The 144179-nt window shown below is 42.7% G+C and overlaps 2 protein-coding genes and 1 pseudogene across 3 annotated transcripts; 2 read left to right on the top strand and 1 right to left on the bottom strand.

Moving 5' to 3' along the window:
- Positions 1–9170: 9170 nt before the first annotated feature.
- Positions 9171–10665, bottom strand: LOC307095210 (RNA-binding protein FUS-like; annotated as a pseudogene). The gene has a single exon. The product of its transcript is annotated as an RNA-binding protein FUS-like (transcript).
- A 69847-nt stretch (positions 10666–80512) lies between these two features.
- LOC307096233 (CCAAT/enhancer-binding protein gamma-like) lies at positions 80513–80962 on the top strand (the record flags this gene model as incomplete). The annotated part of the gene is made up of 1 exon (XM_079765796.1): positions 80513–80962. The coding sequence occupies one exon, from the start codon at positions 80513–80515 to the stop codon at positions 80960–80962; it is 450 nt and encodes a 149-aa protein (XP_079621922.1).
- A 2045-nt stretch (positions 80963–83007) lies between these two features.
- Positions 83008–140792, top strand: KIAA1210 (the record flags this gene model as incomplete). Its single annotated transcript, XM_079764572.1, has 10 exons — positions 83008–83042; positions 113211–113281; positions 116494–116562; positions 120293–120351; positions 127417–127614; positions 130008–130104; positions 133005–133879; positions 133988–134717; positions 135342–136841; positions 140626–140792. The coding sequence occupies 10 exons, from the start codon at positions 83008–83010 to the stop codon at positions 140790–140792; spliced, it is 3801 nt and encodes a 1266-aa protein (XP_079620698.1).
- Positions 140793–144179: the final 3387 nt, after the last annotated feature.

Here is a 144179-nt window from a genome sequence, read left to right as displayed (position 1 = left end):
ATTGAAAATAAAAATTCCCAGTCTAGAGAAAGATGACTGGAAGAGTGTGGTCTGACAGAAACAACATGAGGAGAGAGTTTCCAGGAGGGAGAGGTTCACACTGTTGAGTGCTACAGAGGAATCTAGAAAGGTGAAAACTGAAGACTAAATAGGACTAGACTACTTGGAAGTCCTGGGTTACCTATGCCAGAGTCCTTTTGGTGTGGCAGAAGGGCTGAAGCCTTGTTCCAGTGGCCTAGGGAGTGAGTGGGATGTGAGAGCTGAGGAATGTAGCTCTCATAATAAGCTTGAGAACCTCAACTAAAGGGAAAGTGTGTGGAAGACAGAGGGAGATTGGATTTCTTAGTTTGATTTGTTTTTTTTTTGTTTTGTTTTGTTTTGTTTTTTAAAGCTGTAATAGACTCAGGCTATGGTACATAGCCAGGAGATGCTTAGAGGCTGAAAATACAGATTTGGATTTCATCATCTTCTATCTCACTTCCTGCCACAGGGGTAGGCAGAGGGATCGTACCTGTCCCTTAATAGGAGAGAGAGAGAGAGAGAGAGGGAGAGAGAGAGAGAGAGAGAGAGAGAGAGAGCGCTCAAGGTTGAGGGAATTCAAATCTGACAGCATCAGTGTTTTCCATGAAGTAGGAGGCAAGGTCAACTGCTAGGGGAGAAGAGTGGGGATGGGGAGGGGTAGAGCAGAGACTTGAATGCTGGCCAAGGTTAATATTTTCACCATTCCTTCCATAGGGGCTTTTAGAAACAGGAAGAAGCAGGAGAAGTCAAGGTATTTTGTTGCCTAGGAAACTCAGTGGTTTGCTAAAGCAATAGTAGGTTTTTTTAAATCTTATTAACCCATTCATATCTATTGACACCTAAAAGAGAAGTGGTGAGTAGAGGTGGAAATAGAGAGAATTCTGCTTCATAGGGCACACAGCAGGCATCCTCTGTAGTCTAAGGAAAATATGGGGGCATGTGTAGCCTTGGAATAAGAGAATAAAATAAAATGGGAAAATCACCAACTAAGTGGCAGGCAGTAAGGTGTCAAAAACAAATTTTCCATATCTCCTTGTGTTTGTGTGTATTCGCAGGCTCACAGATACACAGACACACAGACAGGCAGGCAGACACACACAGAGTCTATACTTCTGCATGTGTATAGGTGTAATTCCACTATCCCACCAACCAGAAATATCTAAGGTTAAAATGCTGGAATTATTCCTTCTTTGATTTTTTTTCTATGTGGCAGGACAATCTATTATCACCTGTTTTCTCTGCTTTAAGTTTATCACTAAATAAAATTTATTTTGCCCTAGCTGGTTTGGCTCAGTGGATAGAGCATCAGCCTATGGAATAAAGGGCCCATGGTTCGATTCCAGTCAAGGGCACATGCCCGGGTTGCCAGCTCTATCCCCAGTAGGGGGCATGCAAGAGGCAGCTGATCAACGATTCTCTCATCATTGATGTTTCTATCTCTCTCTCCCTCTCCCTTCCTCTCTAAAATCAATAAAATATATTAAAAAAAATAAAATTTATTTTTTTCTCCTTAACTCGATTTTACCACAAAAGAAGGCCAGGGCTTGTGACATGGAGCTCTGAATTATACTTGCCCCAGGAGGAAAGTAAAGAGGCTTATGTTTCAAAAAAGTCTAGGTTATTGAGAGCTTTGAGCTGGATTGTCTGAGGGTGGAGGCCTCTCAGGCAGGAGGAGTGGAGTCTGGGCCAGCCCCAGTGAGTGCTGGTTCACCTGAGCATGGGCACATACCGGGGAGGGAGGAAGAGTTCCAGAGTGTCTTGGATCTATGTCCTAAACCCCTTGAATTCCCAGAAGCCCGGAGCAGGTATATAAATTCTACTAAGGGAGTATTTTCCTCCAGACTCAATTGTCCTCCCCAAGCTAATGCTGGTTCATCTTTCCTGGCAACTTTAGCATCTACAAGGATGATACACCACCCACCCCAGCTGTCTACTTCCTTGATGTTCTTCACTTCCAACCACCTTTTTCTCTACCCTACATTGGCTGCCCTCTCTCTTGGTCATACACTAGACATTTTCAATAGTCCAACCCTGGTTAAACCCAACTGTCCCTCATTCCCTAACTAAATATAAACAACTGAACATGTAACAGAAAGCACAGTACTCTATTGGATGCTTTCACTTGAAAAAGTAAAACTTTTTATTCATAGATGACATGATCACTTATATAGAAAATCCAATGGATTTTACAAATAAGCTACAGAACTAATGAGAGAGTTTAGCAAAATTTAAGGATACAAGATTGACATATACACTGAGTGGCCAGATTATTATGATCTCTGAACGCATAATAATCTGGCCACTCTGTGTGTGTGTGTGTGTGTGTGTGTGTGTGTGTGTGTGTGTGTATTAGAGGCCCAGTGCATGAATTCGTGCATGGGTCGGGTCCAGCCAGCCTGGCCAAGGGGAGGGGACATGGGCAGTTGGCTGGCCTGCCTGCTGGTCGAACTCCTGGTTGAGGGGACAATTTGCACATTAGCCTTTTATTATATAGGATATACACTGAGTGGCTAGATTATTATGCGTTCAGAGATCATAATAATCTGGCCACTCAGTGTATATCAATTTATTATATTTAATAATAATGAACAATCAAAAATTGAAATGAGAAAAATACCATTTACAATAGCATTGAAAATATGAACTACTTAGTGAAAAAAAAGATATACATGTTATAATTCCAATTATATAAATCTCCAGGAAATGCAATCTAATCTATAATAGCAGAAAACAGATCAGTGACTATCTGGGATAGGAGATGGGGAGGTGTTTGCTTTAAAGTTTTTGACCATAATTCACAAATGGACAGTGATGTTCAAGAATTATATGACAGTTACAGTACATTCTCTCTTCCACTCTCCTTCTCTGAGAGCATACCATCTTGATTCTTTTCAAATATCTAATGTCTCCTTTTTATTATCACCCTTAATTGGTCACCATGTATTTTGTTTCATTAAGAAAATAGAAGCAGCCTGGCCGGTGTGGCTCCATGGTTGAGTGTCAACCTATGAACCCGGAGGACACATGCCTGGGTTGTGTGCTTGATCCCCAGTAGGGTGCGTGCAGGACGCAGCTGATCAATGATTCTCTCTCATCATTGATGTTTCTGTCTCTCTCTCCCTCTCCCTTACTCTCTGAAATCAATTAAAAATATGTATTTTTAAAAAACCTCCAAAAAAACAAAAGTCTAGGATCAGATGGCTTCACCAGTGAATTCTACCAAAGGTTCAAAGAAGAATTAAAATGTATCCTTCTCAAACTCTTGCAAAAAATTAAAGAAGATGCAATGCTTCCTAACACTCTACAAGGCCAATATAACCCTGATACCAAAATCTGGCAAAGTTGACACAAAAAAAGAAAACTGCAGACCAATATCTCTGATGAATACAGATGCAAATATCCTAAACAAAATACTAGTAAGTTGAATACAACAATACTTAAAAAATAATACATCACAATCAAGTGGGGTTCATTCCAGGGACACAGGGATGGTTCAACATACACAAATCAATCAACATAATACACCACATTAACAAAAGAAAGGATAAAAATCATATGATCTTATCAATAGATGCAGGGAAAGAATTTAATAAGATACAACATCTATTTATGATTAAAACACACAGCCGAGACCGGTTTGGCTCAGTGGATAGAGCGTCGGCCTGCAGACTCAAGGGTCCCGGGTTCGATTCTGGTCAAGGGCATGTACCTTGGTTGCGGGCACATCCCCAGTGGGGGGTGTGCAAGAGGCAGCTGATCGATGTTTCTCTCTCATCGATGTTTCTAACTCTCTATCCCTCTCTCTTCCTCTCTGTAAAAAATCAATAAAATATATTTAAAAAAAAACACACACACACAATAAAATAGGAATAGAAGGAAATTATTTCAACATAATAAAGGTCATATATGATAAACTCCCAGCTAATATCATACTTAGTGGTGAAAAATTGAATGCTTTTCCTCAAAGATTAGGAACAAGACAAGGATGTCCACTCTCACCACTCTTATTCAACACTAGAGGCCTGGTGCACGAAATTCATGCACGGGGGGGCGTTGTCCCTCAGCCCAACCTGCACCCTCTCCAATCTGGGACCCCTCGAGGAATGTTTGACTGCCTGTTTAGACCCGATCCCAGTGGGATCAAGCCTAAACAGGCAGTCGGACATCCCTCTCACAATCCAGGACTGCTGGCTCCCAACTGCTCACCTGCCTTCCTGATTGCCCCTAACCACTTCTGCCTGCCAGCCTGATCACCCCCTATCCACTCTCCTGCCAGCCTGATTGATGTCTAACTGCTCCCCTGCCAGCCAGTTTGCCCCCAACTTCCCTCCTCTGCTGGCCTGGTCACCCCTAACTGCCCTCCCCTCAAGGCTTGATCGCCCCCAACTGCCCTCCCTTGCAGGCCTGGTCCCTCCCAACTGCCCTCCCCTGCTGGCCTGATCACCCACAACTTCCCTCCCTTGCAGGCCTGGTCCCTCCCAACTGCCCTCTCCTGCTGGCCATCTTGTGGTGGCCATCTTGTGTCCACATGGGGGCAGGATCTTTGATCACATGGGGGCAGCCATCTTGTGTGTTGGAGTGATGGTCAATCTGCATATTACTTTTTTAATATAGGATAGAGGCCTGGTGCATGGGTGGGGGCCAGCTGGTTTGCCCTGAAGGGTGTCCAGGATCAGGGTGGGGGTTCCCTTGGGGCATGGGGAGGCCTGGGTGAGGGGCCTGTGGTGGTTTGCAGGCCGGCCATGCCCCCCCCAGTGACCCAAGCGGAGGCCCTGATAGCTGGGATTTACTTATCTTCTATAATTGAAACTTTGTAGCCTGGAGTGGAGCCAAGCCTTCTGCTCGCTCCGTGGCTGCCGCCATTTCTGTTGGGATTTGTTTATCTTCTATAATTGAAACTTTGTAGCCTTAAATGGAGGCCTGGGCTGGCCAGGGTGTGTGGAAAGCTTGGCTTCCTCCATTGCCGGGGAAACCCAAGTTTCCCTCCTGCTCTCTCTGTGGCCGCAGCCATCTTGGTTGGGTTAATTTGCATACTCACTCCTGATTGGCTTGTGGGCATGGCTTATAGGTATATCATAGTGATCATTAATTTGCATATTACTCTTTTATTAGATAGGATAGTTCTGGAAGTCTTAGCTAGAGCAACAAGGCAAGAGAAAGAAATAAAAGGCATCCAAATAGGAAAGAAAGAAGTCAAACTGTCACTTTTTGCAGACAACATGATTTTCTATATAGAAAACCCTAAAGACTACCAAAAAACTATTAGAAACAATAAACAAATACAGTAAGTTGCAGGATACAAAATCAATGTGCAAAAATTCATCACCTTCCTGTATACTAACAGCAAAACTTCAAAAAAAGAAATGAAAATATTCCTTTTGCAATTGTAACTAAAAGACTAAAATACCTAAGAATAAACTTAACAAACAATGTGAAATACCTATATACTGAATCTTACAAAGCATTATTAAAAGAGATTGAAAAAGACACAACAAAATGGAAAAATATCCTGTGTTCATGGACTGAATGAATCAACATAATTATGGCCATATTACCCAAAGCAATATACAGATTTAATGCCATCCCCATCAAAATCCCAGTATCAATTTTTTAAAGAAATAGAAGAAGAAATCATCAGATATGTATGGAACCATAAAAGACCCTGAATAGCCAAAGCAATCCTGAGAAAAAAAGAATGAAGCTGGAGGCATCACACTACATGACTTCAAATTATACTACATGGTATTGGCAGAGAAACAGACACAGATCAATGGAACAGACCTAGAGCCCAGCTATAAAACCACATGTATACGGACAGATAATTTTTGACAAAGGAGCAAAAAATGCACATTGGAGTAAAGATAGCCTGTTCAATAAATGGTGCTGGGAAAACTGGAAAGCCACATGCAAACAAATGAGACTGGATTATAGTTTTTCCCCATGTGACAAAAATTAACTCAAAATGGATCGAAGACCTAAATATAAGATCTGAAACAATAAGTTACATAGAAGAAAATACAGGTGTCAAACTTATGGACCTGTGCCGTAGAAACGTTTTATGAACTTGAACCCAAAGGCAAGGGAAGCAAAGTAAAAAATGTATGACTTGGATGAACAGTAAGTTGCATAGAAGAAAATATAGGTTGAAAATGAAAGAAAGAAAGAAAGAAAGAAAGAAAGAAAGAAAGAAAGAAAGAAAGAAAGAAAGAAAGAGAAAGAAAGAAAGAAAAAGAGAGAGAGAGAGAGAGAGAGAGAGAGAGAGAGAGAGAGAGAGAAAGCAAGGAAGGGAGAAAGAAAGAAAGGAGGAAAGGGAGAAAGAAAGAAAACATAGGTGATAAATTTATGGACAGGGTCATATAGAACAGTTTATGAACTTGACCCCAAAAGCAAGGTAAGTAAAGTAAAAAATAAATGAATGGGATTATATCAAACTAAAAGGCTTCTGCATAGCAAAAGAAATTGACAACAAAACAAACAGGCAGCCAACCAGACGGGAGATGATATTTGCAAACAGTAACTCTGACAAAGGTTTAATTTCCAAAATATATAAAGAATTTGTAAAACTCAACACCAGACAAAGAAACAATCCAGTGGGCAGAAGGCCTGAAAATACACCTCTCCCAAGAAGACATACGAACAGCCAATAGATATATGAAAAGGTGTCCAACATCACTGGCAATCAGGGAAATGCAAATCAAAACTACAATGAGATACTACCTTACACCTGTTAGAGCGGTCATTATCAACAAGACAAATGTTGGAGAGGTTGTGGAAAAGGGGAGACCTTATTTTCTGATGGTAGGAATGTTCACTGGTACAACCAGTATGGAAAGCAGTCTGGTAATTCCTCAAAAAATTAGGATACAAAATTAGGACCCAGCAATCCCTCTCCTGGGTATATAACTGAAAAACTCAAAATCATGTATTCACAAAGATATATACACCCCTATGTTCATTGCAGTATTATTCACAGTGGCCAAGACATGGAAACAGCCAAAGTGCCCTGCCATAGAGGACTGGATAAAGATGTTGTACCTATACACAATGGAATACTACTCAAAAAAAGATGAAATAGCACCATTTGCAACAACATGGATAGACTTGAGAACATTATGCTAAGTGAAATAAGTCAGCCAGGAAAAGCTAAGAACCATATGATTTCACTCATATATGGGATATAAAACTGAAACTTGTGAACACAAACAGCAGTGTGGTGGTTGCCAGAGGAAAGGGGGTTGGTGGAGAAGGGGGTCCTAATATAAGGTGACAGGAAAAGATTTGACTTTGGGTGGTGGGCACACGGTGCAATATACAGATCTTGTAACATAGAAACCTACACCTGAAACCTATATGATCATGTTAACCAATGTTATCCCCAATCAATTTAATAAATAAAGATAAAATTTTTAAAATAAAATAAAATTTTGATAAAAAGAATTATTGGGTCAGAGGTTGTGAATATTTTTCATGTACTTGATGTGATGGTTGATTTTATGTGTCAACCTGACTGGGCCACAGGGTGCCCAATTTAAACATTATTTCTGGGTGTGTCTGTGAGGGTGTTGTCAGATGAGATTAGCTTTTAAATTGGTGGACTCAGTAAAATAGATTACACTCCCCAATCTGGGTGGGCATCATCCAATCCATTGAGGACCTAAATAGAATACGAAGCAGAGGAAAGGAGGATTTGCCGACCTGCTTCTTGTCCACCTGCTGAGCTGGAACATTAGTCTTCTCTTGCTTTTGGACTGGGACTTATACCATTAGCTCCCCTGGTTCTCAAGCCTTCTCCAGACTCAGACTGAACTATACCATTGGCTCTCTTGAGTCTCCAGCTTGCATATGGTTGATTATGAGACCTCTCAGACTACATGATCACGTGAGCCAATTCCTCATAATAAATCCTATTGGTCCTATTTCTCTGGAGAACCCTGACTGATAACTTGAGTATACTAATGGATAAACCAACTGGCAATATTTGAGAGTATTAATTTCACTGTGCCCTTCTCACCTAAACTAGGCATGATTATCTTTTTAAGTTTTTTTTTTGCTATAAGTATGTTCCATCCAATGTTTGCATACTTATAAAAAAGCACTCATTGCTTTTCTGAAATTCAAATTTCACTGTGTCTTGTATTTTATCTGGCAACCCTACCTGAGGTGGATATCCAGACATTTTCTTTTTGGAGGTAATCCATTGTGAATCTTGCAGGCAAGGACTCACCTCCCACCATGGAAACTAAGGGAAGCACATGTATCTTCACATGCCCTAGCTGGTTAGGGAACAAAGAGCAGACCCAGGCTCCCATCAAAGACTTTGAATTTTGAGATATTTATACAAAAAGAAGCAGTTTTGAATTCATTCATAGAAACTACATCTAGCAGAGGCCCCAGAAGCCAATGTTGGATCAGTGTAGTTCAGAGGCATCAGTGTTTTCTTGTGATGATAACTAGAGGTGGTGGAGGTAGCTGTTGGCCAGTGGTGACATATTAATCAAAGTGGCCCTATGACATGACCTTAACTAGAGTCCTCACTGACAAGCCTCCCTTGTTTTTTTCTCATTTCCCTGGGCTGATTAATCCGCCATCCTGTTGATTTTGTGAAATGCTAAAAAGTTTGCTTAATTCATCCAGAGTTGGTTTCTGTTGTTTACAACCAAGAACACTTATTGCTATAAATATAAGGCCAGACAGTCTACAGGAAAATTGAAATCATGATATTTACCGCCATTTAAAAAAAGTTTTAATTGCTTTTAGGGGAAGAGAGAGAGAGAGAGAGAGAGAGAGAGAGAGAGAGAGAGAGATTGAACGGCTACCTCCCATAAGTGCCCCGATCAGGGACCAAACCCACAACCAGGGTATTTGCCCTGACCAGGAATCAAACCTGCCACCTTTTGGTGTATGAGACAATGCTCCAACCAACTGAGCCACACCAGCCAGGGCTCCCCAATTTTTGTATTCCTAAAAATGAATCTTATCATTATTTTTTTAAAACTAAAATGATGGTTTTTAATAGGAATAGTTATATAGTTACAATTACATAGTCTGACACAAAAAACCATGGGTGGGTCAGGAGTTGGAAAGTTACAAAGTAACGAGTGTCACACTGGGTATAGAAGTAATGCTGTTCCAGAACTTCAGGAGGCAGGCTAATATGGCCTCTCCCTGCGATCCTGTCTCTGGTCACCCCTGGAGTCCATCTTGCCAGGGCCTAAGCCACCTCTGTCCCCACCACCCCAGCCCCCTTGGAAGCCCCCACAGTCCCCGCCTTGGCCTCCATAGCTACCCTGATCATAGCTTCCTCTGCCTCCACAACGATCATCTCCATAGCTACCCCCATATGAGAGCCTCCTGGCCCCCCTCCTGGGCCATGTGATTTAGGGGCCTTATACTGGTTGCATTCATTCCTCCAAGAGAAGTTCCTGTTCTCATATGTAGGATCAGGACACTTCCAATCCCCAGCTCGCTGCTGTCCTCCACTGCCACCACCTACATAGCCTCCACAGCCCATGGTCCTCCTTGCCCTTGGCCTCCATGACCATTGCCACCACCTCGATTGAAATCTGCACTCCCAGTAGCAAATGAAACCTTGATAGGATTCCCAGAGAATTCTTTACCACTAAACTAGTCAATAGTTGCTTTAGCAGAAGGTGGGTCATCAAATGATTCCATTGCCTCTCCCTTCAGCTTTCCCGTTTCTCTGTCTGTGTACAGATTAATCATGGGCTGTCCTGTTTTCTTATTTGTCTTAATAATATCATTCTGCTTGAAGTAATCAGCCACAGACTCAATTGTAACATTCTTATCCAGGCCTTGCATGAAGATGGTGTTGTTGTCTGAATTATCCTGTTCAGAGTCATGACGAGATCCTTGGTCCCCAGGGCCACCAAATTTATTGAAACCACCATGGTCACTTCCGCCCATGCCACTCTGCCTTCATGGCCACTTCCAAGACCCCTGGGTTCATAGCCACCACTGGTTCAGTTGTAACCACTGTGGCATTGTCCCCCAGGGTCTTGCTGGTGGCCTCCCCCATAGCCACTGCCACCACCACCACTTTGGTCCTGATTGCCATAAATGCCGCCACTGCCGCCACCACTCATGGAGGACTGATCTTGGCCATAGTTGTTACCTCCACTACCCCCTCCGCCACTGCTACTGTTGTACTGGTTCTGCTGTCCATAGCCTTGAGGAGGATTCTAGGAGCTTTGCTGCTGTCCATTGCTAGGCTACTGCCCACCATAGCTAGACTGCTGACCATAGCCTTCACTCGGGGGCTGCCCAAAGTTGCTGCTCTGAGAACTGCTACTGTAACTTCCCAAGGTGCTGCTAGGAGCCGGCTGCTGGCCATAGCCAGGGTAGGACTGCTGCCTATAAGATGACTGAGAACTCTGGCCACCGCCATAGCCACCATTTGAGCCATATCCCTGGGGAGCTGACTGAGTGCCATAGCCTGTGTCCTGGGTCTGTCCATAAGAACCATATGTGCTCTGGACATAGCCTGAAGTGTCCCCAGACTGGCTGTAGCTACCATAACTCTGTTGTCCATAGGGCTGATTGTTCTCCTGGGAATAACCCTGCCAAGGCTAGGTGGGGTAGGCCCCATAGCTTTGGGTGGCTTGCTGGGTAGTCGTTTGAGGCCATGTCGGCGCATACACACACAGGCCGACACGCCACAAAATTCCCACACCATAGAGCATTGACGCCTCAAGGACTGATATTATTTTTTAAGATATTCTTCCAACCAAATGACTGTTGCTTGAAAGATAGATTTGGAATTTCTGAAAATAAGCAATAGTTGGTGGTATTAGGTAATACATTCTTGATTGTGTGCTTAAATAACTAAGTTTAACACTATCAGTAACACCACCACTAAGGGCACCACTAGTCAATAGGAATGGCTAACATTAATTGAGTGACTAATATGTGCCAGAAACTGTTCTAAGTGTTTTATATGATGAACTTGTTCCTTTCACCCAATGAAGCAGATACTTCCATTACCTATATTTTGCAGAAGAGGCAACCAAAGCATGTTCAGGTTAAGTAACTTGTTCAAGATCGGAAAATTAATTAGTGGTGAAGATAAGATTTGAACCCAAGAAGTCTGTCCCCAAAGCCTGTAGTCTTAATCCATATGCTCTACTACCTCTCACAATTATGCTACAGTGGTCATTTATTGATTGCTACTCTGAGCCAGATTCTGAGCCAGGCAAGTTGCATGATGAGGTTACTATCGCCATTTTATAGATGAGGTAACTACAACTCAGAGAGGCTAAGTAAAAAGTTTATATTCCACAGAGAGAGAGACAAACCCAAGAACATTTATAGATGTAATTTTATAATGTTAATAATAAAATTAAAGTACATTAAATTTTAAAAAATTGTCACTTGAGAGAGTAATTCCACCTTGGAGAGAGGGAAAAACAGACTTTGAAAGTGGTTGGCATTAAAAAGTATTCCTTTTTATTTCAGCTCTTCAGATAAGTGTGGACAAAATATTCTCCTTCTTTACTTTCCTCCCTCAAGAGCTAAAGAAGGTATGTAAGCTAAAGGCATTATTGGAGCCTGGCTCATTGTTCATTCTGAGGATGCTGTCTAATGAGCCAGAGAGGTGATTTAGGCAACCTCCACATTGGATAACTTAGGTAGGCTCTGGAGGGAAGCAGTCCTCCTAACAAAATGATTATAATATTTATGTGGGACAGTAAAGTTACATAAATAGCTAAGAAAAGTTTGAGTCAGAGGAGTAATGCTATCAAAATCTATATAATAAAAGCCTAGGTGGTATTGCGTGATGTCATCACGAGATGGCCGCTGTGACGTCATCACGAGATGGTGCCATAAGATGGCTGCCACAAGATGGCCACCACAAGATGGCAGGCAGGGGAGGGCAGTTGTGGGCAATCAGGCCAGCAGGGGAGGGCAGTTGGGGGCAATTGGGCCTGCAGGGGAGGGCAGTTGGGGGCCATCGGGCCAGCAGGGGAGGGCAGTTGGGGGCAATCAGTACTGCAAGGGAGGGCAGTTGCGGGCCATCAGGATGGCAGGGGAGGGCAGTTGGGGGCAATTGGGCTGGCAGGGGAGGGCAATTTGGAGCCATCGGGCCAGCAGGGGAGGGAAGTTGGGGGTGACCGGGCCTTCAGGGCAGGGCAGTTGGGTGCGAATGGACCAGCAGGGGAGGGCAGTTGGGGGTGATCAGGCCAGCAAGGGAGGGCAGTTGGGAGTGATCAGGCCAGCAGGGGAGGGCAGTTGGGAGTGATCAGGCCGACAGGGGAGCAGTTAGGTGTCAATCAGGCCAGCAGGGGAGCAGTTAGGGAGCAATCAGTATGGCAAGCAGAAGCAGTTAGGGGCAATCAGGCAGGCAGGCAGACAGGCGAGCGGTTAGGAGCCAGCAGTCCTGGATTGTGAGAGGGATGCCCGACTGCCAGTTTAGGCCTGATCCCACAGGGGTCCCAGATTGGAGAGGGTGCAAGCCGTGTTGAGGGATACCCCTCCATGCACAAATTTCGTGCATTGGGCCTCTAGTATACTATAAAACCATAGCATTTAAAACATTGTGATAGGGGATTGGGAAGGTGGCTGCCGACAGGAAGGCAGACTGCAAGATAGTGCGTGAGTGAGAGAATGAAAGAGTATTCGGTCTCATGGGGAGTATTTATTTGTGAGTTGAGGGACAGCTATACTCCAAGGGACTGTTTGGGATTGCCAGACAGGGTCCCCCTGACTGGGCAGCCTCCACTGTTGCTGAAATCCCTCCCGGAGCAACTGGCTCTGACACGGAGACCGCGCCATCTTGGAGGGGAGAGTGGCTGTTATCGGAAGTCTAAAAATCCTGGAAATCTACAACAACAACACCCAGGGAACAGCTGCGAACCCAGGAACACTGGACCCCAAGCAACATGAATACACGGACTCGGAGGAGCTCTGAATCTTCTCATGGAAAGGTCAGATTTCGCCTAGGAAAGGGTGAGGTCTGTGATACAAGCAGGAGAGAGAAACACACACAACGGGAGCTAGAAGATCCGGGGAAGTCTGAGCCCCCAAAAAATCCACCGCCATTGCGGCTAGCATGATCCTCGAATGTGGAAGGGGATCTGCAGGGCTGCTAACAGAAGGGAACTCTAAAAAGCAACCCATAGCTGAACTGAGCACAAAAGGGCAGACTGAAAATTTTAACAGTGTGCAGGCTGCTTAGTGCCAGGGGAAAAAAAGATTGCACAGACTTGCGCGCAGCGCCGGAGGGTAAAAGTCACTCACTTACTCTGGCTCTTTTTTCTTTTTTCTTTTTATCTTTAAATCCTTGCTATTGATTACTAAGCTCAGAACATAGGATCACCCAATTTGGGACACTCTAAGAGACTGCAGGGAAAGTTGTTTTTGTGAAACCTGGGGATCAGAGTGGGGAATAACAATCAGAGAACCAGCTCTGGGGCAGCCCATTCCCCCAAACTGGTATTAAGTGTGACAGGGAAAACAATATCTAAATACTAGCTAGAGAGGACTTATACACCCAGAGGTCAACCCAGAAACACTGCCACCCAGGGGTTGAAACACAAATTGACTCTTGTGTAAACACAAATAAAGGAGTATAAGAAACAAAGAAGTACTGCCTGCTTGAAAATCAGGACTGTGGCTTACACTGAGGAGCAGTGGAACACAGGGAACTTCAATACTGTCCTGACTAGGAAACAGGCGTGCCAAACAGAACAGTAGAGGAAATGAATGACCTTCACTACTGCACATTTTTTTCATCTTTTACTTAAGAAACTATTTTTTTTCTTTTTTCCTCACTTGATTTTACCTTTTTAATTATTACATTTTTATTTTTAATCAGTATTATTACTACTACTATTATTTTACCTTTTTTAAAAGTGTAATTTTATTTTCTTTATTTTACTTTGGGATTAGTGTTCTACATTCTATTTTCATCTTCCCTTTAGCATCATTTTACTCTATCTCAACTTTACCTTTATGCCAACACCCACTTCCTCACATTTCCCCTTTTGCTGTCCTGTTTCTCTTACCCTATTCCTGCTTTAGATTTTCCCTATTCCTTCTTTTTACCTCCTGTTAAAAATTCATCCTACTTACATATCTAATTTCCAATCCCCTGCTCTAAATCCATATACACCTCTCTCTCCTCTTTGTTCACTATCCAAATTTTTCTCTCTCTGTCCTTTTGTTGTTGTTTGCTTGATTGTTGATTATATTGTTTTTTTATGCTTGTATGTGAGATTGTTTTTCTTTTTCTTTTTTTGTTTTCTTTTTGTTTGTTTTTTGCTTCTGTTTTTCCTCACCTCACTCGACATTAGTTGTTTGTAGTTTGCATTCATCTCTAGGTATTTGTTGCTTGCATTTGTTGGGATTAGTGGCTGTTCTATTGGCGTTTTCTCCCCATTATAAATAGCTTTCTCTCCTCTTCTTTTTTATTCTCGTTCTTTTCTCTCTTACTTTTTTTTCCTTTTCTAAATTTCATTTTTGCACTCCTTTTTTTTCTTCTTTCTTTCTTACCCCCAAATTCTCTTTTCTCTGGTGGTCACCTTTATTTGGGGTTATTAATATCGTGAATACATTTGTGTTCAGTGCCTTGTGTGTTGTGCCTTGTTGTGTTGTATTTTGTGCCTTTAAACCAACACAGGAGAGAGAGAACTACATAACCAAACACCTGGAGAAGAGAGATAATGGGGAGACAAAGAAACAGTCCGCATATGAAAGAAAAGGAGGTATCACCAAAAAAGGAAGTAAACAAAATAGAGGCAAGAAACCTGTCAGAGAAAGAATTCAGAGAAATGGTCATAAGGTGGCTGAAAAGAATAGAAGACAAATTCAACAATATGTGTAAGAACCAAGAGGAAATGAAGAAGAACCAAGAAGAAATGAAAAATGACATCGCTGCTATACAGAACTCAATAGAAAGCATCAACAGTAGACTAAAAGAAGCAGAGGACCACATCAGTGAGCTAGAAGACGAGGTAGGAAAAAATACCCACACAGAGCAGCATCAAAAAAAAAATTAAAAAACAGGAGGAGAGCCTAAGGGAACTTTGGGACAACATGAAACAAAACAACATCCGCATAATAGGGATGCCAGAAGGAGAGGAAACTGAGCAAGGAATAGAAAACCTGTTTGAAGAAATAATGACAGAAAACTTCCTTGATATAGGGAAGAGAAACCCCACACAAATCCAAGAAGCTCACAGAGTCCTAAACAAAATGAACCCCAAAAGACCGATGCCAAGGCATATTATAATTAAATTGGCAAACACCAACGACAAAGTAAGAATCTTAAAAGCAGCCAGAGAAAGACAGAAAGTTACCTACAAAGGATCCCCCATCAGACTAGCGACTGATTTCTCAACAGAAACACATCAGGCCAGAAGGGAATGGAATAAAATATACAAAGTCATGCAAAGGGAGGGTCGAAATTCACAAATACTGTACCCAGCAAGGCTATCAATCAAAATTGAGGGTGAAATCAGGAGCTTCACAGACAAAAAAGGACTAAGGGAGTTTATTACCACCAAACCAGCAATGCAAGAAATGCTAAAGGGTCTGCTGTAAAAAGAAGAAATAAAAAGGTAAGAAAGAACACAGGGGTAGGATTTATCCTAGGGATGCAAGGATGGTACAATATCCACAAATCAATAAATGTGATACATCACATAAACAAATTGAGAGATAAAAATCACATAGTCATATCAATTGATGTGGAAAAAGCATTAGACAAAATCCAACACCCTTTCTTGATAAAAACTCTCAGCAAGGTGGGAATAGAAGGATCATACCTCAACATAATATAAGCCATATATGAAAAACCCACAGCCAACATCATACTCAATGGACAAAGACTAAAACCATTTCCCCTAAGAACAGGAACAAGACAGGGATGCCCACTCTCACCACTCCTGTTCAACATAGTACTGGAAGTACTAGCTATTGTGATTAGACAAGAAGAAGAAATAAAAGGCATCCAAATTGGAAAAGAAGAAGTAAAACTGTCCTTATTTGCAGATGACATGATACTGTAAATAGAAAACCCTAAGGCTCCATCAAAAAATTATTAGACTTAATAAATGAATTTGGCAATGTAGCAGGATACAAAATTAACACCAACAAATCTATGGCATTTCTATACACCAATAGTGAACTTTCAGAAAGAGAGACTAAAAACACAATCCCATTTACCATCGCACCAAAAAAATCAAGATACCTAGGAATAAACTTAACCAAGGAGGTAAAAAATCTATATGCGGAAAACTACAGGACACTGAGAAAAGATATAGAGGAAGACGTAAACAGATGGAAGAACATACCATGTTCATGGATTGGTAGAATCAACATCATTAAAATGTCCATGCTACCCAAAGCAATCTACAGATTCAATGCATTCCCCATTAAAATACCAACGGCATATTTCACAGACCTAGAACAAACTTTCCAAAAATTCATCTAAAATAAAAAAAAGACCCCGAATAGCCATAGCAATCCTGAGAAAGAAGAACAAAGTAGGTGGGATCTCAATACCAGATTTCAAGCTGTATTAGAAAGCCACTGTTCTCAAAACAGCCTGGTACTGGCACAAGAACAGACATATAGACCAATGGAATAGATTAGAGAACCCAGAAATTGACCTAAACCACTATGCTCAATTAATATTTGACAAAGGAGGCATGAACCTACAATGGAGTCAAGGCAGTCTCTTCAATAAATGGTGTTGGGAAAATTTGACAGATACATGCAAAAAAATGAAACTACACCACCAACTTATACCATACACAAAAATAAACTCAAAAATGGATAAAGGACTTAAACATAAGAAAAGAATCCATAAAAATACTGGAGGAATCCACAGGCAGCGAAATCTCAGACATATGCCGAAGTAATTTCTTCACTGATACCACTCCTAGGGCAATGGAAGCTAAAGAGAAAATAAACAAATGGGACTACATCAAAATAAAAAGCTTTTGTACAGCAAAAGAAACCATCAACAAAACAACAAGAAAGCCCACTGAATGGGAGAACATATTTGCCAATGTTATCACCAATAAGGGTTTAATTTCCAAAATTTACAGGGAACTCATACAACTTAACAAAAGGAAGATAAACAATCCAATCAAAAAATGGGCAACGGACCTAAATACATACTTTTCAAAAGAAGACAGAAGGAAGGCCAAGAGACATATGAAAACATGCTCAAAGTCACTAATCATCTGAGAGATGCAAATCAAAACGACAATGCGGTATCATCTCACACCTGTCAGAATGGCCATCATCAACAAATCAACAAATGGCAAGTGCTGGCAAGGATGCGGAGAAAAAGGAACCCTCATGCACTGCTGGTGGGAATGCAGACTGGTGCAGCCACTGTGGAGAACTAAAAATGGAACTCCCATTTGACCTAGTGATCCCAAAGGATATATGCACCCTTATGTTCATAGCAGCACAATTTACAATAGCTAAGATTTAGAAACAGCCTAAATGTCCATCAGCAGATAAGTGGATTAGAAAACTATGGTACATCTACACAATGGAATACTACGCTGCTATAAAAAAGAAGGAATTCTTACCATTTGCAGCAGCATGAAAGGACCTGGAGAGCATTATTCTAAGTGAAATAAGCCAGGCAATGAAAGAAAAATACCACATGATATCACTCATTTATGGAAAATAAAGAACATTATAATCCAGTGAACAACAAGATAGATACAGAGGCAGTGAAGCATCAAACAGACTGTCAAATTACAGCAGAAAGGCTGGGGAGTGTTGGGGAGGGGGGAAAGAGATCAACCGAAGGACTTGTATGCATGCATATAAGCACAACCAATGGACACAAGACACTGGGGGGGAGGGGGTGTGGGGTGAGGGCATGTGCCAGGGGATAGGGGAGACTTGGGGAAGGTCAATGGGGAAAAAAAGAGATATATGTACTAATATTTGTAATACTTTAAACAATAAAATTTAAAAAAAAATAAAATAAATAAAATAAAGTGTGATTGTGGTGCAAGAAGAGACAGATCAATGGATCATAACAAATAGCCTCAGAAAAACAAAATATATGTACACTTATAAATATACTAGAAGCCTCGTGCATAAAATTTGTCACAGGGCAGGGGGTCCCTCAGCCCTGCCTGCACTCTCTCCAATCAGGGACATGCTTCTCACAATCCGGGACCACTGGCTCCTAACCGTTTGCCTGCCTGCATGCCTGGTCGCCCCCCAACTGCTCCCCTGCTGGCTTGCCTGGTCACCCCCTAACTGTCCAGAAGGAAGTTGGACATCCGGAAGATGTCCAGTCAACCAGTCTAATTAGCATATTACCCTTTCATTAATATAGAAGACTAGAGGCCCAGTGAATGAAAATTCATGCACTGGTGCTTGCTTTGGCAGCACATATACTAAAATTGGAACGATTCAGAGAAGATTAGCATGGCCCCTGTGCAAGAATGACACGGAAATTCATGAAGCGTTCCATATTTTTACAATAGCTGAGATCTAGAAACAGCCTAGGTGCCCATCAGCAGATGACTGGATCAGAAAACTGTGGTACATCTACACAATGGAATATTATGCTGCCATAAAAAAGAAGGAATTCTCATCATTTGCAGCAACCTGGATGGAATTGGAGAACATTATGCTGAGTGAAATAAGCCAGTCAATGAAAGAAAAATACCACATGATCTCACTCATTTATGGATAATAAAGAACATTATAAACTTGAACGAAAAGATAGATACAGAGGCAGTAAAGCATCAAACAGTCTGTCAAATTACAGCAGGAAGGTTAGGGAGAGGTGGGGAAGATAAGAGATCAACCAAAGGACTTGTATGCATGCATATAAACATAACCAATGGACGCAAAACTCTGGGGGGTGAGGGCATATATGGGAGTGGGGGGGGGGCAATGGTAAGATATGTACACATATAATACCTTAATAAAAAAATTGAAAATAAAAAAAAAGAAAATTCATGCACTGGATGGGGGGTCCCTCAGTCCGGCCTGTCCCCTCTCACAGTCCGGGAGCCCTCAGGGGAGGGAGGCAACCCAGTGATCAGGGGAAGATGACGCCCCATCACACCCCTGCTGCTGTCACTGCCAGCAGCGCAAGCCTCGGCCGGCCCTGGTTACCTGAGCCTCAGGTGGCCCTGATCAGCTGGACAGCCACCATCCAAGGCTTGCCTGCACCTCACGCCCGCCCTGGGCGGCTGGACAGCTGACATCCGAGGCTTGTCTGCACCTTGGGCCAGCCCTGGGCAGCTGGGCAGCCGACATCCGAGGCTTGCCTGCACATTGGGACTGACCTGGGTGGCTGGGAAGCTGCCATCTGAGGCTTGCCTGAGCCTCAGACTGGCCCTAGGCAGCTGGGCAACCGCCATCCAAGGCTTGCCTGTGCCTCGGGCCAGACCTGAGTGGCTGGGGGCTGAGGGGACTGGGGACTCTGGAGGCAGGTGCACAGAGTGGCTGGGCCAGCCTGGGGGTGGGCCCGGACTTGCTGAGTGCCTGCCACCCCAGTGGGGCTGAGTGGACTGGGCACCGCCATCTTGTGGCTGTGGGTGCTGCCATCTTGAGGGTGGGGCAGTCAATTAGCATATTCCCTCCTTATTGGCTGTGAGTGCCGCCATCTTTGTGATGGTCAATTAGCATATTCCCTCTTTATTTGATAGGATGAATTTATAAGGTAAAGGAAAGATCACAGAGCAATGGGAAAGGAAAGGGTGATTCCATAAATAGTACTAAGGTGATTTGTGACTTGGGAAAATAATCACATCATACACACTGAAATAAATTCTGCCAGTGTAAAAGATAAATTTTTAAAATGGAGAAAATGAGATTATCCATCCAATTCCTGGATGAGGAAGTTCTTTTTGGCATACATGTGATAGAAGAGATCACAAAGGAAGAAATTGACTGGTATGCCTACATAAAAATTAAATCTTCTGAATATCAAGAAACAGCATAATTAAGATAAAGGGCAAAAAAAATCTCTGAAAATTCTTCCAATAAATATAAATGATTGATAGAGATGTTATAAATCAATAAGAAAGACACTGAAAGAGCAAACAACAAATGGACAAAAAACTAAACAGAGTAATCACATATGAAGAAATACAAATGGGTAATAAAATATTAACAAATTTTGGTTTCACTTGAAATTTTAAAATGACAGCTAAAAATAAGAGAGCATCTCCCACCTACCAAATCAGCAAAGATGTTTAAATGTCATAATCCCCTAATATTATAAAGCACTTCCATGTACTGACAAGGAGGACAAATTGGTCTGGCCTTGCTGAATGGCAATTTGGCAGGATGCATGAAGAGCCTTCAGAAGAGTTCAGTCCTTTTTGTCCTAGAAATTCCATATCTACAAATTTACCTTAAGGAAATAGGTTTGTACAAAGACATTCAGTTCAGCCCTAGGAGAACCATTAGGAAAATGGTTAAATAAACTATGGTGCAGCCAAACAATAGAATATTATGCAGTCATCAAAAATGATTTTTCCAAAGGATTTTTAATATCAGAAAAATGTATGGTAACAAATTAGATAACATAGGTGAAATGGACAGATTCCCAGAAACACACATATTACCAAAATTGATTCAAGAAGAAACAGAAAAGTTGAATAGACCTATAAAAAATAGAGATTTAATTAGTAATCAAAAGCCTCCCTTTGTCACACAGGCACTCCTACTTACTGTCCACACCTCTTATAAAGAAGAGTCATTTTTTTTGATAAAACAAACTATAAATAGTTTGGAGTTCTGGTTCCAGACCAAGGCAATACTGGAGGTCGATAAGGTTTGTCTTAACCCCCCTCTTTATATGCTTTTGGGTCATCTCCAGGGCACTATTTTGTCTATCTAGTGGTCTCCTATTATCATTTTCACTCTAGAAAAATTTTCCCTAAGGCAAATAGCAAGTAAATGAATGCATACCCCGTTGGATTTAGCTGATAATACATATCTTTCTTAGGAATATTTGATAGAGGCCAAAACCTTGGCCAAAAGAATGAGTCCCTAAGTGGCCTGGTGTTCAAGGCCATTCTACCTCACTACCCCACCCCTTCCATACAAGCTGAGCTATGCAAACAGTCTCTTGCTCTTCCAGCTAAATGGATCTACTGGCTGTATTCCCCTGAGTGCCTCATACATGCTCAGGTTTCTCAAGATTTCCTTCCATTTGGAAGCCTTATTAACTACCTAATCAACTCTTACCCATCCTTTGGGGCCACCTAAATCCCATATGTCCCCTGAATTCTTCATTCATTTATTCATTAATTCAATGAATATTTCTTGAGCACTGTTCCAGGTATAGGAGATATAGTGGTGGTGGAAACACATAGGCCCTGGTCTCATGGAGCTTAGTTGATTGAGAGAGGTACCAAACAAGTAAACAAATACATGTATAATGACAATTTGTGATATGTGCAAGGAAAACAACAAGGTGCAGTGAGAGATAATACTGAGGTCAGGATAAACAGCTTCCTTGAGTAGCCCAGTTGTCTCTGACCTCTCCCTAATTTAAGTCTCTAAAGCCTTACTGTGTGAACCATTTAGATATTCACTGAAACATGTATTTGGCATTCGTTATGTGTCAAACTCACGCAATAATAATACTAAATACCATTGATTGAGCAATTACTATATACCAGGCACTGTGCTATGCACTATATATATCCTCACATTTAATCCTTAAAATGACTCTATGAGAGAAGTATTATTATTGTTCTCATTGTATAGATGAGATGACTGAGTCACAGTTAGTTACTTTCCCCAGGTCATTCAGTTAGTGACAAAGAAGGGTCTGAAACTCAGGCTGTGTGGATCCTGAGTTCACCTACTTAACCATAATACTCTACTGTCTTCTGTAATATGCATGCAAGATGGGCTCTGTGTGTGTGTGTGTGTGTGTGTGTGTGTGTGTGTGTGTGTGTGTGTTTGGGGAGGGTATGTAGTTGAAAAGATAGGCCTAGCTGGGGAGTCTGCCATGCACGCACTGGCCACACTATGCTTTACTCCAGTCTTCTCATTGGTGCCCAGGAGAAAGGGAAAGAAATCCAATCTGCTAATAGCAGGGGAATGGGATGCAAGGGCAATGGGGTTCACAAGATGCAGCCACAATATTTGAACTAGATTTTGGCTAAATTTGGAAGTCTGTGGATAAGGGGAATAGAGTGAGAGGCTTTGAGAACAGCCTGTTCAGAGGCACAGAGATGGAAAGAACACAATGCGTTTGAAGAGTGGGTGGGCTGCTCTTGACCCTGCCTGGGGTCAGAGCCAGGGCAGGATAGTGGGGGAGGCCGGGCTGTGCTAAATTTTCTTCCTTCCATTTTTGGAAATACATATCCTCTTCTCCCTGGGAAGGTGTCCATGTCTTCATTCTGGAGGCAAAGCCTGGTATTCAAGCGTCATGGAGACAGGAGGTCACATGCCACCTGTCTGCTTTTCATAGAGTGAAAGATGGTAATTGCAGGAAGCATGATAAAACCGTTAAGGGTACATTCAATCTCCTACATAAATTGCAAGAGACAAGTCATGGTTCTCTTTGTTCTGGAACAGTAGAAAAATTGAAAATTTGTCCACAAGCTAGGAAATGAGAACTTACCACTAGCAAACAATCCATGCTCTCCTTCAGCTCTTGCGAATCCTTTCAGTGACTTTGTGATAGACAATTGACACAATTTTCGTTAACAGAACCAGATATGATTTTAGGGAATGTCCTGTCCCATTCCTTTTCTTTCTTATATCCCCCAGAGTTTCTAGAATAGTGCTGAGCACAAACTAGGTGCCTCAATTTCCTCATCTGCAGGACATGCCCGGTAATAGTCCCTACCTCAGAGAGTTGTTGGGAGGATTAAATGAGATATCGGATGGCAATAAAGTTCTCAACACAGAGCCTGGCAGTAAGCCCCTCCCCCATTAATAGTAATATGATTCCTGAGATTTGTTGATTGTGTGTGGGCTTTTTGTTTGGTTTTGTTTTGGATTTATAATAGTAAGCTAGAAAATGAGGCATTTGATGGGGGGCAGGGCGTGGCAAAGGAGTTATCCTGTTCCTAACACCCCTAAACACAGACAACTTCTGAGATCACCACCCCCTCCCCGGAATTATTTTAACCATTATAAACTTAAGAAAAGTTCCTAAACAGTCACCAAAACAAGCATCATTTCCCTTGGCTTGTTTATTAATCCAGGGCAAGCATAAATACCCTCCAAATCACCAGTTTCTTTTTCCATGGGAATCAGCCTATATGAATTTGAAACTGAACCCACCACACCATTTTGCTTCCTGCCCCTCTTTTCTTTCTTGGCTTCTGGAAGTATCTCACTGATTCTCAATTCTACTCTCAGCATTAACCCCCTCCTGGCTACTCTTCTCAGTTGTTATACCTCATTAGCTCTGGTTCTATAAACCATAAGGTGGCCAAGTTGGAAAGACCCTTAGATAGCAATTAGTCACACTCCTCTCCCTCATTTTACAAAGGACATGTACCAGAATGCGGGGTAGGGTGGGTGGAGGGGGTGTGTGCTCATGGGGCGAGATTTAACCAAGATCACACATTTAGTGGTAAGGCCATGCCTAGGTTCTGGGGGCTTTCCAAATACAAACTGAATTGGTTCTCTAGGTTCTTGGGGGCAGACCCTAATGTTGGTGGCAGTGTCAAACATTTGTTGAACTGAATTTCATATAGCTCTGAGGGGAAATTTCCACTGCAGTATGGATGAGGATGTGTGCTGAGCCATGCATTGAAAACAATCTTGATTGCACATTGAAAATGGGGAGGTGACTCAAATGTTGGCCAGATGTTGAGAAAAAACATGTTCATGCTTAGAATCCCAGGGAAATTGGGTGAGCACACTTTATCCTTATGTCAAGATTCCTCTGCAGTACTGTCAAGGCCAATGAAACCTGAGGTCATGTCAAGTATATGTACTAGTCACTTTCATGGGTTTGCTGGGCTTTTGTTTTGGTAGTTTTCTTAAAATTTTTTTTTTATTGATTTCAGAGATGAAGGGAGAGGGAGAGAGAAATAGAAACATCAATGATTAGAGAGAATCACCAATCAGTTGCGTCCTGCTCGCCCCCTACTGGGGATTGAGCCCTCCACCCTGGCATGTGCCCTGACCAGGAATCAACCATGACCTCCTGGTTCATAGGTCGATACTCAACCACTGAGGCACACTAGTAGGTTTTATTTAAACCTTTTTAAACCCTCATAATCAGAGTAAACAGCCCTCCACCTACCCATCTTTACCCAATCCCTAAGGCTTTTTAGTTTTAGCAAAGGAGAATTTAGAAAACATAAAACAATTGGTAAGGATTAATGTAGTAATACCAACTCTTAAGAGTGATTTGACAGTGAAAATACAACCACCTCTCAGTGTATACATATGTATGGCTCCATATGAGACATGAATGCAGAAATCTACCTGATCATTAAACACACACACACACACACACACACACACACACACACACACACAGCTTGCCTGCCTAGTGTTGCTCAGTGGATTGAATGTCATCCCATGCAAAAAAGGTCACTGGTTCCATTCCCGGTCAGGACACATGTCTAGGTTGCAGGCTCAGTCCCTAGTAGGGGGCATGCAGAAAGCAGCCAATCTGTGTTTCTCTCTCATTGATGTTTCTATTTCTCTCTCCTTTTCTCTCTCTAAAAAATCAAAATCAATAAAAAATATTTTAAAAAATTAACAGCTTTATTACCCTGGTCAGTGTGGCTCAGTTGTTAGAGAGTTGACCTGTGCACTGAAGGGTTGCTGGTTAGATTCCTGGTCAAGGGCACATACCTGGGTTGCAGGTTCTATCCCCACCCAGTCAGGTGAATTTGGTAGGTAACCAATTGATATCTCTCTCTCTCTCTCTCTCTCTCTCTCTCTCTCTCTCTCTCTCTCTCTCATTCTCCCCCTCTCTCCCTCCCTTCCTTCCACTCTAACATTTAATGGAAAAATATCCTCAGGTGAGGATTAAAAATATAATAAATTACAGCTTTATTGAGCTATAAATCACATATAATGCTTATTCCTTTAAAGTTTACAATTCAGTGGTTTTTAGGATATTCACAGAGTTGTTCAACCATCACCACTATCTAATTCTGTAACATTTCAGTACTCCAAAAGGAACACCTGTACCCATTAGCAGTCACTCTCTATTCTCTCCTCCCCCTGCCCCTGGCAACCACTAATCTGCTTTCTGTCTCTATGGATTTGTCTATTCTGGATATTTCAGACAACTGGAATCAGACAACATGTAGCCTCTCAGATCTCTATGTCATGTCCCAGTATTAGCTCTGAGCACTTTTGTCTGCATTATCTTCTAGGCAGCAAGCATAAGAGAAGATGCCACTCAGACCATCAAGACATAGGAGTTAGGAATGCATCCAGAATAGTGAGGACTTGAAAAGTGGGTATCATGACGGCCCCTCTTTCTCCCCCAAGCCAAGGAGAAATGATGCTGAGCCCAGGGCCTGTGCTACCAGGCAGTATGGTATAGCTGAGCCCTCCTAAATCTACTTACACAGGCTGTCAGGTGCAGCCCCAGGTCCATCCCTCACCTGGTTCAGACTTAGGCACACAGAGATGCTCAGAACATTTGTTACCAGGCAACTCAAAGGAACACAACCCTAGGATATGCTTAATGGCAAAAGCATCACGTTCCTCGTCCTCGTCACCATGGCAATCAGACAGTTGCTAATCTCAAGTCAACATCAAAAACCACAGTCTGCTCCCCCCCCTCTCCTTTTAGGCAGATTTCTTCTGTTGAAAATATTGGAGAATCAGGAAACTGGAGATTTGGCCCAATATGATCTGCTCTGTCTCAACATTCCCTAGGGATATGTAACCTTTTCAGCTGCATTCCCTCCATTAACAGGAATCAGTTCCTTCCATTAACAGGAAGCTGCCTACTCCAGTGGAGGGTTTTTCTTCACTTAGATGTCTTGTTGTTCCAAGGACACATCTGGCATGTACCACCTTATTTTCCCCTCCAAACTGAGCCCTGCTCCCTTGTTCTCTTAAAGGCATTATCAGAGCTCTAGTTGCTCTGACTGGCAGTTCTCTGGTCACAGTTAATTCATCACGTTCCTCTATTCCCACCAAGGCACCAGATCTCTGAATCTATCACCTTGATGACAAGCCTTACTGGCCTCTCTGCCTTGAGTTCAGCCTCCAAACTGCTCTTATATGAATCCTGTCAAACATTAATTTTACCATGTCATGATCAAGCTCATGAACTGCCAAAGATCACCTCATTTCTTACCCTAGTGGTCAATGGAGGAAGCTCAACCCCATGGATTCAGCATTAGTTTCCACATGTAGGTAATGCTCCCATCTTGTCCTCTGCCCCCACTCTGCTCACGCTCCTTAGAGCTCCTGAACCTGTCAGTACTCCTTCTAATACACACAACACACACACACACTCCTTGTAGGCCCAAATTTCATGTAGTTCTTCCTACAAACAAGTACAATCAACCCACTTTTTGAGCACCCATTGTATACCGGGTGCTATATCTTCATCATCTCATCTAGTCCTCGAAACAAGCCTGTGGTAGCAAATGATTATCCTTATATTACAGTGGAAGAAACTGGGTCTCAGAGAGGTTATGAAAATTCATCAAGCAACATAGATAGCATTGGAACCTAGATCTACTCTGATTTATAAGACATTTACACCAGGTTACTGAAGAACAACAGTATTGAATTCAAATTTCTCCTTCCAGCATTCAAAGCTTTCCATAAAGTCCCACCAATCTCCAGTGTACCCCGACCAGCCATTTATTTTGGATGGGCCACTCAGTGTCCTCAATTAACAAAGAAGTTCTCTAGGGCAGTGACAAAGGCTTTACTCAACTTGGGGTCCCTCACAGGACCTAGAGCAAGCTGTAAAGATTAGTTCTTACTGATAAGATTCAAATTGCTTAAAATGCAGTCCAAGCAATAGCAACTTTGTAGAGCAGTGCTTTGCAAAAGAAAGACTTATTTTGTAACCTCTGATTATAAGAGAAGAGCAAGCACTTCTGTGTTTGTAGGAACAAGTTAGAATGCTGAGAAAAAAATCCCAATCCAAATTTGGAGAGGACGTACTGTACTAAAGAATGAAACAAAGTGTCAATGAAAGGATCTTAGAAGAACTGGCCTCCAGTAAGGGAACCTGGGTGGGAATAGGCATGAAGGGAGGTTTTTCCCCTGAAGGCCTTTTTGTATCTTTTTAGTTTTGAACCATGAAAATATCCCCAACAATTTTTAAAATAAATGAAACTTTAACATTTTTTTTAAAGAAAAACTGCATAGCTGAGTGAGATATAAAATGGTAGGGATTTAAGCTCTTGTCCTGAAATGATTTCATTTACTATATTCTATAAAATGGAGCCCATTGTGCCTTATCTGGCTCCAGGGTCTGAGGCCAGTACCCTAAGGTGCAAGTTATGTGTCTCAAACATTCCAGAGTATCACAGCATCCAACTGCTTCCCTCAACTTGACTAGTGTTTGTTTATCCTTCAGTGCCAGTAGAGCACAGAAGTCAGTGTGTGGTGGAAATACACGTACATGAGCAGGAATCTGATGCAACAGCCAGTGAATCTATAGAAAGATGGATTCTTCTGTGTCCTTCAGAGATACCGCCTAGCCCCAGGAGCTAGAGCTACTTGGGTATAATAACTACTTGCACTTGTCTGGGCCTGAGCAGGAGCCTCATGTTTGTGACAACAGTTACTGAATGATCTGGACATGGCAAAAGGAAGAGATAAATGCAGATCAGGCCCTCGATCTCAGTCACTGTCCTTGGAATGTTCCTGAGAAAATGCTCAGTGGGCTGACCGGTGAGACAAAGCAGGAGAGCCCAGTCAAATTTTTTCTTCCTTTTGCCCGATAACATAAAGAATGGTCTTGCTTGAGAAAGCCTGAGATATAAAATGATTTAAGATTCATTTTAGGGCCCACTGTATTGCTCCTGTGGGATAAACAGAAGTTTTTTTTCCCCAACAGGGATTCAAAGCCCCCACCAAACCCTCTTTTTCTTTTCTTAACACCCCAAGCCCAATATATTTGTAAGCTTTATGTCCCCTTGGTGCTGCAACCAGGTTCAAGTTTGCAACACCCTTTCACCCTTGTGTCTAACTCCTTATAACTTATTTTGCACAAATCTGAAGTCATAGAAGATATGCTAGTCATCAGGATCTGTTTTAGTAACACCTAGAAAATCAATGGATTTTGCATCCTGGAAATAGCCCAAATGGCAACAGACTGGAAGTACAAATCAATGATATCAAATGTAGGCTGAAGGACATGAAACTAAGAGGGAGAATCATTCTTTGGTGATCTAGTGCTATGGCCTACTGTTTGCCTATTATCCTTTTTTTAAATTGTGGTAAAATACACAACATAAAATTTACCATCTTAATCATTTAAGTGAATAGTTCAGTGGTACTAAATACATTCACATTGATGTGCAACCATCACCATCATCCAATCTCATAACTTTTTATTTTATAAAACTGAAACTATATCCATTAAACAATAAGTCCCTATTTTCCCTTCCTCCCAGCCCCTGGCAACCACCATTCTGCTTTCTGTCTTTATGATTTTGACTACTCTACATCCCTCATAGAAGTGGAATCATATAGTATTTGTCTTTTTATGACTCTCATTTCACTTAACATAATGCTCTTAAGGTTCATCTATGTTGTAGCATATTGTAAAATTTCCTTTCTTTTTAAGTCTGAATAATGTCTCATTGTATGTATATACCACATTTTTTCTTATCCATTTATCCATTAATGGACACTCAGGTTGATTTGATGTTTTAGCTATTGTGAATAATGCTGCTAAGAGCATGGGTGTACAAATGTATCTTTGAGACCCTGCTTTTCATTCTTTTGGGTATATACCCAAAAGTGGAATTGCTGGGTCAGATGGTTGTTCTATTTTTAACTTTTTTGGGGAACCTCCCTACTGTTTTCCACAGTGGCTTTACCTTTTTACATTCCTACCAACAGTGTACAGAGTTTCCAATTTCTCCACATCCTTGCCAAAACTTGTTTTCTGGTGTTTTTATTTTTTATTTTTTTATGGTAGCTATCCTAATGGGTGTGAAGTGGCATCTCATTGTGGCTTTTATTTGCATTTCCCTAATGAATAGTGATTTTAAGCATCTCTTCATGTGCTTGTTGGCCATTTGTATATCTTCTTTGGAGAAATGGCTATTCAAGTCCTTTGCCCATTTTTGGATTGGGTTTGTTGTTTAATTTTAGGAGTTCTCTGTATGGTCTGGAAATTAATACCTTATCAGATACTTGATTTGCAAATATTTTCTTCCATTCTGTGGCTTGCCTTTTACCTTTGTTGATAGTGTCTTTTGGTACATAATTTTTTTTTCTTTTTCATTGAGCCTAATCTGTCTATTTTTTCTTTTCTTAACTGTGCCTTTGGTGTCATATCCAAAAAATCATTGCAAAATCCAAGGTCATGAAGCTTTTGTCTGATGTTTTCTTCTAAGAGTTTTATTATTTAGGTCTTACATTTAGGTCCTTGATCCATTTGAGTTAAAAATTTTATATGGTGTTAGGTAAGGGTCCAAATTCATTCTTTTGCATGTGGCTATCCAGTTTTCCCAGTACCATTTGTTGAAAATACTGTTCTTTCCTTCCATTGAATTGTTTTGGCACTCTTGTCAAAAACTATTTGACTCTAAGAGGACAAGGGCAGGCTGGAAGAGGTCACTGGGGGAACAAAGGGGACATATGTAATATTTTCAACAATAAAGACTTAAAAAATAGCAACAACAAAAAACCTATTTGACCGTAGCCCAACCAGCATAGCTCAATGGTTGAGCATTGACCTATGAACCAGAAGGTCACGGTTTGATCCCCGTTCAGGGCATGTGCCCGGGTTGTGGGCTAGATTTTAGTGTGGGGCATGCAGGAGGCAGCACATCAATGATTCTCTTTCATCATTGATGTTTCTACCTCTCTGAAGTCAATAAAGATATATTTTTTAAAAAACCTATTTGACCTAGTATGTGAGGGTTGTTTTCTGAACTTCCTATTCTATTCCATTGGTGTATATGTCTGTCTTTATGCCAGTGCCACACTGTTTTAATTATTATAGCTTTGTAATAAGTTTCGAAATCAGGAAGTGTGAGTCTTCCAGTCTTTTTTTCCTTTTTAAATATTGTTTTGGTTATTTGGGGTCCCTTAAAAATTCTGCTTATTTTATTTTTCCATTAGATATAACAATAAGACATCATCTTTAAAAAAAAAAAAAAGACATCATCTTGGCCACTCAAGAAGATGAAGGAGATGCCTTGGTGGTCAGAAAGAAAGGAGGCTTTCTGCTACATGAGGGGGAATCAGGACATATAGGTTGCCACTTCTTCTAATGCATAAGTTCTTAGATTGGGGTCCAAGGACTACTCCTCAGGAGTTGCAAACACCCCAAAACCGAAGGCATAACTGTGAGTCTTACCCAAGGTCATTTTTTTTTCCTGAGGAGAAAGTCCAAAACTATTTCATCAAATTTTCAAAAGACTCTGGGACCCATTGATAGTTAAGAACCACTGCCTTTGACCACTTTCTTTTTTGGTCTTCCCCTCCCTTTCCTATACCTGGCCCCCTTGGGAGCCCATACCTGTGTTCCAATCATACTTTGGAAGGAGGAAAGGAAAATGAGGAATGGGAGATCTGGATAAAACTTGGAGTTCTCCATGCACACCTCCCAATTCCTCACACTGTCACTACTACCCCACTGCTCCCGGGGAAAATTGTAGCTGGAACTGTGCGATTGGGGGTTTTTGAGGCCCATGCTCAGACAGGAGGAGAGGGCATTATGCTTTGGGGGCTGGAGTGAAAAAACAGAACATGCTAGGAGGAACTCGTGGCCCTTACTGCTGCTGCTCCAGGGAAGAAGGGAAGGAAAGAGTTGTCTTTGATCCTTTGGCTTTGATCTTCTGGGCAATCTGTACCCTGGAGAACTGTGCCCAGATGAGCGTGGGCATTGGACTGGGGAGGACCATCCTGGGGTGAAGGCCCAGACCAGGCGAGTCGAGGAACATCAAGGTTTCCTTCATTCCCACATGCCCTGGAGCTGCCAGCATTCTGAGGGCCTTCATATCAGGCTCCCACAGGCTTTCAGAGCCAGATGGCTGGCCTTGGGCAAAATTGTAATAGGAACAATTGTAACAGAAACTTCAGTGTAATGCTTCAACTCCTTGTGCTCCCTTTCCCCAATCAAAACTCTCTTGCAGGCCAATTAATCTTAACATCCTGCTCTGTGGGTGGAAATACTTCATCAACTAAATGTATCTAATCCCAGGTGCTTGGTCCCAGGGAACATGGAGATTTATTTAGGTCAGTGAAAACCCTCCCTTTTTGTACCTGTGTGGGAGAGACTCAGGGTCAGGGAGTCCTTTTTCCTGCTGCCCTTTGAACCAACAAGCAAAATAGAGATAGACTAATAGAGAGCAGGCTGACAGCTGTAGGGAGTAGGGAAAGGGTTGGGGGAGCAGAGCAAAAAAGAAAAAAAAGAGAGAGAAAACTCATGGACACTGACAACAGTGTGGTAATTGGGGTGGAGGGAGGTGGAGGAGGGTATAAGGTGATAAACCATGATGGACAGAAACTTGACTTGGAGTAGTGAATACACAATACAGTGTACAGATATTGTGTTGTAGAATTGTGCACCTGAAACCTGTATCATTTTGTTAACCAGTGTCATCCCAATAAAATAAATGAAAAGGAAAAAATAAATAAAAATATAAAATAAAATAATTTTATTTTCACCATCCCTTACTCAGTCCCCAGAGCAGTGGGTCTCAAGTGAAGGCATTATTTTTCCAAATCTGGTTGAAAATATAGATGCCTGAGACAAAATCAGCAAGGGTATAGAATTCAGCATCATCATCCAGCTAGATCTAATTGACATTTCTAAGATGCTCTACCCACTCCAGCAAAATACACATTTTTTCAAGTGTGCATAGAACATTCACCAAGATGGTCCACATCCTGGGTTATAAAACAAATCTTAGTAAATTTAAAAGAATTGACATCATATAGAGTATGTCCTCTGACTACAATGGAATCACACTAGAAATCATTAACAGAAAGATAAGAGGAAAATCTCTAAATACTTGGAACCTAAGCTACAGATTTATAAGTAATCCATAGGTCAATGAAGAAGAGTCAAGAGAAATTTAAGAATACTTTGAACTGAATAATAATGAAAGTAAATTAAAATTTGTGGATGCAGCTTAAGCTGTGTTGAGAGGGAAACACATTAAATACATAAGAATAGAAGAAAGTTCTGAGATCAATAATCCAAACTCCCACCTCAAGAAACTACAGAAAGAAGAACAAAATAAGTCCAAAGAAAGCAGAAACATGGAAATAATGAAGAGCAGGTATCAATGAAATTGAAAACAGAAAAACAATAGAAAAAAATCAATGAAACCTAAAGCAATTTCTTTGAAAAGGTCAATGAACATGACAGACTTCTGGCACTCTGGCAAGGATGACAAAAATAAAATAGACATAAATTACTAATATCAGGGATGAAACAGGGAATATAAATGCAGAGATTGCAGACATCAAAAGAATAATAAGGAAATAATCTCAACAACTTGAGACATAAATTTGACAATTTAGATGAAATGTTTCAGTTCATTGAAAACCATAAACTACTAATACTCACCCAAGAAGAACTATTCATTTAATAGTTATTAAAGAAATTTTATTAGTAATTTAAAATATTCTACAAAGAAAAGCCCAGACCCAGATGGCTTCACTGGTGAATTCTACCAAACATTTAAAGAGAAATCACACCAGTCCTACCTCCCCTCCCCCCCGCCCCAGAAAATAGAGGAGAAAGGAACATTTGTATATCAGTCTGATACCCAAACCAGACACAAACAGTAAAAAAATCAGTCTCTCAGACTATAGACTAACATCCCTCATGACTATAGACTCAAAAATCCTCAACAATATACTAGCAGATGGAATTCAGTAACATATGAAAAGAATAATATGCCCTAACCAAGTGGGGTTATCCAATAATGTAATGTCAGGCAGATTTCATGTTTGAAAATCAATCTGCATAATCCACCCTATTAACAGTATAAAGAAGAAAATGTAAATGCCTGGGCCTCAAGTTCAGGCCAGATGAACCAACATCTTTGGGAACAGGAGCAGGAAACCTGCATTTTAACAATTCCACTATGTGTCTCCGGGGAGTATTTTAAGACCTTTATGGGGGAGGAACAAACTTTCCTCTATCCTCAAGGTTTTTTTGTGTGTTTTTTTTTTTGGCAAGTCTAATAAATCTACATGAGACAAATTAGATTGACAAGAGGAAATAACCAAATTTTATACATACCTATGTATGGGAACCCTGCATAAAGTCAGAGACCCCACATGCAAGAGAGATTCAGAGATAGAAAGGGAACATGGGTATATAAGACATCCTGAGCTAGGGATGACATAAGATGCCTTGGGGGCTTCAAAGGTCATTGCAGCATGATAAGAAGAGTAGACCTTTAGTAAAGAGAAGTTTGTCCTGTCATGTATGTGAGTGGAAAATGTTATTGCATATAATCTCTTATGGGCAAGGCCTCCAATTCAAATTATTCTAGGGTGTTTAGGGTGGAGGTCAGAAGTTTCTCCTGAACCTGCAGCTAAAGATGCCTTTAGTTTAAAACAAACTACATGCCACAGGGCACATCTTGGGGTGACTCATTCTGGACCCCTATACCTACAACCATTCAGGAGCAAGAATGCCCTTCTTAGAGTGGCATACAAGTCCCTTTGTGAGCAGGTTCCTCCCTGACTATCACTCTGCCCTTTCCTTTATCTCTCCTCTCCTAAAGCTGACCCCCAAAACATGTTTTGGGTGGCTCTTTCACCTGTGTGGAGGAAGCAATAGGCTTAGAGTCAAGACTCAGCAACTTGGGGTTACCATTACCCTCCACACACAGGCCATGCTAATCCATCCATATCTTCTAGATTTTTCTCTGGCCTTAACCTAGCCCAGCTTAGCACAACCTAACACAGCCCAGCCTAGCATAGCCTTTGCCTTAGTAATTTCTTATCTTTTTTCATAACTACCTCAAATATCACCTTCTCTGGGGCCCCTTCCTGACCCCCCAAGTTCAGCCAGATACCATTTTTGGGAAACGCACAGTATTCTTTTCTCTCTCAGATTCTTAGTCAGATTGTACTGGGATTGTCTGTTGCTTGTCTGCCTGAGCCAACTCTTTAACCCAGGGCCAAGGCAGAGTAGGTGCCTACTACTGAGCACTTAGGCAGCAAAGAGGCAGGGGGTCACTCCTACACTTGTCATGCAAAGAGAGTTAAGCAAAGGGCACCTCTGGAAATGCCCCCAAGGCCAAGAGGCCAGTGATAGACACCCAGAAACCCTCCTCCATTTCAATAGTTTGATTGGGGGTTTGTTCTGAACTTCATTCCTTCAACTGCTCCTTGGTTTTAGGTGGCTTTTTCACCTGTGTAGAGGCAGCAATAGGCTTAGCTGTCAAGACTCCAGATGACACCCCACCATCTATTTTAAATGGGTGGGGAAGAAAAGCAAAGGGTCTAGAGGGGCAAGTCATTTAGTAAAAATGGTGGTGTTAGAACAGTGATTCTCAACTGGAGATAATTTTGATTGTCACAAGGGGGTGTGGGGAAGGGGTATGCCACTGGTATACTAGTATAGTGGGCAGAGGTAGGGCTGCTAGGAAACCTTCTATAATGTACAAGACAGAATCCCCAACCCCCAAATAATTATGTAACCCCAAAATATCAATAATGCAAAGTGGAGAAACCCTGGGTTAGAGAGGAGATGGGGCTCAAAACAGTCCTAATAGTGAAGAATTATGAAATTATTTGTTTGCCAAAATGGTCTGAATAACTGTATTGACTCCTTATGCCTTTGCTCCATGAATCAGCTGAAGAACCCCAAAAATATGTGATGGGTTTTTGGTCTCACCATTTTTGAATAATTAGTAGCTGAAGACCCACTTGTAAGAAGTACAGTTCATAGACTGTTTAAAAATAACTTATTTTCGCGTAAAACAGTAACTTCAACTAATGCCTAACAGGATATAACTAAGTAGAATTTCCCTCAACCTCTGTTAATGAATAGATAAGGTAATTAGTACATAATTAGCATGCAAATGATGCTGCTTCTAAACTAGTTGAACTGGCTCTAGCCATTTTGATTCAGATGATTAACTTTCATAGCTCTATCTTTTTTTATAGCTGGGGCAAAGTTAAACTTCAGCCACCTGTGCTCCTCACCTATTGTGAACTATGGTTCTTTCCATGAATAAGATTTTGCTGTTTTTTAGAGGTCCAACCAAGGTTCCATTTTAATGTTACCTAGGAAAAAATTGTGTGTGAGACACCCTTATATCTGTTTCTCTCTCTCTCTCTCTCTCTCTCTCTCTCTCTCTCTCTCTCATACACACACACACACACACACACACACACACACACACACACACACTACTTTCCAGCAGCTAGGAAGAAAGGAATAATCAAACTATCAGGAGCCATGGCCATCTCGAGACGAGGGTAGAAAGTACTCATAGGATTTGGGCTCTGGATTGGGTGCTATAAGGAAGCATAGCCAATGCTATGACTGGGTATTTCAATAAATCTCATCTATAATGAGGATAGATTGCAGCCAGGCCAAAGACATAATTGGTCAAGAAGTGGCAGCTCCTCATAATAGCCAGGAGAGGGTGATATTTGGTCATTTCTGTGGTTTGGCCAATGTTCATGTTTTGTCTGAGTTCAGACATGATTAAGGAGTGGTCTTGTTTTTGCCTTGGTCCACTCTGTCACAGAGAGACCTTGTCTGATGTTGATGTTTGTGAAATTGTTTATGTTCAACAGGAGAACACCAAGGCTCAGCTGTGAGTGCAGGGCCAGCTGCTAGCCACACCAAGGCCTAACTGATAGTGCCAGGCCAGCTCCTGGATAGCAAGGGATGCTTTTCTCTTTGTCAATACATTTATTATATCATATTATGTTATTTTATTATTCATATTATATTATTGTACTATATCATACACACACACACACACACACACACACACACACACACACACTAGAGTCCCGATGCATGAAATTCGTGCAGGGGGCAGTCCCTCAGCCCGGCCTGCACCTTCTTGCAATCTGGGACCCCTCGGGGGATGTCCAACTGATGATTTAGATTGGGCCTAAACCTGCAGTTGGACATCCCTCTCGCAATCTGGTACCCCTTGCTCCTTACCACCTGACTGCTCCTCGCTCCTTACCACTTGTCTCACAGCTCCTTAGTGCTGCCCCAGAGGTAGGAGAGGCTCCTGCCACCACCGCTGTGCTCGCCAGCCTGGCTTCTGGTTGAGTGGTGCTCCTGCTGTGGGAGCGCACTGACCACCAGGAGGCAGCTCCTGGGTTGAACATCTGCCCCCTGGTGGTCAGCACATGTCATAGTGACCAGTCGTTCTGGTTGTTCCAACATAAAAGTCGCTGGGCTTTTATTATATAGGATGTGTATACATCCGTATTTCCATAACTCATAGTCAACTACTATTAACTTAGTGTACTTACTTCTACTCATTTCTTCAGTGCCTGGGTTTTCATTTGTTGGTTTTCTTTGCATAAAGACTTAGCCTGCTATTTGACTACTTTCCGCAAACACTGATTTTCCCCTCTGATTCACCCACAAAGTTAATACCTATTAACACACCACCATCATTCAGCCCTGCCTTCATTCCAGCCTGGTCTTTCTCCCTTGTAAATTGTCCACCCCTCTTCATCTCCACATCCATCAAAAGATTTTTCCTATTTGAGATTCATTTGGGATTCACTGTGAAAACACCATAGCATGTCTCCCCTGGGGGAGGGGGTGCATTTGGGCAGCTGTGAGGACCTAGCCCCCACACAGGAAAAAAGGGGGTCCTAAGCTAAAAAATGGATGGAAGTTCAGACTTCGAAAATAAGGGGAAAGATAGACACCCTGAAATTATACTGCTCAGATTTTAGGTTACCTAGGTTTCTAAGTGAGGGCTTGGAGGCAGGGGGTGGGGGGGATTCACAACTTGATAAAGCAAGAGGTTTGAAACAAAACATGTACCAACATGGGATCCTGATCATCCCCTGGTTCTTTATCTGATCTCCATCTTATAGCCTGTCACCAGGGAAAGGGAGCCTAACAGCAACAGGTGAGCAAGTTCCAGCTGGCTCCTAAGCATGGAGAGGGCACCCTGAGAAGAGTCCTTTGAACTCTTCTTCTGGAAAGCCTTTCCTGACCCATCCACTGGCTGAGGTGCTTCCTATTATAGTCTCTTTCAAAGTGGTCCTTTTGGGCTAGAATAGACCTGGGTTCCTAACGTGGCTATACAAAGTTTCTTGGCCTCTCTGAAGCTGTGTCTACATCTTTAAAGAGGTGCTAAAAAAAAAGAGGTGCTAAAAATAGTACATTCTTTGTAAAATTTGTTGTGAAAACTAGAGAAGATGTATGCATAGTTCCTGGCACATAGTAGGTACTTAACACATGGCAGCTCATATCATTATCATTATTATTATTATTATCATCATCATCATCATCATCATCATCACCGACAACATTATCATGGCCTGTTTGCTCTACTCCACTGAAATGAGCTCTCAACAGTGAAAAGTAAGGTTAGGCAATGTGCCTTGAAAAGATGAGTTGTCCAGGAAGGCCATGAAGGGAGGACTTCTCCCCCTTCTTACTCATATCCTCTGTTCCCTTCTTCCCTCAACTGAGAGCTATCATAGTCTCCCCCTATCAAAATATATGCTTAGGTAAGTTTAGGTAGGGTTGTAACAGGGAATCTGGCCTTAAACTGAAGGACTGAAACTCTAAGGGAGGAATACTAAGCAATAATCAATGTATGGGAAAACTGGATTGGAAAGATTCGCCTCTGTGTCCTCCAAATCTCAACCCACTGCACACAAGAAAAATGTGATTTTTGATCAGGAGGAGTTATTAAAGAAGTAACATGGTCCTAGTAGGACAGTCATTCTTACTGACATGCCACCAAGGGACCTTTCTATCCTAAGACTTCCCTGACCATTACTCCTCAAACTTTCGGTAAAAGAGTTAATGATCCATAAACAAAGTCATGAGTGCTGGCTTGTATTTCAAAGATCTTTAAGGGTAATCTTTCTGTAATCCCAACTTCTGATTTGTCCATTTTGTACTTTTAGTTTTAAATAAAATCCCCTGTAGATTCCCTTACCCTCCTTATGTTCCCTCTTCTTAACATAGCCCAAATTTCCCAGACTCGTGAATGTCACCCTAGCCACAGGCCCTTTTAGTTCTCTGCCCACAGGGCTGAGTTAGAGGCTCCCTGAAAACAGAGGGCAACATCTTGTTTTAATAGTAGCATTATTTCATCAAACACTTTCTACATGCCAGGCACCATGCTTGGTCTCATAGTTTTCAAATTAAAAAACAATTTAAGTAAGTATAGATTCACAGGAGTTGTGAATATTATACCAAGAGTTCCTGTGTATTCTTCATCTAGTTTTCCCCACTGGCTAAATCTTATGTTAATATACACTGAGTGGCTATATTATTATGATCTCTGAACGCATAATAATCTGGTCACTCAGTGTATATCCTATATAATAAAAGGCTAATATGCAAATTGTCCCCTCAACCAGGAGTTCGACCAGCAGGCAGGTTGGCCAACCACCCATGTCCCCTCCCCCTGGCCAGGCTGGCCGGACCCCACCCATGCACGAATTCATGCACCGGGCCTCTAATATATAAATACTGAGTGGCCAGATTTTTATGCGTTCAGAGATCATAATAATCTGGCCACTCAGTGTAGTTCACTATCGAAACCTGGTACAATTGACACTAGTACAATGTGTGTATGTAGTTCTATGTCATTTTATCACATGTGTAACCACCAGAATCAAGTACAGAACTATTCCATTACCACAAAAATCTCCCTCAAGCTACCCCTATATAGTCACAGCCACTCACTCCTGCCCCCACTCCCTATCCCTGGAAACTACTAATCTGTTCTCTACCTCTGTAGTTTTGTCACTACAAGAGTGTTATAAACATAGAATCATACAGTATGTAACTTTCAGAGGTTGTTGTTGTGTTTTTTTTTTCACTGAACATAATGCCTTTGATATACATCCAAGTCTTTGTATGTATAAATAGTTTGACTCTTTTTTATTTATTTAAGGGAAGTGCTTTTGGTATGTCTAAGAACTCTATGAAGCCCTTGGTTCTGAAGATTTTCTCTTATGTGTTCTCGCCCCCAACTCTAGAGAATGAGAACAGATCCTCCTTTTTACAGACAATCCACCACCATGTCCTGTTGATTCTACTTCCTAACTGCATCTGGACTCTGTCCACTGCTCTCCATCTTTACCACACACCACTAGTTGAGGCTTCCGTCATCATCTCCTACCTGAACGAGTGTAGCAGCTTTCCAACTGTCTCCCTATTTCCACTCTTGGCTGCCTCTCAAAGCCAATGCAAACCTGATTCTGTCTCTTGCCCAAAGCCCTTCACTGGCTCCCCAAAGTTCTTCAGCTGCAACACAAATCTTTCCCGTGGCCTGTGAGGCCCCACCTGTCTAATCCCTCCTTGCCTTTCTCCTAGAACTCATATTGAGTCTCTCTAGTTTAACTTCACTCAGCCCAAATCCTGGCCTTTTTTTCTGTACTTTGAAAGTACCACATCATCTGGCCTCTGGTCTTTTGCTTGCTTTGTCCTTTGTAATACAATATTTCTCCTTCTCCTGCCTCCATACCTAACTATATCCTGCTCATCCTTCATGTTTCAGCTTTAAATGTCACCTCCTCAGGAAAGCCTTCCCTGGCCCCTCCAATGATTGCAGTCTCCCTATTATAGTCTCTTTCAAAATATTTTAAAAATATATTTCTTTATTGATTTCAGAGAGGAAGGGAGAAGGAGAGATAGAAACATCAATGATGAGAGAGAACCATTGACCGGCTGCCTCCTGCACACCCCCTACTGGGGATCAAGCCCGCAACCCAGGCATGTGCCCTTGGCCGGAATCGAACCTGGGACCCTTCAGTCCGCAGGTTGACGCTCTATCCATTGAGCCAAGTGGGCCAGGGCTCTTTCAAAGTATTTAACACAATTGTAATTAATTAGTTGTTCATGAAATTAATTAAATCTCTATCACTTCCACTGATTAGACTTTAAGCTCCCCAAGAGTTCACCCTTGAGTCTTCAGGTCCCAGAGAAATGTCAGCTTTGTGGCTGCTCAGTGGATTCTTCTTGAGTAGATGAATAAAGGAAAGTACAACCAACTGGTCATAAGTTACTGTGATTTTAAGAAACAGGGAGGAACTTTATGGAGCTATTGGAGGGGAGGGATTACCGAATGACACACTGACTGAACAGCTGGATGTTCCAGAGGCCTCACTGCAAACTCACTTCCCTCTTTCATCCCTCTTCAAACCTTCCCTTATGCATGAGAGGCCCTGTGAGGGGAGAAGGTTTTTATGAGGTGCTAGGGACCCATTTTTGAGTCTTATATGTCTGCAAAATGTTGGCAGTTTCTTCAAGATACTCAGATTTCAGGTTTGGCAGCACTAACTGGAGAGCATCTGTGACTCTTTAAGAGGGAGGGTGTGGCCTCATGGTAATGAAAGCCTCTTTTAACTACCCTATCTAAAGGACCCCCCTTCCTCTTTCGTTCCCATTAGGCGGTAAACTCCAGTAGGGCAGAGTACCGTCTCTGTTCACCACCGTACCTCCAATGCCCAGCCCATAATAAGTACTTAATAAATGTTTATTAAGTGAAGGAATGGCTGATGAGTGAATGAATGACTAAACAAATGAATGATTAGGCGAGTTGCTGAAGGTTCCATAAGTTGCCCGGAAGCCAAAACTGACTGGCTGAGCATATGCTCTTGTTGTCATATCTCTTGCCTCATGTCTTCCCTGAGAGCTCTGTTCCCTCATGCTAGACTAGAAGCAACCAGAGGGCAGAAGCAGTGGTCCCAGGGCACAGCATTGGGCCACACAAGTAGGATGTACTCAGTAAGGGCTTGCCGGATGATTTGCTGATGGCTCAATAGTCCCCCTTGCAACCGCTCCCTCCTCCTCCCTCCCTATTCAAACCTTACTGGCCTCAAAACTGCTCTCTGCTTTCCAAGTTGGCAACCTGCAAATGGATGAGCTAATCCAAGCAAATGGCTTCCGGTACTCCTCCTCCAGAGCAAACAGCATGTTCATTCTCACATTTCAGTCTTATCACAGACCTGGTGGGGGCAGCCGTGGAGAGTTGGGGTCCTTAGGGAAAAGGTCCAGACCTTGGGTGGGGGGCTGCTACCTCCTTCTCAGGCTGCCTTCCAAGGGGGCCCTGACTTGGTTTTCTTATGTCTTTGAGTGAGCTTCCAAGGACACTCTGAGCCTTTGGAACTGGCAAGAAGAAAAACACCCTCCCCCTTCTACCCCCAGTGCCGCCACTGAGAAGAAGCTGGAAGAGGATCCTGGGAAGGCCCTGGAGAGCCACCTGTGAGAGGCTCTGGGAGAGACCCAAACCCCAAACTGGTTTCTCTGCCTTTAAATAGATCACTGAAAGCTCAGAGCTGGAAGGGAGGGAAGTCATCTCCCAGGGCAGCACCATGACAGTGGCTCCTTCAGATAGGAAGTTGTGTAGAAAGGCATGGTGAGGCCTGGCCACAATTCCCTCAGGAGAGGCTCCAGTTTGGAGCAGGGAAGAGATGCATTTTCCTAATTTTAGCTTTTCCATTTGGACACCCTCCATACTGTGAAAATGTCTGGCCCAGGAGTCAGCCCCCGGCAGTGCTACTGACTCATTCACAGTGTGAACTTTGGGCAAGTCTCAGCCCTGGGTTTGCAAATGTAGACCAGCGATGCTCCCTGCTATGCCTGCCTCAGGAACGGCCATGAGGAGCAAAAGTGATAATGGAGAGGAAAGTTCTTGGTCAAAGTGAAATGCTTTTCTTCTCTTAATCTTCTCTGGTCTTCCAAACTGGAAGCTGACCTGTTCCAGGGGCCCTGGCTCTCCATCCCATGATTTCTCTGAGTGGAGTTATCCCCAAGCCAGAAAGCTGTCTATGTGGGATGCTACTAAAAGGGTTCCTCAAAGCCTCACTAAGCAAAGACTTCTGTCCCAATGGGGGCTGAACTTTCCTTTTCTCGCATTAGAGCCAAACTCTGTTTTGTTTTGCTTTATTTTATTTTATTTTATTTATTTATTTTCTTCACCTAAAGATATGTTTATTGATTTTTTAGAGAGAGGGGAAGAGGGGGGAGAGAGAGAGAGACATTGATCTGAGAGAGAAACCTCAATTTGTTGCTTCCAGTGTGTGCCCCGACTGGGGATCAAACCTGCAACCTTTTAGTGTACAGGATGACACTCCAATCAACTGAGCCACCTGGCCAGGGCATCTCCTGGTTTTAAGAATTCTGCCATTAACAGAATTATTAAGCACTTCCTAAACACCTCCTAGGGCAGGGATGTGGGCTAAGCCATGAGGATACAAGAAGGCCTAAGACACAGTCCCTTCCTCCAACCGAAGTAATCAGGACAGGAAAGGAGGAAAAGAGAACAAACCTTCCCTTTGTGTATTGCTTTGGAATTTACCAAGTGTTTCCATATTTTCATTTAATCTTTAAAATTTATTATAGGTGATAAAATGGAATCTCAGAGAAGCTAAGCAATTTGTCCAAGGTCACATTGCAGAGACTCAAGATATTCTGATTTTAAATTCAAGATAGTTTCTTCTACCAATAGTTGCCCTTGTATGATCTCCAGGAAGCCCCTGTTGAAATGTAAGTGGAAGGTGGGGATAATATCAGTGTCTTCACTGCCCACTAACACCTTAATATAGATTACTATAGCAGGGCCCAAGAGAAGGGGATAAATAGAGGTGCAAAAAGGTCTTTTTAAAACTTTTTTTATTTTGAGATAGGTTCACATGGAGTTGTAAGAAATAATACAGAGAGATCCCAGGTATCCTTTACCCCATTTCCCCCAATGGTAACAGCTTGAAAAACCACAGCACAGTATTACAATCTGGGGATTGACATAAATATAATCAAATCAGATAGATTATATTTCCATCTCTACAAGGACCCCTCATGTTGCACTTTTATAGCCACACCCACTTCTCTCTCACCCTAACCCTCTCCACAACCCCTGGCAACCAATAACTGTTCTCCATTTCTATAATTCTGTCATTTCAAGAATTTTATCCAAATAAAATTATAAGCTTTAGGAATTGGCTTTTTTTCACTCAGCATAATTCTCTGGAGAGCCATCCAGGTTGTTGCATGTATCAAGACTTGTTTCTTTTTATGGCTGAGTAGTATTCCATTGACTGGATGTATCAGTTTGCTTAATCATTCACCTGTTGGAGAACATCTGGGACAATTCTGATTTTTGGCTACTATGAATAAAGCTGCTATGAACATTGTGTACAGGTGTTTGTGTGATCATAAGTTTTTGTTTCTCTGGGATAGATGCCCAAGAGTGTAACTGCTGGGTCTCATTGTACTTGCATGTTTGTCTTTTTAAGAAACTGCCAAACTGCTTTCCAGAGTGACTGTACCATTTTACATCTGCACCAGCAGTGTATGAATGATTCAGTTTCTCTAAATCCTCACCAGCATTTGGTGGTACTGCTAATTTTTTTTTCATTTTAATCTTTCTAATAGGAGTCTCATCGTGGTTTTAATTTTTATTTCCTTAATAGCTAGTGATATTGAATATGTTTTCATTTACTTATTGGTTAACTGTATATCCTTTTTTGTGAAATGTCTGTTCATGTTATTTGGCCATTTTCTAATTGGATTGTTTTTCTGTGGTTGAGTTTGAGAGTTCTTGTTATATTTTAGGTACTAGTCTGGTGTTGGACATGTTGTTTGCAAATATTTTCTCCCAGTTTGTAGCTACTCTTCATCTTAACAAGGTATTTCACAGGACAAAAGTTTTTGTTTTGATGAAGTCCATTTTATAATTTTCTCCTTTCATGGATCATGCTTTTGGTGTCAAGTCTAAGAATTTTGCTTAGCCCTGATCCTGAGGATTTTCTCCTATAGTTTCTTCTAAAAAATTTTTTACTTTAAAAAATTTGGTTTTTATTGACTTCAGAGAGAGGAAGGGAGAAGGAGAGAGAGATAGAAACATCAATGAGCCTGGATGGCTTGGCTCAGTGGTTGAGTGTCAACCTATGAACCAGGAGGTCACAGTTCGATTCCAGATCAGGGCACATTCTCGGTTTGTGGGTTCGATCCCCAGTAGGGGGTGTGCAGGAGGCAGCCAATCAATGATTCTCTCTCATCATTGATGTCTTTATCTCTCTCTCCCTCTCCCTTCCACTCTGAAATCAATAAAACTATATTTAAAAAACATGAAAAACACACACACATCAATGATGAGAGAATCATTGATTGGCTACCTCCTGCACCCCCCACACTGGGTATCAAGCCAAGCATGTCCCCTGACCAGGAATCAAACTTCAACCTCCTGGTTCATGGGTCAATGCTCAACCACTGAGCCACACCAGCCGGGCATTTTTTTGCATTTATATTTTACATTTAACCCTTTGCACTTGCTTGCTTTTTTCTCGATTCCTTTATTCTACTCGGGATTTAATTTTTTAAATACCCCAGATTTCACAAAGCGCGGCAGTAGAATAAAAAACTGGAGTTTCTTTTCATACAAACTTATTTATTTGGATTTTTTTATATTTCAAATTATTGATACATTCAAAGAGTAATTTTAATCTCTAACCATGTCGAGTCACACTCGACATCTGAGTGCAAAAGGTTAAATTCAGCATCTAGGAAACCAAGATGGCGGCATAGGTAAACACCTAAACTGCTGCCTCGCGCAATAATTTCAAAACTACAACTAAAAGACAAAACAAACATAACATCATCCAGAACCACAGGAAAGCTGGCTGAGTGGAAATTCTACAACTAGAAGGAAAGAGGAAAGCACATGGAGAATCAGAGGAGCTGCAAAAGGCTGAGGTACAGAGACAGATGCACGGGCGGCTGAGTGCCTGGCTGGCTTTCTCTAGCAGGGAGGAGACAAAAGCTCTGACTTCACTGAACCCCAGTTCCGACTGCACTGAACCCCAGTTCCGGGTGAGACACTGGGGACCCAGGCTTATACGGGGGGAGTCTGGACTATCAGGTGGAAACTCAGAGGAGCCGCGAAAGGCAGAGGTCTGGAGGCGCTTGCGAGTGCGCAAAGAGAGGACTAACTGCTGAGTGCACCGCTGGCTTTCTCTAGTGGGTGGGAAACGGAAACTGCCCACTGCGCTGAACTCCAGTTCTGGGCGAGAATCTGGGAATCCAGATTCATTGGGGGAGAAATTGGATTGTCTGCCAGCGGGCGAAACTCGAGGGTGGCTTTCTCTCAGAGGTGCTTGCAGCGATTACCACGGGACACTGAGACACAAGGGCCTCATAAGCAGGGCTGACAGGAAGCCAAGACTGTCTGCTCAGCCCTGAGACTCCGCCCCATCCAAGCTAAGCACAGAGGTTTTTGCAATTTTGCAAGTCTTGTCCCATAAGGCTGTCTCCAGCACAGACGTTCTCCCGGCGTAGACACAGCTGATCCTCACAGCCAATTGGATTGGTGGTCAATTCTTCCCAGTTATACCAACAACAATCAAGGCTTAACTACAACAAAGCTGTACACACAGTCCAAAAAGGGGTGCACCAAGAGTGTCCACCTCAGGTAACTGGGGAGGCCAAGCCACTGGGCCATATAGGACACCTAGCATACAAAGCTACCCTACCAACTCAAGGAAGCAGTGAAAATGTGGAGACAAAGAAACAGATCACAAATGAAAGAAATGAAGGAAAACAAACAACTGGATATAGAGTTCAAAACCACGGTTATAAGGTTTTTCAAGAATTTCCTAGAAAAGGCCAATAAATTTAGCGAGACCCTCGAGGATACGAAAAAGGACCAACTAGAAATTAAACATACACTGACTGAAATAAAAAATATTATACAGAGACCCAACAGCAGACTAGAGGAACGCAAGAATCAAGTCAAAGATTTGAAATACAAGGAAGCAAAAAAACACTCAACCGGAAAGGCAAAAAGAAAAAGAATCCAAAAATTTGAAGAGAGTGTAAGAAGCCTCTGGGACAACTTCAAGATACCAACATCAGAATAATGGGGGTGCCAGAAGAAGAGAGAGAGCAAGATACTTAAAACATATTTGAAGAAATAATGACAGAAAACTCCCCCCCACCTGGTGAAAGAAATAGACTTACAAGTCCAGGAAGCACAGAAAACCCCAAACAAAAGGAATTCAAAGAGGACCACACCAAGACACATCATAATTAAAATGCCAAGGGCAAAAGACAAAGAGAGAATATTAAAAGCAGCAAGAGAAAAACAGTTAACTACCTACAAGGGAGCACCCATACGATTGTCAGCTGATTTCTCAACAGAAACTATGCAGGCCAGACGGGAGTGGCAAGAAATATTCAAAGTGATGAATAGCAAGAACCTACAACCAAGATTACTCTACCCAGCAAAGCTATCATTCAGAATTGAAGGTCAGATAAAGAGCTTCACAGATAAGAAAAAGCTGAAGGAGTTCATCAACACCAAACCAGTATTATATGAAATGCTGAAAGGTATTCTTTAAGAAGAGGAAGAAGAAGAAAAAAGTAAAGATAAAAATTATGAACAACAAATACATATCTATCAACAAATGAATCTAAAAATCAAGTAAATAAAAATTTGAGGAAAAGAATAAACTGGTGAATATAATAGAAACAGGGGCATGGAAAGGGAGTGGACTGAAAATTCTCAGGGGGAAAGGGGTGTGGGGGTGCGGGAAGAGCCTGGACAAAAATCGTACACCTATGGATGAGGACAGTGCGGGGGAGGTAAGGGCATAGGGTGGGGTGGGAACCGGGTGGAGGGGAGCTATGGGGGGAAAAAAGAGGAACAATTGTAATAACCTGAACAATAAAGATTTATTAAATTAAAAAATAATAAATCCATTTTCTATTTTGAATAGTTATTATTATTATTATTATTATTATTATTATTATTTGGTGTATGGATACTTACTTGCTCCAGCACCATTTGTACCTTTGTCAATAATCAGTTGGGCATAGTAGTGTGCATATTTTTCTGGGTTCTCTGTTTTGTTCATTAATCTATGTGTCTATCACTCTGCCAATACTACATTATCTTGATTAATGTGCTTATATAGTAAGTCTTAAAATGAGGCAGACTAATTACTCATATTTGTTGTTTCAAAATTGTTTTTATCTATTCTAGTTCATCTGCCTTTTCATATAAACTTTAGAATAAAATTGCTGGGATTTGTATTAAACCTATACACAATTTGGGGGCGGGGAAGAATTGCCATCTTTACTGTATTGAATCTTCTCATCCATGAACACGCATATGTCTCTCCATTTATTTAGATCTTTGATTTATTTTATCAATATTTTGTAGTTTTCAGCAAACAAGTGGTATATATATTTTGTTAGTTTTATACTTATTTTAATTTTTGAGTGATTGTAAATGGTATTGTATTTTTAATTTTTTAAAAATTTAATAAATCTTTATTGTTCAGATTATTACAATTGTTTCTCCTTTCCCCCTCCCCCAATAGCTCCCTTCCACCCAGTTCCCACCCCACCCTCTGCCCTTACCTCCTCCCCACTGTCCTCATCCATAGGTGTACGATTTTTGTTCAGTCTCTTGCCGTACCCCCCACACCCCTTTCCCCCTGAGAATGATCAATCCACTCCCATTCTATGCCCCTGATTCTATTATATTCACCAGTTTATTCTGTTCCTCAGATTTTTAATTCACTTGATTGTTAGATTCACTTGTTGATAGATATGTATTTGTTGTTCATAATTTTTATCTTTACTTTTTTCTTCTTCTTCCTCTTCTTAAAGAATACCTTTCAGCATTTCATACAATACTAGTTTGGTGGTGATGAACTCCTTCAGCTTTTTCTTGTCTGTGAAGCTCTTTATCTGACCTTCAATTCTGAATGATAACTTTGCTGGATAGAGTAATCTTGTTTGTAGGTTCTTGCTATTCATCACTTTGAATATTTCTTGCCACTCCCGTCTGGCCTGCATAGTTTCTGTTGAGAAATCAGCTGACAATCGTATGGGTGCTCCCTTGTAGGTAGTTAACTGTTTTTCTCTTGCTGCTTTTAATATTCTCTCTTTGTCTTTTGCCCTTGGCATTTTAATTATGATGTGTCTTGGTGTGGTCCTCTTTGAATTGCTTTCTTTGGGATTCTGTGCGCTTTCTGGACTTGTAAGTCTATTTCTTTCACCAGGTGGGGGGAGTTTTCTGTCATTATTTCTTCAAATATGTTTTAAGTATCTTGCTCTCTCTCTTCTCTGGCACCCCCATTATTCTGATGTTGGTATGCTTGAAGTTGTCCCAGAGGCTTCTTACACTCTCTTCAAATTTTTGGATCCTTTTTTCTTTTTGCTTTCCCGGTTGAGTGTTTTTTGCTTTGTATTTCAAATCTTTGACTTGATTCTTGCATTCCTCTAGTCTGCTGTTGGGTCTCTGTATAATATTTTTTATTTCAGTCAGTGTATGTTTAATTTCTAGTTGGTCCTTTTTCGTATCCTCGAGGGTCTCGCTAAATTTATTGGCCTTTTCTAGGAAATTCTTGAAAAACCTTATAACCGTGGTTTTGAACTCTATATCCAGTTGTTTGTTTTCCTCCATTTCTTTCGTTTGTGATCTGTTTCTTTGTCTCCGCATTTTCGCTGCTTCCCTGAGTTGGTAGGGTGGCTTTGTGTGCTAGGTGTCCTATATGGCACAATGCGTCGGCCTCCCAGTTACCTGAGGTGGACACTCTTGGTGCACCCCTTTGTGGACTGTGTGTACAGCCTTGTTTTAGTTAAGTCTTGATTGTTGTTGGTATCACTGGGAGGAATTAACCTCCAGGCCAATTGGCTGTGAGGACCCGCTGTGTCTATAATGGAAAAACTCCTGCGTTGGAGACACGCTTATGGGGCAGGACTTGTTTCGGTGGGCCTTTGGTGCTTGCTGAGTCTGCCTCTTGAATTTGTCACTTATGGATGCGAATAGTTGAAATCTGGTGTCATCTCACACTGACCACTAGATACACTAGCCTCTGGATCTCCAATGGGGTGCAGGTCAGCTACTGTCTAAGGCCACCCAATAGGAGCTACAGCGAGAACTACAGTTTTCTCCTCTTTGCTTGGGGTTTGGAGGTTTTGGAGCTGTCTGACCAGAGCTGCAGTTTGTTTGGTTAAGCTGTGATAGGGCAGGCCATTTATATGCAAAAGCCACTGCGTGGAGCTTGGGTGGGTTTGTAGATTGTGCGGGGTGGGGTTTCAGGGAGTCACTAGGCTAGGGCGTGGCAAACAGTGCTGGCTGCCAGTCAGCCATCTCTGCATCTCCACGTTTCCAAGTCCCCGCATCCTGCATCCCAGGGCAGTAAACAATGATTGCTGGGTGCACCTCTGCAAGAAAGCCGCCCTCACTTTCCGACCCGATGGCAGACAATCCAGCTTCTCCCCGTAGGAGTTTGGGTCCCCAGCTTCTCCCCAGAAACTGGAGTTCAGAGTAATCTTGAGCTAGTCTCCCTTTGGGTTGAAAGAAGCAGCGCACCCAGACACCCGCCGCCAGCCTGATTCACGGGCCTCCATACCTCAGCTTTTCAGCGCTTGTGCACGTCTCAATGCTCTTTTCTCTTTCCTTCTAGTTGTAGAACTTCCACTCAGCCAGCTTTCCCGTGGTTCTGGGTGATAGACATTTTGTCTTTTAGTTGTAGTTTTAAAATGGTTGTGCAAGGCAGCAGTTTAGGTGTTGCCATCTTGGTTTCCCTTCCCGTATTTTTAATTTTTTGTGTCTGTATGTTTATTGCTACTTTGCAGAAATACAGTTGACTTTTTTATGTTGCTCTTATATCCCATGACCTTGCTGAACTCACTTATTAGTTCTAAGAGATTGTTTGTAGTTTGCTTGGGATTTTCAATTTGAATATCATGTCATTGGCAATAGGGATAACTTTATCTCTTTCTTTTATATCTGTACTAGGGGCCCAGTGCACGAGTTCATGAATTTTGAAAGGAACTGTGGGCTGCGGTGGGCACAGGGGCGGGTATTGTCCTATCCTCTGCGCCCCTGTCTGGCTCCTCCTGCTATGGCCCCAGTTCCCTGTCTACTGGCAGCCCCGCTCCTGCAGCACAGAGCTATTGGGGCCGGTGTCTGCAGTGGGTGCAACTGGTGGCTGCTGCCCTGATCACCCCTCAGGAACAGGAGGAGGTGGAGAAGCCCCTAGGGGCAATCGGGGCTGGCAGCCGCTGCTCATACCCGCTAATGGCACCAAGTGATCTGGACAGGCACCTGGCGCCAGCATTGGGTGAGAGCAGTGGCTCCGGCACCTGTTGCAAGTGCAAACGGGGCCGTAGCCAGCAGCGGGTGTGAGAAGTGGCTGCCAGCCCTGATCGCCTCTCAGGAGCAGGGGGAGATGGAGAAGCCCTGAGGGGCTATTGGGGCTGGCAACAGGTGCTAGTGCCCGGAGCGACCTCAGCACACCACACGGGAGCAAAGAATTTTCAGTAACCACCATAGGCTCACCCTGATGACAGCAACTGGTGCCCTGCTTTGGTCTGGTGCCCCAGCTCACCTACTTCACCATCCCACTGCGGCCGACACACGCCATGTTCTGCGCGCACCCCCTGGTGGTCAATGCATGTCACAGCGACTGGTTGTTCGGTTGTTTGGTCTATTTGCATATTAGGGTTTTATATATATAGATGCCTTTCCATGTGGCAGAGCCTCATGACTCCTGGGCAGCAGTGAAATTCCTCATTTTCCACGAGACCTCCTCTGATATCACTCTAGTGGGAGGAAGGGGCACCTTTTTTGTTTTTTTGTTTGTTTGTTTTAGGGGCACCTTTTATAGCTTATGAGGGTGGCAGTGTGGGCTCCCCACTAGGCCTTTGCTTGTGTCTTTATGTGGTGTCTGGCTGGTATAGAGCAGTTATTAAATTTTTTTCTATCTTATAGCCTCCCCCTTTCCTATTCCTTTGGCTAAGGAGAGCAGGCTTTGCTTGGGGATTTTTTTGTGATTGTGTCTCTTGTCCTTTCTCAGTTGTTGGCTTCTTCCAAAGACTAAGATATGTGAGACAAAAAGAATACACAAGGAACATATTACCATTGTTCTTCTTCATGTCCTAAGGTTTCTAGTCTGTTTTCTTCTCCCCACCTTCGAGTCAACTCCCCCTCCTTCTCCCCCTTTTTCTTCATCTTTTTAATATATAATGCCCATCATTCTTATTTGTATTTAGTGGGAGGAATGGGGAAAAATACATCTACTGCATTAGGAAGGTTTTGTGTGTCAAAGAGGGAGGGACAGAGAGCAAAGGGCCTGGAATGCATATTTGACAACCTTCCTAGGTGTGGTGGGCCTGCCTCTGAGCCAAATGCAACCATGGGTCCAGATTAAAGGTACCTCAATAGTCCTGGCTGCCCAAGGAAATGCATAAAGGAGCAGGTGGGAGGGACCAAAACACAGCCTAAATCTTAGTTACCCAATTGGGTTGCACTGAGACTACAGAAGGCTTGGGCAGTCCCACAACAACATAGGTCAGGATTCCTTAATGAATCAGACAGACTCCCAGCAGCCTGTAGGTGGCACCTGTCATCAAGGAATTTGCATGTGGGTCTTCCAGAGAGCCCAAGTGTGGGCTCATCTGATTCAACCAGTTCTCATTCCTCTGAGCCCACAGGGCCCTGAAGTGAGACTGAGCCCTACCTCAAAATGCAGAGACTATCCTGGACATGGCTGCTCAGAAAGTGGGAGGTTCTCATGAAGCATTCTTGGGTAACTAGAAGGCACAAAGAAACAGCTTTTTAAAAGAATATATGTTTTTGTTTAATTTTAGAGGGAGAGAGGAAGGGAGAGGGCTAGAGAGATAGAAACATCGATGAGAGAGAAACATCATTGGTCAGCTGCCTCATGCACATCCCCCACCGGGGACCGAGTCCACAAACTGGGCATGTGCCCTGACTGGGAATCAAACTGGCAACCTCTTGGTTCTTGTGTCGACATTCAACCACTGAGCTACACCATCTGGGCAAGAAACAGCTTTTTCCCCTTGTTTTTCTGAAGGTTTGAGATAATTCTGGTTCATTGAAAATTAACTCATTGAACATCAGGAGCCTTTTTTTTTGCTAGCCATCATTCACTCATCAGATATTATTGTGTAGTAGGCACAATTTTAGGCATTAAATATACAAAAAGTCCCTTCTCCCAAGGAACTTTCTGGTGAAATTACTGTTGGAAATCTTTCCCTTTTCAGTGAACAATGCTTAGCACAGGTCTGCTCACTGGGATGATGTTGCAGACCTCGAAAGTCAGGGTTCTGAATACAGTGTATTCTGGGGGTTCTCAACTGGGCCTGCACCTCAGAATCATGGGTGATACTTATTAAAAATGAAGCCTCCTGGCCCGGATGGTGTTGCTCAGTGGTTGAACATCGACTTCTGAACCAGGAGGTTATGGTTCGATCCCTGATCAAGGCATGTGCCCAGGTTGCGGATTTGATTCCCAGTAGAGGGCATGCAGAGGCAGTTGGTCAATGATTCTCTCTCATCATTAATGTTTCTATCTCTCTCTCCCTCTCTCTTCCTCTCTGAAATCAATAATATCTATTTATCTATCTATCTATCTATCTATCTATCTATCTATCTATCTATCTATCTATCATTTATCATCATCATCATCATCATCATCATCTATATCTATCTATCTATCTATCTATCATCATCATCATCATCATCATCATCTATATCTATCTATCTATCTATCTATCTATCTATCTATCTATCTATCATCTACCTATCTATCATCTATCTATCTTTAAATGAAGTTTCCTGAAGAGCCCAAGTGCCCATCAGCAGATGAATGGATAAAAAAGCTGTGGTACATTTACACAATGGAATACTATGAAGCTATTAAAAAAGATCTCTTACCCTTTGAGACAGCGTGGAGAGACCTGGAGAGCATTATGCTAAGTGAAATAAGCCCGTCAGGAAAGACAATTATCACATGATCTCACTTATACGTGGAATGTAATTAAAATAAACTATGAACAAAATAGATCCAGAGGTATGGGTGTATGGAACAAAATAAGAGATCTCAGGGGAGGGAGGGGACAGGAAGAAATTAACCAAAGAACATATATGCATATATGCATTGCCCATGGACACAGACAATAGTATGGGGAAGGCCTGGGGTGGGGCAGGTATTGGGTGGAGGGGGGCAAAAAGGGAGAAAATGTAATACTGTCAACAATAAAAAAAGAAGCTTCCTGGCCCCCATCTAAGATCTACTGATAATGAGTCTGGGCCTTTTGTCTATCTGTGTTTATGCCCTTGAGTGAACCAAGCACTTTCTTATCTCACCAGGGTTTCTGCATTTGCTCTTTCTTCTAACATAACATCCTTTCCATGGCTGACTCCTTCTGTTCACTCAGGCCTCAGTGAAATGTCCCCTTCTGTGGGAGGCCTGCCCTGATCACCTTCTCTAAAATCACAATCCCACCCTAGTCTGTCCATATCACACCATATTGTGTCTACTTTATAGCACTCATGGATACTTGCAGTTACCTTCTCTCTTTCTTGCCTATCTCATCCACTAAATTGTAAGCTTCTTGTGGACAGGGACTCTGTCTTGTTCACTATTGGATTCCTAATGTCTACAGCAGTGTCTGGCACATAGTAGATGTTCCATGAATAGTAACTGACTCTCCAGTTGAGTGACTGGAGGTCTGCATGTTCCTTATTTACACTCATCACAAAAACAATGTTATCTCCCTGGGTGCACTGCAGTTAGCAACAGAGATTTGGGGATCAGAATGGAGCCAATCTATAATTGTGTGTTTTTTAAAACACGTTATTTGTTTAATAACAACTCTTTTTAAATTGACGAGAGAGAGAGAGAGAGAGAGAGAGAGAGAGAGAGAGAGAGAGAGACTTGTGTTCCTCTTATTTATGCATTCATTGGTTGATTCCCGTATGTGCCCTGACCAGGGATTGAACCCAGCACCTTGACATATTGAGACAACACTCTAACCAACTGAGTTACCTGGCCAGGGCTAGAACTTTTCAAAAATTTATCTTTATTGTTGAGAGTATTGCAGATTTCCCCCTCCTTTTCCCCCCCATTGCTCACCTTCACCCAGTTCCTGCTCCACCCCAGGCCGTCACCCCACTATTGTCTGTGACCATGAGCAATACATATATGCATATATGTTCTTTGGTTAATCTCTTCCCACCACCACTCCCACTTCCCTCTGAGATTCATCAGTGTGTACCATGCTTCCATGCCTCTGGCTCTATTTTGTTTGTCAGTTTATTTTGTTCATTACATACCACGTATGAGTGAGACCATGTGATACCTGTCTTTCTCTGACTGACTTATTTCGCTTAGGATAATGCTCTCCAGGTCCTTCCATACTGTCTCAAAGGGTAAAAGATCCTTCTTTTTTACAGTATTCCATTGTGTGAATGCACCACAGCTTTTTTTATTCGCTCATCTACTGATGGGCACTTGATCTGTTTCCAAACCTTAGCTATTGTAAATAATGCTGCTATGAACATAGGGGTGCATATATCCTTTCTGATTGGTGTTTCTGGTTTCTTGGGATATAGTCCTAGAGGTGGGATCACTGGGTCAAATGGGAGTTCCATTTTTAATTTTTTGAGGAAACGCCATAGTGTACACCAATCTGCATTCCCACCAGCAGTGTACTAGGGTTCATTTTTCTCCATGTCCACACCTGCACTTGTTTGTTGATTTACAGATGGTAGCCATTCTGGCAGGTGTGAAGTGATGATACCTCATTGTAGTTTTACTTTGTATCTCTCTTTGTGCATTTTTTCATATGTCACTTGGCCATCTATATGTCCTCTTTGGAGAAGTCTCTATTTAGGTCCTTTGACCATTTTTAATTGGATTATTTGATTTCCTTTTGTTGAGTTGTATGAGTTCTTTATATATTTTGGAAATTAATCCCTTATCAGATGTATCATTGGCAAATATGTTTTCCCTTCCACTGGGTTCCATTTTCATTTTGTTGATGGTTTCTTTTGCTGTGCAGAAGCTTTTTAGTTTGATGTGGTCCCATTTGTTTATTATTTTCTTTGTTTCTCTTCTTATAAGATGTCTGGGATTTTGCGGCATATGTTTTCTTCTAAAATGTTTATGGTTTCACAACTTACATTTAAGTCTTTTATCCATTTTGAGTTTATTATTGTGTATGGTGTAAGTTGGTGGTCTAGTTTCTTTCTTCTCTTCTTTTTCTTTTTGCATGTACCTGTCCAGTTTTCCCAACACCACTTATTAAAAAGACTGTCTTTACTCCATTGTATGCTCTGCCTTCTTTGTCAAATATTAATTGAGCATAATGGCTTGGGTCAATTTATGAGTTCTGGGTTCTGTTCCATTGATCTATATGCCTGTTCTTGTGCTAGTACCAGGCTGTTTTGATTTTAGTGGCTTTGTAGTGTAGTTTGATATCTGGTATTGTGATCCTTCCTACTTTGTTCTTTTTCAAGATTGCTGTGACTATTCAGGGTCTTTTTGGGCTCCATATAAATTTTTGGAGTGTTCTAGATCTGTGAAGTATGCCATTGGTATTTTAATAGGGATGGTGTTAAATCTATAAATTGCATTGGGTAGTCTGGACATTTTAATTATGTTTAATTATTCTTATCCATAAGAATAATTAACATAATTACGGTGTATGCTTCCTCTTATTTGTATCTTTCCCTATTTCTTTTTTCAATGTCCTGTAGTTTTCCAAGTACAGGTATTTTACCTCCTTGGTTAAGTTTATTCCTAGGTATTTTATTTGTTGTTGTTGTAATGGTAAATGGGATTGTGTTTTTAGTTTCTCTTTCTGAGAGTTCATTATTAGTGTATAAAAATGCCATCAATCTCCAAAAGTTCATTTTGTATCCTGCTACTTTGCCTAATTCATTTATTAAATCAATTAGTTTTTTTGGTGGGGTCCTTAGGGTTTTCTATATACAATATCATGTCATCTGCAAATAATGACAGTTTTACTTCCTCCTTTCCAATTTGAGTGCCTTTTGTTTTCTCTTCTAGTCTGATTGCTGTGGTTAGGACTTCCAGTACTATCCTATCTAATAAAGAAGGAATATGCTAATTGACCATCACACCATCACAAAGATGTTGGTGCCCACAGCCAATAAGGAGAGAATATGATAATTGACTGCCATGCCCTCAAAGATGGTGGTGCCCACAGCCACAAAATGGCAGTGCCCAGTCCACTCAGCCCTGCTGGGGCGACAGGTGCTCTGCACGGCTGGGCCTACCACCAGGTGGGTCCGGCTGCTCCGTGCGCCTGCCTCTGGAGTCCCCCAGTCCCCTCAGCCCCCCAGCTGCCCAGGGTCAGCCCAAGGTGCAGGCAAGCCTTGGATGGCAGCTTCCCAGCTGCCCAGGGCCACCTGAGGCTCAGGTAACCAGGGCCGGCCAAGGATTGCACTGCTGGCAGTGGCAGCAACAGAGGTGTAATGGGGCGTCACCTTTCCCTGATTGCCGGGTCACCTCTCACCTGAGGGCTCCTGGACTGTGAGAGGGGGCAGGCCATGCTGAGGGACCCCGCTCCCCTTCAGTAAATGAATTTTCGTGCACTGGGCCTCTGGTGTTGAATAAGATGGTGAAAGTGGAGACTCCTGTCTTGTTTCTGTTAGAACTGTTATTTTTAAAATTCACCAGTGTTCTGCAAAGCTTATGATTCCTAGGTGCTTAAGGAAAATTGCACTTTGCTGTGTTTCTTGCCAAGGTCTGCACTCTCCCTCATGACCCCCGCCCCCCAAATCTATAGCTGGATCCAGATTGCCCAGAGGAACAAGCTGCTTTGCTGACACATGGGTTCCTGGATCTTCCCCCACAGAGTGGCTATCACTTTGGCATCTAGCATCAGTCTGGAGTTAGAGAGGCAAGGATGTAATAAAAAGGATCCAGAGGCATTGGGCTGCATGGTGGGTGGTAAGTTGGTGGCAGAATGGCTCCTCAGGGTTCACTGGAAAGGCAGAGCCCTGCTCCTCTCCTGCAATGGCCAGGCTACTGAGTGCTGCTGCTGTGAAGTCCTCTGCAAATATGGCTCAGAGTGTATATGCCATCATTTCCCATTTGTGGTTTCTCACAACCAAGTCCTGTGATCAAAGAGAGCCAGAGCTTGTTCCTGAAACCCTGGGTCTGGCCAGAAAAATGGAACAAGGAGAATAATGGGACCAGTATCACCCAGAAAGGCTGATACTGATTGGAGAGATATTAATAGGCTTTTTGGGCTCTGGGCTGCACACAATCTGTCATATGTTGACCCCTGTTCACCAGGCCCCAAAAGCCTATGGCTCTTTGTAGATGTGGTCTACAGGGTCCCAGAGGAATGTGTCTGTGACCAATGGCAGTGGGGCCTGTTTTGTTGCATAACTGGACTCACCTTGAACTTGCTCGTTATTCTCACCTTATGGTTTCTGTTAGAGCCACTAAAGAAGGATTTGTTTTTATTTTTTTAAATTCATCCAAGAGACCCTCAGGATTCTATTCAGGGAAAGTCAAATGCACCATGTTGCTTATTTAATAGAGTTGTGGAGGTTTCTTTTGGTCTTATTTGTCAAGCTGGCATCATTGAGTACCACTCACAGAGAATCAAAATAGGGAGCAGAGTGTATGTTTAAGAGCAGATTACAGGGCTCTCTTTGAAGTGTTGGAGACTAGCTGGACTTCAGAGAGCATCCTTTGAGGGGTGAACTGATTAAAAATGCCTTAATGCCTTTCTGGACAGAAAAATTTTAAAATAGTCAAAGATTAAAAACAATTAATCTAATTAAAACTAATTAAAGAAATAAAATAGTGAAGGAGTAAGTTTCAGGAGGGGACCATCTCTTCTCCAGTTGTGGCTGACATAAGGTCTTCCTTTTGGAGAATTTGTGAGAGGAACAATTGCCCACTTGAATGTGTGGGGCTGATTCAGTGTAATCCCTCAGAGTTTAAGTTACTGTGCTTGTAGTCTTGGTAAATGAATGGCCAGCCCTGGATGAAGACCAGAGGTGGGGATCACACTCTGGTCATTTCCCCTCCAATCCAGATGAAATTTGGAGGAATGGCTCAGTTTGCTTTGCAGTCATCTAAAGAAAACAATAATGAGGATAACTAACAGAATGTAGGTCCTGTGCCCAGGCCCTGTTCTGAGGACTTTATGTAGATAATCTCATTTAAACCTCACATTAACCCTCTGAGGCAGGGACCATTGTCATCCCATTTTACAAAGAAGTTACAGTCACATAAGGACATATGCCATAACAAATAAAGGTGTGCTTAAGCCAACTCTGCAAATTGCTCTAGGTAAGCAAGAGCTACAATACTTGGGGGTCCATTGGAGGTGGCTCTTCAGGTATCACCAGCACCTAGGGGGAAGAGGGGACTCTGCAGATGTTTTCATACAGGCAATCATTCCTTACCCCCACTCCCATAGCTTTCTGTATAGAAAACTTTTTGGTGATTATTCTGGTCTCTGTCTTGTTAACAAACCTCATCACTAATTGCTAGCTTGAAGAAGTTTGAAACTCCATTCAGAAAACCTCATTCTTATTCTAAGCATTAGACAGCAGGGAAGTTGGCCTACTAATAGTTCACTGCTACATTTTTTTTTGTCTCTTGAGGGGGTATTGGTTACTTTCAGTTAAGTTTCTCTTTGTAAAGTATTCTGACATGAGATGTAAGTGATAATTATCATCATTATGCTCATTATTAGCAGAGTAATACTTATTAGTAGAGGCAATTAGGCCTCCTGCTTGTGGCCCTTCATATGCAGCAACTAGTCTTCCCAATCCCCCAATGTGGCCTGCTTAGCATAGAGTTCCTGCTAGATTAGCAAGATCAGGATGTTTTGACTGTTGCTGTGACCTGAAAGATCAGCAGGCAGAAAAATAAGTGGGTCTCTCTTGGCATTCAGTGTGTCCATTGACAGATTTAGGCAGCTCCAGAGTAAGAGGTTAAATAAAAAAAAATCAGCTTTGTTGGGATTATAATTCACAAACCATGCAGTTCAACTAAATTTTTATAGTTTTTATTAAGGACATTTCTAAACAGATACAAAACTAGATAGAACATTAGAATGAATCTCATGAACCCATCTCCAAGCCTCATAGCCAATCTTATAGATCTATCCTGCCACTCCCCATGTCCCTCACCCCCACATGCCTGGGAGCATTTTAAAACAAATCCCAAACAACATATCATTTCAGTGTGCATCTCTAACACAGATAGCATTAGAAAAAAACATAACCACAGAACCTAGTCTGTTTTCAGATTTCTAGATCAGACGTTTCTGTAATGTGGGGACCTGGGGTTATATGAGAGGGATGGTTTATGAAGGAACTTCAGGAGATGTATATATCACCTGAAACTATGCAGAGTGTTGTGTATGTGAGTATTTTGTGAGGGGGCCACCGAAGGAGTGCAAGCCTCTGTGTGGATGTGTTTAGGGGACGATGGGGAAAATCCAGAGCTTTGGACAAATTCTCAGAGGGGTATGTGACCCTGTAAATGTATAGAGTCCCTGGTCTAGGTGAAGGGGCTAAACTGTGTTGTCTGACTAACAGAATCCTGGTTTTCAGTGACCAGTACTGGGCAGCCGATATGCTGGAAAAATTGCTAAGCAATGTTGGGTTTTAGCATTCTAACCTTATTGTATGCCAAATCAGGAGGCAGCAGTGTCAGCCAGCACTCTAAAACTTTTCAGTGCCTCAGAACCCCGTGGTGTGTTTTAGATATGCAGATTCCTGGGCCCACCTCCCAGGATTCTGAGACAATAGATCTGAGGCCTTGGAATCTGCTCATGTTAACTAATCTCCTGCTTTGAGAAACACTGGTGCAATGGCTAAGAGCCTGGGCTTTGGAGTTCCACAGCTCTTGGTCTGAATCTTGGCTCTGACTCATATTAGCTGTGAGGCCTTGGGCAAGTCATTAATTACACTTTTCTGTGAAGTGGACCTACTTATAGCACCTCAGTAATAGGGTCACTATAAAGATTAGGTTAGATAATATATGTAAAGCACACACATAGGGCTCTGCAGGAAGATAATGCCCTCATTGATGGTAGTTCTTTTTATTCTTGATTAAAATGTCTCAGATTAACAGACCTTAGGAGGGTCCCTCCCTTCCTTTCCCCAGGATTGTAACGGTTTATTGTCCTTCCCATAGAATTTTAGAGATTTAAAAAGTATCAGAAAGTTTATCTGATTCATGGGTCTTCTGAGCTCCACTGACTTCAGCTGATAATAATAAAGCAAAGAAAACAAAAGGGATCAGATGGAATTATCAAGCTTCATGGCCTGGGTGGAAATGGAATGTTTCTTTTTCTAGGTGGTTTCTGGGTGCTACCGGTCTTTTATCTCTATTATTTGTAACGTGAGACATCAGTCAGGAAACCATTGATAACAAAGCCAACCCAATTTGGTAAATGTTTCCTGAGCCACACTGAAGATGCAATGAGAAAATGCAGATGACTCAGGGCCAGACCATCTCACTTGGCGGAACATAACTCAAAAGCTTCTGTCCAGCTAATGGGGAAGTGGTGAGCACTCACATGCACAAGGGCTCACTCTAGTGCCCATGACCTTTTCCAGCTTCAAAACCGTGGTGGTTTTGGGGGACCCAGACCTGGGAAGCATGAGTGCTGTGTCTGTCTTTCTATGAAGGAAAAGCCCTGCTAAACTTCAAACTCCATGAGGGCAAGGCCCTGCCTAGGCCACTTGAGAAAACTATAGCATCCATCCTTTAACCCAGGATGATCTGCCCATGAACTGTAAGAAATAAGGTGAGCCCCCAAATTCAGGGGTCCTGGTAGAACACAAAACATACTCGGGAGCCAGGCAGCAAGGCACATATCTTTACTCCTGCAGGAGGGTGCGCTGCACATGGTCTGGAAACATGCACACACTGAGCGGGTGGTCCGCTTGGCTTTTTAATCCTGATGCACGTGACCTGCCCTTTGCTCTTGATTGGAGCTCAGGCACACAGTCTTTCACGATTGGCTAATTCAAAGGGAGGGGCTGGCCTTTGCCATTTCAAGATGGCGGCCCCCAGGGGAGCTGCAAGTCATACCGGCAAAATGGTGGCTGCCAAGTCACGTGAGCCAAAATGGCAGCTATCTAAACTATTCTTTGACAGAAAAGATGACTTGTTTATTCTCACAGAACTGAGGCTTATGATTATGTTCAACTCCCCTGCCTCCAACCCTCTTCAAGGTCATTGGATTTTCTCACTTTGCTGCTGCTTTTATTTACCAATCCTACCTCCATCCTAGTATCTACCTGCTGTCCGACTCGTCAGATCTTATCTCTTGTTTTTTGGCTCTGTACTGCCCCTTGGAAATTAACAGCTGAACATGGCCTTCCCCATACAGACCCTCTGGTCTCTCAGGATACAGCTAATACCTTGTTAGAGAGTTAAGGTTAATTGTCCTGCCACTGGCCTCCTGCTCAGGGGAGCTTGCCTGGTTCTCTCTCCACCCCCAGAGGGTTGACCCAACAAACAATGGATGCAAATTAATAGTAATGGGCTCCATGGGGGTGGGGGTTAGAGAGCAACCAAAGGACTTGTATGCATGCATAATAGCATAACCAATGGACACAGACACTGGGGCAGTGGGACCTTGCCCAGGGTGGGAATGGCTGGGGGAGGGGGGCAGTCAAGTGGGTATAAAGGAGACATATGTAAAACTTTAGAGAATAAAAAAATTAGTAATGGGCTCCAGAGAGTACTTGCTGTCCAGTGTCCATGTTGCTGCAAATGGATGACTAGTCAAATGAGTGAGGGGGTGAGCTACCTTTCCTTCTTCTAGCCAGCTCTCCCACCTATCCAACTGTGCTCAAAGACCCAGGCAGGCATAGGGCAGAGGCCTTTTGGTAATGGAAGGAACTTTGCAGGCCAGGCTGAGGCTGGTCTTGTGTCTGTTCATGATGGCCACTTTTATTTCCAGAGGCCTCTGGCTGCAGGGTCATTGGAGCCAGTGGAGAGCTAAGCCAAGGTATCTGGCCTTCTCAGCATAGTGAAATCTTGACTGGTCAGAATCTTGGGGAAGGGGCATAGTATGAAATTCTATAAAACTGAGGCTCAAACAGAAAACTTACTTTGTCATCCTCCTTATTAAAAGAATTACCAAATTTTCTCAGGCTACTTTCCTGCCTTAAGAGCTCATCCTTATGACTACAGTGGGCCTTTGTGTTGTGATTACACTTCCTGACTATCCGAGATCACTGCCCAGGCTGAGGATAGACACTAATAGAGTTTATGAGATGTGACCCCCATAGATGTTCACAAAATTATGCATTTGTGTGTGTGTGTGTGTGTGTTTTGGAATGTTTTTTTTCTCCCAAAAGAAGAGTTAAGAGAAATGTTTGAGGAGGGTCCAGGTAATTAACTCTCTATCTTCCTAGGAAATAGAATTTTTCAACCTAAATCATTTTGGTCATGGATGACCTTGGCACTTGGAAAATCAGACAGAAAGTATAGTTTGGGGAGGGTTGCCCACACCACCTCTTCCTTCATGTCCTCAGTTAGAATAACTTCAAGTCAGGTTTCTTGGTTCATCTGAGTTTTTTCATGGGTAAGCAGCTCAGAGGTTAAACACTAAAGAAAATGTTATAAGTCACTACTGTGCTGGATGCTATGGGGGACACAGAAAGCTAGGAAAAAAGAACCTCTGCAGTCAAATAGCCTCTGCCGAGCTAGTTGAGGACACACAATGTAAATGTAGCATAGGGTAGTTAGGGCTTCTCTAATGTTATCCCTCAAACCCTAATTTCTGATTTTATGGGTCTAGAATGGGGCCAGGAATCTATATGATCTTATTCCCTAGGAGACTTGGGATATATGGCAAAGAACGTCTCCCTTAAATCTTCAGGGCCATTGGCACAGATTATCTCCAAGGGCTGTTCCTGCTCTGACATTCTGTGATTCCCTGGAAATCCAACTAAACTAACCCAACAAAGTGGTCTGCAATGGGTGCCAGACTTGCCCAGGCAAATAGCCTTTCACAACTTCAGAAGAGGGCAAATCTCTTTATGAGCTAGGGAAAGAGTACTTCATGGAGAATTTCCAAACTAGGCCTCTAGGGATGAAGGGAAGATTTGAAGAGAGTGGAGGAATTATGTGATCAAAAACTCAAGGACATGTGGTACTGCTTTTCTCTGTTTCTCTTTGTGCTTCTTATCTGAAGGTGGATATGGAGGAGTTGAGTTGAGGATATGAGTCTGAGCACCAGCCAAGGCCAGACCTCAAGTTCCTTTAAATTTCTCAGATCCTGTTCTGGCCAAAGTCAAGGAATTCTCATTAGGCATTGACCTGCTGTTATTGGGGATAGAGATTTAGTAAGGCCATTAATTCATTCCACACATCTTTATTGAATACCTGCTTTTGGCTAGGTCTTATGTTGAATGCTAAGGATACAGAGATGAATAAGATATTATTCCTACCTTGGAGAAGCCTCAGTTTGAGCAGACAATTACAGTGCCACATGTGTGTTAAAGACCTTATATGGAACACTAGTGTGCAAAAGAGAGGCTTAGTGGGGAAAAGGGGATAGGAAAGACCTCACAGAGAAGGTAGGTAAGATTCACCAGGTTGGTGAAGGAAAAGGGAGAACACTTTCTGAGTATAGAGGTGGTATAGAAGTGTAAAACAGTATGGCACACTAATAATTAATTAGAACAGTTAATAGGCCTATAATATAGCCATGTAATTGGTGTAAACAATGTGAGGCCCCCAGGGGAAGAGGGAATGATGGGTACAATTTAGCTGGGGCCAATACTTTCATCTCACCAGTGTTTTAACTTCACTTTCAAGGCCCTGAGGAGACAGGAAGGAGTTTTGAAAGCAGAAGTTTACTTAAGCAGATTTAAGTTTTAGAATGTTCTCTTTGGATGTTCTGTAGATGGGGGGATAGAATGAGTTGAGTAATAGCAAAAGAAATATTGAGATTATTTCTCTGGTCTAAGGAGAGTTGATGAATTGGGGATGTACAGTGGGGAGGATGAGCTATGGGTGGATTGGAATGCTATTTAGGAATTCAAATATACACAGTTTTTTATTTTGCTTTGTTTTTTATTTAAAATACTAGAGGCCCCATGCACGAAATTCGTGCACAGGGCTGTGTGTCCCTTAGCCCAGCCTGCACCCTCTCCAATCTGGGACCCCTTGAGGGATGTCTGACTGCCCGTTTAGGCCCAATCCCAGTAGGATCGGGCCTAAACGGGCAGTCGGACATTCCTCTCACAATCTAGGAGTGCTGGCTTCCAACTGCTCACCTTCCTGCCTTCCTGATTGCCCCTAACTGCTTCTGCCTGCCAGCCTGATCACCCCCTAACCACTCTCCTGCCAGCTTGATTGATGCCTAACTGCTCCCCTGCCAGCCTCTTTGCCCCTAACTGCCCTCTCCTGAAGGCCTGGTCACCCCCAACTGCTCTCCCCTGCAGGTCTGGGTCTCCCCCAACTGCCCTTCCCTGCAGGCCCGGTCGCCCCCAACTTTCCTCCTCTGCCGGCCTGGTCACCCCTAACTGCCCTCCCCTGCAGGCTTGATCGCCCCCAACTGCCCTCCCTTGCAGGCCTGGTCCCTCCCAATTGCCCTCCCTTGCAGGCCTGGTCCCTTCCAACTGCCCTCCCTTGCTGGCCATCTTGTGGTGGCCATCTTTTTTAAAAAATATATATTTTATTGATTTTTTTACAGAGAGGAAGAGAGAGGGATAGAGAGTTAGAAACATCGATGATAGAGAAACATCGATCAGCTGCCTCTTGCACAACCCCCACTGGGGATGTGCCCGCAACCAAGGTACATGCCCTTGACCGGAATCGAACCCGGGACCTTTCAGTCCACAGGCCGACGCTCTATCCACTGAGCCAAACCAGTTTCGGCAAGTGGTGGCCATCTTGTGTCCACATAGGGGCAGACATCTCTGACCACATTGGGGCAATCTTGTGTGTTGGAGTGATGGTCAATTTGCATATTATTCTTTTATTAGATAGGATAGAGGCCTGGTGCATGGGTGGGGAGCCAGCTGGTTTGCCCTGAAGGGTGTCCCGGATCAGGGTGGGGGTTCCCTTGGGGCCTGGGGTGGTCTGGGTGAGGGTCCTGTGGTAGTTTGCAGGCCAGCCACACCCCCTGGCGACCCAAGCAGAGGCCCTGGGATCTGGGATTTATTTATCTTCTATAATTGAAACTTTGTAGCCTTGAGTGGAGGCCTAGGCTGGCCAGGGTGTGTGGAAAGCTTGGCTTCCTCCATTACTGGGGAAAGCCAAGCCTCCTGCTCGCTCCATGGTCGCAGCCATCTTGGTTGAGCTAATTTGTATACTCGCTCCTGATTGGCTGGTGGGCATGGCTTGTGGTTGTAGGGGAGGTATGGTCAATTTGCATATTACTCTTATTAGATAGGGTGTTTTTATTGATTTTTAGAGAGTGAGGAAGGGAAAGGGCTAGAAAAAAACACTGAACTTGTATGCATGCATATGAGTGTAACCAATGGACACAGACTGGGGGGGAGGGCATGTATTGGGGGGTGGGGACAGCTGGGGAGAGGTCAATGGGGGAAAAAGGAGACTTATGTAATACTTTTAACAATAAAGAATTTTTTTAAAAAAATGTGCCATCCTATATAATAAAGATGTAATATCCAAATGGTCGTTATGCTGTGAAGCATAATGACCAACTGCGTAATGACCAGATCATGGATCAGCAGGAGGGTGGGGCAGCGGGTGGCGGAGAGCTACAGGAGGGGGCAGGGCAGAAAGCTATGATGGGATTGTGGGGGGAGCTACAGGAGAGCAGCAGCAAGCTACTGGTGCATGGATTTGTGCGCAGGGCTACCAGTATAATATAAAAAAAGAAAGAAACATTGATAAGCATGGATCAGCTTCCTTTTGCATGCCCCCTATTGAGATTGAGCCTGCAATCTAGGCATGTGCCCAGGGAATCAAACCAGTGACCTCTTGGTTCCTAGGTCAATGCTCAACCACTGAGCCACACCAACTGGGCACAGTTTATTGATTAGTTGGCAGTGCAGTGAGGGAGAAGGTAGAGCTGAGGATAACTTCCCAGTTTTTGACTTGGTAAATTGGGTGGAGAAGAAGGTTTAAGGGATTGTAGATTAAGGAGAGAGAATGAGTTCCATTTTGGACAAGCTGAGTTTGAAGTACCTATATGACATCCAGGTGGAGATGTCCAGTAGGCAGCTAGATAACAAGAGAGAGTCTCAGCTTAGAGGTGATTCTGAGGAGGGATTTTTGGGTACTGTGTATTCCCTTCTTATATATTCCTTCATACTCTTAACCCTTTGCACTCGCTTGCTTTTTTCTCGAGCTGCTGCTGATGCTAACCGTGTGGAGTCACACTCGACATCCGAGTGCAAAAGTTTAATACACTTTCAAGAACAGATTTTGGTGATATCCAAGGTTTATATATTTTCTCCTTTCTAACACCTCTGTATCCACCATCTATAACATTCATAACACATCACATAGCCACCCATGAATTCCTAAAGACATTTTCTTAAATCATGAAGGCAATTAGAAGAGGATCTCAGATCATCACTTCTTGACTCCTTATAGCGAAGTGTAGATATTCCAGAAGGCAACCAGACATTTGTTCAAGATTCTAGAAGTCATTTGTATTGTTTTGAGAATGGAAGTATTACAGATGCCCCCTTTTTTCCCCATTGACCCCCTCCACCTCACACACCCCCAGGCCTTCACCACACTATTGTCAGTGTCCATGGGTTATGCATATATGCATATAAGTTCTTTGGTTAATCTCTCCCCACACACCCACCCACCCCTGACTTCCTTCTGAGATTCGTCAGTGTGTTCCACGCTTCTATGTCTCTGGATTTTTATAGATTAAAAAAAGGAGGTTAAGGAAATATGAACGACTTGCTCATGAACCCAGTTATTACTCAATAGAGCTGGATTTCAAACCTGTATCTACCAGCATCTGACTCCAGAATCCTTATTCTTAAGCATACTTGGCCTGTAACCACTGCTGCTTTTCTTTCAGAAAGTCTTCTAGTTTTCTTTAATCTTCAGTATGTAACTGCCTGATTAGTCAGCTAGTCATTCAACAGCTTGGATTGCATACCAGTTTTAAAAGAACTATACTACACTTTGGGGGTGACATGTGAGGCAAAAGAACTTGAAAACACAGTTCCTGTGCTCAAGAACCTAGCTAGCAAAAGAAACCCAGGATATGACTTGAATGAGATTATGTAGTCTGGGGCTAAGAATGGGTGGAATTCATAATAAGTTAAGGTTTCCTAGAGATGAGTTCTAGCTGTTTTTCTACTTAGAAGGAAGAAACAGACAAATGGGACAAGGCATTTTCAGTTTCTCTTAGGAGAATTTCAGAAGTCATCAGAACTTGGAGGGACCAGAGAAAACATCTGGTTACTAGAGTCTGGCCTCATTTCCTAGATGAAGAAATACAGCAAGAGAGTGGGTTAGGGTTCCTGACACTCCAGCCAATATTTTCTCCCTGGGGCAGGGGAGATGGAAGACCAGCATGAGCAAAGTCCTAGAGGTGCTAAGAGGTCATAGTCATGTGCAGGGAAGAATCAAACCAGAAGCAGCCACAAAGCCACCTTGTTCAGAATGCATTTCAGTAAAGTCTGGGAAGTTTTGTTTTGATTTCGACCTACTCCATGGGCTTTCCTCAACTCTGGCGACAGTGTGTGGCTTGCTCTTGCCATGTGCCTTCGCAATCCAGGGTGACAGTGTACATTTTATTGGCCTGTTCATGCCAAAACCATACTGTCAGTGGAACATGCTTATGGCTTCTATTTACCCAGCACAGAATATTTCCGATAAGAAACTAAAGCTTCTTTATTCCCACAACTTACATATTTTAAGACAAAAGAACTATAGAGTCTTAATTTATAAACTTCTGGCTGCCCTGGTGTTTGGTCAGGAAATACCAGTTTTTTACATGGTGTCAAAAATTAATCGACTTCCATCTCCTCCCACAAAAATGTTGTTTCACAGACTTAAAGATGTGGGGGTTGGAGTCCTAACTCTCTTGGCTCCCAGACTACCTTGTCATACAGTCTTCATAAATCAGAAGGCAACCTTTTCTGTTAGGTATATATTTATCTTTGCAGATGAACAGAGGTGCCAAGTTATAGAGGGGGAAAAAAATCATCTTTTTTTTTTTTACACTCTCATCTGGTATCTTCCAGCAGTTCCCACCTGCCTCCAGGGGCTGTGTAGATAGCAGAGTACTTGTATTCCTGGACTCTAGAGTGTGTATTCTAGGTGCTTCTTTCCCCTTCCCCAGCCCAGAGGTTTTGCCCCTCACAGTGAGCTTTTTGCGTTCTAGGTGCCCAGAATTTAGCCATCCATCCTTGGCCTTTTAGCCTTTCAGCCCTGGGTGGGAAACTCAAAGGAACTGGCATCTTCTTGCAGTAGCTGCAATGATTTTGGATCCTGCATTATGCTTACTGGGCTAGAGTCTAGATGGTCATCAGGAGAGTGCACTCTTGGTGTGTGGGGAGGTGACACTGAGGGCCATAAGACTGGGGACAAGTAGGATATGGAGGGAGGGAAGTAGATTTAGTTTCTGTAATCCTTTCCTACCGAATCAGAATGTAGTTATCTTAATAGGAAGGGTTTTGAGGATTTAAGAACCAGGAAAACACCTGACTGCTTTTATTTTGGGATTATAAAGATCAGAAAAAAAACTATATTTTGGAAACTTGACTGTCTACTATTTTAATTTTTTGTAAATATTTTATTTTGTACTTTCATTCATTCAATGCATATTTGTTAAGCTCTCTACTATGGCCAAGCCCTGTGCTGGCTACAGTGATGAGCAAAATCAAACATGGTCCCAGCCCTCATGCAATTTATAACCTAGTTGTAGAGCCAGACATTAATTACACAATCAGAGAAATTATTTTAAAATCCAGTTATGAAAAGTTCTATAAATGAGAATTATGTGTTATGAAAACACATAATAGGGGAGTTTTGACATGTTGGGAGATCAGTGAGGGCTTCCTGGAGGCAATGATGATTTTACTGAGACCTGAGGGATGAGTAGACTTTAACTAAGCTAAGAGTAGAGGGAAGAGTATTTCAGGCAGAGTGAACAGTGGTGGGTCTGCAAGAAAGCCCGTGTGGTCGAGTGGAGAGAGGATCAAGGGGAAGTATGGTAGGAGTTGAAGCTGTAAAATCAGCAGGTTTCCAAGGCAAAACCATCAGAGCCCTTGAAGGCCTTGCTAAGGATTTTGTTTGTTATCTCTTAAGAGCCAAGGGGAAGTTCTTGGTCAAGTTCTTTTTGAAAATGTCCGTCTATTGGAAGGGTAATTTGCTACTAAGGAAAGAAAATGGTTTTTTTTTTTTTTTGAACCTATGTAGGTATATTAACATGTAAATAAATCTCATTTCCTACTCTCTTGTGTTCCAAGGGGAAAAGTCCTACTGAAATGGAAGAGAAATCTTTAGGTTTGGAGGAGCCTAACAAGATAATGAAACTTATGGCATGCTGAGAATTGTGGCCTGGCACTGCTCCTTTGACAGCACTTTCCCAGTTGTGGTCTTCCTTTTATAATCTGGCCCAGGTCTGTATCTCCCATCCAGCTAGCTACTGCACTCACTTAAATTTTTATAATGGTGGTACAATACACATAACATGAAGTTTACTATCTTAACCATTCTTAAGTGTACAGTTCAGTGGCATTAAGTATATTCTTGTGTTAGGCTACCATTACCACCATCCACCCATTTATAGAACTTTTATCTTATATAACTCAGTGCCCATTAAAGGATAATTCCCCATTCTCCCCTCCCTCACAGCCCCTGATAATCACTATTCTAATTTTTGTCTTTATTAATTTGACTGCTCTGGATACCTCATATAAGCAGAAGCTTATATTATTTGTCTTTTTGTGACTGACTTATTTAACTTAGCATCATGTCTTAAAGGTTCATCCACGTTGTAGCATGTGTCAGAATTTCCTTCCTTTTTAAAGCTGAGTGACATTCCATTGTATGTATATACCACATTTTGTTTATCCAATATGTCAATAGACATTTGGGTTGCTTCCACCTTTTGGCTTTTGCTAATAATGCTGCTTTGAATGTGGGTGTTCAAATCTCTTTTCAAGTCCCTGCTTTCAATTATTTTGGTTATATACGCAGCAGTGCAATTACTGGATCATATGGTAATTCTATTTTTATTTTTTAAATCTTCACCCAAGGATATGGTTTTTTTAATTGATTTTGAGAGAGAGAGAGAGAGAGAGAGAGAGACTGATGTGAGAAACATTGATGGGTTGCCTCTTGTATGTGCCCCAACCGGGGATCAAACCCGCATCCTAGGATTATGCCCTGACTGGGAATTGAGCCCCAAACCTTTTGGTGCATGGGGATGACGCTCCAGCCAACTGAGCTATCTGGCCAGGGCATTTCTGATTTTTCATAGTAACGGTCCCCATGGGTGTGAAGTGGTATCTTGTTGCTATTTTGATTTACATTTCCCTAATGGTTAGTGATGTTGAGCATCTTTTAAAAAAATATTTTTATTGATTTCAGAGAGAAAGGGTGAGGGAGAGATAGAAACATCAATGATGAGAGAGAACAGTTGGTTGGCTGACTCCTGCACGCCCCCTACTGAACCCACAACCTGGGCATGTACCCTTGGCCACAGTCAAACCTGGGACCCTTGGGTCCACAGGACAATGCTCTATCCACTGAGCCAAACCAGCTAGGACATGTTGAGCATCTTTTTTTTGTAGTTTTTTTGTTTTTTGTATTTTACCAGTACTGCATTCTTTTTAAAAATATATATATTTTATTGATTTTTTACAGAGAGGAAGAGAGAGGTATAGAGAGTTAGAAACATCGATGAGAGAGAAACATCAATCAGCTGCCTGCCTTCTGCACACCTCCTACTTGGGTGCCCGCAACCAAGGTACATGCCCTTGATCGGAATCGAATCGAACCCTGCAGGCTGACACTCTATCCACTGAGTCAAACTGGCTAGGGCATGTTGAGCATCTTTTTGTGTGCATTTGTATATGTTCTTTAGAGAAACGTCTATTCAAGTCCTTTGCCCATTTTTTAGTTGGGCTGTTTGTTATTTGGTTTGTAGAAGTTCTTTATATATTCTGGATATTAATTCCTTATGGGTGCCTTCATTTTACAGAATGACTTTAAACATTTTAAAAAATATTTTTATTGATTTTCAGAGAGAGACATTGATATGAGAGCATAATATAGATAGGCTGCCTCCTGCATGCCCCCTAGCAGGTATGAAGTCCACAACCTGGGCTTCCCTGACTGGGAATTGAACTAGCAACCTTTTGGTGCATGGGATGACATCCAACCAACTGAGCCACATTGGCCAGGGCTAGAATGACATTTCTTAGAACAAGGATCTAAGTTCTGGTCCCAATTCTACAGTGACTAAAATGGTGATAACACAACTTCCCTGCCCAATAATAACAATAACAAACATTTATCAAGTACTTACTAAGTGCCAGGAACTGTTCTCAGTGTTTATACAAATTAACTAATTTAATATTCCAACAGCACTGTGAATGAAGTAGGTACTATTTTGTTTTCTTCTTTATCTTACAAATGAGGAAACTTGTTACAGAAAGTATGTGATTTGCAAAGGCCATAGAGCCAGCAGGCACCAGAGCTGAGATGCTACCCAATAGACTGGCTTTTCAAAATCCATGCACTCTAGCCCTAGCTGGGTAGCTCAGTTGGTTAGAGTCCCCTTGCACCAAGGTTGCTGGTTCAATCTCCCGTCAGGACACATACAAGAATCAACTAATGAATGCATAAATAAGTGGAACAGCAAATTAATCTCTCTCTCTCTCTCTCTCTCTCTCTCTCTCTCTCTCTCTCTCTCTTTCTCTTCCTCTAGCTCTCTCTAAAATCAATCAATAAAAAACACACACAAGAAAACCATGACTCACCCATTCCACCAGGCTGCTTCCCTTACTCTGCTCTTTTGATGAGCTCAGGCGTGAGGAAGGCCTATAAACTGTTAAATGCTATAAAGAGACAAGAGATGGTTTTCATTACTGGGCATATTCAGAGAATAGTCCTTTGATATGGACAAGCCACTTCTGTGAGACACTAGGATCATGAGGAGTCAGGGAGAGGCATTTGCAAGGGACAGGGCCCTTAGTATGGACTGTGGGCTTTGGAGCCCAGTCATAAGACATGAAGAACATGAGAAGACATACCCTTCTCATTTGGCCCCTCTCCTCCAGGACTCCCATTGTAAGTGTATGTCCCTTAAGAATAGGTGCTGGCATCTGTATAATACTTAAACAATTAGTGCCCTCGCTGGTGTGGCTAAGTGGGTTGGAAATGTTGCAGGTTCGATGCTCAGACAAACCACATACCTAGGTTTCGGGTTGCACCCTGATTGGGGCTCATATGGGAGGAACCAGGTAATGTTTCTCTCGCATATCTCTCTCTCTCTCTCTTTCTCTCTCTCTCTCTCTCTCTCTCTCTCTCTCTCTCTCAATCTCTCTCTCTTCCTCCTTCTCTCCCTCTCTCTAAAATCAATAAACATATTCTCAGGTTAGGATTTTAGAAATATTAAACATAGTTATGCACACATTATTCCATCAGATCTTCATAGTGATACAGTCAGCCAGGAAGGATGGGGGTTATTGTTACTATTTTATGGATGCAAAGGCTCAGGGAACCTTAAGTGGCTTACCAAAAGTCTCAATTAGTGGCCAAATCAGAAAAAAATCTTTGGATCTTTTCATTCATTTCTAAATAAATCATTTTGCACTCATCAAAGGAGCCTATTTCTTACCCAGCCAATGGGCCAAATAGGCACAAAAAAACAGGTGTGTTAACCTACATGACCTGTGCCAGAGCTTGTCTCATAGTTCCCATATGAAAGCTTTGCAGATCATTGTTTGTTTCTAGGTCCACTGATCAGCTAGGACCATGGCTCTGAGGATCAGGGACCTAAACACTTAAGATACTTTCTAAGTCTACAGTGCCTCCCTTCGGAGATACAGCAGCTCTATGAAAGAGGTCCAGAAGACATTATTGCCTCCATCTGAGAGATGTGAAAACCGAGGCTCAGGGAGGGTAAGTAACATGCCTGAGGTCATGCAGCTAATAGCTAAGTATTTTGTTTTTGGGGGTGTAATACAAATGCTATTGTGTTTTTTATTTCAAATTCCAGGTGGTAATTGATGATATATAAGAAATTGATTGACATATATATATTAACCTTGTATACTGCAACCTTCCTATAATCACTTATTAGTTCTAGTAGTCTTTTTTATCAGTTCTTTCAGATGTTCTACATAGACACTTATGTCATTTGCAAATAAGAGTAGTTTTCTTTTTTTCAATCTGTATACCTTTTACTCTCTGTTTCTATGAGTGGCTTTTTTAGATTCCATATATAAGTGGGGTCAGACAGTACTTGTCTTTCTCTGTCTGACTCATTTCACTTGACATAATGCCCTCAAGAAGGTCCATCCATGTTGTCACAAATGGGAGGTTTTCCTTCTTTTTATGGCTGAATAACATTCGTGTGTGTGTGTGTGTGTGTGTGTGTGTGTGTGTGTGTGTGTGACATTTTCTTTATCCATTCATCTGTTGATGGACACTTAGGTTGTTTCCATGTCTTGGCTATTATATGGTAGTTCTGTTTTTATTTTTTGGGGGAACCTCTATACTGTTTTCCATAGTGGCTGTAGCAATTCTGTATGGTTTTATTTCAATAGCATTCTTGAAATGATAAAATTATAGACATGGAGAAGATATTAGTTGTTGCCAGGGGTTGAGGGGGGCGTTGGGGGTGGGAGAGATGTAGCTGTGGCTATAAAAGGACAACATGAGGGGTCATTGTAGAGATGGAAAAATTCTCAGATTGTATTAATGTCAATCCCCGGGTTGTGATAGTGTGCTATAGTTTTGCAAGCTGTTACCATTGGGAGAAATGGGGTAAAGAGTAAATGAGATCTTTCTGTATTATTTCTTGCAACTGCATGTAAATCTAGCTGAAAATAAAAAAAATTAAATATATTTTTATTGATTTCAGAGAGAGGAAGGGAGAGGAAGAGCTAGATAGAAACTTAATGATGAGAAAGAATCATCGATTGGCTGTCTCCTGCATGCCCCACACTGGGGATTGAGACCACAACCTGGGCATGTGCCATGACTGGGAATCAAACCATGACCTCCTGGTTTATAGGTAGATGCTCAACCGCTGAGCCACTCCTCAAAATAAAATAAAAAATAATTAAAAAAGAAAGATCTTTCTTTTCCTCTGTTTATCCCCTTCTCTTAGGCCCTTGTTTGGGCCAGTATTGAGGAGTAAAAGCTAAGTCGTCTTGAGGCCAGTAGTAATTCACCAGAGCAGTTAAATTCAGCAGTAAAGTAGATGGCATATAGGAGGTGGCCTGAACATCTATATCCTTTCCTCATTCTACCTCAACTTAAATAGCATAGGCATTGGACCCGCCATGACACCTGAACCTCCTACCACTAATACATTCTTTGGGACCCTCTTAGCAGACCTATGCTCTTCCTGACTTGAGACAAGCAGCATGTTAATCTGTTGGTGTGATTATTACTATCAGTTATTGTCAGCTGGTACACAGCAAGGCTCTGAGGTTCTGAGGAAATAGGACAGAGACTTTGGGAGTAAGAATGAGAGAGAGCTCAGTGTAGCAGTCTTCAATTTTTTAAAAAAATATATTTTTATTGATTTCAGAGAGGAAGGGAGACAGGGAGAGAAGGGGGGGAGAGAGAGGATGAGTAAGAATCGTTGATCGGCTGCCTCCTACATGCCCCACTGGGGACCGATCCCACAACCCGGGCATGTGCTCTTGACAGGAATCGAACCTTGGGCCCTTCAGTCTGTGGGCTGACACTCTATCCACTGAGCCAAACCAGCTAGGGCAGTCCTCAAATTTTTATTCCCAAGGATCATTTGAGAGTCTGTTGATTTGCAGTTATCAAAGAATGTGTGACACCTTCCTGGCTTGGGAGAGAGTGCCAAGATAAGCTTATTAGGTAGAACAAAAGCAAATGAAAAAGCTGTGTAGAGTATGATCTGTGGTGTTTTTTGTTTGTTTGTTTGTTTTTTGGTTTGTTTGGTTTGGTTTGTTTGTTGTTGTTGTTTTTGTAAATAAAAAGAAGCAAAAAGTATTTATATGTATACAACTTTCTGTTTCCTGGAAGGAACCCAAGAAGTAGAATATGGACTTATTGGGGATGGAGAGTAGAGAAGGGCTTTTATGTTTAGTCATTTTATAAGTTTGTGTGAGGTTAGGCTTTTTTCAACCCCATTTTTCTTTCTTTTTTTGGGGGGAGTTCTTGGAGGCCAGCTGCCCTGGCTACATGCCTTTACTTGTCCCACTGACCAGTCATTCAACTCAGGATGCCAGTGGCCTAAGAGGAAGGACTAGGAACTCTTTCTCCAGGATGTTAAGTAATGAAGAAAATAAAATGACAGCAGGAGGCTGTTTGGGTAGGCCAGTGTGAATCACTGATTCCAGACCCGGGGGGGTCACTTCCCTCTCAGCTGCCTGGACTTGGAAGCCAGAACAGTTTTCTGCTTGTCATGGTGGTAAAAACCTCATTTACTGTATCCAGCAAATCTCCCTTCTTCAGTGAAGGTGGCATCCCTGACTAGGCCTTTGCTCTCTGGGTTGATGGTTGAGTGAAGAGGGGCATGGAGTCTATGGACAGTGCTACCTGTAGGGGAAGTGCAGCTTGGCAGGGCTTCTGACCCCGGAGATGGCAGCTGTGGGGCCCCAGCTGCCTCACACCTCTAAGCTCTGGGCTAAGTGAAGTGTGAGTAATAAATATGTGTGCTTTCTCTTTCCTGGTGATTTTCAGGTTGGAGATAATTATTTTGGCCTTGACTGGAGGTAAGGGAAAAGAAAATTGGATTTCTCCTCCTTCCTGAGCACTGTTCCATTCTGAGGACCTTGAGGGCCAGGAAGCTGGGGGAGGGAGGGAGCGAAGGGGATCAATTTTGGAGTTTTCACACAGTCAGGGGGAAAGGAAATGAATGCATCCAGCAAGAAACTGGCAAGGATCTTCCACATCTTTGCACCTTTGCTCTCAACATCATTGACCCCCATCTGAGCTCCAGTTTCTACTCAGGAAAGGGAAAACCTGAAACAAGGGCAAATCTAGCAGGCAGGCGGACGGATGGTTGTGCATTTAGAAACATTTCAGAATGTCGATTTATAAACTCTTCTCATCTCTGTTCAGTCAGGCGGGTCCCCTAGGACCACACCTGGAGCCAAGTTTGTGTTATTGGATATATAGCCTGAGAGTAATAAAACTACATTCTAAACATTCTATATAAGACAGATTTCCTCCAAATCTGGTTGCTTTCCTCCACCACAAGCACAAGCACCAGCATGCAGTGAGGCAAGTGATGGTGACTTTCCTGCTGTTTCTTCCCTCCCCCAATCCAAGGTGTCCATGCAGCAGGAGATGCTCAATGGCCTGAAGACTGCCTGGTGTAGGATAAGGAGTGGGAAGAGGATTTGAAGGAACAAATCCTCAGGATGAGCACTACCATTAGCAAGTAAATACCTTTGTAAGCATCATTATGTAGCATTCCTCCCTTTCAACCTTCCAATCCCGGGGAGGCACCCTCTCCTCCCCCTTCCTAGCCCCCAACTTAGTATCTTATTGGCTTTCTCTTCCCCAAACCTACCTCCTCCTTCCTTAATGTTAATTTGCATCAGACTTGACTTGTTTACAAATGTTGGGGCTGGGAAAGGTCCCTGCCCCAGATGGTTCTGGCTCTGTTGGTCTTGAATTTCTGAACCTCACTTGCCCCCAGACTCCCTAGGGTGTTGTGAGGGCAGATATTCTGAAGGCTCTCTGAGATGTCTGGATGAATGGCCCCATAGAAGCCATAACTCAGCTTTCTAGGTTATCTTCCCAGGATTTGTGAGATGTCACTCCATTTGGGATGCTGTGATCAGCAGGGTCACATGGATTTAGACACTAAACTGCTTTGTCTCTCTCATTCCTAACTCCTAAACCCACCGTTTCTTTGCCAGAATTTAGTGGGAATTGGTTCAGTGAGCCTCAGGAGGTAGACGGAGGGGAGAGGGGAAAAGGAAGGAGGGAGACTGAAGCCAAAAGGAAAGGGAGGAGAGACAGGGATTGAGAGGAACTTTTGTAATGGCTTGCATCTGCTCTGGAGTTTCACCATTCTCCATTTCAGGCTCTAGTGATTATAAGGATTTTTTTAAAGAACCATGTGTTTAAAAGTCTTGGCAAGGTTTTTGAGTCAGTTCTGAAGGTTTATTCAAATTTACCTTACATGTTTTATTTTTTAATTTAAAATTTATTTATTTATTTATTTATTTATTTATTTATTTATTTGAAGAGAGAGAGAGAGAGAGAGAGAGAGAGAGAGAGAGAGAGAGAGAGGAGAAGGAAAGGAGAGAGAAACATTATTTTTTGTTATTCCACTTATTTATGCATTCATTGGTTGATTCTTGTATGTGTCCTGACTGGGGAAGGGGAAATACTGAACTTTAAACCCTGGAGATCGCCAAGGCTCTAACTAACTGAGCTACCTGGCCAGGTTCTACCCTGCATGTTTTAGACTCACTGGAATCATCAATTAGAGTCAGGAAGATTGGACTCCCTTCTAAAGCAACAGAGGCATTTATTCAAGAAGTGGGGGTCACTTGCAATGTTTGCACTCTCCCTTTCATTGGGAGGGGCAGCTGTGCCCTGCCATCCTAAAAATCTGCCTTATTGTCCTGGCATCTAAGGAATGCCCAAGTTGCTTAGTAGAAGCCATCCCTATCCTGGAAGCCAAGCAATGAAATGTATGCCCTCATGGCATTTATAAAAGGTAGACTCTTTTCCCCAAAAGTCTGGTTGTGCATGAAGGAATCTACCTCCAATTTTAAGAAGTAAAAAAAATCTATTCCTTAAATAAATGTTTTACAGTTCTATCTTCTTACCCAGCTCCCACCAAGCTATGCTAACATTATCTTCTATTGGTCTGTAATAAATAATGAATGGCCTTTGGGCACATGATAATTTTCAAGTCTATGCTATAACCAAAGATCCCACAGAATAGTAACCTCAAAGTCACTTTGACAAGGTATTCTATTCACTATCTGTGATTACAAGGTGCTGTGCCAGATATTATAGTAGGCAAAAGACAAGTGTAAGAAATGTGTCTTGCCCTCTAGAAGCTTAAAGTCCAAGTTAAGGAGACACGATATTTGCATTTGAAACACCTTGAGAACAATAAAAGACAGTAAGTAATCAAGTGTTAAATAACAATGGCATGATAATAGTAATTCCTATCAGTTAATGAGGCCTTCCTAAGGGACAGGAAACATGCTTAAGGGCATTACATTTATTATCTCATTTAAATCCTCATAACAACCCTGTGGGGATAGGATCTATTAATATCTCAATTTTAGAGCCAAAGGAACTCAGATTTGCAAGGAGTAAATAATTTACTACTGTACAGTTGATAAGACAGATGGAGCTAAGGTTTTATTTCCAACTTTAAATTTTGAAAACAATTCAAAACTACAGGAAAGTTAAAAAGAATAGTGCAGCCCTGATTGGTTAGCTCAGTTCGTTAGAGCAGTGGTCGGCAAACTCATTAGTCAGCAGAGCCAAATATCAACAGTACAACGATTGAAATTTCTTTTGAGAGCCGAAATCCAACTTCTGCGCATGGGCCACGAAGTTTCAATCGCACTGTACGTGCGCGCCCACACGTGGTATTTTGTGGAAGAGCCACACTCAAGGGGCCAACGAGCCACATGTGGCTCGCGAGCCGCAGTTTGCCGACCACTAGGTTAGAGCATCATCTCAATATGCCAAGGTTTTGGTTTCAATCCCAGGTCAGGGGACATACAAGAATAAACCAATAAATGCATAAATAAGTGGAACAACACATCAATGCTTTTTTCTCCCCTCTTTCCTCTCTCTAAAATCAATCAATAATGTTTTTTTTTTCAAAAAAGAATTGCCCTATCAGTGGATGGAGCGCCTGTGGACTGAAGGGTCCCAGTTACAAATCCAGTGAAGGATAGGTACCTCGGTTGCAGGCTAAATCCCTGGCTCTGGTTGGGGCCTGCGTGGGAAGCAACTAATCAATGTGTCTCTCTCACATTGATGTTTCTCTCTGTGTCTTTCCCTCTACCTTCTATTCTCTCTAAAAAATCAATGGAAAAATATCCTCAGGTAAGGATTAAAAAGGAAAAGAAATAATAGTACAATGAAGATCCATATAGGCTTCACTTAGAGTCACCAAATGTTAACATTCTGCTGCATGTTTTATCATTCTCACTCTCTCTCTCTCTCTCTCTCTCTCTCTCTCTCTCTCTCTCTAATTTTTCTGACCTACTTGAGCAAAACTTGCAGACATCATTATACTTCACCTCTAAATACTTCAGCATGTATCTCACAGGAACAAAGACATTTTCCTACAAAATCCCAATGCAGTTATCACACCTCTTAAATTTATCCAGAGTCAGGATTTGAACTCAGCTCTGACTTCAGAGCCCTGACCTCAAATGCTGTGAGAAGGAGCCATCAGTATAGTCTGGGAATTGAAGGCTGGATTTTCTGTGGACCTTCTACTGTAGATTATTCAGAACAATGAAATAAAGGAGTAGGCCAAATAAGCACGAAGCATGCATAATCAAAAAACAAAATTCCATGTGTGTTCTATTTGGGTGGAAGATTTGCCTTCCTAATTAGTTTCTTCTCTGGCCAATATTAAAATTGGTCTTTCCTGTCCTGTCCAGTGTGTCTCAGTTGACTGGAGCATTGTTGTGCATGGAAGGTCATAGGTTTGGTTCCCAGTCAGGGCACATACCCAGGTTGTGGATTCCATTCCTGGTAAGGGCATATAGAAGGCAACCAATCCCTGTTTTCTCTCACATAGATGATAGATCTCTCTCTCTCCCTCTCTCTCTCTCTCCCTCTCTCTCCCTTCCCTTCCCCCTCCCCTTTCCCCTCCCTCTCCCTCTCCCTCTCCCCCTCCCTCTCCCTCTCCCTCTCCCTCTTCCTCTCCCTCCCACTCTGTTTAAAATCAATTAAGCTCCTGGCTGTGAGGCCTGGCGGCTTGGGCTGCTCAGAGTGGAAATGAAGGGAGAGGGAGAGAGACATAGAAACATCAATGATGAGAGAGAATCTTTGATAGGCTGCCTCCTGCACATCCCCTAGTGGGGATCAAGCCTGCAACCCAGGCATGTACCTGACTTGGAATCGAACCGTGACCTCCTGGTTCATAGATTGACACTCAACCATTGAACCACACCAGGTACATGTGAAGATTTCTTGGCCATGTAGAGTGGAAGCCATTGATTGCCATGCCCTCATTTCTGTCTGTTCTGTGTTGGCAAGAGAAAGTGCCCAAATGAGCAAGATATTGCAGCAGAATGGTACTCCAGGAGTGAATGGAATAAGTGTTATTCATACTCAGGCTCATGCCAGCGGCTTACAGCAGGTTCCTCAGCTGGTGCCCGCTGGCCCTGGGGGAGGAGGTAAGGCTGTGCCTCCAAGCAAGCAAAGCAAAAAGAGTTCACACATGGATGGAAACAGTGATGAGTATAGTCAATGCAGAGAGAGGAACAACATGGCTCTGAAAAACAGCCAGTTGAAAAGCAGGCAGAAAGCACAGGATACCTTGCAGAGAGTGAATCAGCTCAAAGAAGAGAATGAACGGTTGGAAGCAAAAATTAAATTGCTGACTAAGGAATTAAGTGTACTGAAAGATTTGTTTCTTGAGCATGCACATAACCTTGCAGACAACGTGCAATCTAGTAGCACTGAAAATATGACAAATTTTGATAATGCAGGACAGTAGACTGCACCCCTTCCCAACTTCACAACTTGTGGCTTGAACATGAAAGGTGTTGACAACTTACACCACTCATATCAATGGCTGAACATTGTCTTGTTCCATTATCCAAAGATCAATTGAAGGTTATTTTCTAGGATCAGCACTAAAGAGTTGATTAGCTAAAATTGTTAGCCATGTAATTCAAATTTCTGGTTTTAAATAATATTGGGATAAAGAAACAAAATTTTAAGGTATATGGTAAAAAAAAAAAAAAAAAGCCCCAGACCTGGATGTTCTTAATAAATCCCAACTTCCCAAGAAATGCATTTTGTTTGTTTGTTTGTTTGTTTTGTTTTGTTTTTAGGTTGACAAAAGGAATGAGGAATTGGCAGGTCCTGCAGAAGGTTCTGGATTTTAATGGAAATGGCTAATTGGATTAAGAAAAGTTGAATGTTGTTTGTGATCATCTATTTGTGATTTTATTCTAAATTATGTATTAAAATCCTTAGGGCTATAGAAACCAAATAATAATAATAATAATATAAAATCAATTTAAAAATTGGTCTTTACTAACCACCCTCTGGGGTAGGCACCCCAGAAGTTATTCTTTGATTAAAACATAATTGCAAAAAACACACTAAATGGGTAAGCCACATATGAATAGAGAAATAACCATACATTCTAGATAGAAATTTTAGCCACAGGCCAAGATTCAGTATCTACAATATAAACCTAGTCCTTGGTCTACTCATCCAATGAAATTCCAGAAACAGGGTGTTTGTTGCCTATTGCTCACTAAAGAAGGAAAGCAGGCCCTCTGCTACAGACTGGCCAAGACACTACCCCCTCCCCCTCCCGGAAGGGGCCCCAACCTGGCTTTTTTCCTTTTTATTCAAGGAAGCAAGACTTAGGCCCTTGGATAAGGTTCAGTCCTGAGGTATTTAATGACTGCCTCCTACCCCCTGCCTTCCCTGGAGAAATCTTGACCTTTTAAAACCCTTGATTTCTCTCAGTAATTAAAAAGAGCCCCCAACCTGCATCTACATTTGCCTTGCTGTTCACATTCTCACCAGACACTTAAAAATCACAATGTTGCAAATCTCTGTGTCTCAGATGCTAGGGCAGGGACTGGGGCTGGGAAAGATGCCCTACTGGATCTTCCAGGCAGCCAGCATCAGGTCACATTTTGTTCTCTCCTGTTCTTTCAGTTTTCTGCAGACACATGTGATTAACATTACCTCTGAATCCATGCAATATAAGTCATGTTATAACTGAGATCCACTGTGTATACATGATCATTGATGGGGACTTTCATCTCAAGGGAATTCAAATTTTGTTCACAGCTTTAAGGACATTCTTGGTGGTTTTTATTTTATTTTATTTTATTTTTCCCTAAACTTGCTTAGGAAGTAGATCGTTTTCCTTGGGATTAAACGAAACAATTTAGACGGGTCAAAAATAGTGCTCAGATTGAGGTGGGAATGCTTGCAGCCTAGCTATTTAAATTCCCTTTCGGGCTTTCCCTCCCCCCACTCCTTTGTCCCTCCCCCCCGCCCCCCCCCCCCCGCCAGCCTGCAGAATAAAAAATGCCTGAAAGCGACTAATTTACATTTGCTTCCCAAAGCTGTGGACTGTCCCTCCTTGCGGGGTAACAGTCTCCACAAACTCTTTTGGGCTTCTTCCCCTCCAAACTCCTCCTCACATTCGTTAGCCTGCAGGGATACAGAGATCCTAAGAAAGAGCATCTGGTGTTTTGCACTGAGCATACTGTGGTCGCGGGAAGTTGGAGGCAGGGGGAAAAGGGGAGTTAACTGTTCTAACCATGTAAGGAACAAGCCCAGCCCTCTTTGGACCTAGTTCAGAAGACAGAGAGAGGCCTCGGAAAAGAAACTTCATCTGGCTGGTTGCTTCGGCCGGCCGGCTGGTTTGGAGCTGCGTGCGTGTGAGCACTGAGCGTTCAGAGCTCCTCCAGCAAGCGTGGCATCCCCATCGATTCTCCCGCAGTGCCGTTTCCTATAAACCCCAGCAGGCCAGGCTCCTGGCGGGCCACCGGCTCCGTCGGAAGCACCATGGCTGGGTTCTATGGGTGTCTGAAGATTCCAGAGTAAGTGGCGGGTGCTGTGAGGGCTCCAACAGGACTCCGCGGAGTGGAGGGTGGCAGAGCGTGGGCAGTGGGTGCATTGGCCTCTACCTGTCCAAGCAGGGCGCTAGCCAGCAAGAGGGGCAGCTGGGAGCCACCCAGGCTGGGTGGCAGGCATGGAGGGGATCCTGTCTTCGCACCCGCGGCTTGGAGGCGGGACGCTCTGGGAGGGCTCGTACAGGTGTGCATATGCGTGGGAAAGCGGCGGGGCGCGGGCTTCCAGAACTCAGTGGCCAAGGAAGCCTTGCAGGGTAGCTGGACACCACGCGGTTCCTGACTTTCAGGCTTTCTCCTTCCCGCCGCTGGCCCTACCTGGCTCACCTGTGTCCCAGCAAAAGAGGGATCGGGCTGGGCAGACGGGACAGGCGGGGCGTCTTCCCAAAGCTATTGCGGTTGTTGATTAATTTACTTGCCAAGGCAAGGAGAGAGGCACCAAAGGCAAACTTTAGCTGAGGCTCAGTGACTGACATGAAAATACCCAGTTATTCCTGGGGTTTCCTTTCCTGTGCATCGTGTTGCCCGACCTCTTGGTGCAAGGGTACTTTGTGATACCTCTTTGATATTCCCTGAGTTTGTAAGGAATGACTCAAGGGTCTGAGAAGGGAGAGCTGCACAGAGGAGGAAAATGTTTATATAACCAGATAGGTTAGGGAAAAGAGATTGGGGCAAAGATATAGGTTCCTAGCCCGTGTCATCTTAAAGTATCCCACAAACCTGGATTTTACAAAGCTAATTTCATTGACTAGTAACACTATTAAAACAACGTTCTCAGCAATAATTCAGTTAAATGATGTGTTTCAGTTACACTGAAACACTTTGTTATTGCACCAGTCAGCATCCAGTGTGACTGAAAATAAAGATATAAAGGGGTGGGGGGCCCTGAGGACAAGAAACTGGAGAGAGGAGAGCAAGGGGGGGAGAGGGATGAAAAGAGGTAGCAGAATTTGAATGAGTGGAGAAAATCGCCTTAAATTTTTTGAGTTCTTAATTTTATAAGTGTGTTCCAAGCTATACAATGTGCAGTCTCCTTATTTGATATGGTGTTAGGTCCTTTTCTCTGAGCTTTTTCCAGGGCTCCAGGAGGTAGTGGGAGAGGACTACCTGAAGGGAAATCCTACTGCTCAGATATTCATTGCTCCCCATGCAAGCCCAGAGGGGGGTTCTTAGAATTGCAATGTAGCCAAATCAGGAGGGTTGCACCCTTTCAAGGAAACCAGTAGGTCTTGAAAGTTGAATTTGGGTGGAAACACAGGGTAGGGTCACAGTTTCCTCTCCAGATCACAATTGTATTCTAAATGTTATATATAGATATATACATTATTATATGAGTTGGAGATGTTTGACCAGTGGTGGAAATGGGTACCCTCCCCTTAACCACAGGGTATATGTTTTAAGACCCTAGTGAATGCCTGAAACTTAGCATAGTACTGAACACTATATACCCTACGTTTTTCCCTTTGCATACATACTTATGATAAAGTTTAATTTATAATGGGCACAGTAAGAGATTAACAACAACAAAAATAAAATAGAACAACTGCAACAATATACTGTATTAAAAGTAATGTGTTGTTTGGGGACCATTATTAATTAAAATACGGGTTATTTGAACACAACCATGACAGTTAATCTGATAACCAAGGTGGATGAGTGACTAATGGGCAGATTGTGTATGCAGCATGGATATACCGGACAAAAGGATGATCCCAGGTAGGACAAAGCAGAACAGCACAAGATTTTATTATGGTACTGAGAATGGCGAGCAATTTAATACTTATGAATTGTTTATTTCTGGAATTTTCCATTTAATATTTTCAGACCACAGTTGATTGAGGGTAAGTAAAACTACTAAAAGCAAAACCACAGGCCCTGGCTGGGTGGCTCAGTTGGTTGGAGCATCGTCCAAAAATTTGCAGGCTCAAATCCTGGTCTGGGCACATACCTACGTTTCCGGTTCAATGCCCAGTTGGGGTGTGTATGGAAAGCAACTGATGGATTTTTCTCTCTCACATCAATGTTTCTCTCTCTCTCTCTCTCTCTCTCTCTCTCTCTCTCTCTCTCTCTCATCAATAAACAAATCCTTGGGTGAGAAAAAAGAAAAGCAAAACCATGGATAAGGAGGTACTAATAACATTTGTGGTATTCAGAGCCACATAAATCCTTGTAGGCCTTGACTCCATTCTACTAGCCTCATTGGTACCTTGCTCTAATCAAGTGAGTTGTTAGGGTACCAGTTTTGGTGTTTAACTTCTAAACTGATTATTGTAGATTTAGCTCTTGCTTAAGATAACTAGCAATTAAGTTCTACTATTTTCATAGATATAGAATGACTGCAGGTGACAGGAGAATTATCATGGGTTCAGTGAATAGACATTATTATAAGGGAAAAATAGTAGTAGTCCTGAATTATGTGATACTATTTTGTGCAAGTATGTGAGGAGATGAAGGAAAAGCAAAATAATTTTCTTAACCAGACAAGATCCTGTAATGGTGGGATGGGTGAAAATGTCTTCATTTTAAGGGTGGTGAAAGTGGACCTCAAAGATGTTAAGTGATTCTCTGTAGGTCACACAGTCAATGATAATTCCAAGATTAGAATCTCAAGTACCCTGCCTTCCAGTGTAGAGCTGTACAACCTGGGATAAAGGAAAGATCATCCTCTGAGCAAAGGACCAAGAGCCTGCATCATAGAATACTGTGGCTGGGACTGCTGCAGACGTGGATTCAGCTCAAGACAAGATAGTGAGCTAGGGCAACTTTGATTTTGGCTACCTCAGAATCTCCTGTTATAACCCCTTTCCCATTTCAGCACTCTTTCCACTCCAGGTGTTCTGGACCTGCACCTGACCCTTCTCTCCAAACCTGTCTTCTCAAGCCTCTGGCATCTTAAGCTATGGACTTTCCCTAGGCTAACACATTGCCATCCTGTGGTCCTATCACTGACCTGTGATGATAGGTTAGAAGGCATGGACGGATTACTCCTGAAAATGTGCGTTTCAATAGGACCTGAATGCTTTTGTGTCACTCTGATGCTTAGTGGTCATCTGCGGGAGCTTGCTAAGTTGGTGGGCCCTTCACATCATGCAGTCAGTTTTTCCCACTCTAAGAACAGGATTCAGGAAGTTGAGGCTGAGCACTTCTGCAACAGGCACCTGACACCTTACCAGGGAAGAACTAATGATGAGCCAGCCTGAACCCCTCGGCTGCAGATCTTCCCTGATGCACCCCTTCCTCCCCCCAAAAAAATCAGTGTGGCCTGCTAGTTGAGATTAGAGGCCACAAATACTGACTTTTCATGAGTTACAGTTGCTGGTGCTCAGGGGGCCCATGCATTCTTTCTTGGCCCTGGTAACCCCTAGTTCCCAGATGCCGGAGGATCTATAACCCTGCAGGTCCCTCCAGTAGCTGACAGTCTCACCACCTTATCTGCAACCTGTTCTCCTTAACCTGAGACCTACCTGTACCCAGGGAGCAACGATGAACATGAAGCCTGGCCCTATGTGAGCTTGCAGTTATGGAAGGCAAATATAAGCTAGCAGAAAGCACCAGAAATATGTCGCTACATCTACTCAACCTACTAGCTCAGACCCAACTTCCACTCCTCACTGTAATTAAGAGCATTTAATGTGGTCAGTAGAGATCCCTATTGCACGTTGCTTCCTTTTCTTCTCCTCATCTTCCATGCCCCCCACCCGCCCGCTGCCCCCCGATTTTAGTTTTAGAAGAAAGGCTGTTAACTCCAGTTCCCTGGCCAGGGGCCCAGACTGGTTATTGCATTTTGCTAACCTGCACTCACTCTGTGGCATCTGTTCGAAGTACTTTCCCTTTCATTAGAACACACAAGAGAGTGGATGGAGTGGCAGGTGTACCCAGGTCCCCAGCCTCACCTTTTGCACGGGGTAGGGTAGGAGTTTGGGAAGGCCCACCTTTGGGAAAGCTCTTGAATAAACTATTTGCTGTATTTACCAGTTTACCAAAAGTTTGTCTCTTTTGACTATAACACAGTTAAAATATTTAACTCTGTAAAAGTTCATTTAGGGGGAGTGGTTTTAAGATCTTTTGGAGATTTCTCTGAAGATGTAGTTGACAGGTTTCATTTGAAAAAGTGTGTCTTATGTTTAGTTTTCTTGGGAATATATTAAAATGTGGAAAGATATATGATTTCATCAGCAACCAAAATTTCAGCATTTTATATGGGAATGTTTCCACTAGTTTTTCTTGAATCCTTTAAAAGCTCTTTTTCTGTTGGATCAACTTTAGCAGTTTGGGATTCTTTTCCCAATTTCCGAAGTAGCGTAATTTTTGTTGTTTGTTATTTCTAGAAATTAGTAGCCAAAATGTAGTATGTGATTTGGTTGCTCCTGTCATTTATTTTCAACGTTAACATTCAATAAACCAATTCATTTTTATCCTTCACAATTTCATAGTTATAGTTAATGGATAGGAAATTTGGGCAGCTAATTGAACACTACATTAGAGTAATCCTCATTAGCATCTTCACTCTCATTTTGCTGCTTTAAATTTCATTTAATTGATTTTTTTACAGAGAGGAAAGGAGAGAGAAAGCAAAATCAATTTGTTGTTCTACTTATTAATGCACTCATTATTTAATTCTTGTATGTACCCTGACCTGAGATCACCCCTGTAAACTTGGCATATCGGGATAACACTAACCAACTGAGCTACTTAGCCAGGGCCTCATTCTGCTGCTTTATTTTATTTATTTACTTATTTTTTTCATTTGTTTTTAAAAATGTTATCTTTATTGTTGAGAGTATTACAAATATCCCCCACTTTTCCCCATTGCCCCCCTCCATCTGGTTCCAACCCCCCCCCCCCACCCTAGGGAAGATCTAATGATGGGAAAAAGACACACTATTGTCTGTGTCCATGGGCTATGCATATATGCATATACATTCTTTGGTTAATCTTGCTTTATTTTTTAAATTATTTGTTGACTGCAGAAACTATATATATTTTTTACTTTTAAAAAATATATATTTTTATTGATTTCAGAGAGGAAGAAAGAGAGATAGAAACATCAATGATGAGAGAGAATCATTGATTGGCTGCCTCCTGCACACCCTTTACTGGGGATTGAGCCCACAACCTGGGCAGGTGCCCTTGACCGGAATCGAAACTGTGATCCTTCAGTCCGCAGACTGACGCTCTATCCACTAAGCCAAACCAGCTAGGGGGAAACTATCATTTTTTTAAAAAGTTGATTTTAGAGAGAGGAAGGGAGAGAAACACCAGTCGAACCCGCAACCTGAGTATGTGCCCTGACGGAATTGAACCCATTGCCTTTGGGTATAGGGGATGACACTCCAACCAACTGAGTCATACTGGCCAGGGTTCATTCTGCTGCTTTAAATGGTTTTTACTCTTTCATGAAATCTTCAATAGCTATTAAAACCACCCATTTAATGCAAATTGCTGTAAACTATGATTCACTGGAAGAAATGAAGACCAAGTTTAGGCAGTGAAAAGATTTGCTGTTTGATTACTTCAAATACATAAGCTAACCTTAACCCAGAGGTTTTCAGCAGGGGTGTGGGACTTTTGGCAATGTCTGCAGACATTTTGACATAGCACAAAACTAGATGGAAAGTATGCTACTGACATCTAGTGGGTAGAGGCCAGGGATGCTGCTCAACATGTAGGCTCTTCTTACAATGCACAGGAAGAACCCTCTGCAACAAAAAATTGTCCAGCCCCATATGCCAATTGTGTCAAGACTGAAAAACTCTGCCTTAAACTAAGAACACTTTACCAAAGTAGAAGTCTGAAGAGGACCACCAGTGTTTTGATCAGCACTATTCAATAGAAGTTTGTGGTGATGGAAGTTTCTGTGGTTTTCTCTATCTGTGCTGTTCAATACAAGAGCCACTTAGCCATGTGTGGCTATTGAATACTTTCAGTGTGGCTAGTGTGACTGAGGAGCTGGCTTAAAAAATTTTATTTTATCCTCACTAGAGGATATGTTTCTTTATTTTAGAGAAGGAGGGAGGAAGAAAGAGAGAGAGTGAGTGAGAGAGAGAAACATTGATTGGTTGCCTCCCATACATGCTCCAACTGGGGATCTATGTGCCTTGACTGGGAATTGAACCCACAACCTTTTGGTGTATGGGACAATGCTCCAACCAATTAAGTGACCCAGCCAGGGCAGGAGCTGGCTTTTAATTTAATTTTAATTAACTTAAACTTAAATAGCCATATGTGCCTAGTGGCTTCCATATTGAACTCAACTTTAGAGGCACTGCAGACTAGTGAAACATGGATCTAGGATCAGACAGTCTTAAGTTTGTGTCTATAGTCTATCAATTCCTAACTTTATGGTCTTGAGTATGTCCTATAAGCCTTCTAATCCTCAGTTTTCTCATCTATAAAATGGGAGTAATAATGGGACCAATTCTCAAAAGATTATGAATATCCAATGAAATGTTGCATTAGAAATAAAGCATGTAGCAAAGTGGCCAGCACAGTAAGCATTTAAAAGATGGTAGTAATTGCCCTCTTAGCTCATTAGGCAGGGCGTCAGTCTCATAAAAGATGGTAGTAATAATTGCCAGAGATTTGTGATTAGTATAGTAATTGTCATCATGTAAATCAGTCTTCAGTAGGGCTTACAAAGGAGATCTCCCATGAGATATTTAAAGGCCACTTTAGAGGTAGAACACTAACTCTCATCCCTCATAGTGTTACCATAGGCATGTCCCCATGCCTCTTCGGGCCTTGGTTTTCTCATTTGTAAAATAGGAGCAATAATAAAAATAATAAGAAGAATATTGCCACTTCCCTAAATGTCTACATCACAGAATTGTTGGGAGAATCAAATGGCTGCAGAGGAGCTTTGAAGAGGCCAAAGCTCTCTGTAAGTGTAAGGTTTATGTTACAAGTTGGCACACAAGAGTGCATTTTGCATTTATTTAGATTCAGTGCAAAAGTTCTGTCTTAGTAGAATGGTCTTAAATTCAAAATAAGAGTGTCTGAATTGGGAGGTTGTATTAGAGAGCAGCAGGAAGCCAAGAGCTCTTCAATGTCAGGTCCACCTCTGTTCATCATCCAGCCAGTGGTGTTACAGGAGAGCCCAGGCACCACTTTAAAGATGCATGGAAGCTTGGCATTTGGGGTTGGGAAACCAGAGCAGTGTATGGACCAGCCTGGCTCCCAGGCTGCTAATGAAGGAGCAAGGCAATTGGCCCACTGGGAGGGAAGAAGGCCCCTCCCAGGAGCTTATAGTGTGCTATCCAAGGTCATACTGCCCAAGGGCTCAGCCACTCAGCATAGTGTTTGGCCTGAGAGATACACATGTACACACCCTGAAAATATTTGGCACCATGTAATGGAAAGAGCATGGGGCTTTGGAGTCAGACATAGGTTTGAATCCTCACAATGCCACTTACTAGCTGTGTGGCCGTGGGCAAATGCCTTCATCTGAGCCTTTGTTGTCTCATCTGTTAAATGGAGATAATGATTCCTACCTCAGAGGGTTGTCACAAGGATTAAGTCAAGTAACTGACAAGGACATAGGCGGTAAACGGGAGTTCCTTGCCACCAAATGCTGATAAACAAAGAGCAACTTTTAACCAATTAATTAGTCATAATCCCATTTCTGTTTCTCTAGGATGGAAAAAGTAAATGAAAGTTTCTGCTGATGGTATTGGAAAACCATATACTAGTAATTCTTTCTTGAGAAGAGAAAAGGGGGGGAAAGGTTCTCCTTGCTATGCCACTATCATGTCTAGAAGAGAAGTCTGAACTATTTATGGATAGACTAGGTTGGAAGATAAAGCACAGGGTTCTGAGTTAATAAAAAATACAGTGTTGTGGTTTTTTAAAGTATATTTTCATTGATTTCAGAGAGGAAGGGAGAGGGAATGGCTGGGGAGAGAATGGATAACTGGAGGAAGTCTCATCCCCTACCTTTGAGAAAGCTATGAAGAGCAGGGAACATAGTACATTAACACCAGGGGAGAGTAGTAATGGTAATAGCTAACATGTATTGAGTGCTTCCTATGTGTTATACTGTATGCCAATAGCTTTATGTAAGTTAGTTCACAAAATTGTGAGAGCAGGGCCCTTCTCTTTTTTGAGCACTATTCTGATCTCTTAGCACACAGCAGGTACTCCACAAATAGCTATTAAGTGAATGAATCTTCACAGTTAGCCTATGTTGGAGGTACTACCCTTACCCTAGCCCCACTTAATAGATAAGGAAATTTAGGATTTGAACAATTCAGTGACTTGCCCAAGATCACAGGCTAGTAATTGACAAAAACCAGGAGTTAAACCTAGATTTGTCCAACTCATAGCCTAACCATTTTGTAACTATGCTTCATCCTCAGAAGGTCAAAATGACATGATATTGTGACATTCATACCATCTTCATCCTTGGGAGAAGGGAGGATGTTCATTTTGTGGATAAGGAAACTAAAGCATAAAGAAATCATATGGCCCTAGCTGGTTTGCTCGGTGGATAGAGTGTCAGCATGCGGACTGAAGGATCCTGAGTTTGATTCTGGTCAAAGGCACATGCCCAGGTTGCGGGCTCGATCCTCAGTGTGGGACGTGCAGGAGGCAGCTGATCAATGATTCTCTCTCATCATTGATGTTTCTATCTCTCTCTCCCTCTCCCTTCCTCTCTGAAATCAATAAAAATATATTTATATATAAAAAAGAAATCATATGACTTGTCCAAGGTCACACAGCTTGTAATGATATTAATTGGTTAGATGTTCTAGTCTTCAGAAGACTCAGAGCCTGATAGGGAGAGGAAGACTTTCATCTATTGGCTCCAAGGCTAAATGAGAAAAATTTAACAAAGGGTCCCATATTGTTAAAATGGCTTCCTTCAATTTCTTTGATAGTAGAAACATAAACTATTTACTCATCTAACCTGAACATTTGGAACTGTATTCCTTATTACAAACACAACAAATTATAACAACATAGTTCAGTTATTTACTATAGCACATAAGGGAGATGTTCAAAATGAGGAAAGGAAAAAAAGAGAAGGAAAAGAAGAGATACAAATATGGGAAAATCTAGATATAGATTTATTAAAAAGTAACAAATGTAGGCACTGTCATTTCAGAAAAGATTGCTACTAAAAACTGGTAAAGTCATTTTGTACTTTTATATCAACAAGGTCATTACGTCCTATTTCTCATTCTGGGAACTTCATGGGCCAAGGACCAGCCCATCCGATAAGCTGTGGATTATGTTACTAACCTTTCCTTATTGTATTTAGATCTCCCCTTTCCATAAGCCCAACTGTCCTGGAAAAATGAAGAGGAAATTAAGTCACAGGGAGACTTCTGAGATCCCCAGGGGTTGGAGAAAGGAAAAGGTCCTGGGAGCCCAGGCACATCTACCTGCCCACGTTCTGAGCAGAGCCCAGTAGATAAGGCAGGAAAAGTCTACTTTCCCGAATTTGCATAAAGCATATGGATAGAGATGTCTACATTAGTTCACTATTCATTTATGATAGTTGGACAGGGTCTCCAGAAGTCCTTTAAGAGAAGCAGGTGTGAAAAATATCCCCACTAAACCTCCATCACCTATTTTTGAAGGACATAATTTTACTTTTCCATGTGAGGAATGTTTATTTCTTCTGTGCTTGTGGTTTCAGAAGCCAAATATCAGTGATCCAAAAGACTTTACCTGATGAAGAAATGCCTGTTTGCTTATTCAGAGTTAGAGGAGGGAGGAAAATCTCTGGGATGAGGTAGTTTAGTTTTCTGATAGAGATGAACTCCTGATTTGAAGAATTTTTTTTTTTAAATTGCCTTTGAAAGGGAAGAGAAAATGAGTGGGGAATTTTAAGTCAATTCTCCTGAAATCCTGTGCATTTCTTAAGTGGGAAAAATAGCTTAGGTTTCTAAACCATCTGAAAGTAGAAGAGTTTTCTAAAAATACTGGCAGGTTTCTGAAGGGCTGCTCTGAAGGTTGGTCCCCTGTTGGCCAACTCAAGCAGGGCTTGTAGTAGGCCTCTGAAAAGTCTGGCCTTTGCAAAGTCTGGCCTCTCTGGGAATGAACTGAGAACTTTCAAAGATTGCCTCAGTGACTCCCAGAATCTTAGAACGTCTGGACTAAAGGGAACCTTGGGCTCCAAGTATAATTCAATCCCTTAGTTTTTAGGTGAGGAAACTGAGGCTTAAAGAAAGGACTTGGTGTGTCTGAGGCCTCACAGCTAATTAATAGCAGAACAGGGGTGTCAAGTCTCCAAAAGTTGAATTGGTCCCATTGAAGGCTCAAGTCTGAGATGTTTATTAAAAAACACACAAAACATCTTCTTTTGTGATCACAATCCTCTCTAGATATCAGTCAAGTTCCTTTTTCTTTACCACCCTTGCCCTGTCACCCATTTTTTAATTTTCCCAACACTTTCTTATGAAAAATCTCAAATATATAGAAAAGTTTAAAGAATTGTATATTATACAATGTTGTACAATTGTACATTGAACACTCCTAACTCACTATTTATTTATTTATTTATTTATTTATTTATTTATTTTTAATATATTTTTTATTGATTTCAGAGAGGAAGGGAGAGGGAGAGAGAAACATCAGTGATGAGAGAGAATCATTGATTGGCTGCCTCCTGCACACACCCTACTGGGGATCAAGCCTGCAACCCGGGCATGTGCCCTTGACTGGAATCAAACCTGGGACCATTCAGTCCACAGGCCAATGCTCTATCCACTGAGCCAAACCAGCTAGGGCATAAACCACCGTTTAATTTCAACAATTCAAATATAGTTTCAGACACTTAAATGCTTCACATACATATAAACTGAAATTTAATATTTTTTCATTTTCCTTTACAGTTCACTTCCAATATTATTTTGTATTAGAGGCCTGGTGCACAAAATATGTGCACAGGTGGGGTGTCTCTGCCTGGCCAGTGATCGGGGCTGATCAGGGCCATCTCGCCTATTCCCGGTGGCCAAGGAGGGACCGTGGGAGGGACCACAGGAGGGCTCTAGGGCATGTCCAGCCCAGTCTCACCCAGTCCCGATAGGACGGACCCCCACAGCAAGCTAACCTACCCGTTGGAGCATCTGCCTCCTGGTGGTCAGTGCACATCATAGTGACTGGTCGGTCGACTGCTTGGTCAGACACTTAGCATATTAGGCTTTTATATGTATAGATTGTAACTCATGGCATGGAATGCTCGGCACGCACTTTCCCTCTAGACCCTGGTCTTGGAGACCTCATGTCCTTCCAAGGCTCTGCTCACCCTCTTTATTTATTTTTTATTTATTTTTATTTTTATTTTTTTAATATATTTTATTGATTTTTTACAGAGAGGAAGGGAGAGGGATAGAGAGTTAGAAACATCAAGAGAAACATCGATTATCTGCCTCTTGCACATCCCCCGCTGGGAATGTGCCCGCAACCAAGGCACATGCCCTTGACCCGAATCTAAACCGGGACCCCTCAGTTTGCAGGCCAATGCTCTATCCACTGAGCCAAACCAGTCAGGCTCTGCTCACCCTCTTTAGCTGCCGCACAAGTAAACTGCATCATGTGCGTGGAAACCCTTTGCAGGCTCAATGGGTGTGTCTTTACTTTGCTGCAGTTCCGATTACCCCAACATAAGGAGAGTCACCCTCATTATCAGGTAACACCATCGTGGTAAGACCCCTGCTCAGGCTACTGTAGCGGTTTTAAATAGGCCATGGGTCGCCCTAGCTGGTTTGGCTCAGTGGATAGAGCCACGGCCTGTGGACTGAAGGGTCCTGGGTTCGATTCCGGTCAAGGGCACGTTCCTGGGTTGTGGGCTCAATCCCCAGTAGGGGTGTGCGAGAGGCAGCAGATCGATTCTCTCTCATCATTGATGTTTCTATCTCTCTCTCCCTCTGCCTTCCTCTCTGAAATCAATAAAAATATATTAACAAAAATAAAAATAAATAGACCATGAATCAAACGTCGCTGCTTTCCATCCATCCAGTCCCCTCACACCTTCTTTTGTCTTTGCCCCCCTGCCACCGCCACACTCTGCTGGGGTCTGTAAAATGGGGTCAGGATTTCTACTTCAACCAAGGGCGAAACTTCTGCATGGCCCTCCTTCCCCGCCCATCTCTGTCCCCAGTCCTGTGGGGTCTCTCCCTCCCTCCCCTCCATCTAACTTGGTGGGCCCTGCTCTGCCCCTCCTCCTGCGACCTCCCTTCTGCAGCCTCCCCTTTTCTCCTCTGGGGGCGGAGCTCCCCAAAGGCTGTGCAGGGCGGGGCAGGGCTGTGTGGGGCAGGGCAGTGCTGGGTGAGCCCAGGCGGGGCCTTGGAGGAGAGCTGGGGTGACAGGTCACAGGGAGGAGGAGAGAGGGACATGGAGCCAGTCCTGTGGGAGAGGCACCGGGCTCCATGGCTGCCCCCACCCAGCAGCTTTTCCAGGCCCCTGCGCAGCTGTCACCCTCTGCCCCTCGCTGCCTCCCACTTCTTTTCAAGTTTTGGACTCAGTTTCTCCGACTCAGCCCCACCCCCCTCTCTGCTGTGTCCCTGGGAACCCGAGGCTGCCCCTTGGCCTTGGGCAGGTGCACCTGGCCCGTCCCCTCGTAATGGTGCTACCCACTGTCCTGGAGTACTTAGTGAAACTTAAATAAAAAGAAGCAGCTCTGAAGATTATAAATTGCCCACTGAGAACGCCACTGGCTGCGGAGGGCTGCACAGTCCACGGCTCTCAGATCACTGTAGCAGCCTCCTGCGCCACCCGGTCCCTCCTAGCTCCTGCCCCCACCCACCTCCGCCCAGGGCTGGGGCCAAACCCTAGGAGCTTCCTGATGGCTCTCTCCTCACACCTCACTTTCCAGTCCAGCCCACCAGTGTCCACAGCAAGCGAACCTATTGGTTAGAACATCTGTCCCCTGGTGGTCAGTGTGTGTCATAGCAACTGGTCGGGAGGTCGAACTCCTAGTGGAACTCAGGTTGAGGGGACAATCTGCATATTAGGCTTTTATCATATAGGACTAGAGGCCTGGTGCATGAATTCTTGCACCGGTGGGGTCCCTAGGCCTGGCCAGTGATCAGGGCCTATCAGGGCCAGGCCAATCAGGGCCAGGCCAGAGAGGAGGCAACTGTCGTCAGGCAGGGCATGGAAGGAATGGATGCCGGATGCCAATGTGGCCATCATCAGTGCCCTGCCACCATGCAGTTCCCTGCCTCTCCCCTGCCTCCTTCCCTTTTCTCGGTGCTGCCACCGTGGCAAGCAGGTGGTGGGCCAATCGGGGCCAGCCAGCATGGGGTAGGGACAGGGCATGGGAGGTTGGCTGCCAGCACCTAGAAGGGAGCTGGCCCTAGGCCCCCTGGGAAAGGCGCTGTGTCTGCAGCCACCCACCCCAGTTCCCCATCCCAGCCCAGGGCCAAAGGCCCCAGCAGGGTCGGGAGAGAAGGCAATGGTCGCTGGGCCAGGCACAGAAGGAAGGGACGCTGGACGCCATTGATGCCATCGTTAATGCTCTGCCACCACATGGTTCCCCACCTCCCCTTCTCCTCCTTCCTTCACTGCCATGCCACCACTGCGGCGGGCGGGCAGTGGGCCAATTGGGGCCTGCGGGCCAGGGGGAGGGATGGACCACAGGAGGTTGGTCACTAGCCCCAAGGAGGGAGCCAGCCCTTGGCCCCCCTGGGAAAGTGGCCACGTCCACCACCACCCATCCCTGGTTCCCCATCCTAGCCCAGGGACCGGCCCCAATCGGGCAATTGGGGACTGCCGGCGGGGTGGGAGGGAGGGGGGGAACCGCAGGAGGTTGGAAAGTCGGGGGATGCTGGCTGTGGGAGTGCACTGACCACCAGGGGGCAGCTCTTGCATTGAGCATCTGCCCCCTGGTGGTCAGTGCACTTCATAGTGACCAGTGGTTCTGGTCGTTCCTGTCGCTTAGGCTTTTATTTATGTAGATTGGTTTCAGGTGAACAGCATAGTGGTTAAATAATCATAAACTTTCCAAAGTGTGCCCCCTGATATTTCCAGTATCCACCAAACCACCAGTCTGCTGTTCACTGTATCTATGAGTCTTTTTCTGTTTTGTCGGCTCATTTATTTTGTTCTTTAGATTCCACGCATAAGTGAAATCATATGGTATTTGTCTTTCTCTGACTGACTTATTTCACTGAGCATAATACCTTCTAGGTCCATCGTGTTGTCATAGTGGTAAGATTTCATTCATTTTTTAAAGCTAAATATGTTCTTTTTAATTTATTTTAGAGAGAGGAACGGAGAGGAAAAGAGAAATAGAAACATCAATGATGAGAAGCATTGGTCAGCTGCCTCATGCATGCCCCCTACTGGGGATTGAGCCCACAACATATATATATATATATATATATATATATATATATATATATATATATATATATATATATATACTAGAAGCCCGGTGCATGAAATTCGTGCACGGGGGCGGGGGTCCCTCAGCCCGGCCTGCACCCTCTCCAATCTGGGACCCCTCGAAGGATGTCCTATTGCCAGTTTACAGGGATCGGGCCTAAACCGGCAGTCGGACATCCCTCTCGCAATCCAGGACTATTGGCTCTTAACCGCTCACCTACCTGCCTGCCTGATTGCCCCTAACCACTCTGCCTGCCGGCCTGCTTCCCCCCAACTGCCCCCCCCGCAAGCCTGATCACCCCCAACTGTCCCCCGTGCCAGTGTGCTCTCCCCCAACTGCCGCCCCTGCTGGCCTGCTTGCCTGCTTGCCCCACCTTCCCTCCCCACTGGCCTGCTCTCCCCTAACTGCCCCCCTGCTGGCCTGCTCACTCCAAACTGCCCCTCCCCCGCTGTCGTGATCACCCCCAACTGACCCCCATGCTGGCCTGCTCGCCCCCACCTTCCATCCCCACTGGCCTGCTCTCCCCTAACTGCCCCCCTGCTGGCCTGCTCACCCCAAACTGCCCCCGCCCCGCTGTCCTGATCACCTCCAACTGACCCCCACTGACGGCCTGCTAGCCCCCAACTGGCCCCCCTACTGGTCTGCTCACCCCCAACTGCCCCCCCCACCAGCCTGATCACCCCAACCCCCCACCCCACCGGCCTGATCACCCACAACTGCCCTCCCCTCTTGGCCTCTAACCTCCTCTACCTCGGCCCCGCCACCATGGCTTTGTCCAGAAGAACGTCCGGAAGGTTTCCTGGAAGGTCTCCCAGTCTAATTAGCATGTTACCCTTTTATTAGTATAGATAGAAGCCTGGTGCACGGGTGGGGGCCGGCTGCTTTGCCCTGAAGGGTGTCCTGGATCAGGGTGGGGGTTCCCTTGGGGCCTGTGGTGGTTTTCAGGCCGGCCATGCCCCCATAGGGTGAGGGTCCCTGCTGGGGGTGTGTGGCCAGCCTGGGTGAGGGGCTGAGGGCTGTTTACAAGCTGTCCATAGCCCCTTCAGGGTGGGGGGTACCACTGGGGTGACTGGCCAGCCTGGGTGAGGGCTGAGGGCCATTTTCAGGCTGGCCACACCCCATTCAGGGTGGGGGTCCCTGCTGGGGTGCCTGGCCAGCCTGGGTGAGGGGCTGATGGCTGTTTGCAGGCTGGTCACGCCCCCAGGAGGACTCTTACTCCATGAGGGCGTGGCCAGCCTGGGTGAGGGGCTGAGGGCCATTTTCAGGCTGGCCACACCCCCTTCAGGGTGGGGGTCCCCACTGGGATGCCTGGCCAGCCTGGGTGAGGGGCTGATGGTTGTTTGCAGGCTGGCCAAGCCCTCCAGCGGGGACCCTCACCCCATGGGGGTGTGGCCAGCCTGGATAAGGGGCTTTTTTTCTTTTTTCTTTTCTTTTTTTCAGTGCCTCCTTGAGCGGAGGCCAGGGCCGGCTGGAAGCAGGTATCTGGGATTTATTTATCTTCTATAATTGAAACTTTGTAGCCTTGAGAGGAGGCCAGGGCCTGCCAGGGCGGGCGGGAAGCTTGGCTTCCTCCATTGCCAGGGGCAACCCAAGCCTACTGCTCGCTCCAGCTCTGTGGCCGCCACCATCTTTGTTGGGTTAATTTGCATACTATCTCCTGATTGGCTGGTGGGTATAGTGGAGTGATGGTTAATATGCATGTTTCTCTTTTATTAGTGTGAATATATATATATATATATATATATATATATATATATATATACCACCATTTTTTTATCCACTTGTCTGTTAATGGACATTTGGGTTGCTCCCTGTGATACATTTCTTATGGCTTCCCATTTCAGCTTCAATGTTCCAGCCATGCCCAGTACCAACATTACTTACAAAAGGGTTTCCTTAAAGCACGGTGTCTGAACTCTACCTCAGAATCACCTGGAGGCTTATGAAACATGCAGATCTCTGGGCCCCACCCCCCAATGAAGAATCAGAATCCCTGGGGGTGAGGGCAGGATGTTGACTTACAGCCTTCCTTCTCACCCATTTCTCATGCCATTGTCCATATCTGTAGCAGTAGTTTTTTTTGTTTTTTTTTTAAACATCTATTATTGCCCAGTCAACATTTCTCAGTGGTTGGGTGTCGACCTATGAACCAGGAGGTTACAGTTCAATTCCCAGTCAGGGCACATGCCTGGGTTGCAGGCTTGATCCTCAGTAGGGGCCACACAGGAGGCAACCGATAAATGACTCTCTCTCTTCATTGATATTTCTACCAGTATCTCTCCCTCTCCCTTCCTCTTTGAAATGAATAAAAACATATTTTTTAAAAAACCCTATTATTTATTGAGCACTTAGTTTGTATCAGGCACTTTGCTATTTTTCATGCTTATCTCACTTATTCCTCAGATGCTGGCTGTGTGCTTCCTTCTCACTCTTAAATGGACAACAGAGCAATGTTCAGCCAGGGTAAGGGGCCAGTCACCTCCCACCCTCAGTCAAGTTCTCCTCTTGGATTCTACTCCCAGGGTGGCATTTTCTTTCCCTAGGCCATTCTGACTAGAGATCCTTATGCCTTAAAGTTTAAGGAAGTCTAATAGATTTCTACTCTCCTGGTTCTCACTGCCACTTTTCTTTTCCCCTTGAGGTGCTGACTCTAGTGGGAAAAGCTTTGCATATGTCATTTACTCATTCAAATGGACAATCCTGTTTCTCTTCCTGCAAAGGAATGATGTGGTTTGAATGCGGATGAGTGTGAGAATGCTTTGAGCACTGTGTGTTGTGATCCTTTCCATTTCTAGGCCTGAGGTAAACACGGGAGGATGGTACCAGGAATCGTCTTCCTGCCCTTGGCCACCTGGGCCTTTCTTCCCCTCACCCCCATTAGCCATCTTCCAGCCTCGCCCAGTTCCAAGCCTTCCTCTTTCTCCATCCTTTTGCTCTCCTGTCTAACCCCAGGCTCTGGGGCACTCCATTTTCCAAGACATTGCTATGTGGTGTCCCTTGCTTTGGAGCCTCCTTCCCGTGTTCTTCTCCAGAAGCTTATTTTCTAGACAATGGATCAAAGAGGAATAAGAGTCAGGTGTGAGAGCAGACTTGACTTTGGGCAAAAGGGATGTAAGTGAGTAAGTGAGTCAGGTGCCACTCATGCCTCATTGCTCCAAGAACATCATTACAGGTCAGAGTTCTCAGGCTCTTCCTGGTCACCCAGGATTTGTGGCTATCATCTGCCCTCTCTGCCTCATCCTCAACTCACCTATGCTGATTCTCAGTGCCTCAGTCTTCAAGCTGTCAACAAACTTTCCTACCTAGCAAATGGCTCATCTTAAGGTGGGCTTCCTCTACCAGGCCTTTCATTATTACTTTACACCCAGTAGTTCCTTTTGCTGCTTTAAATGAGGCCACCCAAAAAAGCACCCTCTAGGACCTCCTGTGGCTAGACTACCTCCTATCCCCCAATTCTCCCATCTGCTGTTCCCTTCCACTCTCACCTTCCCTTGTTCTTTGACCTCATTTACATCTAGGTCTCAGCTTTCTAGCCTTGCTTTACTACTCCCTGACCAACTTGGCTTTGCAATGTATTTTCTTTTTGCAATGTATTTTGGACACACTTCTCTGGCTTACACTTGCCCTCTTCCTCATTTCTGTCCTCTGGCCCCCTGTACCATATATGCAAGCAACACACTCCAGTTTCCTGTTCTATAACCCTTGTGGCCTATAGGCCCCACCCATATACAATTTTCATGTGTATTATTATTAATTTTGTCATTAAGGAGTGGGTGATTTTAGTGTAACACTTATGGGCTCTGGAGTCAAACTGCCTTGCTTCAAATCCTGTCTTTACCAGGTACTTCTGTGTGACCCTGGGCAGTTATTTAGCTTTGCACTTTTCTCATCTACAAAATGGGGGTGGAGTAATAACAAATAGTGTCTACCTAGGAGGATTGTTCTGAGGATTACATAAGATGATATATGCAAAATACCTCAAACAGTGCCTGCACATATTAAATATTCAGGAAATGTTAACTGCTTTATTTTGTCATTGCCTCCATATCACTAAAACAGGTCTGATCACAAAGTAGGTTGGCATAAAGACTTTGGGGTACTAAAGAGAGAGGCCCTGGGAAAAAATGTTCCGACTTTATTGTCTGGTTGAAGGGGAATGATTCTGATGGTGAGTATTTTAGGCCATATAGAAAGAGAAGGCAATTCAATGGCTAGGGTAAAGGAATAAATTTGGGGACCAGGAAACATTTGGATAACTCTTCTTATACCTCCAGATAGGCAGTTACCTCCCTTATCATTCTTGCCTCCCCTGCCAGGTAATGGCTGCTGGTATCTCCTTTTGAATTTTAAGGCCAAGAAATATCTGTGTCATAGTCTGCATAATCCAATAAACCATGTAGCATTCACACACCTTACACCAGCAACCCCCTTCTTCATCTTTGCCTTTCCCCCCCTCTTTGGACATTTTTTCACCCCCCAGTTCCCAACTGATGAGTTACTGACTGCTAGGAGCAGTAATAACAGCAACCACAACAAATACATAAGAAAATAAAAAGCCTCAGATACTTTGCTTGAGATGGACTTGAGAGCTGGTGGAGAGGTTTGGTACAGAACTCTTGGCACCAAACACATACTCTTAAAGCTGTGAAATCCATCCTTAAGTCACCCCAACTCAATTCTGGATCTTTCTTGAGACCCCTGAGGTCTTCATGCTTCCTGCTTCTTTTGATGGTACCCTACTTCAGCCTGGCCACCAGAGGGGCCCATGCTACAGACCTATTCCCTTTAATATTGTGTGATCTTTCACCACAATATATGTGCCCAGTGAGCTATTTTTGGCAGAACTCTTCAGTGTTGAAAAGAACAAGGAATCTTTGCAAATATGTTAGAGGCTGATAATGACCTAGCAAGTTATCCTATTTTTAGGTCATATAATATAGTACATTGTGTGAGATTCTTTGTGGCAGGAATGGGTGGGAATTTAATACTTGCCAGATTTTGCCAAGTAAGGAGGGTAAAGAGTGTAATAGTAGAATCATGAGCTCTAAAATTCTTCAAAACGGGATTTGAGTCCTATTACTTGTATGGCCTTGCATAGATTACCTAATTTCAGTGAGTCTCAGTTTCCTCATCTGGGAAATGGGAATAAAAATAATAAAATAACAATGCTTACCTTTATAGGGCTCTTGGGAAGATTCAAGGAAACAATGAATATAAACCTATTTTTTTACAGTGCCTGCCTGTCACAGAATAAGGACTGAGCAATTTCATTCATTTTATTAATTATATAATATAAATTGCCTCTGACTACAAGAAGAGATCCTTTAATCATAGGGTATGTGGATTGACAAGACAATAGGACTCCCCATCAGCTAGGCTTTGAGGCTGCTAGAGAGATAGCAAAAATAACCTTTTAGGCCAAGTTCTCTGCATTTTTAACCCTGTCCAGGATCTAAGGTGTTAGGGGTGGCATGAGTTGGGTCTTTCTGAGCTTCTACTGGTTTACTCTGGGGGTGAGGTATAATGGGGAGAAAGGGAAAGCAGAACTGGAGGCAAAGCTAAAGACTATTTATTTATTTAAAACCTTATTATTGGAAGTATTACATATGTCCCCCTTTTTCCCTCATCGACCTCCTCCAGGCCATCCCTGCCCCTCGCCCCAGGCCCTCACCACCCTATTGTCTATGTCCATGGGTTATGCATATATGCATACAAGGTCTTTGGTTGATTACCTTCCACCCACCCACCTTCCCCAGCCTTCCCTCAAAGATTCCACACTCTGTTCCATGCTTGCATGTCTCTGGATCCGTTCATCAGTTTATTTTGTTAGATTCCACATACGAGTGAGATCATGTGATACTTGTCTTTCTCTGAAAGCTAAAGACCTTTTAAATGGAAGCATTGAAGGAGGAAAAGACACAAAGAAGAAAGAAGAAGAGGAGGAAGAGGGGAATTGGTAGCTAGTATGACTATTGCAGCCACTTCTCTAAGATAAGAAATCAATCTTTTCCTGACCAGGACTTGAACCATGACCTCCTGGTTTGTAGGTTGACACTCAACCACTGAGCCACACCAGCCGGGCTCGGCTTGATGGTTTTGGTGGTCAAATGCCCATTGGTGAAGGTATGGAATGTAGAGAAGTGACCTTTTATCCCTTGTATGACTTCTTACTAACACCCATGGGCATTTTGAGGATTGGCTTTGCATAGGTTGCTGAAGATGTTTTTAAAACAATGTGCCACAAAATCCATGTTACAGTTACTGCTTTGGGCATATATCCATCAGGGCTCAAGGAGCCAGTATGAATGATCATCAAATTGGTCTCTTCTATCTAGGATCCCATGAAGGCATTCACATCTGTTCCTAGGAACATAAGAAAACAGAAGTTCTAGAGGTAACTAGTTGGTCTCGAGCCTGCTAAGAGCTGCTGCTCTTGGACCCTGCTGGGAAAATGCCAGTTATGCTGACTAACACAGAAAGCCCTGATTTTTGCATGGCAGTGGTTGTATCATGAGTGGAACATGGTATCAACCCCCCCCCCAAATGAACTCTGCCATGCAGTGGGGTGATTGTACACATCAGAGCCATTCTGATTGATGGTGGCTCATGGAGTGGGACTTCTGGAGCTCACCGTGTGAGTCCAAGATCTGGTTGAACCTCTGGTGCCTTCCTGCCAACTTCATGCAAGGAAAAGATGAAGGGGGACTGGTGGCTCTTCTGCACTGGAGGTTAGCTTATTTTATGATTAATAAGGGGAATGGGAGCCCTTTCTGGTATTTTCATTTCTGGGAGAAGCTCAGGTTCCTCAATAAGTTGACTTCCTGGGAGCAGACATTTCCTTTAGAATTGGCTGGGTGGTTTCAAGGAGGAAGGTATTTGCCATCATTCTCTCACCCTTGCTGTTTCTCAGAATGATCAACTCCAGAACTCTTCATCAACTGATTGGCATATACACACACTCTGGTTGAGGAGGACACTACTATAGCAATATTTGAAAGGGGTTGGAGACATTCTCGTGCAGGTAGGGAAAGCCATCTCTAACACGGTGAGCCTTCAGGAGGCTTTTGCATGTTCTAACATTTTGGCAGAGCCTAACCTGCTCAGCTGTCAATTCACTTGAAAGAGCGTCAACTTATGTTCTTCAAAAGAAGTGTTTGTGGTGGGGTGGACTGGGGGAAGGGAGCCAACAACACCCTCATTGGCTTTTCAATGAGTTCTGTGTTGCAGCTTACATGGTTCCAAACTTACCCTACTTTTGGCTTCTTGCTCAATTAGAGCTAGGGCCTGGAGGACTTGTATCTGTTTTCCATTGTTGTGCAACGAGTGCAAAAATGTTTAGTGTCTTACAACAATGCAAATTATCTCTCAGTTCCAGGAGTCAAGAGTCCAGGCACGGTACAGCCAAGTCCTCTTCTCAAAGCCTCACAAGCCTGAAATAAGTGTATCAGCGAGAAATAAGGGCTCATCTGAGGTTCCAGGTTTTCTTCCAAACAGATTGTTGTCAGAATTCAATTTTTTGAGGTTGTAGGGTGAGGTATCTGTTTTTTGTTTGTTTGTTTGTTTGTTTGTTTGTTTGTTTGTTTTGATAGCTGTCAACCAAGGGTTGCCCTCAGCTACTAGAGGCCACCTGCCATTCCTTGCCACATGGTCCTCTCTACAACCTAGCAGTTTGTTCCTTTAAGGCCAACAGGAAAGTATCTACTATAGCTTCAAATCTCTCTAACTTATATATCTGAACTCTAGACACTCTTTTAAAAGAGCTCACCTGATTAGACCAGGCCCACCCACACTCAAGGGCCAGGCATTTATAGGGCATGCACACTGGAGGTGGGGCAACAATCTTGGGAGCCATCTTAGAATTCTGACTACCACAGATTTTTTTCTAAATGAGGCCAACTGCTTTCCATTAGTGTTCTCCATTCTGGGAAGGCAGCAAAGTTGTCAAGCAGTCTTCTGAATCCTTGAACCTGAACCAGATGTGCTTAAAATTTTTCAACAATCTTGGAACACAGGCCTGCCTCTCTCTCTCTCTCTCTCTCTCTCTCTCTCTCTCTCTCTCTCTCTTTCTCTCTCCTAGAACTCTTGTTGAGCCCTCAAGTCAGACAATCTGAGAAGGAATAAAGCAACTCTGGAGCTTAAGCACCTGGGGTTGACAGAGAGTGAGAGAGCAAGCATTTAAACAATAGCTGATAATGCAGCTTTATGTATCTGCTGGGCCAGACTTTCTGATGACCATTATTATATGACTTTATACTCTTTGAAAGTGGTTCTGAAGGCCTCTCATCATTTACTGGATAAAAACCTACATTATTTCCTCTTTCCTTGCTCAGCTTGCCAGCTTTTTCATAGTATTTAATGCAGAGGGATCTTTTACTGAAGTGTGTCTCAATTTTTTTTAAAAAAGGGACTACTTTTCCAACTGATCCCTATTCATCACTTCACCCTTCTTGCCCACTCCTGCATTCATCCATCTATAAAAACACCTAGCGAGCACCTTCTGTATGCCTGGTATCCAGGATAGGTGCTGATGATAATCTAGATAAGCAAAATGTGGTCCCTGTTTTCAAGGTGATAATAGCTATGACAGAGACATGTGAAAAGAGCTGAAAGCATGGAGCATGGGTGGTAACCTTTGATCTGGGTCTTAAAGAATGTCTAGGATTTCAAGGATGTGGGGATTAAGAGGTGGTATTACAGGTCAAGTGGACAGCCTTTGCAGAGACCAAAGAATGCGAAAACATGGTGTGTTTAGGGAATGACTGGTGATTCTGGGAGATCAGAACATGAGGGTGGGAGTGGGGTGGACTGCTGGTAGAATGTAGGAGGGCAGGAAGCACCAGATTGCAGAGGGCCTTGAGTGTTAAGAACTTGGCTTTCATCCTGCAGGCTGTTGGTGAACTAGTTTAAGCAAGGAAGCTCATGGTCAGATTAGTATTTTGGAGAGAACATTGTAACTTTTTTTTTTTGAGATACCAGTGAGGTGACAGTAATTTTTGCTGAATATCATAAATAAAAGTGCAATCCAAAAGCTACTGTTAAAGAGCCCTGGTACAGTTAAAAAGCAAATTAACTGAACTTTTATTAGCCACAGTGAGACACATGAAAGAAATATAGTGGTGCCTCTATGAGGAGATACTTGGGAAGCAAATCTCTGGTTAATAAAGTCAGCTTGTGGGCAAACAGAAAAAGGTTGTGCCAGTGATGGTGGCTGTAAAGTAAGAGAGTCAGGGTGTCTGTTCCTGAAACCTCCTCCATAAGGGTCAGGGCCTACCCCACCTGAGTGGGGTTCCACACCAAGGGGGTCTCGTGGCTAGGACACCTGAGAATGGACTCTATGCACCAAGGACAAGAGAGGCCCAAGAATACTTGGTTCTGCACAGGTGAATAATCTTGGGGCAGGGCCTACCTTGCTGGGAGAGAAGGCAGGTCCTACTAAGTTGGGAAACAAGGAGGTTCCTCTTCCAGGACAAGTCTTCTTCTGCCTCCCATAGCATGCCTCTACTTCTAAGAAATTGCCGACCACAAAGATGGCTCTTATATTACTTCCCCTTCCTTTTTTGAATTTGGGCATTCATTCAATAAATATTTATTAACTGCTTGCTATGTGCCAAGTACCATTCTAGGTGCTAGGAGATCCAGTGATGAACAAAATATGCAAGGTCCCTGCTTTTATGGAGTTTACATTCTGGTAGAGGAGACAGACAAGAAACCAGTAATGAAATTAGTAAAGAACATACTTTTAGGCAGTGGTGAGTGCTGTGAAGACGTTAATAAAGGATGATGTGATGAGAGAGACTGGGAGGGGCTTTAACTAGGATGATCATGGAGGTCCTCTCTGGGAAGTAACATTTGAACTGACTTGAATGCTACAAAAGAGTCAGCTGCACAGCTAATTTGGGGAAGAACCCTCCAGGCAGAGAAAGCAGCAAATGCAAAGACCCTGAGATTGAAAGGGGCAGATGTGTTGGGAGTTAGTAAGAAGGCCAGTGAGGGGAGAAAGTAAGAGGGTAGCAGGATCAGTGGGCAGTGAGGCATTGGCATTGGGGCCAGATCACATAAGGTTCAAGGTAAGGAGCTGGGATTTACTCTGAATATGATGGTAAGCCACTGCCGGGGGGTGGGGTGGGGGGGGAGGGAGGGTAGTGAGCAGAGGGCTGACATGACTGATGTGGGTGCTGTGTGCAGAATAGGGAGGCAAAGATGGATGTAGTGAGACCCATTATTGCAGTAACCCAGCAACAAGATAATGGCAGTTCAAACATGGCAAAAAATATTTGCATTTCAGAAATATAACAAAGGAAGAGTCACAGGATTTACTGTTGGATTAAATGTAGCATGGGAAGGAAATAGAGGAATCAATGACTGCTAGGCTTTAGTCTGAGGATCTGGCTAGTAGCATTTCCTGAGATGAGGAAAATGTGGGGAAGACAGTGTGAGGGGAACCAAGAAGTTGATATGTATTGTGAGGTGGAGATGGTAGCTAGGCAGTTGGTTATAGGAGTATGGAGTTCAGGGAAGAGGTCTAGTCTCAATAGAAAGATTTTGGAGTCCAGAATGTAGGTAGTATTTAAAGCCTGAATGAGATAATCTAGGATATGGTAGCCACTAGCCACATGTGTTTATTGAGCACTTGAAATGTGGCTAGCCCAAATTGAGATGTACTATATGTTTAAAATGCAACCCAGATTTCAAAGACTTAATAAGAATGTAGTAAAATATTTCACTTATATTATTTCTATAATGATTACATGTTGAAATGGCAATAATTTTGTTCTATTGAGTTAAATAAAATATTAAAAGTAACATCACCTGCTTCTTTTTGCTATTAGAAAATTTAAAATTACAAATTATGTGGCTCATAGTAACATTTTAATATAATGACATGGGTCTAGGAAGTGATTGTAGATAAATTAGAGGGAAGGCCCAGGTTAGAACCCTCGGGTGCTACAACATTTCAAATTTAGTAGAGGAGAAAGAGCCATCAAAGGAGATTAAGTAGGAACAGCCAATGAGGAAAATTAGAGGAGTGCTGTTCATGATAAAGGTAAGTGATACAATTATTCAAAAGCAGGGAGTGTCTTGCTGTTATGATGTCAAATAAGTGTCCGTTGAATTTAACAAGGGCGGTTTTGGTGAGGTGGTTTGGAAGCCATTTGGTTTGGAAGCCTGATTGGAGAGAGCACAGGAGAATAAGTGAAGACATAAATATAGTAAGTATAGATAATTCTTGAATTTTTCTTTAAAGAGATGCAGAGAAATGGGGTGGTAACAGGAAAAGGATTTCCCATCAAGGGGAGGCTTGTGTGTTTTGTTGTAGTTGTTGGTTGGTTTGTTTAGAAGGGGAGATAGCTCAGCTGATGGTGGTGCTGTCTTCGGGACCCCAGGAGTCAGTTGGGGAAATAAGGCAAGTGTGCCAAAAAAAATTTTGAGACAGTCTAAACTCAAGAGCTAGTTAAATGGAATGATAGTTAAATTGAATTATTCTATTAGTGCTTCTAGGGATTCAGATGCTGCCAAGATGCCCCCTTTCTTTGTTCTCCCTTTAGTCTTCCATATAGGGTGGGGCAAATGTAGGTTTTTGGTTGTGAATATGAGAAACAGTTTATTCTTGTATAAGTAGTCATTAATTATTGCATTATTTTCCATATGAATAACTGCAAACCTACTTTCCCCCCACCCTATATATTTTCTCTTTGGTTGTTGTTTCCCTTTCTTTTACTCCTGACAGTGGTGGATCAAGGACAATGTTAGTCTGCTGTGGCCTGGTATTTTGGAAAACAGGCTCCTTTTTTATGTACTTCTCTAAAGCTCAGAGATAGTTTATTTCTCCAGTGTCTGAGAAGTCTTCCTTAACTCTTACCCTTTGCAACAGCATGGAGGGACCTGGAGAGTATTATGCTAAGTGAAATAAGCCAGTCAGAGAAAGATAAGTACCACATGATCTCACTCATATGTGGAATCTAATGAACAAAATGAACTGATTAATTAAATAGATCCAGAGACAGAGAATCATGGAACAGATTAACAACTGTTAGAGGCAAGATGGGGGTGGAGGGTTGGGGGTGGAGAGATTAACCAGGGAATTTATATGCATGTATGCATAACCCATGGAGATAAACAATAGTGTAGTGAAGGCCTGGGAGGGGCAGGGGCGGGGTGGAGGGGGTCAATGGGAAAAAACAAAGAGGACATCTGTAATATTTTCAACAATAAAGATAAATTTTAAAAAATAAAAAATAGTTCTGAAAAAATAAAAATAAAAAGCCTTTCTTAGTGGCAGGGGTGGGGTGCTGCCATATTTATTAAGATGGTCCAGAAACTCACCAGTGATGGTCCAAGCAACTTTTCTGTTCTTCTTCTGAATTTCTGAGGGGCTTCTGAATTGCCCTACCCCTTTGCTTCTTCCAGATGTCCAGATGGAATGTATGTGTATGTGTGTGCATGTATGTGTGTGTAAACTAGTGAGCACTGTGTAGGCCTGGGGCTTAGTCATCTTCAGGCAGAATTGTGATATTGGCTGATAGTGTTTGAGTGACTTGAACAAAGTGTCAACATCAGCCAAAGCTCACCAGGAACATACCTGTTGTTGAACAAGTTGGGTTTATTATTCATTGCAGTGAGAAATAATTCACACCATAGGACTTTTCAGTGAGAGAGTCTGAAGCCATCCTGACACTAGGGCCCTGTCAGCTCTCACTGCGGTTTGGAAAGCCTTTGCTTTCCAATTCCAAGGCCTCAGTCACTCTTGCTGGGTGACCTCTCAAGTTCACCTTAACCTCAGAGCCTGTGATCACCCCTCTCTACTTCCAGAGGTGTAGAAGGGGCTTATGGCTATAAACAGCAGTACAGATGGGCATGGAGCTTATCCATGAAGCTGCAAGGACAGCCTGGGAGCAGAGAAGATCTGGAGAGGGGGCACCCCAGAACCTACTTAACCCCACTTGATGCCACTTGCTTCTTTACAGCCCTCTTGTTGTGTGTATGAATACAGCACCCTTTCTCTGGATTATGGTGCCCATCATATCCCCCCACCCAAAACTCTCATAAAAATGTCAGCATCCTATATAATAAAATAGTAACATGCAAATTGACTGTACCTCCGCTACATCCACAAGCCACACCCACCAGCCAATCAGGAGCAAATATGCAAATAACCCCAACCAAGATGGCTGCAGCCACGGAGAGCAGGAGGGAGGCTTGGGTTTCCCCGGCAATGGAGGAAGCCAAGCTTTCCGCCTGCCCTTGCAGGCCTAGGCCTCCACTCAATGCTACAAAGTTTCAATGATAGAAGATAAATAAATCACAACAAAAATGGCAGCAGCCACGGAGCTGGAGAGAGCAGGAGGCTAGGGTTGCCCCCGGCGATGGAGGAAGCCAAGCTTCTGCGGCCCTGTCCAGCCTAGGCCTCCACTCCAGGCTACAAAGTTTCTATTATAGAAGATAAATAAATCCCAACAGAAATGGCTGCCGCCATGGAGCGATCAGAAGGCTTGGCTCTGCTCCAGGCTACAAAGTTTCAATTGTAGAAGATAAATAAACCCCAGATACCAGGGCCTCTGCTTCAGTCACTGGGGGTCATGGACGGCCTGAAAACCACCACAAGCCCCTCGCCCAGGCTGCCCCACACCCCAAGGGAACCCCCACCCTGATCCGGGACACCCTTCAGGGCAAACCAGCTGGCCCCCACCCATGCACCAGGCCTCTATCCTATCTAGTAAAAGAGTAATATGCAGATCGACCATCACTCCAACACACAAGATGGCTGCCCCATGTGGTCAAAGATCCTGCCCCCATGTGGACACAAGATGGCCATCACAAGATGGTCAGCAGGGGAGGGCAGTTGGGCGGGACCAGGCCTGCAAGGGAGGGCAGTTGGGGGTGATCAAGCCTGCAGGGGAAGGCAGTTAGGGATGACCAGGCCAGCAGAGGAAGGAAGTTGGGGGTGACCAGGCCTGCAGGGAAGGGAAGTTCGGGGGGACCCAGGCCTGCAGGGGAGAGCAGTTGGGGGGTACCAGGCCTGTAGGGGAGGGCAGTTAGGGGTGATCAGGCCTGCAGGGGAGGGCAGTTAGGGGCACACAGGCTGGCAGGGGAGCAGTTAAGCATCAATCAGGCTGGCAGGGGAGTGGTTAGGGGATGATCAGGCTGGCAGGCAGAAGCAGTTAGGGGCAATCAGGAAGGCAGGTAGGAGAGCAGTTGGGAGCCAGCAGTCCTGGATTGTGAGAGGGATGTCTGACTACCCGTTTACGCCTGTTCCCACCTGGTTCGGGCCTAAATGGGCAGTCGGACATCCTTCGAGGGGTCCCAGATTAGAGAGGGTGTAGGCTGGGCTGAGGGACACCCCCCCCACACACACACAAAATTCGTGCACCGGGCCTCTAGTTGATTTATAAAAGCTTGAATATCAACTGACATGCTTCCCTAGACCTATCATTCCTAGCTTTTGCTAGAAGGCTAGATTGAGTTGAAAATTCACAGTTGACTCTCAATTGATTATCTGCACTAATGGGAAAGAGCATAGGAATGGATAATTTTCCCACAACATGGAATCAGTAAAGGTGGGATTTTTTTTTGGTGGTCACTCTGATTGTTTCCAACTTTTGTCTGTGTAAAACAATGCTGTGATAAGCATTCTTGCATGTATATTTTTATATACAAGAGTGAGTATATCCACAGGGTAAAGTTCTAGCAGTGATGCTACTGAATCAAAAGGTATATGCATTTTTTATTTTGATACTGTAAAATTGTTCTTTACAGAGCAATTCACATTCCATGATGTATGAGAGTGTCTATTTTTCGCATACATTCAGCAATGGAACATTGTCAAAATTAAAATTTTTTTTGACAACCTGAAAGGGGAAAATGCTAGCTTGATATATATTTTTTAAATATGATTTTATTGATTTGAGAGAGAGAGAGAGAGAGAGAGAGAGAGAGAGAGAGAGAGAGACAGAGAGGAACATCGATGTGAGAGAGAAACATCAATTGGTTGCCTCCCAATTGGGGCCAGGATTGAACCTGCAACCCAGATATGTGCCCTTGACTGGGAATAGAACCTGAGACCCTTTGGTGCACAGGCCTATGATCTAACCATTGAGCACATTGGCCAGTGCTAGATTAAGTTTTTTACATTTGTCTTTTTTGGGGGGTGGGTAATAGCTTTATTGAGATATAATTCACATACTATACAATTAATCAATTTAAGGTATAAGAATCAATGCATTTTAATATATTCAAAGATTTGTGTAACCATCATGACAATTGATTTTAAGACATTTTCACTACCACAAAAAGAAACCCTGTTTGCCCTGGCTGGGTAGCTCAGTTGTATATTACACATTTTGCTGATTTGACAAAAAAAATAGGTATAATTTTAGTTGATTTACAACAAGATAATTATCTACCCTTTTTGCTCCAAAGTGGCTTTAAAAAAATAAGGTACCTATACTTCTTTATAAGGATTTCTGGTACCAAGAATTAACCAATCAGACCCAACCCTATTATGTGACGTGACCAATAATATGAAACTCTATTATATGACCTATATATTTATGATTCAAGGCAGGGCATTTACACCAGACACCTATTGTTGTGATGACTGCTGTCATTTTTAATTTGACAATCTAAGGGAAAAGAGGTCAGTGCCCCTGACTAGTCAGGTATTGTATGTTTTTAAAATTCTTGTGGTACACCGGTTAAAAATCGCTGCTCTAACAGAAGGATAAGGAGTAGGGTAAAATGATTGTATTATGTTCTAGATATCAAATGATGATCTTTTGCTTTTTTTACTCTATATTTTACTTTAGTGATCCTACTATGGCTGCATCACTAAGGGAAGCTTCTGCCAATCTGGAAGTTCTGGAGGCCAGTGATGAGGGTAAGTAACTCAATAAAATCTTGATAACTAGAACTAGATTTGTTTACTATGTTTAACAACCCTAGAAAAGAAAATAAAGTCACAAGCAAACAAATTCATATCAAATTTCTAACATTAGGCTCAGTCCACATTTACTTTTTAGTCTTCTAACCTCTTCACTTTCATTTCCAATCTGATACTCAAAAGTTTGCCTGAGGCCCTGCAATCTTATTTGGGGATGGTTAATAAGTTCTACTTACTAAGGCAGGGCAAGTATTTCTGTTTAATCAGGAAAAAAATCAGAGCAGCCCATGATCAGAGAGATTCAACTGAGGTTTTACTATAGTTAGTAATCCAGATTTAACCAAGAGTAAAGGGGGGATAGAAACAAAAGATGCCACCATAGGCTTCTGTTAAATAGTATTCAATTAAAACTTTTATTGTTGCAAAACTTACTCTGATGTTTATCATTGCCTAAATTATGGTGCCAACTATGAGTGATGGGTGTCCATGAGTGATAGAAAGGGAGGCAAAAGTCACTAAACAATGATAAGCTTTATTGATACCAAAAAAAGGAAAAAGAGGAATCTAAGACATGAAATGAGATATTGAACTTAAAGACAAAACTGATTTTAACAACTCACTGAGTTGTTCTCAATTTTTGCTGCGCTTTCTTAGTAGTGTATGGTGTAGAAAGACTTGGTATGGAAGGACAGAGAGAGGGGAACCTTTTGGGGGCTTCCTGGAGGCCTGACTTCACTAATGATGTGGGGTGGAGGATACTGAGCATGGTGCATGGATCTTTGAGGAGAGAGTTTGGGTATTCATCTCTGTGTCACCATTGTTTAGTATTGGGCCTCAGAGAGAGTGATTAGACAGTCAAAATATATACCGAATGAAATAAATAAATGAATGATAGGCCCCCTCACCTAGGCAGCCCAAACACTAAACCAACTGACCTATCTTTTTGTATATGAGCTAGACATAGGCCTACAAAAGAAGATGACAATGCAATGCAGCTTGGTGAAGAATGAAGGTAAGGAAATGCCTTTTCTATATTCCCAAGATTTTTTGTTGTTAATCTTCACCCGAGGATATCCTTCCATTGATTTTTAGAGAGAGTGGAAGGGAGAGGGAGAGACAGAGAGAAACATTGATATGAGAGAAACATCGATATGAGAGAGACACATTGGTTGGTTGCTTCCTGCATGCACCCCCACCAGTGCCAGGGATTGAGCTTGCAACCGAGGTACGTGCCCTTGACCTGATTCAAACCTGGGACCCTTCAGTCTGAGTGACAACGCTCTATCCACTGAGCCAAACCGACCGGGGCCCTAAGATTTTTTTTTTAAAGTCTAAACATTTGGGTACATTTTTAGTGTTAGTCATTGCTAGCCAGAGAATAAGGTAGTTATTGGGAGGTTGAAGGGAAGAAAAGCTAGTTAGAAATGTTTTCTTTCCAAGCAGCAGTGCAAGAGAACAAGGTCACCATTATGTGATGCATTTTTAAAGCTAAGTTCAACTTAGATGAGCTGCCTGTGTGCATGGTGGATAAGCAAATATACAATCCAGCAGCAATGATTCCATCATTGGATTTAATGGTGTTTTCTTCTCTGGGGGGGAAACCTTACTGCCATGGGCCATTTTCTGGCATGTGACACACTGCAGGCCCTCATTGGATGAGGATGTTGAAAGCTGCTGCCTGTTTGAGAATACATAGTCCTTAGGCTTGGATAGGGAAATGAATGGCTCGGTTATAGAAGTCCAGATATCTGTCAGCTCTCAGTTGTCAGCTCACTGACCACCACTGCTGTACCTTATGGGGCATAAAGTACCCAGTGTATAGGTGACCTACATAAACATTGCTGGATACAAGTGTGGGTTTTGACCCAAATCTGCTGTATAGGTCTATCTACCCTTACACTTTTAGCAAATCTTGAAACCAACCCTCACAGGACTCAGCTGCTGGCAATTTAAAGGCACCCCTTTATAAAGAAAGCTTGAAAGACCAATTTATACACTTGAATACATGGCAACTATCTCGGATTCCATTAAGAGTTCAAAAGTAACATAGCATTTGGACAGTTCCCAGCTTTGTAGCTCACACCCAGGGCTGGTCTCCATACATGGAGTCTGATGTGGTTCATGATGGGGAGGTCTCCTAATCCAGAGTAGGCTTAACCCTTTGCACTCACTTGCTTTTTTCTCGATTCCTTTATTCTAATGCTACCGTGTCGAGTCACACTCGACATCCGAGTGCAAAAGGTTAAGACTTGGCATCTTGCAGCTTGCCTTGCACTGTGCTACTTGTTAAAGGGATTTTAAAGAGGGCCTGCCTACAACCTTGATGAGGGGGCAGTACTAAGACTTAGAACTATATCTTATTCCTTTCACATGATACCCAAAATGTAGTAAGTGCTTGATGTTAATAAATATTTGTGGAATAGATGAATAGACTAATTAATGTGCAGACTAGAGAGCATTCAGATACAAATGCTTTTTTGGTGCTAACACTCAAGTTTTAGGTATGCAGAGAGAAGCGTGAAATTGAGAGAAAAGTGAATGCCTAGTGAGTTAGGCCTAAACAGAGGCTGCCCAAACACCACACAGAATCTGGGGCCTGAGCTTCTGCACTTACCAGCAAATCAGATACTTTGTCACACCAAAAAGTTGCCAGGTCGATTCCAGGTCAGAGCACATGCCTGAGTTTCGGGCTTAATCCCCAGTAGGGGGTGTGCAGGAAGCAGCCTATCAATGTTTCTCTCTCTCCCTCTCCCTTCCTCTCTCTAAAATCAATTAAAAAACATTAAAAAAAAAAAAAAGAAGAAGAACAAACCAGCCCTGACTGGTTTGGCTCAGTGGATAGAGCGTCGGCCTTCGAACTGAAAGGTACCAGGTTCGATTCCGGTCAAGGGCATGTACCTTGGTTGCAGGCACATCCCCAGTAGGAGGTGTGCAGGAGGCAGCTGATTGATGTTTCTCTCTCATCGATGTTTCTAACTCTCTATCCTTCTCCCTTCCTCTCTGTAAAAAATCAATAAAATATATTTTAAAAAAGAAAAAAGAAAAAAAGAACAAACCAAATGAATGGTGCTGTGGTCCCTGGTAGCAAGAGCCAAGATCTACAGGGCACCTGGGATCATAGTCCTTCTTCATATCACAGAGACCCTGTTTCCTCTCTTGTCTTCCCTTCCACCATCACACTATGTATCACTTTCATTCCTAACTTCTAGGAAAGAAGAAATCTAAATTTAAAGCCTTCAAGAATTTTTTTGGCAAGAAGAAGAGAAAAGAGCCTGAAGGTATCCAGAGAAGAAGCAGCAGCCTGAAACCAAGCTCGTCCAACAGCAGTATCAACAACTCTTCTCTGAATCTGGTTCAGGAAAGTCAACAACCTACATTTAGGTAATCTCTGGGGGACTGGTGTGAGGGGGTTAGAGGAGGATGGGGACAGGGTAAGGGGCAGATTGCTAGACCCAGGTCCCCCTTTGGTAGCCAATCACTGATGGGCCTTTGGTTCCAGGGACTTTTGGCCTCCATGACTGTGGAGGCTGGGTCGGTGGCCATTGTCAATGCAGCCATTTCCCAGTGCCCTTTCTCTGTGCTCATGTGTAGACTTGTCGTCTGGGCCGCACAGCTCAATGGGTTGGAACATGGTATATGCACACCCCATTCCCCAAGAGCTCTTGGTGGAGGGCGCAGTAGATCAAGGAAACCCTCCCCTGTCATAGCTACAAGAACTTGAGAAATGGGGTCTACCACTAGAGCTGCAGGCCTCTGTTTTATAAGGTAATAATAGCCTACATTATTCAGGAAGCTTGGTCTTGTTTGCTTGCCTGGCCCTCAGACTGCAGATCTGTGATTGCTGGGTGAGGGGAGCTAGATCTCAGAATGCGTGAATAAAGTATCAGTGAAGCCATCTAGCTGAGTTGGGGGTATAAGTGTGAAGTCACTGTATTAATGTAAAAATGAACAAATAAGTAAGCAAGCAAGCAAAGAACCCAAATCCATTTCTCCCTCTATCCCAGGAGACTAGGGGAAATGTTACAACTGTTCACAGAAGGGATGGGGAAAATTGTTTCTGCCCCTGCCACCCCTATTCAAAGTTTCATCTGTGATGCCCCATTTTCCATATCCTATTGTGGGAAATCTGGACACCCAGTACCACCAGCTGTTCCTAGCTCAATTGGATCCCCCACTATGGAGTTGCACTTGGGCCTGTTCTCCTGACCTTAAACTCTAGACTTATCTGAACTCCCCACAGAGCTCACCTGTGCTGCTTCTCATTCTCTTAAGGCTTTGCTTAGTGGTGATGAGACAGTTAGCAAACATGTTATACTGTCCCCTAACAGTTAGCAAATAAGGGTCCTTAAGGAGGACCTTAATGAGTGCAATGAATATGAGGAATTTCAGATAGCTTTGCTAGTGGGAGAGATGGTTTTGGACAAGGGCTTGTTTCATACCTCACAAATCATACCATTATAGACCATGGCCTTATAGCTCCAAATAAGGCTAAGACAAGCCCTGCTAAAAACAGAAGGGTGGGGTGGGGAGGGGCATTTGGGTTGACTCTATGCTGTCTCTACAGATTGGCAAGGGCTGTCTCCACTAAAATTGTATATTTTCCCTTCTTACTTGCCCTTCCCCCTCCAAAATGGTCCATTTAGTCTTCCACGTTCTCCACAGGTGCATCTCTCTGAGGTGGGCGGGGAAAGGAGGGAAGGAGAGAGAGTAAGAATGAGAGGGAAAGGGAGTGCATATAAGTGCATGAGTGAGTTCATACATGAGTAAGGAACTGAGGTAGGTCTTTATTTTGCAAGGAGCATAAATTAATTGAGTATAACGTGGGATGTCTGAGGATCACTCCTGACCCCAGTTTCTTGCTTAATGTTATGTGAATTTTACCTCAACTATAGTCTACATATTGAAATCCAAGAGTCACTTACTTGCTTGTAAACAATTTTGGGTGAATGATTAACATGTGATTACACAGCATCTCCAGCAGTAATTGGTTCTGTTGTCACATGATGTGACTTTTTGCAGCACTTTTAACGCGTGCAAATGTTCCACAGATGCTAAGCCATACCCCAGCCATGTGCATTTGTTAATCGCAGTGACTGGTGAATGCACACATTTACTAGGCCTATTCAGTATAAATTTAAAATTACAGTAATACATATAGAAAACTTTTCTGTGAAATTAAACTTTTATATATTCATAATTTTAATTACACAAACATGTCTACATAAGAAAAACAGGTAAACTAATTTTTCAATTTTTAACATATGCATTTGGAAAACCTAACTTTATTATATAACAGACTTTCCGCTTTAACAGACATCCTTTTGCTTGAATTAGTCCGTTATATTGAGGTTTTACTGTATTTAATTTTTATGAAATCCACTTATCTATTTTTTCTTTTGTTGCGTAAGCTTTTTGTGTCATATCTAAGACATTGCCAAATCCAGGTCATGAACATATACCCCTATGCTTTCTTCTAAGAGTTTAAGCTCTCATATTTAGGTTTTTGACCAATATTGAGTTAGTTTTTATATACAGGGTGTCCCAAAAATGTATATACATTTTGAATGATTATAAAGTCAGTGTTTATGAACATACAGTTCATTTAAAAAATTTAAAACTATCTATAGAAATGAATACTTTCTTTTGCCAATGCCTGTTTTCAAACGGATGACTGTTCTGGTCCAGGCACTACTGATAATGAAGCAATGGAATCTCAAACATCAGGAATCATTTTGTTCAGTATTTTTGTGCGCTCAATTCGTTGATTGTTGCCAGTTTTATACTGTAAACTGTATTTTTTATGAATCCCTATAAAAAAAGTCTAGTGGCACTTTAGGATGAATTTTCTTTGTTCAAAACTTAATCTGGCTTTACCCATTATTTAAAATTAGTTAACCCTGAAAAAGAGTGAAAATTAAGTGAGTTATCAGCTGTTAAAGTGTGTATACATTTTGGGGGGATACCCTATATATTGTGAGATAAGGGTTCAACTTTATTCTTTTGCACGTGGCTATCCAGTTGTCCCAGCACTGTTTGTTGAAAAAACTATTATTTCCCCCACTGAATGGTCTTAGCACCCTTGTTGTAAATCATTTAACCAGAGGTGAGTGAGTTTGTTTCTGGATTCTCAGTTCTATTCCATTGATCTGTGTCTATTCTTAGGCCAGTGCCAAACTGTAGCTTTGTAGTCAGTTTTGACAGTGGCAAATATGAGTCCTTCAAATTTCTTCTTTTTCAAGATTGTTTTGGCTATTTTTGTTCTCTTGCATTTCATTGTGAATTTTAAGATCAGCTTGTTCATTTCTGCAAAAAGAAAAGTTTAAAGGCAGCTGGAATTTCATTTAATATCTTATGAACAACTTTCTGTGTCAGCATTTATGCATCTCCACCCTCCTTCTGTGATGTCTTTCATAGGCCATATTATAGATATACATGTGTCTTTGGTTCCTATGGCCCTTGGACTGCTTTTACAAGACTGTTTCCTTCTTTTCTAGGGTCAGGAAAAGCATGAGCAAATCCCTGTCCCATGAAAGCATCTTCATGTTGGAGTCTGAGCCTGAAAGCCCACAACGTAAAATATACCCCTCTCCAGAGCTCCAGAGTGGCAGATCTCTGGAGGTAATACTGAACTTGAATATCAGTGCCTATTTGGACTACTACTCCTCCATTTCCTATTCTTACCCCACCAAAAAAAAGGAGGGAGGAATTTGGCCCTACTTCTTTGCTGATTCTACCCCTACAGGGCTCTTGTAAACATTGAATGAGAGAATGTACTTTAAATATATGATGTGCTTACCTAGTGCCTGGCACATAGTATTGACTAGTGTTACTATATTCACTTCTTTTGACACACCCAAGAATTTAAGTATTATGACAGTGACATCCCACTGTTAATGTGCAAGTATTCCAACCTCCATGTTTTTTTTCTTCCACAGAGATCTCATGTTTCCAGAACTCTGTCTATCACTAGTAGTGTGCATAGATCTGTTTCTGGAACTCTGCTTGGAGTTATGCCTCATTACGTGCACAGAAGTGGAATCTGGATTGGAGGCTCCAAGATCACTGAGGTAATAGAGTAGATTTGTTCAAAGTATGGCATCTGAGTCAAATAGACAGACCTATACTTGAATTCTTGATCTGCTACCTATTGGCTCTGTAACCTTGGACTGATTGCTTAACCTCCATGAACCTTCCTTTCCCCATTTACAATGAGTATAATATTAATATATACCTCAAAGGGTTGCTTGTGAGGCTTGATAAAGACTCATAGAGGTTTAAGAAATTGCTCAGGATCTCCCAGTTAGTAAGTGATAGACCTGGAAATCTGACCCAGTTGTGTTGACTTAAAAACCTGTGGTCTTTCCATTAGCACAGTCTCTAAGATGCTCAACTTCTTTGTACCTGCTTCAACAGGGAGAAGGTTACACATTTAGTCTTCACAAAATGCAACATGTGAGTTCAATCCCCAGTCAGGGTACATAGAATAATCAACTAATGAATACATAAATAAGTGGAACAACAAATTCATGTCTCTCCCTCCCTCCATCTCTGGGAAGGCCACACAGGGAAGAGACCCTTCTCCACTGAAGAGATGATTATTCTGTATTTGGCAAAAGGTTACTTGGGTTTATTTTTTATTGATTGATTGATTTGGGAGAGGGAGGGAGGGAGAGACAGAGAGAAAAGGCTATTGGTGTGTGAGCTAAGGCTATTGATCTTTCGTTTGAATAGGTACTAAAAGTGAAAACAGGGAGGTAGAAGATTCTTCCTTTGGCATGTTTTTTAACTTTTGGTTCTTAGTCCTTTAACCATTAAGCAACAAGAAAACACCCATAATTTTGAGGAAAGTACCCAAGTTTTAACTTTTTTCCTTTTATACTCCTCCTTTTTTTTAAATTTCTTTATTGATTAAGGTATCACATATTTGTCCTCATCCCCCCATTCCCATCCCACACCCCTCCCCACACATGCCCCCACCCCCCTGTTGTCCTTAACTGCTGGTTAGGCTCATATGCCTGCACACAAGTCCTTTGGTTGATCTCCCCCTTTACCCCCACCCTTCCCTACCCTCCCCCCAAGGCCCAACAGTCTGATCCATGCCTTCTTGTTTCTGGGTCTGTTCTTGTTCATCAGTCTATGTTGTTCATTATTTCCCCTAGATGAGTGAGATCATGTGCTATTAGAAATACACTTATAAGAACCGAAAATGAGACAAGCAATAATGGTTATGGTGACAGGCAAATGAATCAGTCTGTAGTGAGTTTCTTTCTGGGCCAACAGTTCTTTTGAGACCCAATTTCAATGTCCAACAGTTCCTTATGTGTACATGTAAGCACTGACATTTCAGTTCTGGATGGTGGACAAATGGTGGTAATGCAGGTCCGACTCTGTCTGGTTTGGTCCTGGGCAATCTGCAGTGATGCACAGCTGCTAACTGCTAGTATAGGAAGGCCTCATCAGCGTCTTCCGTCTCTGGACTGCTTCTCTTCTGTCTTCATGGCTGGAGTAGTCCTGTCGATTCCTCTCTTGCTGGAATCCACATGGTCTCGGAGTTGTTTTCTGAAAATATACAAACATATTCTCGACCAAAGGTTAATAAAGGAATATTTTCTATAAATTTGACTGGGGATCCTTTTTCAATTTTTGCCCAAATGATTTTCCTCTGGCTTGTTTTGTCACCTTGTGTGTTTTTCATGGGTGTCTTGCTTTTAGCCTTACAATTAATTTTCTAAAGTATTAATTTTCTAGATGTAATTTACTTACAGGATATTTTTCCTTACATGATATTCCTCTACTATCCCCTCCTTTTTTGATTTAAATGTTAGGAGGCTTTTGAAAATTTTATAATGTAGTCTTGATGGCTTTTAAATTTTAATTTTTGCACTATAATATTATTGTTTTAGGTTCATTATATGGTGCACAATTTTATCATGAGATGAAGTACCAATAAAAATTTTAATTGACACTTTAGGAACACCTTTTTATCAGGTACAATTAATTTTTCTAGAATATTCACTTGTTTCAACTAGCCAATTTAAATTTGCCTGAAAACTTGACTACTATTTTACTGTCAAATTTATTACTCTAACAATAATCTTGTTTTACCCTGTAAATATTGGTGGAAGGGATTATTTGCCTTCTTGAGTAGGTCCTGAGCATTCCTGGTGGTAGGCTGGATTTAGATATCGTAAACCCACTTCCCCACACCATGGGTACAAGGCAACTCAAACAACTCTTGTTGGAGTGAGAGGGCAGCTGCTGTCGGCCAAGTCTCTGTCGGTCACCTGGGTCCTGATCTGAGCTGGGCATGGGAAGCACAAAGCAGACATGGGGGCAGGAGACCTCCCTCAGAAGGGGCTAGGATTCAGGCCCCTGCAATGTTGGGGGGGTGAGGGTCTGTGCCCCACCTCTGTTGATCCCCATATACTCCTCCTTAACAGATTCCACCACTGCGCGCACGCCAGCCCAACATCAACCCATCCCTTACACAATCTGACACAATCTCTAAGGACTTTGAAGAAATCTCTGCTGATGATGAGTCATCTAAGACCCCACGAAAGAAGGCTTTTCCACCGATGACAATGAAGAAGGTTAGCCCCATCCTAAGTGGCAGGTTGTGTGGGGTAGTGGTAGGTGGAGCACAAGTCAGAGGCATAGTTTCTTCTTGAGTTTTATTTTCTCCTGCTGTAGCTCAATACTAGGAAGTTTTGGGGGGAAAGAGAGGCCATTCTTGGTGTTTTATTTACATGGTGATTTACATTTTCTATCCAATTCTAAAAGCCAAATAATTAGTCTTCAATTTATAAGCAATAGAAGGCAGTATCTGAACAAAAAATAGTTTCCAGATGTTTTCAGTTATTTCAGGAAGAAAACAATGGAGATTTTGATGGAAGTAAAGCCTCTACAGATTTAAATGCCAAAATCTTAAGGTTAGGGCATGTAGTATTATTTGAGAGACACATACCCATATGAAAAAAATCATTTGACATATGAGAGAGCATGCATGTGTATTTCATATATCTAAGTTTGTCAACCAAATAATATTCATCAACAATTGGAATATGAATAGATTGTGCCCATATCAAAATTTTTATTCTCAAACTAATACATAGTTAATTTAATTGTTTGTTATTGAACTTGAGAGGACTTTTAAAGTGAAGTAGAATTTTGAACAATTAACATTGGGAACTAAAAAGTCAACAGAAAGGTAATTTATAATGAAGATAATTGGCCAGTCAGCCAAAAACTATGTTTTGATGTTAAAAGATTCTATAGAGAGATGTAGCCTTCAGTTAGATATGTCAACCAAACCAAGCCAAACAAAACAAAATACCAATTAGGTTAGGACCAAAGGTAAAGCACAGGCTGGCGATAGGGGCATGGATGCTCACTGATTTATGGATTTAGACTATGATTATAAGGTTTTTTTCTGCAGAATACCACAAAATCAGATGACTTGGGACATTCAGTCTGAATTAGTGGAAGAATTGAATTAGATAATTTTTATTGAAGTAAAATTCACATAACATAATTTTTCATATTAAAGTTGTGTGATCCCTTGGCTTTACGTATTTTCACAACATTGTGCAACTATCACCACTATCTAGTTCCAAAATAGTTTGTTTCCCCCAAAAGGAAGCACCATACCTATTAAGCAGTCACTCATCATTCTTCCCTCCTCTCTGGATTTGTCAATTCTGCATACTTCATATAAATGTAATCATACAGTATGTGGTCTTTTGTGTCTGGCTTGTTTCACTTAGCATAATGTTTTTAAGGTTCATCCATATTATAGCACACTAGAGGCCCGGTGCACAAAATTCATGCATGAGGTGGGTCCCTCAGCCCAGCTTGCACCCTCTCACAATCCAGAACCCCTCAGGGGATGTCCAACTGCTGGTATTTAGGACTGATCCTGCAGGGATCTCTGCAGGATCGGGCCTAAACTGGCAGTCAGACATCCCTCTCACCATTTGGGACCGCTGGCTGCTAACTGCTCACCTGCCTGCCTGCCTGATCACCCCTAACCCCTCTGCCTGCCTGCCTTATCACCCCTAACTGCTCGCCTGCCTGCCTGATTGTCCCTAACCACTCTGCCTGCCTGATCACCCCTAACTGCCTCTGCCTCGGCCCCTGCTACTGTGGCTTCGCCTGGAAGGATGTCCAGAAGGTCATTCGGCTGTCAGGTCTAATTAGCATATTACACTTTTATTATTATAGATATCAATACTTAAGTCCTTTTTATGTCTGGGTAATATTCCATTGTATGGATGTACCATGTTTTGTTTAGCTATTCATCTATATCTGCATACTGGTTATTGTAAATATTGCTGCTGTGAACATTCATGTATACGCTTTTGTTTAAACACCTGTTTTTAATTATTTTGAGTATATACCTCAGAGTGGAATTGCTGGGTCATATGGTAAGTCTATGTTCAACTTTTTGAGGAGCCATTAAACTGTTTTCCCTAGCAGCTACCCTACCTTACATTCCCACCAGCTATGTATGAGGGTTCCAATATATCCACATTCTGGCCAACTCTTTTCATTTCCTTTTCTAAAAAAAAAAAAATAGTCATTCTACTGGGTGTGAAGTGGTATCTCATTGTGGTTTTGATTTACATTTCTTTGGTGACTAATAATGTGAAATGTTTTTTGATGTGCTTATTGACCATTTGTATATCTTCTTTAGAGAAATGCCTATTCAAGTTCTTTCCCCGTTTTTAAATTTTGTTGTTGTTGAGTTGTAAGAGTTCTTTATATATTCTGGATAGTAGACCCTTACCAGATATATAATTTGCAAGTATTTCCTCCTATTCTGTGAGTTGTCTTTAAACTCTATTCAAGAGAACAAAATTGGTCAAAATTTTAAACATTTTGATAAGGTTTAATTTATTACTTTTTTTTTCTTTTGGTACTTATGCTTTTGTGTCATATCTAAGAAACCATTGCCAAATCTAATCATGAAGGTTTACCTGTATGTTTTCTTCTAAGAGTTTTAGCTCTTATATTTAGGTCTCTAATCCATTTTGAGTTATTTATATATGGTGTGAGATATGGTCTACATAACTTCATTCTTTTGCATATGACTGTCCAGTTATCCCAGCATCATTTGTTGAACAGTCTATTCTTCCTTCCATTTAATGGTCTTGGCACCCTTGGTGCAAATCAATAGATGAATGGGTTTATTTCTGGACTCTCAGTTCTGTTCCATTCCTTATGCTAGTACTATGCTGTTCTAATTACTGTAGCTTTGTAGTAAGTTTTAAAATTTATTTTATTTTTAATTTAAAATTTTTATTGATGAGAGAGATCGAGAGAGAGAGAGAGAGAGAGAGAGAGAGAGAGAGAGAGAGAGAGAGAGAGAGATTTGTTGTTCCACTTATTTATGCATTCATTGGTTGATTCTTGTATGTGCCCTAACTGGGGATCAAACCCATAACCTTGTATCAGGATGATGCTCTATCTAACTGAGCTATCTGGCCAGGGCCAGGTGTATTGTTGACTGAACTATATTATTTTACTGGGTCTAGAAACATGACAGAGGGAGGAAAATACTAAAATGTGTTTTATTTTTCCAAAGAGCAGCCTTGGTCTTATGTGCATGCATATGAGCCTAACCAATGGTTAAGTTCAACAGGGGGATGGGGCATCCATGGGGAGGGGTGTGGGATGGGAATGGGGGGATGAGGACAAATATGTGACACCTTAATCAATAAAGAAATTTAAAAAAATAATAAAAATAAAAAAATAGACAAAGAGCAGCCTTACTCCAATTAACAACAAAGGAGTGTCCAGCACCCCTATCAATCAATGCTACAGACCCCTTCCCCTGGCCTAAGACCTAATCCTGGTTCCTCCCCTAGAAAGATTCTAGGTTACTAGGCGCCAGGCCTGGCATATCTCACAGATGTTGAGGTAAAAGGACCTTATTTAACTCCAGCTGTTAACCAGAAGTTGTCTGTGCCAACCTCCCTCGAAAACACAGGAGAAAGAATGAAAACATTTGACATTGGGTACATAGAGGGTGCGTTGGTTCTCAGCATGCAGGGAGGGAGGAGGGGTGGGGAAGGAAAAGCAGAGAAAGGAATCCCATTTTCTTCCCTCAGTTTTCTTTCAGAAACTTGCCAGAAAAGGATTCAGTTTGCTTTTCCTGAATATCTCATAAAATCCTATGGTTGGCTCCTGTGGTAACTTTTCTAGGTTTCTCCTAACCAATATGGCTAAGGGAAAGGTAGGGCCTTAGAAAGAGCCCTACTTCCCAAAGGGATTTCAGATATTTCTGGTTCCTGTTTTAAGGGAACTGTCGGTTAATCACCTGGCCTTCAAAGGGGCTTCTGTTAACACAAATATCTGTAGATTCTTAGGAATGAGAGGTGTTCTGGGGTGTATTTTTGAGGTGTGAAAAATGCTATGTCAGGAATCCCAGAGGATACTTTTTTGAAGCCCCTACAGAGGAACCCAACTGGGAGCTCCAGGATCAGATAGTTTGCAGAGGTGGAAGCCAGCCATAATGAGGACAAGGTGACATGCTCCATATCCACACCATTGGGGGTGGGAGCACTCAGTTCCTCAGGGTGCTCCCATTTAGTCTTGTATCCATGAACAGTAATATAAGTAAAGGTAGTGTGTTGTTTATGTAAACTTAGCTTACAGGCAAGTCTTCTTCCAACCTGATTTTCTTCCCTCCACTGAGCCCTCTTATAAAGAAATACCAGAATGCTGATGGGTTTTACTGACACAGATTGCGCCTTCATCCCAATCAGCCCCTCCTGTTAATAAAACAGGGGCACGGGACAAGAGAACATGCACACCCTGTCACCTTGTAAACTCCATTAAGTGGTTGGACTCCTGTCCCAAGGGAAAAGGGGAGCCACTCAATAGTTTCTAAGCAGAGGAGCAACCTGAACTTCTTGTTTCTTGTTTTCACCTGCCAGGGAACAATCAGAAATTGTGCCCCTTGCCACTAATGAGCCTATTGACCTGAAATGTCAATATTACCGTAGTAAAAAGGGACAAATGTTCATGAAGGATTTCTGCTTTAGGAATTCTTCAGCCAGAAGGATGTCCAACTTTGGAGACCAGTGATAGCGTACAGAGTTGACTCGTTTCTTTTCTTCCACTTTCTTCAGAGCTCCTTTGAGCCCTCATCTATACCCATGCGTGCACAGTCCTTGACAACATTTGCCACGCTCACCTCTCCCAGCAGCCCCCAGCTATCCGTTAGTTTCAGCACCCCAGCTACCACCCAGGGCTGTTTGGATTCTTCAGCTGCTCGACACAAGATGGCTTTAAACCCCCGAAAACAAAAGAAGTACCTTCAAGCGACTGTAAGTCCTTCAAGAGGCCTGGGGATAAACTCCTATGTGATTAAGGATGAGTTCCAAACTTTGCAAAGTGCACCTAGGGAAGTGGTATGATTTGGAGGATCCATAGCCTAAATTGGGGTGGTAAAGTCAAGGGCACTGTCCCAGGATTGACACCCCCAGAGAGGTGACCAAACTTAAATCTAGTGATTGGGATGTCCTAAGCATGTGGAATTTATATAAAAGAGACTGAAGAAAAGAGAAACAGTAACCTAAATTCCTAGAAACTGCTTGTTGTATGAGCATCGGGAATTCACTCAACCCTCTTTGTAGAGGATATTCAACCATAGCCCAAAATTAGGATTCTTTTAATTATTAATCAAATAAGACCTGTGTGTTACAAATTGCAGCACTGTTCCACTCATTTAGGACAACTCCAAGCATTCAAAACTCAGCTATTAACCTAAACCCCCAAAGATCTCTCAGTATCACATTGATGTCACAAATTATTGTTTTACGACTTTCAAGCAGGTAGAGCTACACTTAGTGAGCCAATTCTGTTAAAAACATGGCTACAGATCAGATTCAGAGATCTGACAGCAAGGAAAGGTAACAGTTGATAGCAGAGAGGGGCCATTTAATACAGGGATCAAGAATCTTGCCCACCTTTTTAAGTCCCTCAGGACCACACTGTATCATAATCCAATGTTCATTATTTGCCCGAGTCATCAAGAAAAGTTAAACTATGTTCCCTGATCTCTGTTTAGGAAGGTAGGGAAGTAATGTCTTTGGGAAAGATTTTTACTAAAAGCTAAGAATTAAAATACGCTAATGTTTATAAGGATGTGTCAATTAGCTGGAAGATTGATTCACTTTGGTCAAACACCTAATTTCTCAGTGACTGTGGGCTATAAGTAAAGGGCTGTAAGTCAAAGCTGAAAGAGTCTAAGTGATTTCATAGTTTTAGTATTTTACAGGAAGGAAATTAAAGCACAAATCTTTGCCCAAGGTCAAACACCTTATTGGTGGCAGATCTAAGGCCAGAACCTAGTCTTCTGACTTCCAATCCAATACTCTTTTCACCCCACCATGTTGCTCCTTGATTAGACATCTCAATTTAGCTTTAGAAAAAGAACAAATACATCTTTAAAGAACAGTAGGCAAGGTAGCAGGTCCCCCTGGGCCTCTGGTGGACCTGAGAGAATTTCCTTGGTTCAGTGTCAAGCAGAGGATGACCAATTTCTATGCACTAAACCCTGTATATGCATTATCATCTTGACACTTCACAAACCTGGGAGATGGGGAATGTTGGTTAAGGGAAACTTAGTGTGACCCTTCTGACTGCCTTCTGCATCGCCTAATTGAGGAAAGACCTGGGTATCACTCTTTAAAAAGGCTGGAACATCTACTTCTTCCTTGTGACTTTCTACCTGATACTCAAATGAATATAAAGGGGTACAGGATCGTATATGACACAGAAGCTGCTGCCCCTTGCTCCCTGCTTTAGAATTTCTTAGGTCTTCAAGTCCCATAGGAGGTTTCCCTTATCTCTAATTTATAGATGTGGACACGGAGATTTAGATAATAACTTGCCCAGGGATCTACAGAGAGCAAATGATGGAGCAGAGATTTGAACCCAGGAGAGAGATATAGAAACATTAAATGTGGTCTCTCTGACCACATTTACTCAGAAGTAATTTTGAGCTGCGCCTGAATAGGCATGTCAAGTGGGAACATAGAGTTGTATTTTTGTCTTTAGATGCATGTCATAAAGGCTTACGTTAAGCAAATCCTGACACTGTTCAATACAGTGCTACTCTGACATGTCTACAGCTGCACTGTAACTATCTGAAAACCTTGTTTATTCTAAACCAATTTTAACCCCTTCAGTATAAATGCTGAACCCTTCATCTTTTCCTCTCTTCCTTCCCAACAAAACCCTGATCCTCTTTCTTCTTTTGAGCTGGAAAGACATAATTCATGTTCTCACTAAATTCCCTGGGGATGAAAAAGCAAAACAGGATTTGAATTTGGCTCCCAGGTGTGATGAAGCAAATTTAATAATTCCAATGTTGCCAAGAATATGATTGTTGTCAGGCACAACACCCCATTTTCAGATTTATTGCCTAGCAGTGTGTTTCAGTGGTTTCCGGGGTGTTTTAGAAAGTTCTCTGTAGCATATCTCTCAGAGATTAGAAGCTTCAAATGTAGGTGAACCACTTCCAATAGGTAAAATGATCACCAGGTGATGAATGCCATTGGAAATAATTTTCATTGTTAATGGTATTGTTGTGTTTCCATCAGAGCCATTTGGATATCAGAGATGTTTTTCCTGATTCCCCCCCCCCCCCTTTGGCAACCATGCAGGGATGGGTGAGCACTTTAGTCTGATTCAAGCTCTTTCTTCTCTCTTTTAGATGAAGCCAAAGCAGGAGGAGCCAGGCCTTCCACTGGTTTCTGAAGAGAAAACCAAACCAAAAGCAGTTACCCAAAAGAAGCTCAAAGACAGTGCAGGTTGGCACACTTCACCCTCACCCAGAAGCATGTACTGTGAGCTTAATTGCACAGTGCTATGTGATGGGAGTTACCCAGGCCAGCTGTCCGTGGTCCTCAGAGAGCTTTCAATTTAAGATGCATACTAATGTGGTCCAGGTTTCTCCATCTAAACTGCTTAATTAATACTATTGCCACTTGCAGGGGATTTAGGTAAAGGCTCATACTGATCCCTCTTTTGTCTAAATGAATTTACAACCAGAGGTGTTTTGTGTTTGTGAGTTTCTTCAATCCTCTCTAACTCTACTGTACATGCTGAGTTCCTTAGTGAGCCCAGATATTTGAGAGCGGCCAATAATTTCCCTTCAGCATTCCCCCTCAGCAACAGAACCAGATAATAATTACAGAATTGGCCCCAAACTAGTTTTTTTTAAAATATATTTTTATTGATTTTAGAGAGGAAAGGAGAGGGAGATATAGAAACATCAATAATGAGAGAGAATCATTGATTGACTGCCTTCTGCACTCCTCACACTGGGGATCGAACCCGCAAACCAGGCATGTGCCCTGACTGGGAATTGAACTACGACCTCCTGGTTTATAGGTTGATGCTCAACCACTGAGCTATGTCAGCCAGGCCCAAAACTAGTGTTTTAAAGTTGCTGTTCTCTTCCTGTAGAGCAGTGGTTCCCAATGTGAGGCATATCCCCCACAGGGGGAAATTTGATTTTTAAGGGGGGCAATTTGATTTTTAAGGGGGCAATTTGATTTTTAAGAGGGGAAATTTGAGAATGAGTTATTAACAGTGAACATTTTCATTTTTTATGGTTCTAGGGGCCTCATATACAGTATATAAATATATATTGACATATTTATGCATTTCAGTTCTCTATTGTATGTTTTGAAACTTTATTTGCTATTTTTTCATATCACTTCATATTATTATTATTTTTAACAATTTCTTAGTGATTTCTTCCTCAGTACTTCAACTGTTCTTTCGTTCTTTTATTTTTCTCTTTCATGGATGCCATGTTCTTTGGAAGCTTGTTTAGACCAAGTTAATGGCCTTATAGGCTTCTTCCACATGAATAGGAGTTCACTTTTTGAATAATAAAAATCATATGTCACGGGGAAGGGCATCAGAATTTTAGAGATGCTTAGGTGGGGCATGGCCAAAAAAAAGTTGGGAACCACTGCTGTAGAGAGAAAAGGTCTTGCATTAACAGTGAGACCAGTTCCCATATTCATGGGCTAAGAGGGCTAGGGCAGCTGCAGACAGATGTCTTTTATAGCTGACACGCATCAAATCCCATAATACCATGGGAGTGAAAATCTCTGTGTGTGTGTATATGTGGATGTTGGCTCCAGCTGATGGCAACCTAATTTCAAGCAATACTTGATAAAACAAAATCCCAGTTCCATAAATTAAGTCAAACAATTATTTCATATTTTTCCACAAATGAGTTCAAAGATAGGATATTCCTAAACAATTTTTTTCATGAAAACTAACGAAATTGTTCTGCAGAGAGAAACAGAGAGAAAGAAATGAGTAATTCCTTTTTACTTTCTTTTTATTGTTTTTTTCATGTTTACTTTTAATATTTGTCCTTTTATGAACAGAGGATAGAACTGATTCAGTGTCCATGGGGGCAGATACTGATTGGATTTTCACATAATGGGAATAGTTTGGAGTGCATCCAGCTATGCTCAGTGCTGTATGCTGGATATAAAGCCACCAGGTGGAGCTAGGGATGCAGTGTAGGATGGGGGAGGGAAGGCAGTGAGGGCCCTCCCACCTGGGCATCAAGCTGAGTTCCTTAGTAAAAAATATAGCGAGGAGCTCAGCTGGTGTAGTTCAGTGGTTAAGCATTGACCCAGGAACCAAGAGGTCACAGGTTCGATTCCCAGTCAGTGCACATGCCTGGATTGCAGGCTCAATCTCCAGTAGGGGGCGTGCAGGAGGCAGCAGATTGATGATGTTTCTCGTCTCGTTGATGTTTCTATTTCTCTATCCCTCTTTCTCTAAAAATTAATAAAAACATATTTTAAAAAAATAGAGAGAGGAGAGATCTGTACAACTGTTACCTTCTGCTTGACCTGAAGCCTATGGACTAATGCAATTAAGGCTTGCAAGAATTTCTTTGCATGTATATTACATCAGATTAATTTAATACAAGACAGTAGCCCTGACTCGTGTGGCTCAGCGGTAGGAGTGTTGTTCCATCCATTGAAAGGTCCTGGGTTCCATTCCCGGTCAGGGCACATGCCTAGGTTGGAGGTTTGATCTCCGGCCCTGGTCAGGGTGCATGCTGGAGACAACCAATCAATGTCTCTTTATCACATCTCTCTCTCTCTCTCTCTCTCTCTCTCTCTCTCTTTCTCTCTCTCTCTCTCAACAAAAAAAATCAATGAAAATGTCCTCAGGTGAGGATTTACAAACAAAAACCAAGAGAGTAGGAAACAGAAGAAAAAGGAGCTATAATTTTACCTCCAGATAACCCCTGCTCACACCTTTCTAAAAAAAATAAAGCATTACCTGCATATTACATGAAAATTAAGTAGAATTAAGTAGAAAATACAAATACTAATTAGGAAGTAAAATTTCCCCTTGCCCTGCCCCAGTTGGTTTCCTAAAAGATAATCATTGCTGCAGGTTCAAAAATTGTCTTTTGATGTGTCTCACTCCTAATGGTGGGCAAGACTATTGATATAATGGTAATGAGCCAACCTTAGAATCAGTTCATAAAACTGGGATTTTACTTCACTTTTAGTGACCAGTTGCTCTAGCTTCTGAATAGCTACTTCTTCATGCTAGAAAATTCAATACCAAATAGGTACCCATTAGGCCAAGGCAAATTGTTCTTATTTTAGGAAGTCAAAAGCACACATATTTTTCCTTTTCTTATTTCTATCTGGTACAGGTCACTCAAGTCAGGAACAGAGCATCAAAACTGAGATTTATAAGACAACAGACCAGGCTGCAAATGCAGATGCTGCTGAGAGTCAGGGCTGCTCATGGCCAGCAGCATATGGAAAACGACGTGGAAAAAAAGAATCAAGTGTTTCAGAAAAGAATGAGTGTGGATCCAAAGGATGGAGCTTTATACAACCTAGTCCAGGGCTTGACTTAGGTAATAGAGCTGGGTACCCATCTGCTGACAAGATTGCCAGGGATAGCCCTTTCTGCCACTTTTCCTTGGAGACACAAGTCATGAAGCAGCCCAGAGCTCCACAAGTAGAAAACACTACTCCTCAGGAGTTGCTTTCAGATGAAAGTGACACGAGAAGGAGAATGGCTGGTTTAGATGTTAAAACCAGAAAAACATCAATATCATATATCAGACCTAATGACATGAAAGAGTCCATGGCTAGTGGTCCATCACAATACCTTGAAGATGGGGTTTCTGGAACTAAGAAGTCAGAAGCCATAACTTCTCTTTCATCAATGGTGGAAAACCCTTCTACGAGCCAAGAAGATACCATGTTCTCAGTGGCAGGGGAGGCTCAGGTGCATATGGATCCCTCTCATATTCAGCCAGAAGAGGAAGAAGCTTCCAGCTTTGATTCAAAAAGTGACCAATTTGAAATGAAGTCAGCTCAGGATATCTCAACTATCTGCAAGGAAACGCCTTCTGGAAATGTCATCCAGGCCTTTCCAGCAAGTGTTTTGGATATGGCAAGTGCTTTGACAGAGGGAGGAATTTCTGTAGAGAGGATGCCTCCCAGAAGCCTTTCCCAATCTTTGGGGAAGCCGGAAGCTGAAGGAGTCTCCTTAGATTCAGACAGTATTTCAGAGGTGGAAAGTGGTTCTGATCGACAGCTGACTCCTGGATACGTTTTCCAGTCTTCGAGGAAGCCCAAAGATGAAGAATTACTCTCAGATTCAGAGAGTGCTTCTTCCGAGAAAGGCAGTGGTTCTGAACAGGAGCTGGATCCCAAATATTCGTTCCAGTCCATGATGAAGTCCAAAGATGATCAAGAAGCCTTCCCAGATTCAAAAAGTTTTGTTGGGAACTTGTGCAGTTCTCATGAGCAGCTGGCTGCCAGATGTGCTTCCCAGGCTTTGGAGGAGCCTGAAGACAAAGTGCCCACAGAAGCAAATAGCAATTCTGCAAAACACAGTAATCCTAATGATTGGAGCAGTTCTGAGGAAGATATGCCTCCCAGACATCCTTCCCCGGTGTTGGGGACGCCCACAACCCAACAGGAAATCTCGGTTTCAAAGAATACACTTGAGGAGGAGTTGGTTGTATCTATGGAGCAGACTCCTCCCAGACACCTTCCTCAGCCCTCTGTGAAGCCATCTGTTGAGCAGCAACTCTCCTCAGGTTCAGCGAGTGCTTTTTCAGAATGGGTGTCAACACCTCCCATGAACTTTTTCCATCCCTGGCTGAGCCCTAAATCTGAGGAACAAGCCTCTGCAGGTCAAGCAAGTATTGCTCCTGAGTGGGGCATTTTTATGGAGCCACTACCTCCCAGAATGCATTCAAGGCGCCTGATGAAGTATAAAATTGAGCAACCAATCTCCTCAGGTCCAGAAATTGAAGGGATCACTTCTACGGATATAATTATTACTTCAAGAAATAATTCTCAGCCCCCAGTGAAACCAATAGCTGAACAAGAAATCTCTGCAGGTCCAGAGAGCACAGCTGTTAAGGGGAGCATTTCTATGGAGCCTCCTTCTCCTAACATTTTAGCCCAGCCCATGATGAACCCAAAAGTTGAACAAAATGTGTTCTTAGGTTCAGAGGGTGCTGATAAGGTCATTTCAGTGGAGCCAACACTCCCTGAATGCTCAACAAATCCTCAAGACAAGCATGTCTTCTCAGAGAACACTGCTAGTAGTAAGGACATGTTTGTGGAACCCCTGCCTCCAAACTACACTGGACAGCCATTGGTGAAGCTTAACTTCCAGCCTCAGACTATTCCCAGTGACCCAGGGAGTGCTTCCACAGAATGGAGCGATCCTGTGGAGCTGATGCCTCCCAGACATACAATGGACTCCTGGGTGAGCACCAGCTTTGAACAACAACCCTCTGCAAGTCCAGAGAGCACTGCTGTGGAGTGGGGAAATCCTACAGAGCCACTACCTCCCAAAATGCCTTCTCAGTCCCTAAGGAGACCAGTTGCTGAGCAAGAAGTCTTCTCAGGTTCGATGAGTGCTCCTGAAGAATGGAGTGGTCTTGTGCAGCTGAAGCCTCCTCGATACACTTTGCAGCCCTGGGTGAGCCCTAAATTTGAGCAACAAACCTATGCAGGTCCAGAGAGCACCATGACTGAGAGGAGCATTTCTATGGAGCCTCTGCCTCTCAGAAAGCCTTCACAGCATTGGATGAAATCAGTAGTCAAACAACCAATCTCTGCAGGTCCAAAGAGTGTTGCCATTGAGGGGGATATTTCTACAGAGCTACTGCCTCCCAGACATTGGTCCATTGTGAGACATAAAATCCAGAAAATGATGCCAACTTCTGAGAATGCTGCTGTTGGGTGCATTTCTGAGAGGCCACTGCCTATCGAATATCCTACCCACTTCTCAAAGCCTAACATTCAAGAAATATCCTTACATCCAGAGAACACTGCTGTTGAAGGAGGCATGTCTAAGAAATCACTACATCTCAAGTGTCCTTCTCGGTCATTTGTGAAATTTATGGCACAGCATGTCTTTTCAGAGAGCCCCAATATGGAGGAGCAGGTTTATGTGGATCCTCTGTCTTCTAATCAACCTTCCAAATATTTGTTGAAACCTGCAGTTGAGCACCAAGTTTTCTCAGGTTGTGAGAGTGCTGATATTGAGGGAGGCATTTCTTTAAAGCTGCTGCCTATGAAACACCCTTTACAGTCCTCGGGGAGGCCTGAAGACCCACAAGGAGTTTTCTCATATTCAGAAAATGCTCCTGTTAAGTGCAGCTATCCTCAAGAGCAGCTGCTTCCTGGATACCTTTCCCAGGCATGGAGGAAGCTTAAGTATGAGCAAGAAGTATCCTCAGTTTCTGAGAGCTCTCTTAAAGAATGGAAGAGTTCTGAAGAGCAGCTGCCTTCCAAATGCCCTATTCAAGCTGAGGATGGGGCTGAATTCCAGCCACAGATTTCCTCAACAGGCTCAGTGAGTGTACCTGTAGAGAGGAGCAGTGCTGAGAATCGTCTGCCTCCCAGACACCCTTTCCAGGCTTTTGCAGACCCTCAATATAAGCAACAAGTTTATTCAAGTTCCATGAGTGCTGCTGCCAAGGGAACCATTTTTGAGAGCAATCCTAGCAGCTGGGCCCTCCCAAGAGGTCCAGCTTCTCCAAGCAAAACTAGGGGACACAGCCAAGACTCTGAAGACCTCTTCAAGGACATCTCAACTCCTGCTACCAAATCTGTGAGGTTCACCCTTGCTCCTGCCTGGCCACCATCCACTTCCGGGGACACTTACTCTAAGGAGGATGTTCTTGAGAGTAGTGATCAAAATAACGACTATTCAAATTTATCCACCAGTGAGGCTGATGTTGAAAACGTCTTTGGAGTTCGACTGAAAAGGATCCCTTCCTCACAGAAGTACAAGAGTAAGGAACAAAACAATTCTACCAAGCTTCCTTCACTCTCCTTGGGCCCAGTTTCATCTTACACAGGTAGAGAACCACAAATCAGAAGTGCTTCCCAGGGGCTCCTGGGCATCGCCAAGAACCTTACCACAACATCTGACGTTGCAGAGAAGCAAAAGAGCCAGCCCAAATATGACAGCATGCCCAAGAAGAAACCTGATTACAAGATTCCAGGTGAGACTATCTTTCTAGATGGCAGTTAGGTACCAAGTGGAGGGAAGAACTGTAAATCAAAGTCTTGAATGGGAAGAAATCTGTTCTAGCCTAGCCTGCTGAGTTTTTCCTTTGATAGGGCTGGTTTGTTGATTTGGGGGCAGGATAGTGCCCCATTCTAGATTAAAGGATTCTCTAATGGACACATGACCGTCTTCCCATTCCCTCTCTCCCACCCTCTGTACACCTTACATTTGAATGAAATGTTATGATTTCCTCAAAACACTTTTACATGTATTATGCTACCACCAACACCATGTGGATTTTTAAAGACAGCTCATTAATAGAGCACTATGTTCAGACTCTCAGCTTGAAATATTAATTTACTGTAAGTGGTTGTACTTCCAGAGCTTCTTCCCTCACCTGAAATGTCTAAGAATCCAGAACTAGGTGATCTTTTGAGCACTAATCTCTCACAAAGTCTTTGCATCTTCAGACTCACCATCACATAGTCTTGTATGTGCCTATAACCACACCCATGTACCTACACACTTGCATGAGGAACTATGAAGTAACAAATACTGTAAGCATTTCCTTGGAGTTAGAGGAATGGCATTAATGGCTAATGGCCCGAACCTCTAGCCTCCTAGGAATTTTTCTAGCCCACCTGGCAACCATTGTCCTATCATGATTTAGAGATAGGAAGAGGGATGGACAAGGAAGGGAAAGGTACCAGTAAGAGAACAGTATGTAAACTTCGAAGTACAGCTTCTTAGCTACCCAAAGAACTCCTGCCTTACTAGGTTGTGGGAGGGTACAAAAGAAGGGGGCTCTTTTCTATGTGATATCTATTTATTTTCACTGGGCAATTCACAAGGATCCCACTGGGACATTATTATGGGTAGGCCCCAGCCTTGCTTCAGTTCTAACTTCTTTATTTCCCTTCTCAGGAAAGGCTCCTGATAAACACTCAGGTTATGCCACCTCAGAGCCATCTTGGATAACCATGGTCAAGCAGAAGCAGAAGAATTCCACGACCCAGGTTCCTACGAAAGAGCTGAAAACCAAGAATAGAGCTGAAGCAAAGGCTGGCACTAAAGTGCCTAGATATGAGGTAGGACCTGGGGCAGCCCACAAAACACTCCCAAAGGTTGCATTGGGAACTTTGCCAGACATGCAGCTTCCCACTTCTTTGGTTGCATTAATCAAGACAGGAGGACTCTTCAAAGGAAAAGACTTGCTTTGTACTCAAACAAATTTGCCCCGCTTAGTGCTCTTAAAGAGTGTATGAAAGTAATGCATGTGAAAAGATTCTATAAATCAAATCCTGTCCTAAATATTCTAAAGCAGATTCCATGAAAGGATTTTTTATGACTGGGGTGAAAGTTTTTTATAACTGGGGTGAAAGTTGAAGAACTATCCTTACAGATATTTTACACACACACACACACACACACACACACACACACACACACACACACATTAATTTAGATCAGTATGGAGAGGTTCATTTGAAAAGCTTAAACTGTACAATTTTGAAAAGACCTATAGTTATATTGTTTTCTAATGCAAGGAGTGCAAGTCAGATGTCAACAAGTTTTGCTCAATAGAAATCCTATAGAACTCACTTCAGTTAATTGATAACACTTGATTATAACCACCACATTCTGCTAGCTTGCTGTTAAGTGCTAGGGAAAAGGTTGTTCTCAAGATAAATAATTCTCATGTCAACCTGTTTACACTATTTGTATGATTATACAACCTTTTTTCCAGATCTGAAAAGTGGTAAACTTGAACCAGCTTAGGTTTTGTGAACCTAAATTCTGAACCAAGGGGGCTCTCACTGCTATTTCTTTCCTTATCTTTTTCTATCTTTATCACTCCATATCTTTCCATTTTATTAATTTTGGCCTCATAATACCCAGGAAAGGGCTTATACCTTGTGATCATCTGAATAAGTAATTTGCTGTTTTCATGTTAGGCCTTACAAGCTTCCTGTTTTCATTTTTGTATTAAAGGGAGCTGACCTTGCAAAACGAAGCCAACAAAGAGAGATTTCCATTTCCAATGTCAATAGACAGCAGAAGACGGCACAGATAAAGCTACTTGACTATACCAAAGCAGGTAAACACACGCACATAACACCCCCCCAAACATCCCTGGCAGAATGCTGTGAAACTCTTGCATTTTCAAGCTCTGACAATATATATCTTCCCACCCCCAACTCCAAATCAGCTTCATTGAGTCTCTCATGGCTCTTCCATTAGATACAGATATTGACTTGATTTAGGAAAATCCAATCATTATCGCTGTTATAAGTCCAGTGTGTAACTTTCAGAGTAGCTTCCATTTTTTTTTACCCTACTGAGGAAATTGTGTAAGTACAAAATTATGATCGTGTACTAAAATGTTCCTGAGGCTAGTATTCAAGAGAAAAGAACCAAGTTACTTTTCAGTTCATAGCAAAGCAGTGTGTTCTCACCTTCTCTGTTTACAATGAAACTATTAAGAATGATCCACTATAAAGACCCAATGGTATTGAATTGTTTTTTAAAACTTTTTAAAAGGCTTGTTTTAGCCCCTCTATATTCTAATCAGAGGTATAAGAGGTGGGGAAATGCTGAAAGTGGAAAAAAAAAGTTATGCTGGAATAGAATAGAGTGTAATTTCATCAGCAGAGTTATATGCCAGAGGGTTGTTTGTTTGTTTTTTCAGCAGGAGCAGGGGCCCGGGACAATGGATTTATATTGAATCATCTTTGTCCTTTCCCTTAGTCCCTTTCATGAAGAATTAGACTAGGAATTTGGTAACCCATTTTCTGGCCATAAAATAGTAGCACCTGACCTGCTTATAGTTATTAATAATCTCATGGGCACTATACTCCTGTCAAGTGGTTCTCAACTGACTGTTTTAGAATCACCTGGTAAGCTTTTCAAAAAATTACAGATGTTCCTGGCTCCATTTCTAGAAATCCTAATTCAGTTAGTTTAGGAAATGACATAAGCTTTGGTATTTTTATTTATTTATTTTTAAAGAATAGTTTATTGATTTTTAGAGAGAGAGAAACATCAACTTGAGAATGCAGCATCAATCAGCTGCCTCCTGCATGCCCCTACCAGGGATTGAGCCTGCAACCTAAGCATGTGCCCTGACCAGGAATTGAACTGGCAACCCTTTGGTGCACTGAACGATGCCCAATCAACTGAACCACACTGGCCAGGGCTGGGCCTTTGTATATTTAAAAAGCTCTAGGAAATTCTAATGTGTAGCCAGGGTTGAGAACCACTGATTGAGTCTAAGCCACTAAGTTAATCAACCATAAAACAGGATGAGGAAAGGAGTAGAATTGGGGAATAGGGAGGTAAGTCTGCTTGGTTAGAGTAGTTGGTACAGTGTTATTTAGCATAGACTTTTACCAGGTGGAGCTACTTTGTCATCATTTATGTTACACAACATCATGGGTTAGCGAAAGAAAAATACTAGAAATTTAAAAAACTGAAGATACCATATAATATGATTTCTTTCTGATCTCAATTCAAAAGTATAAGCCAATCCAGTAATAACCACCCAAACATTGGCAGTTACAGCTGTAAGCATTTTCTCTCAGACCTTCCCTTGTCCACATCCCTGTGCCATAGCCATATTGATTTTACCCCTTTGCCATACCACCCATGGCATTGTCCATGCATTAAGTTTGAGAAAACAGAATAAACATGAAAGAAGGAAAATTTTATTGTATTCTTTAAACATAGCTCAGTACCTCTGGGTCTTCTTACTGCTTGTGTATTATTTGCTGTGGTTCCAGTAGGATGTGAAAATGAGAAGATAATTCAAGTGCCTGCCATGATAAAAGAAACCAGACAATCTTCAGCTCACCCAGCCATGTTCCAAGAGCCAGCTGAGCCAATCTGGTTCTCCATGGCCAAGAAGAAAGCCAAAGCATGGAGCCAAATAACAGAAATCATGCAATAAATAGCTCCTGGGTGGAGCATCAGCATTTCAAATGATAATTGCCAAGAGCTTTATTAATGCTATGCACTGAATTATTTAGAAATGTAACAACTTTCTGATAAGCAAAAAAGCCTTATAACGGGAATTAAAACTAATAATTATGTGAGTGAAACAAATGCCACGAATGCCTAATGTTTAGTACAGTCACTACCAGCATCTTAAAACCCAGCATTTCCTCTATAAAAACTATGTAAAATGTTTGCAGTACTATAGAATTTTGAAATCTTTAACGTTGGACAATGTGCTTTAGAAGGGCAAAAGTAAAAACATTTTGTTGGAGCAACTAAGATAGGGGTCATTTCCCTTGATCAAATAAATTAATTCTAGTGGAAATGTCCAGATGATTTGGCCCACGGATTGGCTTTTAGATTTATGAGCCTAGTTAAGTGCTTTAGTTTTTGGTTGCTGCTCCAAGCTTTGCAAAAGCCCCTAGAAAAGGTGGTGGAAGTGAAAATCCTGGTCTCCAAGAAAAATTTTGCACAGCCCATCCCTCAGTCAGCCCAGTGCCCTTTAAAACACCTTCTTTGTATACCTGGGAAATCCCAATGCCTGCAATTTATTCAGAGCTCTCTCTTTACACATTCACCATATCAGTCTGTCACAGGTCTGGCAGCAGTGAGTACCTCCCTGTGAGGCAGAATATTGCTTGGAGGTTATCATGCTCCTCTGGATGGTTAGTTCACCAGTCTTTGACTGCTTTCCCCAACGCCACTGCGACCCTCTCCAGTTGCTCAGAAGTGTACTAGATATCATACATATCCTGTTTTTATTGTTAATCCTCACCCAAGGATATTTTCCACTGATTTTTTTAGAGAGAGTGAAAGGGGTGGGGGAGAGAGAGAGACATCAGTGGTTGCCTCCCGCATACGCCCTTACCAGACCAGGGATGGAGCCTGCAACCGAGGTACATGCCCTTGATCAGAATCCAATCTGAGACCCTTCAGTCTGCAGGCAGACACTCTATCCACTGAGCCAAACTGGCTAGGGCCATATCCTGTTTTATAAACACTGAAGACCCTGTTGAAATTCAAAATTCTGTAGATGCCAAAACATATACTTTTAGCCAAAAAGCCTTCCATGAAGGAAGTCTGGGGCCACTTGAGAGATGCCTTACCCCCTGGCTCCAGATTTAAGGTGGAGACCTCTGCATAGCCTACTTTCTTTTCCCTTTCCCTCAGAAAACTCTGTTTCACAAGATTTTAGCCCAAAGCAAGACTGCCATAGAACAGTTAACTTTCTGGTAACTGGAAGCCTTGAGTGATTAAATCAGCCTCTTCCTGCCCTCTTTCCTAAAGACACACACCTCAAAAGTTTGACAGCCCTCACCTCCCCAGTGAGCCACTCACCTTTCCCTTCTACTCCATTCCCCAAATATACCAAACACTAAGGGAGAGCTCCATTTGGATGCCTGCACAGTATCTAGCTCATTTTCTTAGGAGACCCAGAAGTGTCTTAGTATATGAGACACTTTCACTATGTCTGCCTCTACCACCTTGGGGCTACTTTGCTTAAACAGAAATGCAGGGATAGATATAACTGCACCTTTAAGTTCTGAGTGGGGTGTTGCTTCATGGAAAAGAGATTCAGATGGGCAGTGAGATGCTAGAGCTAATTTAAACGCTTTCAGTGCTTGGTTTTGCTGATGGTATAGTGTGACATTGTATAATCATATGCTGGATTTTGCATTTTCTCTATAAAACTTCTATCTTTCCTGGTACTGTATCTTTACCCTTTTGATAATGTTAGGTTTTTGATTGATTTGGTTTGATTTCCTTTGTATTCCCATAGTGAATAGTTCATTAAGATAGATGCCCTTTACCCAGGTAATCATGTAGATAAGTTGCTATACCTCCCTTCCTCCTTTTCTCAGGGTCCGTGGTCGGCAAACTGCAACTCGCGAGCCACATGCGGCTCTTTGGCCCCTTGAGTGTGGCTCTTCCACAAAATACCATGGCCTGGGCAAGTCTATTTTGAAGAAGTGGCGTTAGAAGAAGTTTAAGTTTAAAAAATTTAGCTCTCAAAAGAAATATCAACAGTACTGTTGATATTTGGCTCTGTTGACTAATGAGTTTGCCGACCACTGCTCAGGGTGGACCACTATTAGGTTATTCTCACTCTAAGAACACTCCATTAACAATTTCTTTTCCACGGGTAATAACAAAACTCTGTTTTAAAGTAGATGTTAAGTTTTTTTAATGCATACAGGCACATTTTGACAAGTTTTCAGTTTTTAGCATTCTTGATTTTGCAAAGCAAATAAAGTAAATAAAGCTTGTTCTGTAGTCATCTCTGTCTGTCACATGGGAGGGAAATCAAGTAAAATATTGACTGTTCAGACCAGAGGGTTATCAGAGAAGCAAAATTATCTGAAGAAGTTGTGTATGGCATAACCAAGTTGTGCCTGACCAAGCTGATGGCCTCTAGTTGGGTATTTGTACAGGAGAGGGTGGTATTGAAGAAGAGGTTCTCATCTGTGTAAACACCTGGGGAGCAAAGAGACTGGTAGGAGAAAGAATGCTGATGGGGATGAGTGTGTATGGGGGGGGGGGGGCAAGATGGTGGTACTCCAGCCTGCCCAAGGGACTGGGTTCAAGTCCTAAAGCAATATGGGCTATTGGAACGAGCCACTATCGAAAGGAAAGGGCCCTGCTGTGCTCAGGTAACAACTTGTAATATGGAGCAATCAAGGGAAAGGGGTAATAGATCAGATATTTAACCTGGCCCTCCTGAAGCATTTGTAAAATTTGTGGGGTTCAGTAAAAGAGTTCAATTAGGGATCCACATACCCAAATGTATAAAAATATTTAAAATAACAAATAAACCATTAAGTAAAGTAAATTGTATCTTCTTTATGACAAATGTACTCTCATAACCACCTGAAAAGCTAGGTTGAGATTTCGAATTTTCAGACTCCTGTAAGTCCTGCTCCAATGGTGTAGGAAGAGCTGTCCCCCTTCTCAATCACCTAGACCAGACCCATCCTTAGTTCTGGGTATATACTACCACCCCTTAGGCCTGGGAGCACAGGCCCCAGCAGTGTAGTCAGCCCTCCCAAGGACAGCCCCAAGAGAAGCACACAGGCCCTGGAAACAGACTTGGGGCTATAAAGGGGTGCCAGGTACCTGGAACACGGGCTAGCAGGGGCACACCCCTTCTTCCATGGGCTGGGCTCCTGGCCCTGTAGGGAGGGGCATGGTTGGAAGAGGACAAAAGTGGGGACTCTAAAGCACGGAGCTCACGACAGAAATTCCTTTTGCCTGGGACTAAGAGCAAGACTATACTATCAACTTATACAATGTAAGCACTGAAAAATCAAAAACAATTTGAAGGTGCTCAAATCACTATATA

This window comes from Cnephaeus nilssonii (assembly GCF_951640355.1).
Source record: "Cnephaeus nilssonii genome assembly, chromosome: X".
Lineage (NCBI taxonomy): Eukaryota > Metazoa > Chordata > Mammalia > Chiroptera > Vespertilionidae > Cnephaeus > Cnephaeus nilssonii.
The sequence above is the reverse complement of the archived record's forward strand: the minus strand, read 5'-3'. Positions and strand labels throughout refer to the sequence as shown.